Source organism: Bradysia coprophila (genome assembly GCF_014529535.1).
Source record: "Bradysia coprophila strain Holo2 chromosome X unlocalized genomic scaffold, BU_Bcop_v1 contig_675, whole genome shotgun sequence".
NCBI classification, from domain to species: Eukaryota; Metazoa; Arthropoda; class Insecta; order Diptera; family Sciaridae; genus Bradysia; species Bradysia coprophila.
Window position 1 is genome coordinate 1 of NW_023503359.1, and position 109539 is coordinate 109539.

Consider the following 109539-nt stretch of genomic DNA (forward strand, 5'->3'; position numbering starts at 1 on the left):
TAAACTCATGCACCAACACCGTGAAGCAGCACCAGTTATATCTATAGATAAAATAAACATTTTCGTTCGACATGTAAATGTTGTTGCAAGTGGAAATATGTTGGCAATATTATCATGTACTCGCACGACAACCGCACACCAATTTGTTCAAATTTGGCGATCCTTTGTTGTGGAGTCAACGGCCAAGAGTAATAAATTTTTACTGAGACCTTTTCGTTGAAAATGGCGAAGTGAAACCAACTAGGAAATCAATTATTTCCATAACGGTATTATCAATCAAATTCTTAATCGATAAAGCGACGCTTCGGAGATTCTTACGTTGGATTGTTTACCATCAATGACCTGACTATCGAGTCACTACATTTAAAATTCTAACCGATACCTTTAATTTCTGTTTAAAAAAACCTGAACCGAGAACATATCCGTTTTCTCAAAGTTTTCGATGCACGTCTTGGTGATCTCAGCATTGTCTTTTAGTTAAATTCTGATTAGTTCACTTCAGTAACACCACAGGAAACACACAGGGAACCGCAGACTAGTTTATTTTTATTTGTTACCTATAGCATCGACAAAAATAAGCAATGATCTGTGGCCATAATAGCAAAAATGAATGTTAAAACTATGGAAGTACTAGATTTTGTCTCCACAAACTTAGTTCAAAAGAAGTAGAAGATTCGAAAATCATATTGTTGATGGCTAAGAAATGTGGAAATGTCTGACAAAAGTAGAACTGCTGCAGTATTCTTTTGCCATGTGGCCATCGATACTTCATAATTGCCAAAATCAACGTTCGATCGTACAATGTTGCACGTGCAGTCATATATAATCAATGTACTTCCCGTATCAATATCTGATAAAATACGAAAAATTGTCCATCAGAATGATATCGACAATTTAATGAAAATATTTCATTCGGTATGGTGACAAACTCAATGATTGTGCCATTAACGACGTAGATAATTAAAGTTCACAAATTGTGTGGTTCAATAGATACACGAAGTTACAGTGCGAAAACAAATTTACGCAAGTAGTAAACACGCGTGTTACAGTAGGAGAAGAATTTATGTTTCTACGTTAATTTTTGATGTTATATTGAGTACAACGAATAAATTAAGCGTCTTCAACGTTTGACCGGATGAGTTTATTATTTGTTCCGCAAAACTGACAACCGAAAGACATTATAACCACAAACATGGATAGTCACTTTCCGAAATGGAAAACACTATTTTTTATTATTATACCTACATCAGTCCATAAATTAATCCAAAAATAAATCATTTTCATAGTATTAAAGTCGACGGCTCTCTTACATTAATAGCCTCGAAAAGAAACTTTTTTTTTTAAATTTCAATTCCATCTTCCATAAAGACCACTCACATATTATTGCATTCAAATTTTAATTCTGAAAGGAAACTATAAATTTACATCATCTCAATTCAATCAAATGAAATATGAAATATTTTATATTCATTTTTATGTGATTTTAATTTGTTGAATTTTCGGCTGTATGGCCATATGATGGCGTATTATGTTTTTTGTTAAATTGTTCAGTTGATTTTTTTTTGTTTCGTTTGGTCGTAGATCAAAAATAGATTCTACCAAGAGTTTTGATTATGAGAACGTGTAAACGAGCTGTCCGAGGAAAGGAAGAAAAAAAAACGTTAAATTTTACTTCTGTTGTTGTTGTTCTTTTTCTTTCTTTATTTGATTTGTTTATTGGTAAATTAAGTTGCAAAGTAATTAATCGATAATTTTGTTATGGAAAATACTTTGCTGGACTAATGGGTAAACAGAATATTTTCAGGGCAAACATTTTACGGTTTATCAGTTTACTATGGCAAGGACAGAGACGTGTCTCTAACAAAAGAATCTTATTATTTTTTATTGCTGGCAACCGCAAATATCTATTTAATATTTCCAGATCATTTAACACTTTATGCTTTCATACTCTCCAGTCCAGTACGGCTTTTATGGTGAAAGGACTGGTGCTAAGTGCTATAACTACATCAGTGCACAATTTATTCAAATGCCTTGCAGACCGTACTCGAAATACTAGTGGCTTTACTCATACATTTGTGACATCTGGACTTTCAATCCCAGAGTTGGTGGGTGTGTTTCCACTGATTGGTTATGTGTTAATTTGATTACAGGTGGCACACTGAGTTCAAAAATTATTAAAATCAAATAATACCGATGTTGCTACTTTCAAGTGTACTAGTGAAAGTCCTAGTTGGGTTTGGGATATGAGCAGTTGAAAAAATCGAAAAATTTAACTACATCGACATAATGTCTCTGCTCTCTGGTGTCGACTAAAAAAAATGAAGGAAGTGTCTGTCCTCGTAGCTCAACTTAGTCTCAGTGTCGATGAATTTTAAACTCAATAAGTCTCTATTCGGCTCAATAGTACATGTTATTACCTTTCTATTGACACCCCATACGACCCTATACGGCTCGTGTAACTGGAGAAATTTTTTAAAGAAAAGTGCAAGTTTTCGGTTTTTAGTCACCTTTCACCAGCCACACAAGCTTCGAAGAATTTTTTTGAAAGTGGTTTTGGTTTTTAGAGTCTAGGCACATATAAAAAACTCCACTGGAAAATGCGTCCGATTTCGGTAGGCTGTTCTTCAAAAGAATCCCTCGAAACGAATGGTACAACAATGTGCGTGAAAGAGGCAACCAGGGGTTCATTACCCTATTTGATAATATTTTTCAGCGATCTTTGCAAATGATGACTAATTTCATGTATCAGCGACGATACCGCAGATTTAGGCCCTCATTCTAAATTAACTTAAATGCGAAAATCATTGGTACGAGCGAGACATTTGCTCATTTAACTTAAAACGTTAATAGTTAGAGTCCCACAATTTTTAGCCCCGTACGAAGTACAAAGTGGCTTATAGGATTACGATGCCGTGTGTAATTTATGGAATTCGAAGCAGACGGTAAGGGCAAAGTGTTTGCCTATGTTCATAGATGACGAATCCGCAATAAAAATTTTGTCTGTCCGTCTGTCCGTCACGTCGATATCTTGAGTAAATCAAATCCGATTTCAAATTTTTTTTTCCCTGAAAGATAGTCAAAATAGTGAGGTTAAGTTCGAAGATGGGCATATTTGGGTCGGCCCTTCGTGAGTTAGGGCCACCTAAGTGATTTAAGGTCTTTTAGGGATATTTACGGCAAAAAAAACGTTGTAAATGTAAAATGTAAATGAAACGGCAAAAGATAGGTAATGTCGATACTGATCCAGGAAAAAAAAGTTTATTAAAATCGGGTGAATGGCCCGTGAGTTAGGGCCCTAGAAGTGAAAGGCTACTCGGCCCTAAGTGTATTTTGCATATAACTCGAGTAAATTTCATCCTTTTTTCGTAATTTTTGTTTCATTTGAAAGTTAATCGAAGCCCAAATATAATGTGGCGAAGAACGTTTTAAATTTGGGTCCTTGGACTGAGGCCGCTCCTTGGCCCTAAGTGTATTTTGCATATAAATCGAGTAAATTTGATCCGATTTTCCTAAATTTTGTTTCATTTGAAGGGTAATCGAACACCAAATAGAATGTTGTTGGAAAAAAAAAATTGGGTCCTTGGACTAAGTCCGCTACACGGCCCTAAGTGTATTTTGCATATAACTCGAGTAAATTTGATCCGATTTTCCTAAATTTTGTTTCATTCGAAAGGTAATCGAACGAGGAATAGAATGTTGTTGAAAAAAAAATTAAATTTGGGTCCTTGGACTAAGCCCGCTACTCGGCCCTAAGTGTATTTTGCATATATCTCGAGTAAATTTCGACCGATTTTCTTAATTTTTGTTTCATTTGGAAGGTAATCGAAGGCCGAATATAATGCTGTTGAAAAAAAATAAATTTGGGTCGTTGGACTAAGGCCGTAACTAGGCCTTAGGCCTCTCAATAAATTAAAATTTTAGGTCAACTTGAAATTTGTGTTACATTTGAAAGGAACGTCGTACGGGGCTTCGTAATTGCGCTATGCGCAATTTCTAAGATGTACACATTTCATAATAATTTGACTTCAACTACGGTGACAGACGCACTAGGGTCACGTGCGCAATAGATGTACGGGTTCGTACGGGGCTCAGTCGCAGCAAACGCTCCGACTGTTCTGACGGCTCGTTTTATACCTTGAGTGTTTATTCGACTCTCTTGTCAGACATGGTTCATAGGGTTCAATAACAGGCCCTTATTATCTTTCCTGACCATCTTATCCTATCCAACCTTACTTTTTATTTTGGCTACATTATTTGGGTCTTTTGGGTCCTGAAAATCTGTCTAAAGCCTGGAAATAGTTATTTTCCGAACGCATGCTAAAATGTTGTTTTAGTGAATGAGAGGTTTCCATCTCGAGCCGAAGGCGAGTGCTGGAATCGAATTCGCTAAGAAAAGCGTTTTAGCGTTCCTAACTTTCCTAAACGACGTGGGAAATAAGCAAACGAAGTTGTGATATTTCAACACTAGCTAGGAAAAGGAAAATTTAACGAATATTTCTTTGCATGGCCGACTTACGGCTTCGGAAAATCTTTTGCTAGCAATTTTTCTTAATCTACTCTGTAGCGCAATTGTAGCGTCAATTAATCTTTCCTGTGCCACCTATAATAATGTTATTGCTACGATGATATGTTGAAAATAATTGTTTGACATTAATATGTTAACATCGATCATTCACACATTTTTGATGCCAATAATTTTCTTTTTAAAATTATAAAATCTAAGACACACTTGTCATGTTCATACGTAGTCACTTCGCGTACACATACACCACATATATAAATACGATTTTTTCAAAATTTAAAAATGATATAAAACGACGTCAGTTTACGGTGTTTATTTTTATAGCTCAGATGGAGCACTACTCGGAAAAAAATAATGTTAAATTTTAAGACTTGATGGAGAAAATAGAACCTGCAAAAAAAGAATGAGATAACATTGTCCGATCGTAAAGTTTATAATTCGCCTAACATTAAAACTTCACATATCCACACCAATATTTCTGATGTGCCACTGCAATCGGATATTCATATAGAAACAGGATGCTATTTTCATCTTGACATTCGTATTTGTTTGTTTGGCTGGTTGAATTATTAGCAAATTTTAGAAATGACGCTAATCCTCGAGTACACACAATACGAAACTACACATTCTTGTTGAGACACAACTTACATTTTTATTAATTTTTGTTTTTTTTTTTTTCATAAATTTTGTTTATTTTCACTCCGTGTGATATACACTCGTAATGATGCCATACCATGCAATCCATATGCCAAGTCAACCCACATTTTATATTCATTTTATATTAAATGTTCGATTTTAGCTTGAATTGTGAATGAATGGGAAGAACTGGTGGATTTTTTTGTAAATGGAAAATAAAACTGAGGTTTAACAACGGCGGATTGATTTTATTTTTCATTCTGCAATCATTAATCTGAGTGCTTTCTTTTGATGTTATTGGATAAATTAATTGGCGTTGAAGGTTTTCATAGTTTATTGGAATATATATATATATTCCATTTAGGGGATCAAATTTTACGGGCTCTAGTCACGTTATGTTTGCTTCGAATATAATCGGTCTGAATTGGAATAATAGGTCAACGTTTTTGATTTACTGGCATCGAAAATGCAGTCAATCGTAAAGCGAACGAGAACTTATGATAAACACATAAAAGTATTGATCAATTTAGCTCGAAAGTCGGAAACTTTGTGTAACATGAATTCCGTGTACAAATATCTGAAGTCTAACTTTAGGCGCAGATATAATCAACACCAGACGAAAAGTCCTAAAAGTTTGATAACCTATAGGCGTGGATTGGAATTCACGTAAGGCATGTGGTCCACACTCGCCAACCCGCACTAACCCGCGTGATGTTTCATGGTTAATTACCTCATTGAGAGGCTTACATCCAGAAGTGGATAAAATGCAAGTAAATTTTAAGTGAATGATAACAGCAGCCACCACAACCAATCTATTTTCAACCGCCCTTTCAAATATATTATACCCAAATAGTCTAATTTTCCAGAATCTATTTTTAGTGACGGACTATCAAGTAGGCTGCTAAGCTACATTAAGGGAATAGAATGAACTGTTCGGTCCACCGAAGAATATTTGGGAGATTAACCTGAGATTAACCAACGTGGATATATCAAGTAACTCTTTATCTTAGTTTAGTTCACTTTAAATAACAATTTTATTGAAAATAAATATTGAATAGCCACAAAAAAAAGTCCAAAAATGCTTCATATCCCACTTTTATACAGAAAATAGTCCAAATAGATCGAAGTTTGGGTTCCAAGAGTATAAGAACAACGAGAATACATCGAAAAATTCTTTATTTTAGTTGATCTCACTCTTATCAGCAATAAGTAATGAAAAGCCGCACAAAAAACCTCAAAAAAGCGAAAAACAAACGAAATAAAGGGCTAAAATTTCGTCGACTTGGGGTGGACTTCTACTAAAGTCGCTCCAACCCTCTGCAGTGAAACTTATCCAAGGATTGTTTTTCCATAGCATGGTACTACAGAGGCTAGGCTATCTTGTCATACATATCATGTCATGGATTTGTGTCACTGCAAGCGGTCAGGGACTCGGGAAAATCACCAATTTTTTCACCTAAAATGATTGATATCACCAACAGGTCAACATGGACCTGGTGGTGTTTATACTTAAAATGTGCGTCTCTTCAAGGCCTACAAGGCTAGCTAAAAACATTTTTTCCCAAAATGGTTGTACTCGACTAATCGCGAGAAAACGATTTCGGGCCCCTTTTGGCAGACCCTTACTTCACTACCTCGATCGTCGACAACAAAATAAATTTCACCAAAAGTAGTACTACTTTTTGCTCGCATCGAATGAGCTATTATAACTCAATAAAATCCATGACACCTTGTCCCAAAGTTGTTCGAAGATTTGGCGATATCACTCTTAACACAACCATAAAAAAAACTTTACGATCGAGGACATAGATTAGGAGATGTTGTCACAGAAAGTTGGAAATTATTCAAAAATATTCGGCAACGAAACATTTTGCATTTTTACGAAGATTCGCTGTTACTACGGTACCAGGCCAGGATATAAATGCATAGGTCCAAACGCGCTGAAATAAGTCAAACAAGACTGTTTAAAGAAACATAACAATCAAGGGCCTAGATCAGAAACAGAATATCACGCGAAGACAGCGGGCATTCAAAAATATTCGACATTTTTCAGCAGTTTTAACAAGTTTATGAAACAAAAATTGTATTGCCTTTAACAGCGTGGAGAGAGACGAAATGTTGAAAAACATCAGATTGAAGTCACCATCAATATATCCGTTCATGTGGCAATGCTATTCATCGCCATCAATTCTATTCTTCGGAAACGATCAGATAATGTCCGAAGTTGGAGCACAACAAGGCGACCCTTGTGGACCTTTGGCTTTTTCATTAATAATTCAACCGATTATTGAAAATTTGTTATCAGAGCTAAACATATGGTATTTAGATGATGGCACATTAGGAGGACACCCGGATACAGTTTTGAGTGATTTGAAATTAATAATAGAGGAATGTCGTAACATTGGTTTGGAGATAAACCCCTCAAAATGTGAATTGTTTTTCTGTGGTGATCGGATCGAATCAGTAGTTCAAGATTTCGAAGCAATGTCTACTGGTATCAAAATTGTAACCGATGATCTGGAACTTTTGGGAGCACCAATTTCTGAGGGATCAGAAGAAAAACTTATTTTGAAGAAGCACAATGAGTTGAAAGTGATGTTTGAGCGATTGGATCATCTAAATTGTCACACAGCATATTTCCTACTTAAGACATGCTTCACAGTCCCAAGGTTGACGTATGTGCTTCGTACGAGTTCATGCTTCCGTCACAATAATCATTTGAAATCGATCGACAAGGACGTCAAACGAACATTCGAATCAATAACCAATTGCCGTTTGAACGATGAGAAATGGTCCAAGGTTTCAATGCCAATTCGCTTTGGAGGAATTGGAATTAGAAAATGTGAGGACATTGCACTTCCTGCATTTTTGAGCTCAATTAATTCAGTTATTAATCTCGTCACACTCATGTTGCCAAATATATCCGATGCGACAATGATAGCCGATTATACCGACGCTCTAAATGAATGGTCACTAGTGTCCGATTCACTTCCAGATAGAAAGATTTATCAAAATGAATGGGATGATTTACTTATGTCAGACAAAATGGAATCATTCAATTTTCAATCCAATAAAGACAAGGCAAGACACCAAGCATCTGTACACAACGAGTCAAATGCATGGCTGTCAGCTTTACCTTCCAAATTCGTTGGCACATTTTTGGACAACAACACGTTCCGAATCTCTACAGCTCTTCGTATCGGTTCCGATATTTGTAAAACACACAAATGCATTTGTGGTGATATAGTATCAACCGATGGAACACACGGACTAAGCTGTTCAAAAAGGGCAGGCCGTCTACCTCTTCATGCAGATCTCAACACAATCATTCAAAACGCTCTTCATTCGGCTATCATTCCTTCGAGAAAAGAACCACCAGGAATGTTTCGTGATGATGGGAAGAGAGTTGACGGAGTAACCCTTGTGCCATGGAGTCGTGGTCAAATGCTCGTTTGGGATGCGACATGTAGTTCCGACACATTTGCACCATCTTATTTGAATCTATCATCTTCCAAAAGTAGGTCGGTCGCAGAATTAGTAGCAAAAAATAAACATCGAAAATACAAAGGACTACTGGAGCAGAACTTCTTGATCCTTCCATTTGCTGTGGAAACTTTGGGGGTTTGGTGTTTAGAAGCGATAGATTTCATCGACAAACTCGGCAAAAAAATATCAGAAGCAACGGGAGAAAGAAAATGAAAGACGGTCTATCTAAAACAACGGATAAGTTTAGCCATTCATAGAAACAATGCTGCGAGTGTAATGGCTACATTCGATACGTCCGAAAATATGAACGAGATATTTTACATTTTGTAAACGCTTTATTTCTTGTAAAAAAAACGTTTTGTAATAAATGGTAGGCTACAATTTTAAATCAGAACAGACTGACCGTCACAGACATTTTGAGTTTTTTTTTGTTTTTGGCATGAGAACCTTTACAGTCAAGGGAACAAGCTGAACGATATCTTTGAATAAACTCAATGCAATTATTTTCAATTTTCCTTGTAGACATGTGATTAAAAGAATATAATTAACGTGTAAGTTAGAAGTAAGACAAACAACATTTCCAATGCACTCACCTCTTTAATGTAACATTTTTCGGCATTCCTATTTTCGTCATTTTAACTTTACGACTTTCATCGCCACTATTATTTGTCGAACATAATATGCTATTCATTGCATTATCCGACGAAACCGTATCCGAATTCTGTGAATGTGATGATGCACCATTTGTAATATCTGAATTTTTCAGAACACTAGCCCGTTCAAAATTAATTAATTTACTTGACGATTGATCGATTAGTTTTTCATTGTTTTCATTACTATTTTCACTTAGATTGAGATTTAAGTTTAGATTTCGTGGTGAGGTTTTCTCCTCAACAGGTAACATATACGACAACATGCTGATTTAGTAACACTAACACAGAATTTTCAAAAGAAATTTTTTTTTGTATTTTTCTTATTGGTAGAAATTTTCAATGAATGGAAATTTTACAATTGGAAACATTAGGCTTTTTCACTCGTCTGCATGCGATCACCAACACTTGGCCAATTTTCTTTTTTCCTTTTTTTTTGTTAAATATTTTCTTGTTAATGTAAAATAAAATCGTATAAATTGCTATCACTTGTACGTATGTATATGTATATTAATGAACGGATTAAGTAGTGAACGTTCCAAAAACACTTTCAACACATTCGTTTTATATATTCCAATGTAAACTAAAACATGACATGTCTTCAATGATGCAATCTGTAAACAAACGAATAGAAAAAAAACAACATTAATTTCCATAAAATACTCGAATTTAAAGCGTTTTGTACATTGTCTGCTGTTGTTGTTACATTTTGAAGTTTCTGCACACAAAACAACATTGCGTGCAAATAATTTGATATTATTCCAACCAACTCACCCAATATTATGCACAAAAAGTTAAAATATTCTGCAGATGGGAAACGGGGAAACACTAACCCACAACTTTGCACGATGTGCGGTAGTTAACGTCTAAGATTTCAAGCACAAAACTTTGTTCGAAAATACTTCACTTAGCATTGAATCAATATAGCCTTGCACCCTACTACACCGGCATTGTTGTGGAGGAAAATGTGGAAAATCAATAGACGATTGGTTCATACTAGTTTTCGGTAAGAAAGTGATTCAACAAACCGTTTTTATGATGTTGAGCAGAGAAACGGTAAAACGATTTGCACTTGTTTCTGTCTCTCTGCTGGTGTGAGTACATTTGTGGAGATGGTTAGAGGATAAGTTAAGTGCGATTTAATATGAACAACATTTTTACACCACCGTATGACTGGATGACTGGATGGGTTCTTAACTTGTTCGAGCTTTTTCGACACAGACGGATATAATTTGGGTTAAATACGTGACATTGTACAGAAGTCACCCTGACCTATTTTTCTTTCCAACAACAAAAAAAAACCTTTTCAGCTGTAACAGTCATTAGGTGGTATTATTTATATGATTAACGCACACGATACGAAACAAAACATTGCGTTTGTAGCACAACACACCTTACGTTATAACATTGCTAGAGATTATATCGATCTGAAACTGTTTACGGTTTTTTTTATGGATTTCGCTTAGACAATCACGATACATACGTATGAGACTATTTTTAAGGATTACTTGGGCCGGAGGGAAGTACGTGTTAGTGAAAATTTAAACAAAAGTCAAACCGGGGGGCTTTTTACGTTGTCATTCAAACACTTTTTATCGTGAAATTTTAGTCAGACCGTCAGAACCACACTTCAGATAATTGGAGATAATATCCTAGAGTATAGTGACAATTTTATTTCCCACGTCGTTTAGGAAAAACGTTGTTCCTAACTTATGCTAAAAAAGCAGTTTAGAATGTTTTAGGAAAATAACTATTACATCTCTTGCGCCTGCTATCTTTGTAGGAATTCTTTGGGCTTGTTTGAGAATGGGAATGAGAATGACACTTTACTGAGATATTACATTCAATAGGGTATGCCAATGTGCTCAAACTATTTATGGCGTTTCAAAGCTTATTGCTACTGAGGACGAAAAAATTCATTCATTTCGACGAAAGTGCACACACATTCAAATAAATGCGTTTCCGCCGAAAAAATACATTTTCAAATTAGCGACAATGTTCCAGGTTGAATTGACGTTTGCCATGCGATAAATCACAAAATTTGAAATTTGAAGCTGTGTGATTGAATCGCACATTTTTTGCGATAATGTCTCATTGATAACTTCATATTCTATGTGGAATTATGCAGAAAAATGACGCAAATCACATTTCCCGGGAATTTATAAGATGAAAAATCTTTTTTAAAATCCCTTTTTTCGTCAAATCAAGTGACAGCAGCCTCTATATATTGAGTAAGTAACCAGTTTAACCATTTTAAAACATTCTGACGCAAACTCTCCACCTATCATCATATGTACAGATAGACAAGGAGCAATTAAAGCTATAAAAGGATATAAATTCTCGTCTGCAATAGTACTTGAATGTTGTGACACCATTCAAAGACTGTCGGAATCCATTCAAGTCTCACTTACTTGGGTCCCTGGTCACTCAAGAATTAGCGGTAACTAGCTTCGAGCACTCATTTCACCGGTCCCGAACCAGCGACCGCAGTATCACTTTCTACTCTCCAACGAATAACGTCGAACTGGAAAGCTCAAAAATCAAAGAATTATTGGAACTCTTTGACCACTGCGCGACAAGGCAGAAACTCAATCAAAATAAACAACAAAAACGCTAAGTATCTCTTATCGCTCAACAGATCTAATATAAAAAGACTCACAAGCGTTCTAACAGGTCAGAACACTTTGAAAAAACATCTTCACACGATATGTATATCGACTGACCCGTACTGTGATATGTGAGGCGATATTGAAACAACAGAACACTTCCTCTGTCATAGTCCAGCGTATATCAAACCAGGAGCATCACATCCAGGCTCGTATACAATCAATTACAAATCAATTTGGAGCATTGCTCCAACAGAAATCCTTAAATTCATGAACAAGTCTAAGGGAATTTAAGTAACTGTGGGGAAGCACAACAGGCCCATCTGAGGCTTAGGTGCAGGTTATTTTCCACCCACTTCTTCTCTCTATCTAAGTAACCAGTTTATAAAAGAAAAGCGAAGACTCTGTGAAAATAACGACGCGAGGGTAAACGCATAAATATACACATTTGCAAAGGTTTCTCCAAGTGGGTTAAGTTATCGACCACAAACCAATTTTTCCCTTAAAAGTAACACATTTTTGCATGCTTTAATGGTTTTACTTTTTCAAAAAAAGATTTTGGTTCAGAAAAATCATCAAAAAACGAATATTTTTGCGCACAAATGTAGGCTAGAAAATGGCCAAGGGGTGAGCGCTCTTAAGACAATTTTCTAAGGATTTTTTTTTGATTGCCAAAAGATTTTCCACGTTCATCTGTCCCTCGAACATTTCAGTGGGCAAAAATTTAAATCTGGCACTCCTACTCTTAAAGTACCGTCCATAAAAGGTGCTCACACGAGTGGATGAGCCGGACGTACTACATGGAAGGCTTATCAGTGTATTTTTCGTATTCGACCTTGGCTTCAAAATATAACCCATCAAAATAGAAAAATGTTTTCCGTAGAAAAATGATATGACAAGATTCGAGAATGAATATAGAATTTACTACTGATTCATTGTAACACATTTCCATTTCCGTGTTTAGAGAGCCGAACAGGATATACACAAAAAACGCTATTTTGACACTATCATAAGACGAATGCATTGTGTTCTCTATATATACCCATACTAAATGGAAATGCCGGAAGCCACATAAGTACGAAAAATCGATTTAGTCTGAAGCAAAAAAAAAACGAAATTCGAATAATTTGCGTTCAAACTTCAAACCGTATAACAAAACCAAAAAAATTTGAATATTACACACATCGTATTTTTATACACACCTTCCTTTTATAAAACGAACAAAAAGATTATGAGTAGTAAAACAAAAGTTTTCAGAAAAGAACGAAAAAAACGAGCCATCAGAACAGTCGGAGCGTTTGCTGCGACTGAGCCCCGTACGAACTCGTACATCTATTGCGCACGTGACCCTAGTGCGTCTGTCACCCTAGTTGAAGTCAAATTATTATGAAATGTGTACATCTTACAAATTGCGCATAGCGCAATTACGAAGCCCCGTACGACGTTCCTTTCAAATGTAACACAAATTTCAAGTTGACCTAAAATTTTAATTTATTGAGAGGCCTACGGCCTAGTTACGGCCTTAGTCCAACGACCCAAATTTAATTTTTTTTCAACATCATTACATTCGGCCTTCGATTACCTTCCAAATGAAACAAAAATTAGGAAAATCGGACGAAATTTACTCGAGATATATGCAAAATACACTTAGGGCCGTGTAGCGGGCTTAGTCCAAGGACCCAAATTTATTTTTTTTTTTCAACAACATTCTATTTGGTGTTCGATTACCCTTCAAATGAAACAAAATTTAGGAAAATCGGATCAAATTTACTCGAGTTATATGCAAAACACACTTAGGGCCGTGGAGAGGCCTCAGTCCAAGGACCCAAATTTTAAATTTTTTTCAACAACATTCTATTCGATGTTCAATTACCTTTTAAATGAAACAAAAATTAGGAAAAACGGATGAAATTTACTCGAGTTATATGCAAAATACACTTAGGGCCGTGTAGCGGGCTTAGTCCAAGGACCCAAATTTAATTTTTTTTTCCAACAACATTCTATTTGGTGTTCGATTACCCTTCAAATGAAACAAAATTTAGGAAAATCGGATCAAATTTACTCGAGTTATATGCAAAACACACTTAGGGCCGTGGAGAAGCCTTAGTCCAAGGACCCAAATTTTAAATTTTTTTCAACAACATTCTATTCGATGTTCAATTACCTTTCAAATGAAACAAAAATTAGGAAAAACGGATGAAATTTACACGAGTTATATGCAAAATACACTTAGGGCCGAGTAGCGGCCTTAGTCCAAGGACCCAAATTTAATTTTTTTTCAACAACATTCTATTCGGCCTTTGATTACCTTCCAAATGAAACAAAAATTGCGAAAAACGGATGAAATATACTCGAGTTATATGTAAAATACACATAGGGCCCTAGGAGTGGCCTTAGTCCAAGGACCCAAATTTAATTTTTTTTCAACAACATTCTATTCCTCGTTCGATTACTTTTCAAATGAAACAAAAATTAGGAAAATCGGATCAAATTTACTCGAGTTATATGCAAAATACACTTAGGGCCGAGGAGCGGCCTCAGTCCAAGGACCTAATTTTCAAACATTTTTCTCACCACATTCTATTCGGTATTCAATTACCTTTCATATAAGACAAAAATTAGCAAATTGGATGAGATTTACTCGATTTATATGCAAAATACACTTAGGGCCGAGGAGCGGCCTCAGTCCAAAGACCCAAATTTCAAACATTTTTCTCACCACATTCTATTCGGTATTCAATTACCTTTCATATTAGACAAAAACTAGCAAAATTGGATGAGATTTACTCGATTTATATGCAAAATACACTTAGGGCCGAGGAGCGGCCTCATTCCAAGGACCCAAATTTAAAACGTTCTTCGCCACATTATATTCGGGCTTCGATTACCTTTCAAATGAAACAAAAATCACGAAAAAAGGATGAAATTTACAGGAGTTATATGCAAAATACACTTAGGGCCGAGTAGCCTTTCACTTCAAGGGCCCTAACTCACGGGCCATTCACCTGATTTTAATAATTTTTTTTTCCTGGATCGGTATCAACATTACCTATCTTTTGCCGTTTCATTTACATTTCCAACGTTTTTTTTGCCGTAAATATCCCCAAAAGACCTTAAAGCACTTAGGCGGCCCTACCTCACGAAGGGCCGACCTAAATATGCCCATCTTCGAACTTAGTCTCACTATTTTGACTATCTTTCAGGGAAAAAAAAAATTTTGAAATCGGATTTGATTTACTCAAGATATCGACGTGACGGACAGACGGACAGACAAAATTTTTATTGCAGATTCGTCATCTATGAACATAGGCAAACACTTTGCCCTTACCGTCTGCTTCGAATTCCATCAATTACACACGGCATCGTAATCCTATAAGCCCCTTTGTACTTCGTACGGGGCTAAAAACCAACAACTAACGAACTACTCTCTATGCATACCATACAGTTGTGTGCACGTGTTTTCTTGCAAACATAAACAGAGGAAGTGTCTAATAAAAAATTTATTTTTCGCTACTATGGTGGGTGAATATTTTGTCGATCCGATATATATAATGTCTTTCAGATCTGATATGTATAATACCCATCTGCATAAATCTATATATCGTTTGCGTTAATTAATATTAAAGATAGAGATACTCTGCAAAAAATAACACAATTCAATTTAAATTGACTGTGCCACTTTATTCATCATTGATTAATGAATGTCACCGTGATCCGTTTCGAATACGGTGCGATTGAACTATTTTTCTTTAAATAGAACATGCATACTGTTTATAGAACTGCAGAGTCTAAATTGATGCAAAAAAAGGTGCATGCTTATGCGTACAACTAGAGGGGGAGATTACACGAGCAAATACTGTGACAGGTGCTATTTGCCATTGCTACCAATAGATGCCAATAGGCACCAATGACGCCAATAGACAAAAATAGACGGCAATAGACAACAATAGAAGTCAATAGCCACCACTTTTTTTTCACACCGACTTATTGTTGAGATGCGTATTTCGAAACCTAAAAGAGACTTAAGAATTGATAGTTAATCAAGGTAGACGACTATAATCATTTGTTATCAAAGAAAACAGACAAAAAAAAACGATGATCTCCGCATAATGTGGTCTTATATGGTAAAATGTATATTAAAACTAATAAAGTAAAAGATTTTCACGTCAAACACAACGAGTTGCTTTGAATAAAAGAAGTGCTAGATTCCTTGTTGGTCGAGTCAATCGAATCAGATTGGTGGTCGTCGTAACGCCCAGCAACGAAGGTCAATTGGCAGTAGCACAAAGAAGAATTAGCAGTTTGGTAACATTGGTCGTGGTGTTACAAGGCTGGTTGGTCGAGTCAACTTGGAAAATGATGGTCGTCGTAATACCCAGCAAAGAACGTCAATTGGCAGCAGCAAGAAGAAAAGGTCATAGAAGAAAAGAAATTAGCAAGACTGGTTGGTCGAGTCAAATCACAAATTGATGGTCGTCGTAACGCCCAGCTAGAAGCTAGAAGGTTATCAGCAAAGAGTAGCAAATCATGGGATGGTTTCCTCAACATTTCGGATACCATAGGTGGGAGAGTCGAAGAAACAGCAAAAGAATTGGTGGAAGAGACAAATTAACATATTTTCGTTTGGAGTTTCCTCGTGACCTGCGGAAACTGGTGGGAGTGTCGAAAATATTATGAAGAGTTCGACCAGTGATTTCACTCTAAGAAAATAGAAATCAATTATGCAATTAAATTGAAACAAATCGAGCAACCCTTGCAACAGGGTATAAATACAGTGAATCTGTATGGAAACAAATGAGAATAAACACAACTACTGGACGGGCAACATGACCTAAGTAACGAAATTTTGTCATAGTAGATGTACTGGCACATGCGTGTTGGGGAGAATATCCCTCCAGTACAAATAGTAACCAGCGATACAGCGGCCAACCGACGAATTTAGAAGAATTAAAATTCTTGACAATTATGATGTAATTGCACAAACTTCAATTTCCCTAAAATGAACTTTTGTCTTTACTATCAAACTAAAAAAAAATGTCCCACACGAGGTCCTACAGCACTTTCTTGATTAAAATTCTAACAACTCTCAGCATGATGTAATGACTGAATGAGGTCTAGTACTCCTTTCATTCAGTGCTGCCCAATAAAACTTTAACAATTTTTTTAACCAATAATTTGGCTTTGCTTTCGGGTTTGAGTCCAAGCTCAAGTAATCTTTACTCTTAGGTATCATGAAATCGACAAAAAATGTTTTGTTTTTATTTTGATCGTTTTCTACCTGTCGACAATTAGTACGTCTTTATAGTGTCAGTTAAAAAAGTTTTTTTTTTCAATCTCTGAACTCTTTTGAAGGCATATCCGAGAGGTCCATAAAAACGTGAACAAAGAAAAAACTTTATACCTCAACATTGTGAGTTATAAACATTTTAATAGTTTTGATTGCAAACGGTACTTAAATAAAAAAAAAGTTTCTTCGAACATACTACCATACAGATTCGCTCTGAATGTAATTTTTCAAACTTTTGTTTGAAATTTCGTTCAATTCAATCTATAAATCTACCAGCAAAATACTGTTGTTAATACAGTGAACTGGCAATATTATAAAAATTATTGTTTGTTCTCGCTGGTTTATACACCTAACTGTAGATTAATTATAGAAAAAAGCTTTTAACATCTTCTTGACTTTAACTGAAGTGAAATATAAGATATTTTATGTGATACGAATGGAATACAACAATTTTCTTTTAACAATATCAGAGTACAATTACGAAAGAACACTGTTATACGAAGAAGGAAAAAAAAACGAAGAGAAGAAGTTAGATTATTATCGAGTAACAATAAAAATGTGGTAAATTAGAAATTATTAAAGAATAAGTCGTTTCAGTAATTAAAATTTTACAAAGGGGAAATCATTTTACTGTTGAAAAAAATGTTATTAAATTGGTTTCACATTCACCGAAGGTTAATTCATTCTGCGTGCACTTTTACGTACAAATTTTTTGTTTAACTCAGAGCCACTCACTATAACACGAGGGGTAACTCACTTCTAGATTAAATGGATTAAATGGTATTAAATGGATTAAATGGATTAAATGGATTAAATGGATTAAATGGATTTAATGGATTTAATGGATTAAATGGAATAAAAATTGGATTAAATGGATTAAATAGGAAAAAAGTTCATTTTACCAAATACTGTAAAAGTCTTAAAAATCGTTGATCGAACCACGTACTACAACTCATACTACAATGTTAAAAAGCGAAAAAATCCACTTTTAGGAGTTTTTGGTGTGAAGTGGATTAAATGGATTAAATAAATTTAATACCATTTTTCACAAAAAAAAATTCCTATACCTCACGAGTACTTAAACGAGGTGGGGATCGTGCAAATCTATTTTTCGCAATTACTTTACAAATTTTTCAGGTCGGTAGCCTAATTATTTCGGTAAAACTAAAAAATTTTTTTTGGATTAAATGGATTAAATGGATTTAATGGATTAAATGGATTTAATGGATTAAATGGATTAAATGGAAGTGCGTCACCCCTCGCTATAACATGTTTTTCGATCTAATTGAATTCACGAAATTTTTCGTTTACATTTTCTAATTAATTTCTTTGTTTCGAACAAATTTTTTAACTTTAACTTTAACGAAAGCATCCGAAGATAAATTGAGAGTGACACAAAGAGCTATGGAACTGAGTATGCTTGGAATAACACTCAGAGACAGAATGACAAATCAATGGATTAGACAACAAACCAGGGTCGTTGATGTCATGGAAAGAATAGCATCTCTGAAATGGAGCTGGGCGGGTCATATTGCAAGAAGGACAGACGAACGTTGGACCAAAAAGATCATGAACTGGCGACCATATAAAAGACGAGCTATAGGTACACCACCAGAGAGATGGACAAACGGAATTAAGAATATTGCAGGTATAAACTGGCAGCAAATGGCAATGGATCGTACGAAATGGAAAGAAGTTGGAGAGGCCTACATCCAGCAGTGGATAGAAACAGACTGAAAAAGAAGAAGAAGAACAAATTTTTTGTTTAAAAATAAAATCATGTCCGGAGCGATAGCGGAGGACTTGACGCAGTCTAACTTCCAAAAAAAGAACGAAGAAATTTTTTTGAGACGCGGCAACTATATATAGGCGAGAATTTAAGTTTCTTTCCTTTGGCCTGTATCACCACAAATCGTATTCTATCTTATTCGCGCTTCAAATACGAGCAAAACGAGATATCACTCGACTATGTAACTTTAAAATTGCCGGAGATACATCGTTTTGAAGTTGGTCATTTTGATAGAAAATGCACCAAATTAACGTTTTCCAAACAATCAAAATCTTTCAACTTACTCTGTATGTTTCTATCTGTCTATCTGTCTATCTATCGACGGTCGATCTCGGAAACTAGTCAGCCAATCTCCATGAAATTTTGCAGGAACCTCAGGGTGGGCATAAAAATGAAAATGTGATACGCCATTACCCCAGGAAAAACCAAAATTTTGTTTTATTGGCCTCGAAGTGGTTTCTGAGTGTGGTTTTCGAGGGTCGGGAACGCGTTTTCGGCTGTAGCTTAGCTGTATTGAAACCTACAGAGGCGTGCGACCCATCAAATGAAAGGTATTCGTAACACGATTCGAACAAAAAAATAATTAAAAAAATCGGGGCAGATTCGTTTGAGCTAGAGTGATTAGAGGGACCAAATTTTGAGCTACTCGAGCGTAGGATGAAAGGACTAATATTTTTTTTTGGTTATGAGAGATAGAGAATTACTTTCTTCGGCAAAGTCTCAGAGTTTTACGAGTAGAACAGAGGGGCATATGTGAAACATGTCGAAAGTTGGAAATGGGTGGGTCAATTGGGGTTTTGGAGATATTTCTTGAATGGTGGCAGATAGAGAATTACTTTCTTCGTCAAATTTTCGATTTTCGTCAAATTTTCGAATTTCGTCAAATTTTCGAATTTCGTCAAATTTTCGAATTTCGTCAAATTTTCGAATTTCGTCAAATTTCGTCAAATTTTCGAATTTCGTCAAATTTTCGAATTTCGTCAAATTTCGTCAAATTTTCGAATTTCGTCAAATTTCGTCAAATTTTCGAATTTCGTCAAATTTCCTCAAATTTTCGAATTTCGTAAAATTTTCGATTTTCGTAAAATTTTTGAATTAAAACTGTAAACTGTTATAAAAAGCAGTGTTGACTACACTTCTAAAACGACTGATATCCCAACAAAAATCTCTTCGAGAAAAGTGTGACGCAGTCTTTGAAATACAATTTCTAAAATGAATGATATCGCTAGAGTTGACGCTTTCAGCTTCGATACGCAAAAATTAAATTTTACACCCAATTAGTTCAAACAAGCTGGCCTAGGTTTTCTCATCATCTGCCAAATAATTTTTACAAAAAAAAATTTAGACTGGAAACAACCAAAATTTTACCAAAAAAATCTGCGTCGCAAAGTGGCAGATGTTCAGGAACAGACCGACAAGAAAATTTATCTGCCCCATGCGACGCAGATTTTTTTGGTAAAATTTTGGTTGTTTCCAGTCTAAATTTTTTTTTGTAAAAATTATTTGGCAGATGATGAGAAAAACTAAGCCAGCTTGTTTGAACTAATTGGGTGTAAAATTTAATTTTTGCGTAACGAAGCTGAAAGCGTCAACTCTAGCGATATCATTCATTTTAGAAATTGTATTTCAAAGACTACGTCACACTTTTCTCGAAGAGATTATTGTTGGGATTCGCTTTAAGCGGCATTAAGTGCAATGACTCCTTGATTCCTGAACTAGGGATGAAGCAAACTAGCAAATATTTTGAAAATGACTGTGGTTTTTGATATTCAATTTTGTGCTCTCTTAAGCCTGGCTTACATTTCCAATCGCAATATAAAGAATAATTGCAAGTTTAGACAACGTATGATGATGAAATTGCTTTCACAGTTAGGGCTAAACGCTAATTATTCGTAGCGCTTTGTTAAGTGCTGGGTCATCACATAAACGTCGATTTAAAATAAGCACTACTTTCGACGCCATCAGCATGTAAAATCCATTACATAGCTTGGGATAAAAATAAAAGTTCTCGTTCTCGTGTGTCGGATCAACAAAATTTACACGAAAACTCTATTATTCATCTTTTTCCAGTCATGTAAAATACTATTTCACACGAAAACAATGACACTAACTACGTCTATACATTTTCTGTCAAATTTCTGTCAATCGCAGCATAATTGTCGATCTCAGCTCCAAAAAATTGCTTGTGTGTTTTAGGCCTTAACCCTCACTTATGTCAAAATGGTTTCAGTCTAAGCGCCACTAACCATTCCGTATATACCTCTTTATTTATTGATAAACATAAATTGATTCTGCGTTGATTTCAGCTACTTAAAATTGGGGAATAAAATAAATCGGAAAGACTGATGGTATATGCGTATATATGTGTATAGCTTGTCTGTCTGCTACACAGACGAAATCGATTCATTGATATAAACGTTATGGTATGAATATATATTTATAGATACTGTGCTGCAATTGAAACAGTAACATATTTGAGCTGTCATAAATTTTATGGCTCATCGTATTAACAATTGTGAACTTTACATCGATAAATGCAATTCGATTTCGGGAAGCTATTTGGAGGATATAGGGTGTCGAAGGAATTTCGTTGAACATTTCTTTTTAATGAAATGCTTCCGCTGTGAATTCAACGTATTACTAAATGAATTTGTCCCTTAAAAGGGAAGCAGACGCAGACATTTTTTTATTTCAAATGACAACAAATTAATTTTGCCATAATTTTTGCATGGGGCTTCATCGACTTACCATAAAACTAGCAGAAAAAAATCAGAAAATGTATTTTCTTCTATCTATTTTCGGCTCCAATCAAAAGCAATCATTTCTCAGGGTAAATGAATGTCTAGAAAAACAAATTTAGATATTGTGGTCCACTGGTTAGATATGGAACAGTAGAAATAAAATGTTAATTAGATTCTTTCGAAGGAGTCCGTTGAATCTGATACTGGAGTTCATAAATTATCCTACATTTTAGCGGTAGAAATTCGATCTTAAGATGAAGTGATTATGAAAGGAAAAGTACTAGAGTTGCAAAACGTGTGAGTAGAAAGTAACGAACGAAGAACAATGATTCAATAAGTAGATTGATTTATGTTGTTTTGTAAGGATTTCGTATATTCCTCACGCTTAAAATGTATTCATGAATGATGATAAATTAAGAAACGGTCCTCAGCTACTCTTGACATACTTGTTTAACCAAAATTGCTCAGTATATTTAATCTCACATCAGAGTAGGCTCATGGTTTTCAGGGCCAATAGTAAACAGTCCGTAGTCTCGCTACTTTTACTTTTGTCGCAAACGATTATTTCGCTCGTATAGAAAGTTTTTATTTTTCGTCGCCCAGTGAACGCACTGAGTAAATGGAACTAAATTTTGACAGCTCTCATGACGATGCAAACCAAATTTATTTCAGTTCCGTTCACTATTGAAAAACACTAAAACCCAAACTTATTGACACGTCAGTGAATGAAATAGAGTTTCTGTACGAGGTTTTATATTCATGTGAATTTGTAAGTGGGAAGGAATTTGTTATGAGCGAAGCGAGCGAAAAGTTTTTAAATTCTCCGTCACAACGAAGGAAATTCTTCAACTTCCAAAATTGACTGTTGAAAATTGATGATTGTGAATCAACATTGCACACACAAAATTTGGCAAAGCAAAAAGCGTGTTCAAAACAAATGAAGTAAAAGATTTCTGAGATCAATCTTTGAAAATATTCGATCAAATGAAGTAATAGATCAGATAGTAAAACTGGTAATATGCTTGCCGTCTGTGACAGGTTAAGAAAAACTCTACATTGGGAGAGACTGATTCTTCAAAATTAGATACTTTTTTATGTAGGCCAATAGCTGTTGCAGTCTCGGAATTATAAGAGGTAACAATTATAATCCAATCGACGCTATTCATTCCACATGAATTACCAACGACACGACATTTACGTATGTAAGGCTTGAATTCCACTTCGGACTAGCTCGACACTACCTTTAAACTTTTATTTTTACCATGTTATTAGACAAGTTGCGCTTTTTTAAGGTTTTTAAGGCAACCTGTATATTATCTCGAAGTGCCTGAATATTTGTAAGTCGTATGTTATAAGTCTAAGATATGCTAGGCGAAAACTTGGAAGCTATGATGCATACAGAGTTCCCACTCCTCAATGTACTTTACTTTTCTCGAACAACAAAAAGTCGAGAAGGTACTACTTCTTAAGAATAAAGAGGCGGAAGATAATCTTAATAAAGCATCTTTACAAAAAAAAATCGAGTTCAGAAAAACTTTCCGATATCGAGAAATCTCTCCAGATCCAGTGGAAAAAAAAACTTTTTAGTGCACAAGAGCTGATAAATGATGGAAACAAAATTATGGTGAATCTTGTTAATTCGAAAGGCGCAGTCGACAAGAAAAACCTGATAAAGGATCAGTTGCTGGCTAGTCGAGACTGGCGTCAGAAAAGAGGAAATCATAAAAGTTTCAATTATTAAACTACATAAGGAAAAATATGTTTTGACAAAAAAAATAACTTTTTGTCAATTTTCTAAAACATTTTTAGTATTTTACGAAGTGTATGAGAAACAGAGAAACAGAGCAAAAATTCCTCCGGAAATTACTTATACAACCTTTCCCACATTTTAAAAAATTCCTCCTAAAATTCTCCTAAAATTACCTTCCAAATCTCCTAAAATTGCCTTTAAAATTTCCTAAAATTCTTAATTTTAGGAGCCTTCCTAAGCCGTGGGAACTCTGGCATAATCCTTTTATGAAACAATATTCGTTGATGGCTCACATCAATAAAAAAAAACCAACAACACATTTCAAAAGCCAAAATTTCAAAGAAAACGAGCCATCAGAACAGTCGGAGAGTTTGCTGCGACTGAGCCCCGTACAAACCCGTATATCTATTGCGTACGTGACCCTTGTGCGTCTGTCACCCTACTTTGACCGTAGACCTATTGCACCCGTAAACGTAGTTGAAGTCAAATTATTATGAAATGTGTACATCTTAGGAATTGCGCATAGCGCAATTACGAAGCCCCGTACGACGTTCCTTTCAAATGAAACAAAAATTTCAAATCGCCCTAAAATTTAAATTTATTTAGTATAAATACACATAGGGTCTTGTATCGGCCTCAGTCCGAGGATCCAAATTAATTTTTTTTTCAGCTACATTCTATTCGGCCTTTGATTACCTTCCAAATGAAACAAAAAATACGAAAAACGGATGAAATTTACTCGAGTTATATGTAAAATACGCATAGGGCCCTAGTAGCGCCTTAGTCCGAGGACCCAAATTTATTTTTTTTTTCAACAACATTCTATTCGGCCTTTGATTACCTTCCAAATGACACAAAAATTACGGAAAACGAATGAAATTTACTCGAGTTCAATGTAAAATACACATAGGGCCCTAGTAGTGGCCTTAGTCCAAGGACCCCATTTTTTTTCAACAACATTCTATTCGGTGTTCGATTATCTTTCAAATGAAACAAAAATTACGAAAAACGGATGAAATTTACTCGAGTTGTATGTAAAATACGCATAGGGCCCTAGTAGTGGCCTTAGTCCAAGGACCTAAATTTATTTTTTTTTCAACAATATTCTGTTCGGCCTTTGATTACCTTCCAAATGAAACAAAAATTACGAAAAACGAATGAAATTTGCTCGAGTTATATGTAAAATACACATAGGGCCCTAGTATCGGTCTCAGTCCGAGGACCCAAATTTAAAATTTTTTTCAACTACATTCTATTCGGCCTTTGATTACCTTCCAAATGAAACAAAATTTACGAAAAACGGATGAAATTTGCTCGAGTTATATCTAAAATACACATAGGGCCCTAGTAGCGGCCTTAGTCCGAGGACCCAAATTTAAAATTTTTTTCAACTACATTCTATTCGACCTTTGATTACCTTCCAAATGAAACAAAAATTACGAAAAACGAATGAAATTTACTCGAGTTCAATGTAAAATACACATAGGGCCCTAGTAGCATTTCACTTCTAAGGCCCTAACTCACGGTCCACTCACCCGATTTTAAAAAACTTTTTTTTCCTGGATTGGTATTGACAATACTTATCATTTGCCGTGTCATTTAAATTTCCATCGTTTATTTTGCCATAAATATCACCAAAAGACCTTAAATCACTTAGGTGGCCCTAACTCACGAAGGGCCGACCCGAATATGCCCATCTTCGAACTTAGCCTCACTATTTTGACTATTTTTCAGGGAATTTTTTTTTTTGAAATCGGATTTGATTTACTCAAGTTATCGACGTGACAGACGGACAGACGGACAGACAAAATTTTTATTGCAGATTCGTCATCTATGAACATAGGCAAACACTTTGCCCTTACCGTCTGCTTCGAATTCCATCAATTACACACGGCATCGTAATCCTATAAGCCCCTTTGTACTTCGTACGGGGCTAAAAAATCCAGATCTCAAAGTGGTGTGTGTCTCTCCAGCCAAAGACAGGACAACTAAAATTACAGTTTGATAAATGCACAGAAGAAGATGTCGAACTCAACGGATATATATCAAGCAATCAGCCAGGTGCTGTTATAATGCAAGACTTGTCAGAGTACACTGAAAATTCTTCTTTTTTTTTGTGCTCACATAAAGCTGTTATGGAAAACTGTATTCGACTTTTTTTTCGTTCAGAATTTCTTCGTCGTTGCTAAAGAAAATTCACATTAAGCGGTCTGTCGGTAAAGAATAAAGTAAAACTCTTTCAAATTGACTGGTAATATAATATAATATTGTAATCTAAAATACTGTGTTCTATAAATAACGTCTCAGCATCAACTACATTATACGAAAAATAATAATTCTTCAACGACCCAGGTTCTGTTAACTCTCGTTGCATATAATTCCATCCATATCGTGTAATGTACCGAGTATAACAGTTAAATACCTGAATTCATATATAACAACAGAAAAATATTGATAATAAAAGTACACACACACAACACCACACAAAGTTGTGATGTAGATTTTGATTTCCGTACCACATTTTCCCAATGGAATGAACGTTGTTTCATTTTATTCTCTTTTTCAGTTAAAGTAATAGTTGGAGGCTAAATCGTTCATCACAATGATTAACGACATTTTTTTAACAATAATTACATACACTCGAAATGGATTAATGAGACGATGTTCAAATGAATGACAAATCAAATTTGCCTTTTTAGTAAATAGGTTTTCATTGGAACATTTTAAGCTTAATTACAATAGATGAACACAAAACGGTCGAGTGTTCGTTCTTTTTTTTTTCTTCCTCTCATTCACTTTATATTGTCCACCTTCATACTGAAACAGTTTTCAGATGAAAATTAATCATTTTAATTATACTACAGCATTATGATTCGATTTTATGATCACACAATGACAGCGTACAGTCAAGGCTATTTGCTGCAGTCAAAGTACGGAACGGTAGTCAAGATTCCAATTTGGAGATGGAATTGTTTTTTTTTTGTTTTTTTAAAAACAATTCGAATGTTGTGACCAACGAAATCGTCAAAGGAGAACGAAAGATACTTGGACGTGTCAATGGCAAAAGAAATATTTTTTTTATTACGAAGCCCAAAAGAAAAAAAAAACTTTTTGAGTGCTCTTCAATCAATGAAATCTTAAGATGCTGCATGTCAACTAAATGTGTCGTGGGCAATGAGTGGTGACAAGATATATTGTCGAGAGACTTCCATAAACAAGTGAACCGATGAGATGAAATCAAAACAATAACTGTTTGGTTGACAACACGGCAGAGTAAAATAAACCAGGCAAGAGCGGTTCATTTTCGAAACGTCAAATAAAGAACCTAACACACTGGATGAAAACGAACTCAAATGAACACTGACATAAATTGAAAAATTTTATTCGCAAAAAATATAGGGCTACTAGATTATTCAGGTCCCTAGTCAAATCAGCGCTACTGCCTGGTTAACTTTACTCTGTCGTGGTTGACAAACCTCTCATTGCTTCTTAAATTTTTACATACCAACATCTTTCCAAAAATCATTTTGAAGAAATTGTGGAAAAAATCCCGGTTATCTATCAGTTGAACGCCGAAAACATTTATACAAATAATGGCTGGGCGCTAGTTTGTGCTCTGTTATAAGAGAAATGAATGTTATGATTTGTATCAGCGATAGAAACTTCGTTTGAAAAATCGAACCAGTACAGGACATTTACTGCCAACATCTTGATATGTCTACCATCCTTTCTCCCTACACTAGAAACCGGACTAGAACGAACATTACTTTTAAAATTTGTACCCTCGGGTACTTCTAGTGTTCTCCGATCCTAGTCACTGTGCCCGTAGATAACTTTGGAAGTTTTTAGGAGGTGCTGCTGCGATGAGAGCAATAAAATGTCTTGTCGTCTAGTCACAGAAGCCCTTCTCCAAGAGGTAAATCCAAATTTTTCATATAAAATGGGTATTTTCAGGCCCATTATTGTACCATTTGGAAGCTGGCCACACGATACAAGGAGACACCAAGATTCAAGGACCTACCACAATCAATGTCTCATATAAAAATTTGACCAGACATTCTTATACAATAGAACCTCTGGGAGAATGGCTCCAGTGACTAGAAAAACTGTTTTTGCTAAAAAAAAGGTTCAAAGTTATCTGCTGACAAAGTGACTAACATAGAAAAACACTAGCAGTACCGGAAGCCACAGCAACCCTCATACTCGAATTGAACTCAAAAAGGAACAAGAATAGACCGGCTGAAGCCTGGTGAGGTATTTTTTCATTTTTTTTTTTCAATTTCTGTTTACTACTAGCTTGGTACTCATTCAAGTACCACTTTGGTATTCAACTACCAAATTTTGGAATTATAAATAGGCAAGCGAGCCGATTAATTTCATCAGTCGGTGTGCAGCTCTCAAACAGTAAACATATCTACAACATCCGTATTAGTCAACTACCACGTTGGTAGTCAACTACCACGTTGGTAGTCAACTACCACGTTGGTAGTCAACTACCACTTTGGTAGTCAACTACCACTTTGGTAGTCAACTACCACTTTGGTAGTCAACTACCACTTTGGTAGTCAACTACCACTTTGGTAGTCAACTACCACTTTGGTAGTCAACTACCACTTTGGTAGTCAACTACCACTTTGGTAGTCAACTACCACTTTGGTAGTCAACTACCACTTTGGTAGTCAACTACCACTTTGGTAGTCAAACTACCACTTTGGTAGTCAACTACCACTTTGGTAGTCAACTACCACTTTGGTAGTCAAGCTACCACTTTGGTAGTCAACTACCACTTTGGTAGTCAACTACCACTTTGGTAGTCAACTACCACTTTGGTAGTCAACTACCACTTTGGTAGTCAACTACCACTTTGGTAGTCAACTACCACTTTGGTAGTCAACTACCACTTTGGTAGTCAACTACCACTTTGGTAGTTGACTACCACTTTGGTAGTTGACTACCACTTTGGTAGTCAGCTACCACTTTGGTAGTCAACTACCACTTTGGTAGTCAACTACCACTTTGGTAGTCAACTACCACTTTGGTAGTCAACTACCACTTTGGTAGTCAACTACCACTTTGGTAGTCAACTACCACTTTGGTAGTCAACTACCACTTTGGTAGTCAACTACCACTTTGGTAGTCACACTACCACTTTGGTAGTCAACTACCACTTTGGTAGTCAACTACCACTTTAGTCAACTACCACTTTGGTAGTCAACTACCACTTTGGTAGTCAACTACCACTTTTGGTAGTCAACTACCACTTTTTTTTGGTATCAACTACCACTTGGTAGTCAACTACCACTTTGGTAGTCAACTACCACTTGTATCACTACCACTTTGGTAGTCAACTACCACTTTGGTAGTCAACTACCACTTTGGTAGTCAACTACCACTTTGGTAGTCAACTAACTTGTAGTCAACTACCACTTTGGTAGTCAACTACCACTTTGGTAGTCAACTACCACTTTGGTAGTCAACTACCAAATACTCGATTTATAAATAGACCAGCAGGCCGAATAATTTCGTCAGTCGGTGTGCGTCTCTCGAGTAAGAAACGTCTTTCCTGCTAAATATTTTGGGGGTCCAACTACCAACAACTACCAAACTTTCAAATTGCAATGTCTGCTATGAGCGATTGGTTACCAGAGGATTTGCCTGGTGTTGCTTTGCTCATAGTAGCATTGCAATTTTAACTTTTATCAATCACATTTTATTTGTGACACAGACGGACGGACGGACGGACGGACAGATGAAGCGCCCACAATAGGTCTTTTTTTCCTATAAAAAAAGACCTAAAAATGGAATTGAATTTCCATCAAACTTCAGTACAGTAATTACTGCAACTTTTCCAGTGGAGTTTTTTTTTAGCATAATCATTGAGCAGAGACATTTAGCATAGACAGACGGATTCATTGGTACAAGGAAATTTCTATCGAACTCGAACATAAGAAAGAACAAGTTTGAAAGCGTCAAGGTAGCAAATTAACATTTCTGCAATACATTTCCATCGGCTCATATAATGTCATTCGATATCATATCAAAATAAACATTAACATACAAGTAATAAAACACCGCTGCTTTTTCTTATGGCATTTTAAAAAGAAAACACTAAATCGTCTGTATAAGAAACACATAGCGACTTAATCAAACATTCGCTGCACAAGGCATGTAATAATAACAATAATAATGAAAATGTTTTAATGGTCTCGTGTAATACAATTTAATACAAGACAGCAGAATTTATTTATTTATTGAGTAAGTAAATATGAGCGAAAAATTAACACATATTGTGGATGATAAAACACCAATGGCACACCGAACGGCAACGAAAATAACTTATTTAAATCGTAGAGAAAATCTGTTAACATTTCCAACTTGCAAGACCTGAGACATTTTCAGATTTGCAGGAATAACTCGTATAACATTCCACAGCTGTTCCATAGTTCAATATCCACAGATGTACCGATTGTACAGATCGCAAATATTTTTAAATTCAATTTCGTTGAAAAGTTGCTAATTTTCGCAATCACAACAAAGTAATCAACTGTACGAAATTATCGTTTGTAGAGAACTGCAAGTCACCAGTTCACCGTCAAACCAAAAATAGTTTACGTTAATGGTAGACAGACAAATTTATACAAAAAATAATTAAAATTGCACCCAGTTTTTATATATAAATATAGACGGATTCGACGTAAAATGAACAAGAGACAGCGCCGTTTCATTGAAGAAGATTTCGGCTACGATTAGTAACTAAAATTTGGCAATGTCAACTGGCGATATTCAATCTCAGTCGCAGATTTTATCCCATATTGTTAGACTGTCATAGACGGAAAATATTTTGTAGGCTAAGCGGCTGAGCCAAATATCGTAGACGTAGAGAATTGGTTTTTAAATGAAGGTTTTAGTGTCTTCTCACAGAATAGATTGGTCCATCTAAGGAGATAGGGATTGTCTGCTCTATACCAATCTCAGGTTTCGCACCTTCGCGTATCATGAACCACACGGCAGAGTAAAATAAAGGCGCGTGCTATTGGCACTTGGGTGCGAATAGTCTATATGAAGGCTATTGGCACTTGGGTGCCAATAGTCTATAAGAAGGCTATTGGCACTTGGGTGCGAATAGTCTATAAGAAGGCTATTGGCAATTAGGTGCCAATAGTTTATACGAATAGCATTCCAATAGCATTCGTATAAACTAATTCCACTCCAGTGCCAACAGCCTTCGTATAGACTATTGATAATTTTGTTACTAAATTAAAAATTAAATATTTTTTAAAAGTTTACGTTCTTATTCGTAAAAGAATAATTTCCCTAGAGTCGAACGAACACCCATACGTTCTTATTCGTAAAAGGATAAATTCACTAGGGTCGAACGAACATTCAGACGTTTTTATTCGTAAAAGGATAAATTTTATTAGGCTGCAGCAGAACACCTCTATGTTCCTCTTCGTAAAAGGATAAATTGTTTATTGAAGTAGGTCTATTATTTTTGATTTTTTGTTTCATTTTGTCAAATCATCTAATGTAATATGAAGAGAAAATTCCTAGGGTTGAACTGTTGGAGATCAACTTAGCAATCACATCGAATTTGTGATCATAGGAACTTTATTCTAAATTGTGTGTTTGTCGTGTTCTGGTTCATTAAACTTTTCTTTACATAAATCGTTATTTCACTGGAACTTATGTCCCAGATTCCTGCCGATTCCAACAGGTTATGGGCCCAGGAGCGTTTATCAAGTCGTGTGGAAGCTGTTATTAACATAGCTAAGCGTAGCATTGCATTGCGGCATAGAATTTCATAGAAGCATAGCAAGGCATAGCGACATACATTCGCATAGGAAGGCAAGGCAGCATAGGAATTCATAGCAGCATAGCAAGCACATCTAAATGTCAGGATCAGCTGGAGACATTATTTATTTCGGTGAATTTTGAAGATTTATGAGACGTGGCTTTGGTACAGCATTGCATAGCAACGACATAGCAAATGGCGTAGCTGAGCATAGCAATTGGCGTAGCTAAGCATAGCAAGATGCATAGTCGTTCAAAGCGTAGCAAAACCAAGCACAACATCAGTCAATATATAATGAAGGATTGATTGGATACACTAATGTAAAGAACCAATTTGGTATGGTATCTTCGGAGGTCATAAATTGAGGAGGAGGATGAAAAATTAAGTTCATCATGTCGATCTGATTGAGGAGGAGTGGTGGAGATCAACTTAGCAGTCACATCGAATTTGTGATCATAGGAACTTTAGTCTAAATTGTGTGTTTGTCGTGTTCTGGGTCATTACGGTTCTGGTTCGTCACTTTTCTTTACATAAATCGTTATTTCGATTTAAAACACATCTACCTTACTCTTCGTAAAATGATAAATTTCCTAGGGTCGAACGAACACCCATAAGCTCTTATTCGTAAAAGGATAATTTCTATTAGGGTAGAGCAGAACACATCTACGTTCCTCTTAGTAAAAAGATGAATTCACCAGGGTTGAACAGACCACCTTTCGTTCCTATTCGTAAAAGTAGAAATTCTGTAGTTTCTAGTAGATCACCTCTACGTCCCTTTTCGTAGAAGCATAAATTCGGAAAGATAAATCGAACACCCATACGTTCTTATTCGTAAAAGGACAAATTCACTAGGGTCGAACCAATACCCAGACGTTCTTAATCGTAACAGGATAAATTTTATTAGGCTACAGCAGAACAACTCTAGACGGAAAATATAAGAACGCCAGGCGACAGTTTCAATGTTTTTTTGAAAATTGAAGGCATACGGAATACAGAAAACAGTTTGGTGTTGTTACATGGCGCTTCTTAACTTACAGAAGATTCGATTTCAGTTGACAAATTTCATAAAATGCCTCTCAATTTTAGAAATTGTTAATTATTTAGGCGTTCCTACGCTTCATAAAGACGAACTTCTGATTATGTCATTAACTGTCATTTAAACAATAACAAACATAAACAACATTTTATGTTAATAGCCTTCACCCAAGTGCCAATAGTCTTCATATAGACTAATCGCACTCAAGTGCCAATAGCCTTCATATAGACTAATCGCACTCAAGTGCCAATAGTCTTCTTATACACTATTCGCACCTAAGTGCCAATAGTCACTTCGTAAAATAAACCAGGCAGGAGCGGTTCATTTTCGAAACGTCAAATAAGAGACACTTTATGAAAATGAACTCAAATGAACACTGCCATAAACTGAATTGAAATAAGTTCGCAAAAAATATTGGGCTACTAGATTCAGGTCCTTTGTCAAGTCACCGCTACTGCCTGGTTAACTTTACTCTGTCGTGTCTGCCATCATTACATTGCCAGTTCCTTAACGACTTCTTATCGAAAACAGGGAAATTTCTCTAATTTCACTAATAGAAATAATAAGGGCAGGTAAAAAGGATCTTTGTTCTGGGTTCCTGCTTCTCAATGGAAGAAACATCCCAAAAACTCTAATCTAATCTAGTGTCGTATGACGATTGAAATTAATCAGCTGGACCTGGACGGAGAGTATCGAAAGTAGTTGGAGGAATTAGAGGCAGATATTTCTAAGTTCAAAAAAAAAACAACCCTCCAAGGATTTTCAAGAATTTTCAAGGATTTTTTAACAGATTCTCCTTTATTTTCTGTCTTTTCTCTTGAACCTTTCGTAAAATTCTTGAGGATTTTCTAAGGATTTTCTTTTCGCTGACAAAGTATTTATTTTCTATGAATATTTGCCTCTCGAATTGGGATTGCTCATTCGAACAAAAAAACTTTTCGTTAATTTGGTTTCTTGATGTGTAAATTACCTTACGTTTCTGAGTGAAAATTTGGTTATCCACTCGGGGAATTGTATCGCTCACTTCAGCTTGGAATACAAGTTTTCTGTTTCCCACTCGTAGTTAAGCAAATTTTCACACAAACACGTCTTGTCCCATCACACAATATTGTCTAAATTTACCGTCATATTAATTTTACTGGGTGCATGTCTAGAACAAAAGCCTTGAGTCCACTCTTCATAAAGTGTGCTGTAATAAATTGCTCACACACCATGCATTTCTTTGCATATTTTACGACCAATGTGTTGCAATTTGTACGTTATGGCTCACATGTAATTTATCGATTGAGGTTCTGTAGAAATTTAGCGACAAACGCAAAAAATAAAATCAATTAAAATTCGGTTTAACACTTAAGATAATTATTTCAGTTCTCAAACATGTTAGAAATTAACGAACCGTTTTTAGCCCCGTACGAAGTACTGGGGGCTTATAAGATTAATATGCCGTTTGTAACATGTTGAATTGGAAGCAGACGGTAAGGGCAAAGCATTTGTCTATGTTCATAGATAACGAATCCGCAATAAAAAAAATGTCCGTCTGTCCGTCTGACCGTCTGTCCTTCTGTCCGTGACCCCTCTAGCTTGAGTAAATCACAACCTTTTTTCAAAATTCTTTTTTTCCCCGATTGGTATCGACAAAAGTAAGGTCAAGTTCGAAAATGGACATGGTAGAGTCGGCCCTTCCCGAGCTAGGGCCCTATAGGTGTGTTTCAGTCTTTCGACGATATCTACCGAAATACGCACGCAATAGCTGCTTGTGATATATCAAATGAAAGGTATTGACGAGTAGAACAAAGTTGCTGAACATTTTTTTTGGGTAAGATGCAACGCGGGCTTGTTGGGAGGGCTCAAAGGTGGTTCCTCGGCCCTAAGTGTTTTTTGCACATAAATCGAGTAAATTTCATCTGATTTTGCTAGATTTAGTTTTTTATGGAAGGTAATTGAATACCGAAAAGAACGTGGCGAAAAGTTTCAAATTTGGGCCCTCGGACTAAGTCCGCTACTAGGCCCTAAGTGTTTTTTGCACATAAATCGAGTAAATCTCATTCGATTTTGCTAGTTTTTGTTTAATTTGAGAGATAATTGAATGCCGAATAGAATGATGGCAAAAAAAGTTTCAAATTTTGGCCCTTGGACTAAGGCCGCTACTAGGCCCTAAGTGTTTTTTATGCACATAAATCGAGTAAATCTCATTCGATTTTGCTAGTTTTTGTTTAATTTGAGAGATAATTGAATGCCGAATAGAATGATGGCAAAAAAAGTTTCAAATTTGGGCCCTTGGACTAAGGCCGCTACTCGGCCCTAAGTGTTTTTTGCACATAAATCGAGTAAATCTCATCCGATTTTGCTAGATTTAGTTTTTTATGGAAGGTAATTGAATACCGAAAAGAACGTGGCGAAAAAAGTTTCAAATTTGGGCCCTTGGACTAAGGCCGCTACTCGGCCCTAAGTGTTTTTTGCACATAAATCGAGTAAATCTCATCCGATTTTGCTAGATTTAGTTTTTTATGGAAGGTAATTGAATACCGAAAAGAACGTGGCGAAAAAAGTTTCAAATTTGGGCCCTTGGACTAAGGCCGCTACTCGGCCCTAAGTGTTTTTTGCACATAAATCGAGTAAATCTCATCCGATTTTGCTAGATTTAGTTTTTTATGGAAGGTAATTGAATACCGAAAAGAACGTGGCGAAAAAAGTTTCAAATTTGGGCCCTTGGACTAAGGCCGCTACTCGGCCCTAAGTGTTTTTTGCTCATAAATCGAGTAAATCTCATCCGATTTTGCTAGTTTTTGTTTCATTTGAGAGATAAATTGAATGCCGAATAGAATGATGGCGAAAAAAGTTCCAAATTTGGGCCCTTGGACTAAGGCCGCTACTCGGCCCTAAGTGTTTTTTGCACATAAATCGAGTAAATCTCATCCGATTTTGCTAGATTTAGTTTTTTATGGAAGGTAATTGAATACCGAAAAGAACGTGGCGAAAAAAGTTTCAAATTTGGGCCCTTGGACTAAGGCCGCTACTCGGCCCTAAGTGTTTTTTGCACATAAATCGAGTAAATCTCATCCGATTTTGCTAGTTTTTGTTTCATTAGAGAGATAATTGAATGCCGAATAGAATGATGGCAAAAAAAGTTTTAAATTTGGGCCCTTGCACTAAGGCCGCTACTCGGCCCTAAGTGTTTTTTGCACATAAATCGAGTAAATCTCATCCGATTTTGCTAGTTTTTGTTTTATTTGAGAGGTAATTGAATACCCAATGGAAAGTTGGCAAAAAATTTTGGGTTTCTAAAATAATGTCGTAAATTCTTGGTTTTATTTGAGAGGTACTTCGTACGGGCTTTCGTAATTGCGCTATGCGCAATTTTAAAAATGAACACTTTCAGTAAATTTGACCATGCCCAACTTGACTTGCATTTTGGTAACAGACGCATTAGAGGGTTGTAGACGTATTAGGGGTCCGGGCGTATTACGGCTACGTTCGTATTATGGTTACGGACGAAATAGGATTACAGGTCGTACGGGGCTAAGTCGCAGCAAACGCTCCGACTGTTCTGATGCCTTGTTTTTTTTTACTTCGTATAAATCATTCTGAACTTTGCCGAAGCGTGCACACGGTGTAATTCGTTTTTCTTGTCGAATGTTCTGACTTTTATTAATATTTATTGCACTGAATTTAATTAAATTTAATCAATCAACTAATTAATTTCAAATGAATGAATTGAGATGTATGTGTTGTGTATGTTGTATGTTAACACTGAAATGAACTAACAAATTAACATCGCGTTGTTAATACAATATTGACACTCTAAAAAGACATACTCAAGAAAGTAATTAACAAATTTGTTGGCCGTTTTTTTCATATTTTAAATATTTGCTTAAGCTCGAACTTAAGAGGTATATGTCGTCAGCGCCCCCACCTTTTTGGGCTGGGGTTTTCGTTGCTGATTATTATGAGCTAGGTTTTGTGCTTTCGAATAATGCTACCCAAAAGTTTTGTGCTGCTCAGGCACCCGAACACAAAACTACTTTCTATTCAAAACAAGTCGCTTTGTATGGGAGACCCCTAATATATCAACTGCACCCAAAATACAATTCTAGGACTAAAATATACACATTATGTGCTGACAATATCACCCCACCAATAGTTTAGTGCTGCCACCTGTGTCCAGCACAAAACTACTTTCTGCTCAAAACATGTCACTTTGTATGGAAGACCCCTTATATATCAACTTTATTCAAAATACAATTGCAGGACTGAAATCTATACATTATGTGCTGAATGAACTCTGACTATTGTGCAAGCATCGAGCGAGATGCATGCACAATGAACTCTAACTATTGTGCTAGCATTCTGTTGGATACACAATGAACTCTGACTATTGTGCAAGCATCGAGATGCATGCACAATGAACTCTGACTATTGTGCAACCATCGAGATACATGCACAATGAACTATCGAGATGCATGCACAATGAACTCTAACTATTGTGCAAGCCTCTTGTTGCATGTAGAATGGACTAAGGCTATTGTGCAAGCATCGAGATGCATGCACAATGAACTCTGACTATTGTGCAAGCATTCTGTTGGATACACAATGAACTCTAACTATTGTGCAAGCATCGAAATACATGCACAATGAACTGTAACTATTGTGCAAGCCTATTGTTGCATGCAGAATGAACTCTGACTATTGTGCAAGCATCGAGATGCACGCACAATGAACTCTGACTATTGTGCAAGCATCGAGATGCATACACAATGAACTCTAACTATTGTGCAAGCATTCTGTTGGATACACAATGAACTCTGACTATTGTGCAAGCATCGAGATGCATGCACAATGAACTCTGACTATTGTGCAACCATCGAGATACATGCACAATGAACTATCGAGATGCATGCACAATGAACTCTAACTATTGTGCAAGCCTCTTGTTGCATGTAGAATGGACTAAGGCTATTGTGCAAGCATCGAGATGCATGCACAATGAACTCTGACTATTGTGCAAGCATTCTGTTGGATACACAATGAACTCTGACTATTGTGCAAGCATCGAAATACATGCACAATGAACTGTGACTATTGTGCAAGCCTCTTATTACATGCACAATGGACTCGGGCTATTGTGCAAGAATTCTGTTGCATGCAAAACAAACTCTGAGAATTGTGAGGGGTCTACTATGCATGCAAAGTGACATGTTTTGACCAGAAAGTAGTTTTGTGCTGGGCACAGGTGGCAGCACTAAACTATTGGTGGGGTTATATCGTCAGCACATAATGTATAGATTTCAGTCCTGCAATTGTATTTTGAATAAAGTTGATATATTAGGGGTATCCCATACAAAGTGACATGTTTTGAGCAGAAAGTAGTGTTGTGCTGGGCACAGGTGGCAGCACTAAACTATTGGTGGTGTGATATCGTCAGCACATAATGTGTACATTTCAGTCCTGTAATTCTATTTTGGGTACAGTTGATATATTAGGGGTCACCCATACAAAGTGACATGTTTTGAGCAGAAAGTAGTTTTGTGCTGGACACAGGTGGCAGCACTAAACTATTGGTGGGGTGATATTGTCAGCACATAATATGTACGTTGTAGTCCTAGAATTGTATTTTGGGTGCAGTTGATATATTAGGGGTCTCCCATACAAAGCGACATGTTTTGAATAGAAAGTAGTTTTGTGCTCGGGTGCCTGAGCAGCACAAAACTTTTGGGTAGCATTATTCGAAAGCGCAAAACCTAGCTCATAATAATCAGCAACGAAAACCCCAGCCCAAAAAGGTGGGGGCGCTGACGACATATACCTGAACTTAAGCCGGTTTTGATGTTCGTATCTCTTAAATGGAGTAACGGCCATGTAACATTTTTTTTTTCGTGAGCAGACATGCGAACGGGATTAAAACCTTAGAAATGATTGTACAAAAACTGTTAATTAAACTAAAGAAATATTGGGAATTATGAACCAACACGTTCTCGTGCAATTTTTCTCAGAAACTTTGTGGAAAACGATAGGACTGACAGAGACAGCACAGTCACAGTTACTATTTTTCAGTGTTGGCTAGTAGACAATAAACAGTCTGTACACACTGTCAGCGTACCTATGATATATGTAGACCAAGAGCGTTATAAGCCTAAGATTGCGACTTGTTCAATATATTTTACGTGTTACGGCATTTTTCTTTTTAATTTACATTGCCTAATCACGTAAAGCATTGTACTTACTAGGTTCCAAGTTGTGTATTTGACAAGTGGGACCCTTCGGGTTGAGGTATTCTTCTGAAAAACAGAAGACCGAAATCGGACGCATTTTCTATTGGAATTTTTTATATGTGCCCAGTGAGGTACTCAACCCCAGAAGACAAAACCAGTTTCGAAAAAATTCTTCGAAGCTTGTGTGGCTAATGTGAGGTGATCAAAAACCGAAAACGTGCACTTTTCTTACAAAAATTTCTCCAGTTACACGAGCCGTACAGGGTCGTGTGGGGTGTCATTTGAAAGGTAATTGCATGTACTTCCGGGCAAATAGGGTCTTATTGGGTTTAAAATTCATCCACACTGAGACATGTGCAGTTGAAGTTTTCAACCGAAAAAAGACTGAAAACTTACACTTTTCTTACAGAAATTTCTCGAGGAACACGTAACGTGCATGGTCGTGTGGGGTGTCATTAGAAAGGTAATTGCATGTACTTTCAGGGCAAATAAGGTCTTATTGGGGTTTGGAATAATAGTTTGTAGCTTATTGTTTTGGCTTGTGTGATTACTCCACTCGCGTTCGGCTCGTTCCGCAAAAACTTACAAAACAACAAACTCACAAGATATAATATTCAATTGTTCTCGATCGTTTGAAGTGCCCTTTCATACTTTATGCTATAAGAATCGACTAGGGTATCTTAACCATCTCAGACGGTACACAATGCACCAATCTTTCTTTGCCACTTAGCACGAAGCGTACAACAATAATACCCTAAGCGACGTAATTTCAGTTCAACTCAGAATTCACAGCATTCTCATAATTATCTTCAGTAGATAATTCACACGAATTCTTTAATAAAATCTTATTGTGTCACTCTACAATCGGTATATACGTATGTACAATGCTCAACAAAATGTTGCATTCAGGTGGTTAAACAACGACAAAACCGATTTCCAGAGCCATACGAATACATTGTATGTTGACTACATTGTATGGTATCCTACAATTTCATCTGTGTTCCATGACATTCGTGACTTAGTATTAATGAAATGGAATGAAAAAATGTAATTTAAATTAAATCATTTTGTTACGGCACCAAAATATTTCGTTTTTATTCGCTGTAATTTATCTTGTGGCTTAAAAATTTTTGATGTCGAAAAGATTGATTATTTTTTATGTCCATTCAACAAACTAACGCTGAAAAATTGAAGACAAACGTCTTTTGTGATACATCAAATGTGTCATATACGTTTTCATTTACTGATTATTATATAGATGGTTGGGTGTTGTATTCGCTTTGGGTAATTATTATGGCAACTTTGCGCAAACTAATTAACGACGAATGACACATTTTATAGGAACCAATAAAAAAGTTTCAAGTAATGTTCTGTTGGCTACACAATCGATTTCAAACTTCTTCTTTTTTAGTGTAAAAATAAGTTTGATTAATAAGTCGTACGGTAGGGGTGGGGTCTGATCACAAAAAATATGTTCGAAGGAACTAAAAAAAGGAAAAATTATCTGCTAAGTAAAAGTAAAAGTATCAAACATAAAAATAGTCGAAACAACAGAAGTAGTAGATGTACCTATTATAACATAACATGACTGTAATGTCTGTTTGCTAATAACGATAAAAGAAAAGTAATCAAACGAGCCGTCAGAACAGTCGGAGCGTTTGCTGCGACTGAGCCCCGTACGAACCCGTACATCTACTGCGCACGTGACCCTAGTGCGTCTGTCACCCTAGTTGAAGTCAAATTATTATGAAATGTGTACATCTTAGAAATTGCGCATGGCGCAATTACGAAGCCCCGTACGACGTTCCTTTCAAATGTAACACAAATTTCTAGTTGACCTAAAATTTTAATTTATTGAGAGGCCTAAGGCCTAGTTACGGCCTTAGTCCAACGACCCAAATTTAATTTTTTTTCAACATCATTATATTCGGCCTTCGATTACCTTCTAAATGAAACAAAAATTAGGAAAATCGGACGAAATTTACTCGAGATAAATGCAAAATACACTTTGGGCCGTGTAGCGGGCTTAGTCCAATGACCCAAATTTAATTTTTTTCCAACATCATTATATTCGGCCTTCGATTACCTTCCAAATGAAACAAAAATTAGGAAAATCGGACGAAATTTACTCGAGATATATGCAAAATACACTTAGGGCCGTGTAGCGGGCTTAGTCCAATGACCCAAATTTAATTTTTTTTCCAACAACATTCTATTTGGTGTTCGATTACCTTTCAAATGAAACAAAATTTAGGAAAATCGGATCAAATTTACTCGAGGTATATGCAAAACACACTTAGGGCCGTGGAGAGGCCTTAGTCCAAGGACCCAAATTTTAAATTTTTTTTCCAACAATATTCTATTTGGTGTTCGATTACCTTTCAAATGAAACAAAATTTAGGAAAATCGGATCAAATTTACTCGAGTTATATGCAAAACACACTTAGGGCCGTGGAGAGGCCTTAGTCCAAGGACCCAAATTTTAAATTTTTTTTCAACAACATTCTATTCGATGTTCAATTACCTTTTAAATGAAACAAAGATTAGGAAAAACGGATGAAATTTACTCGAGTTATATGCAAAATACACTTAGGGCCGTGTAGCGGGCTTAGTCCAATGACCCAAATTTAATTTTTTTCCAACATCATTATATTCGGCCTTTGATTACCTTCCAAATGAAACAAAAATTAGGAAAATCGGACGAAATTTACTCGAGATATATGCAAAATACACTTAGGGCCGTGTAGCGGGCTTAGTCCAATGACCCAAATTTATTTTTTTTTCCAACAACATTCTATTTGGTGTTCGATTACCTTTCAAATGAAACAAAATTTAGGAAAATCGGATCAAATTTACTCGAGTTATATGCAAAACACACTTAGGGCCGTGGAGAGGCCTTAGTCCAAGGACCCAAATTTTAAATTTTTTTTCAACAACATTCTATTCGATGTTCAATTACCTTTTAAATGAAACAAAGATTAGGAAAAACGGATGAAATTTACTCGAGTTATATGCAAAATACACTTAGGGCCGAGTAGCGGCCTTAGTCCAATGACCCAAATTTAATTTTTTTTCAACAACATTCTATTCCTCGTTCGATTACTTTTCAAATGAAACAAAAATTAGGAAAATCGGATCAAATTTATTCGAGTTATATGCAAAATACACTTAGGGCCGAGGAGCGGCCTCAGTCTAAGGACCTAATTTTCAAACATTTTTCTCACCACATTCTATTCGGTATTCAATTACCTTTCATATTAGACAAAAACTAGCAAAATTGGATGAGATATACTCGATTTATATGCAAAATACACTTAGGGCCGAGGAGCGGCCTCAGTCCAAGGACCTAATTTTCAAACATTTTTCTCACCACATTCTATTCGGTATTCAATTACCTTTCATATTAGACAAAAACTAGCAAAATTGGATGAGATTTACTCGATTTATATGCAAAATACACTTAGGGCCGAGGAGCGGCCTCAGTCCAAGGACCTAATTTTCAAACATTTTTCTCACCACATTCTATTCGGTATTCAATTACCTTTCATATTAGACAAAAACTAGCAAAATTGGATGAGATTTACTCGATTTATATGCAAAATACACTTAGGGCCGAGGAGCGGCCTCAGTCCAAGGACCTAATTTTCAAACATTTTTCTCACCACATTCTATTCGGTATTCAATTACCTTTCATATTAGACAAAAACTAGCAAAATTGGATGAGATTTACTCGATTTATATGCAAAATACACTTAGGGCCGAGGAGCGGCCTCAGTCCAAGGACCTAATTTTCAAACATTTTTCTCACCACATTCTATTCGGTATTCAATTACCTTTCATATTAGACAAAAACTAGCAAAATTGGATGAGATTTACTCGATTTATATGCAAAATACACTTAGGGCCGAGGAGCGGCCTCAGTCCAAGGACCTAATTTTCAAACATTTTTCTCACCACATTCTATTCGGTATTCAATTACCTTTCATATTAGACAAAAACTAGCAAAATTGGATGAGATTTACTCGATTTATATGCAAAATACACTTAGGGCCGAGGAGCGGCCTCAGTCCAAGGACCTAATTTTCAAACATTTTTCTCACCACATTCTATTCGGTATTCAATTACCTTTCATATTAGACAAAAACTAGCAAAATTGGATGAGATTTACTCGATTTTTATGCAAAATACACTTAGGGCCGAGGAGCGGCCTCAGTCCAAGGACCCAAATTTAAAACGTTCTTCGCCACATTATATTCGGGCTTCGATTACCTTTCAAATGAAACAAAAATCACAAAAAAAGGATGAAATTTACTCGAGTTATATGCAAAATACACTTAGGGCCGAGTAGCCTTTCACTTCTAGGGCCCTAACTCACGGGCCATTCACCCGATTTTAATAAACTTTTTTTTCCTGGATCGGTATCAACATTACCTATCTTTTGCCGTTTCATTTACATTTCCAACGTTTTTTTTTGCCGTAAATATCCCCAAAAGACCTTAAAGCACTTAGGCGGCCCTAACTCACGAAGGGCCGACCTAAATATGCCCATCCTCGAACTTAGACTATCTTTCAGGGAAAAAAAAAAGTTTTGAAATCGGAATTGATTTACTCAAGATATCGACGTGACGGACAGACGGACAGACGGACAGACAAAATTTTTATTGCGGATTCGTCATCTATGAACATAGGCAAACACTTTGCCCTTACCGTCTGCTTCGAATTCCATCAATTACACACGGCATCGTAATCCTATAAGCCCCTTTGTACTTCGTACGGGGCTAAAAAGCCAAGCATATCGAATGCTTGATTCTAAAAAATTTATTGAAATTTTGCGTAGGGTGAAACTACCAAATACGAACACATGTTGTGTTACGAGCGCCCCATTTTCTTTTCCTTTATTCTTTCGAGCGAACAAACCAAAAGACAACATAAGGCAAGTAATACAACAGGTGCTCATATTTGGCACTTTTACCCTATGAATTTCAATGAGGCCAATATTGAGTACTTATGACTGTTAGAACCATCACTAAAACAATCTGTAGAACACGCATTCGGACTTATTACTGTCGATTTGCAGCGAAGGGTGCGCAGGCAGAGGGAATAAATTAAATAAGTAAAGGGTGTTGTAAAAGATGTTGATTTCTCCCTTTTACATTAATCCGTTTCATTTTTTGAAGATAGACAAGAATCTTTAATGGAAACTCCCGAGGCTACGGAGTAAAGTTATAAAACCATGAGACGTATTCTTTTGAAAAACAGCCTACCGAAATCGGACGCATTTTCCAGTACGTTTGATTACCTTTCTAATGACACCCCACACGACCCTGTACGGCTCGTGTAACTGGAGAAATTTTTGTAAGAAAAGTGCACGTTTTCGGTTTTTGATCACCTTTCACCAGCCACACAAACTTCGAATAATTTTTTTGAAAGTGGTTTTGGCTTCTAGGGTCGAATACCTTTCTAGGCACATATAAGAAAGTCCACTGGAAAATGCGTCCGATTTCGGTAGGCTGTTTTTCAAAAGAATCCCTCTGAAGTATTGGTCATTATGGATGGCGTATGTGAATAGTTATTTACGTATCGATTGAGTAGGCCGAAAGAGTTACGTATTAAGTTTTGTATGCTTGTTAAGAGGACCGAAAGTAAAGAAATGTCAATTCAAGGGGCGAAAGCGAAAGCTTTCGCCCCGCGAATTGACAGCTTTACTTTCGGTCCTCTTAGCAAGCATACAAAATATTTTTCCATTTCACCGAAAAGTAGTTTTTCAAATCCATTTTTCACAACCAAAACCGAACCCATAAGTTCATTTGTTTTGTTCTCATGATATAAAAGTTTTCTCATATTCTAAACTGCAATTGAAAAGGTTTCAGTTGTCAGTTTATAGAAGCTCCGTATTTAAATTTCCACTCCGATGCATTTCGATTGATTGACAAATTTAAAAGCAGCGATGAGAATGAACAAAAAAAAAACCGATACACAAACAAACATAGACATACAGACGGGTTTCACATTGTTATTTACATTAACTCAACTGTAAGTACATTTCGCATTTGAGTATGTTTTCCAATTGTTGTAAAAAAATAGATTTTTTATTTGGTTTGAAATGTGATTAAATGATGACTGTGTGATGTGTGGTAATTTATGAATGGGCTAGTAATTGGTCTACTTGATAATTGAGTAATTATTGATGATTAATTTGATTATTTTTAATTAATGGTAATGAAGCAGACGTTTGCCGATGATATAAATTGAATGTAGGAAGTCTATTCATTCAGATAATGAGTATACAGTGCCTAGAACGTGTAATTGTAGCAACTACTACAGTATGATGCTATCAGTTCAAAATTATCGAAAATCCCTAAAATTTTTGATAAACGGCAAGCGTATCTTCATATTATCATTAAATCTATTACTTTGCTAGCTGTATCACCTGACACAAAAATCCTGTCAAAAATCTATTACTTCACTGGTATTGACAGAGGACCTAGCCTCATATTTATCTTGTTATCGATAAAAGATGTTTCCTGACATAGTCGCATAGCGCAAGCGCTCGTATACGTACACGTCTCTTATATACAGCCTTATAGCAGTAATGTACTAATTCCCAATGCTGTCAAAGACCCCTACTAACAGAGAGATGCACCACATTTGATTTTATATCAATACACTAGTCGCAGCACTCATTACGGATTAGTTTCTGTACATTTCATTAAGAACGTCTACCACGGTCTGCCATAAATAACAATTTCGATGGAAGTGTAAATGACGACACAGTATACCACTTGAAACAATTATGGAAATCGCTTTGTTGTAATGCTATTTTAGAGTCGTCGAGGGTGATGCCGCGTAAAATATATTAGTTTATTAGTGTTGGTAAATGAAAACCAAAAAGAAATCGTCTTATCATCGCCCATCAATGAACTTATTAAATGAGAAAATTGAGTGACATGTCCACATCAGTTATAATAAAAATATTAAAATCATTTAAAAATTCCGAAATAAATTTGACCTTCGACTTCCCCGGGTCGAATTTAAAAATGCATAGAGAGAAATTGGATGACAGTACCTGCAATCAGGGTTTTTTTTTTAAACTTTTGGATAGGTCTTGAGCGAAAGTCAATAAAAATTCTTTTACAAACGAATATAAGTTTTGTTAAGAGTGATATCGCCAAATCTTCAGGTGATTGGGGAACAAGCGGTCTCCGATTTTAATGAGTGTTAGCTCGTTGGATTCGTCTTTGAATTCTCGGAAACACGCATCTTTCGCTTTTTCTAAAAAAAATTGGTTTCTGTGAAAAGTGTTTAAAGGTGAAGACATGTCAGAGGGTACCGAAAACAGTTTTTCGACAATAACTCAAGAAAAAATGATTTTAAATCGTTGTAATGTTGTACGAATGTCGGCCTTGGAAAGACCTACAGGTAGAGTATACGCACCGCTTGGTGCGAGTAGATCCACGAGAGTTACGACTAAAAATATAGTGAATGTTCGGAGAGTAGTCCGCCTTCTCTGCAGCATCGATGTTCCACGGAACTGAGTATGGGAATGGGTGTTGCAGCTGGCCTCACCCACTATCGTTCCACATATATATGAACCCAGTACTTTTGTGCTGCAAGCCCACAGAAGTGTTGGAAAAAAAGGTGGTGCCAAAATGCAGATTTTTTCCTTCTTGCAGCACAAAACTACTGGGTTCATTTATATGTGGGACGATAGTAGGTGGGACCAGCTACAACACCCCATACTCAGTTTCGTGGAACATCGAAGCTGCAGAGAAGGCGGACTCTCCGAACATTCACTACATTTTTAGTCGGAACTCTCGTGGATCTACTGGCACCAAGCGGTGCGTATACTCTACCTGTAGGTGTTTCCAAGGCCGACAATGTTGTACATTACAACAATTTAAAATAATTTTTTCTTGAGTTATTGTCGAAAAACTGTTTTCGGTACCCTCTGACATGTCTTCACTTTTGAACGCTTTTCAGAAAAAACAATTTTTTTAAAGAAAAAGTGAAAGATACGTGCTTCCTTGAATTGAAAGACGAATCCAACGAGCTATCACTCATTGAAATCGGAGACCGCTTGTTCCTCAAAAAAAATCACCTAAAGATTTGGCGATATCACTCTTAATCAGAAAAACTCGGTTAAAAATTGACACCGAACGTCAACAAAAATTGGAAAAAAAATACAAAACATCAATGCCAGTATCCCACATAACGACACCGAAAATTGGCGTCTTGCATAATATAACATCGGGTAGTACCATTCAACATCGTACAAGAACCGACACATTGATACATTGGCACTTTTTCTCTTTCCTAATTGGAAACATTCTGTGGAGAGTTCATGTTCACACAGAGTGAAATGAAGAGGGTTAAAAACCACTTAATTTAACTCCTGCTGCGTAAAGAAGCATGTGCTCATTGAATTCACCGGTCACGTCAATTATCTTCGAAATGCGCAATTTATAGAACGGAAACCGAGGGGTACGACTAGCGGAATTCAAGCTTACCGAAAAGAATAAATGGTGAGATAGGAGAAGCTCTTGATTTTATAGTAATTTTTGAGATTGTGGAAGTACTGAGATTTTTGGTCGGTGGTTTTCCCCTCTAATAATAATAGAAACAGAATCCTTCGTAAATAATAGCAAAGTTCATGTGACACATCAAAAAAACTGTGATGGATCATTTGCTAATATGTACACAACGCCGAGCATAACATATAATGTAGACGGAACAATGTTAACAGATCACGTCACCAATGAAATTTCGAAAATTCGATGAAAACTTTACCCATTTTTGTTATTCAGTCACATCGTCAAGTCATGCTGAATCCGCACATAAAATATCTCTTATATAGAACCAGTCAATGGAAGCCAGTATAGCTAAAAATATTGTGAATGTATGGTCTCCTAATAACTCTTTTCTAATTATAGTCGCAATATTTATCACCCAGATTTATATTATGACTTACCAAAAATGTTTGTTGGCAAATCAAAGTGCAATTACATAATGCAGAAAATGCCTTCACAGGCATTTTCACTCGGCGGATAATGTTTTGGATCGAAAATGATTTGAGATTGGACGCTGAAAATTCGCCATTTATCTCGCATTTACGCGATATTCACTTGAAACGTGAAATTAAATCATTTTCCGTTGATCCAATTGACCACCGAGCAAAAATGCCTTCTCGCCTCCCACGCTTGAAAAATCCTCCTATTTTAGGAGTTTCAATAGGATTTCAGACCTACGTTTTAGGAGATTTTTAGGAGTGTCGTTTGTTAAATTACAACAATTTATTTTATTTTGAATATTTATCAGAAAATTCACACCCGAGCTCAGATTTCCTATGTCCTTCGTGAGTATTGTCGTTCAGAGCCTATTTTGTAAAATTAAATTCGTCAAAATTCTGACGAAAATTTTGACGAATTTCGGTGAATTTCAGCGAATATAATTCGACATAATGTGTTCCTTCCAGTATTGTAACCTAAGCTTCCTCAGGCCTTCCTCAGGGTAGCCATCTTGGGCCTCTTCCGTTCATTTTGTATTTTACTGATGTTACAAATGTTCTCGTAAGAGCTGACGGTAGACTGTTTGCCGACAATCTTAAGCTTTACCACGTCGTCAATGGTCTATCCGACGCTGTTGACCTTCAGAGTGACATTGATGCTTTTGCGAATTAGTGTCTTAGCAATCTTATGACTATTAATGTTTCCAAGTGTAAGGTTATGTCATTTTATCGGATTAAGAACCCAGTGGCTTTTGACTACTCAGTTGGTGATGTTGTTCTGACGAGGGTGTCCGAGATGACCGATCTTGGTGTGTTGCTGGATCCCCAGCTGACCTTTAAGCCTCACATTAGCGTGAAAGTTGCGAAGGCATATTCTATGCTGGGTTTCTTGAAGATAATATGTGCTGATTTCAAGGATGTGAAATGTTTGACGAGTCTCTACAATGCGCATGTGAGGTCTCATATTGAATACGCTTCCGTGGTCTGGTCCCCTTCTGGTGTTGAGCTCAGCGACACCATTGAGTCTGTACAGAAGAGGTTTGTTTTGTATGCTCTAAGGCACTCGGTAAGGAGAGATCGGAACTATGAGCTTCCCCCGTATGACGAGCGTCGGAGGGTTTTGTGTCTTGAGCGGCTGTCTTAGAAGTTTAATTGGAATTTCGAAGTCATATTTTAGGAGTTATAGGAGATTTTAGACGGTGTGGGAAGCCTGGACGGTCTGATGTCTTGTCGTACAACTAAAATCTTCTCTATGAAATTTCCACTAATACCAATTTTTCAGAGAGAAAAAAAGACCCGAAAAAAAAGATGTTTTGAATTAAACTCTAACGTAACCTAACGTTCTAAAATAATGTCATTCGGATTTGAAATTTTGTGTTTTATAATTATATTTCTTTATGTACATTGTGGAGGCATGTACATACATATAATATTATGTAGACGAGAAATAAGTCAGCATCTCCTCAGCACTGTTACATACGTATTATATATACACTAATAATACAGAGAGTGTATAACATTGTGTTGAACTCATTTATCATACATTTTAAAATAATATTCTGCTGTTTTTTCCACTCCGATTTCGTTCAAATGTAATTGCGTGCGTGCGGTATTATCATTATTTCCCATAAGCAATACAGCATCCAAAATTAAGAATGGCACTTGTAAATCAGTGACATGTGAATAATCAAATTATTTAATGCCCAAGCTATAATCAATTTGAAGAGAATTAATTAGGAGGTTTTTTCTTCTTTAGTTTCGTGTTGTGAGTGGCGGTGGGAAATAAGAGTTTGTAATTTTAAGAGATTTTTTTCTTCTTCCTTTATCGATCGTACCATTAGCATGACTTTGAACCGTGCTAATTCACCACACTGGATGTAATGCAATGGAATTCAAATGTTTGCAATACAGAACGCACATGACTGTCAAACCAATAACAATAACTTTCCATAGATTAGCGTCGTAGAGAGACAATCACAGAACCAATTACTAGCTACTTACAAATAAGTGAATCAGACCTCAGAATCTTTAATTGGCACTCCTTCCCACTCTGCTGGAATAGTAATTTGTTTAGAAAGGAGAGAAAATAGGAGATTTCAACAAGAGTGATTTTTGCGGTAAGAGCGAAGCGAGTTGGAATTTCTTATTTCTCCCAGAGGCGAACACAACGTTATTCATGCGGGCATGTTGTGTTTTGACGTTTTTATCTGCATCGAAAATTATAAAACAAAGTGGCAGTTCGAATGAGAAAAGTTCTATTTTCTCCTCACGGGAGAGAAAACGCTGCACTTTTCTCACTAGAAATGTGATTCGACCAGTCGTCAAGAAAAGGTAATTGGTTTGTCATCGTCTATTGAGAGAAGAAAATAAGGAAAAACTCAAAGCGCGCATTTAAAGTCCATTTTCCTCTTGCTATGCTAGTAAAAATCGAAATGGTGAAAATTTCCCTTTTTATAAAAAAAACGTTGATTGCCTTGTGCGAACCTGAATTATCAGCGAACATTGCTCGTGTGCTAGCAAGTGTTTACCACCAGCGCCTTCCCAAAATCTGAATACAGTAAGCAGTCTGTCTAACAAAGACAGCAACGATGATAATGTAGATAATTTCGTACCTGCAACGACGAAACAAATAACCTATTCGCCACTTAGAACTAACTATTCTACAGCAGAGCAGTACGCAATTAATTTAAGTCAATGAAATGAAAGATCTTGCATCAAAGACTAAGCGATACTTCAAACAAAAGAAGTAAAAGATTTCTTTAAAATTTTCAGCTTGACTGATTCTAAGTGACCTGAAAGATTTTTTCACCACCAGCTGGTCGACTCATACAAAAAGATATTCCTTTTAAATCTGTACACCGATACAGACCAGCTGAAACAAACTCAGACATCAAATTCGATATTGACTTTGACTGTACATCAGGGACTAAACTAAGGAACCCCGAATTCCCACATGCGAATCCAGATTTCCCCACAATAAAAATCATGTTGACCTTACTTAAAGTAATCCAAAAGAAACAAAAATTCAATCAAAAATTTGCCTGCGGCGCTTCCAACATCTACTACGTTTATTTCTTTGACTGAAAGTCAGGGTCTTTCGGATGATAATAAAAACTTGAAAATATATGTAACATAAAATGTTCCCTATCCTGTGATTGAAAATATACATGAGTGTAGACCAAATACCTTAAATGTGTTTGTCGCTCGTAACTTTAGTTAGTAATTCTCAACGGATTTTCAACTTTTGTAATGTAATTGTAAAGAATAATTTATTTTAACAATAAATGTGCTGCCCAATTAAATAAATGATGGAATTTGTTTATGTACTGTCCGTTTGACAAGAGGATCGCCACGGTTCAGCAGGGGGTTTTGAACATTTGTTTTTTACACGTTGGCACACGTGCTCTTGTCAGATTCAAGATTCTTTTTACGAAGGTTACGCTGATTATACTTTGTGAAAAAGGCCAATACCTTGCAAATATGTCACATCTTGGACAGAATTTGACACTGCAATATCTGGTGAGGCGACATAACTACACGGTCAATATCGTCAGGAACGATATTATCGTTTTTTAGACGATAGTATCGTCTAAAAAACGATAGTATGGTTTTTTGGACGATAGTATCGTTTTTTAGACGATACTATCGTCTAAAAAAACGATAATATCGTCTAAAAAAATTTCATCCAGGACGATAATATAGTCTAAAATTATAAATTTTAAAATATTTTTAGGACGATATTATCGTTTTCTTGACGATATTATCGTTTAAAAAAACGATAATATCGTTTTTAAACGATAATATCGTTTTTTTGGACGATACTATCGTTTTTTTGATGATACTATCGTCTAAAAAACGATATTATCGTTCAAAAAACGATAATATCGTTTTTTTGACGATAATATCGTCCTGTATGAAAATATCCGCTGGACGATATTATCGTTATTTTCTTTTTCTGAACAAATTTATCGTTATTTTGGACGATATTATCGTCCTGGTCGATAATTTTTGGGACGATAATATCGTTTTTAATTTATTAATTTTTTTTAAATTTGAGACGATAATATCGTCGAGGACGATAATATCGTTTTTAATATATTTAAAATAAAAATTCTAGACGATAATATCGTCCTGGGCGATATTATCGTTCTGGATGGTTGTTGAAGACGAAACACAAAATCTTGTAGATAAACACCTTTTTATAGACGGCAAATATATATTAAAAATTGGTTCATTTGGTTCCGTAAATTTAAATTTTATAATAGAAAAATTACACAGACTAATTATGAGACGATGCGAGAAAAAAAAATTAACTCCTAAGTTCCGACACCGTTCCGGCGCCCGGCTCGCATTGCGGCCCTCCGCTTCGCTCCGGGGCAATGGGCCGGATCGCTCGACGTGTTAAAACGCTTTTTATGTACAATCTAAGTTGGTATTCATTTCGGAAAAAGATGAATTATTTAGGGACGAACTAAACGCCTTTTTTAAACACTGATGTGTAGGTGATTTCCTCTGACAATTGTTTTTCGATATTTTGGAAGAGAATTCGGTTCTTGCTGCACCTCTGAGTAAAATTAAGTCCTGGACAATATTACCACCCAAAACTAAACGATAATATCGCCCTGGGCGATATTATCGTTTTTTTAAACGATAGTATCGTGCTGGACGATATTATCGTTTAAGAAAACGATAATATCGCCCAGGACGATATTATCGCTTTGGACGATATTATCGTACAGAAAACGAAAATATCCATTAGATTTTCTAGAACGGTAATATCGTCCAGAAAACGATAGTATCGTTTTCTGAACGATAATATCGTCCAGAAAACGATACTATCGTCCAGACAATATTTTAGAATTTTCCAATTTAGACGATATTATCGTCCTGGATGAAAATTTTTTGGACGATAATATCGTTTTTTTGGACGATAGTATCGTCTAAAAAACGATAATATCGTTTTTTAGACGATACTATCGTCCAAAAAACGATATTATCGTTTTTTTGGACGATACCATCGTCTAAAAACGATATTATCGTTTTTTAGACGATAGTATCGTTTTTTAGATGATAGTATCGTCCAAAAAAACGATAATATCGTTCCTGACGATATTGACGGTGTCGAAATGTCCCGCCACCCAATATCTGCAACATGAAAACACTAAATGTTCGAAACCCCCTGAAACCCCGTGCTTCCACCTACGCAATATACACAAACTAGGTGAGCCAATCTTAATTTATTAGGTTGCTTTACTACACAGCATATCGATCGATCAGACAGTCAAGGGAGTCGCTTCTACCTCTTAAAGTCGAAAAAGTTTTGAAGGCGAATTTCAATTAATAATTGAAAAAGAAATTAATTGCAGGTTCCGAAAACGGGTTGGCTTTTCTGAAATAGTTTTTTATGCCATAGAGGCATCTAAAGTTTGCAAATTTTTCATATTACGATGCTAATTGCCATAAAGATATTTTAATTTCTTACACCAACTACTTTCATATCGTAATTATTCTGATATACATTTCGTAATCGCGAGGATACAATTTCATCGAATGCAATCTATCCATAGTAGGAAATATTTTCAGAGTCCTATTCTTGTGTTTTTTTTTATCGTAAGTGTAACGATAAACTAAGATCAACGTTTAAGCGCATTTTTATTTTTGGTTGATTTGGCGCCCCAAATATGCATTCTTGGTAAAATTTCCCACCTGCACAAAAATCCTTATTTTAGTCCCTGCTGTACATTGAAATCGTTTTTGCCCCACACCGATCGAAAACACAACTTTAAATTGACATTATTACCCAGCCAACAATTGGCAATTGGATCTGAATGGTCTATTCGACACATCATTCTAAATGCCCTCTCAATAAACCGGAATTATTGCGATAAAATTTAGAGAAAAGGTCCCGTCAATTCATTTCACACATCTACCCTCCCGGCATTTTCATTTGTGTATAAAATAGATTTCATCAACCCCCAAGTATAGTATAATACAAAGTTGTTGTACACCATAGCTCTGGTATAATTGTTATTGTATCATCAAAGCGTCAGATTTATCGATTTTCTCATTTTAATGTATTTGAAAAGTGCATTTTGTTCGAACAGTACGGTTTGTTTCGTCAGTCACTGAAATGTAAACAGTTTCCAGAGTCTGATCTGTAGCACAGTACCGAAATCGTGATTGGCAATAAATGTTTTTTAGAAGCAGACCGCAAGCGTAATTAATCTGTTTAACTAATCCTGGACTATTTTCCCAAAACAATAAATCTTTCACTTCAATAGCTCTAACATTCATAAGACAAGGCACAAAGCTCATCGCTTATTTTTGTCGCCGTCACTGTCGATAGCAGATGAAACGTTAAAACCCTGGATATAATATTCAAACCGTCAGTCAGATTTATCGATTTTCTCATTTCGTTACTATATACAGTGCAAACTGCATGCAGAGTGTTTCGTTTGAGCAGAATGTTTTTTGCCGTCATACTCTGAAACGTTGGGTAAATAGGTTTCATCGCTTTAATCTCTGTGATTGAAAATGCATGTTTTTGGCATCGCACAATAACGATCGTTTCATTTATTAGAGTAAACAAACTAATTCTCGTTCTATTAAGTGTATTACTGAACAAACGTTTTTCACGTCGGATAAAAGGCGTTTTGCCCTAAATTGCGATATGAAGTCTGCTTTTGTTGATACACAAGATGAGAACGTATTGACAGTAGAATTTGCATTCTCAGCCGTCGACTCGATCTACACCCCACTTTTCATTTCTCCATTCAACAAAAATAAGTTGAGTAGTTGGGTTGTGAAACTTTTCAAATTTTTCAATTAGTCCGAATAGTTCCCGAAAGTTATAACATCATTATGGTGACCACGTCTAAATTTTGAAACGGTGAAAAGCTACTCATGTCAAACGTTGTAGACAAAATAGGCAAGGAAGACGAAAAGAATTTGTCAACTCACAACACTGCTGAGGCTCGTCATTGGGAAATGACAGGACAGTTTCCCGAAAATGTATTGAAAATTTTATCACAAAAATTCACCGAAAAAATTCAAAGAAACTCACCTCTTATGCTTTCCACTGTATTCGGACGTAGTCTCTTTAGGTCGCCAAGGCATATTTGAACACTAAACACTTTTTACTCGATGCAAAAACAAAACGTCTTCGAGTAAAAAGTGTTTAGTGTTCAAATGTGCCTTGGCGACCTAAAGAGACTATGCCCGAATACAATGGAAAGCATAAGAGGTGAGTTTCTTTGAATTTTTTCGGTGAATTTTTGTGATAAAATTTTCAATACATTTTCGGGAAACTGTCCTGTCATTTCCCAATGACGGGCCTTTTAAATGAAAACTTAATCTGCTCAATGTCACCGATACATTTGTTCAAAATCGTTCAAAAAAACCTCTCAAAATCATTCTGAATTTTCATAATTTTTCGATAAATTGAAACCTGATGCGAATTCCACCTGACCATTTAGAAGCACACAAATTAAGGTAAAATGATCGTTACGCCAAGTTCTATCGACCGGCGGTAAGGGAAAATTGTGCTACAAATTGTGACAATTGTGCAATCAATAAAAAAAAATTCGATCGGAACCCATGAAAGACTCAATTCAAATCAATTTTGCTGAGCCCAACTCTGTGTCTGTTGTTGTTTTTTGATATCAAAATTAATTTTTTTTTTTGATACGTGAAACTCTATAGTCGATCAACCAGCGCAAAAAAAATTAACGTTTTTATTTTTCAATGTAACATACATAGTACTAGTACATACTGGCTGATAACAATACAAGTACACTATCAGAAAAGCGTACCTACTCAAAACAATCGAAAAAAAAATGTTTTGTGTAAACGTGTGATTGTGATATCAATAATACTAAATACTTACCGAATAAATTTAATTGGTTGTTATATATATTCGCAAAAAACAACTATAAATCCGCGATATTTACATGAATCAATAATGCTGTTGTTGTATAAATCTATTTTCGCGTTAATTATTCGCACGTATACAGCGAACAAAAAAAAATATTTAGAAGAATTTCTCGGCTACGTGTATTTATAATAATTGATGTGTAGCAGTAGCATACAAAAAACACAAAATATTTTTTCTTTTTGCACAAACACTAAATTTTTTACCGACGAAAATAATGGTCCATTGCGCGACGATAGTTATTAATTAGTATTTCGGCTGAAGAAAACACTCATTCTCTCGTCCAAAAGTTGTTTATTATCACCACCAATTAGACTGTCATGCTTCTGTGATTTTTTCAAATAAACCAAAATCCCGAAACTACACAAATTTGTAATATCTCAGATGAATTATGGACAGATTCCGCTGGACTAAATTTATTACGTTTACTGTCACCTCCGCAAAAATATACAATCGTACCTGGTCAGCACATAACGTTTCAAAGCTACGGTACTAGGGTACTACGGTACTACGTCGATGAAATGAATTATTGAAACTTGTCCGAATAGTAATTGGTACCACGAAACGGTGGAATGAATATTCCCAAGTATAGAATGGACATTCCCAAGTATAGAATAAATTTCGGCTTACTTAACGACAAGTAAATTAATGTTCTCGGTTTATTGGACCACTCATTATTAATATCAATAAATTGTAACACGTTAACAGCAACTGAACAATTGGACCGGCCGGTAAAGCACACACACTAAATTTTTTTTTTCTGTTTTTTTCTTTCCATACAATTTTTGAAAATCTATTTGTTTTTATTTCGAAATGTGAATCGAGCTTGCTCTGTACGGATACGAGTTCAAAATGCGTCTGACGGAAAACACAAATATTCTTGGTTTGATTGTGTGCTGTGAATGTTATTCATAAAGGCATATTTAGTTGTATGTTATATGAAGTCTGAGGTAGAAATGTTATGAGTTTGCCTAACTGTGTGATTTTAAAAGAGAAAATTTGCAATAGTATATTCTCTCTGTAAAAGAAGTAAAAGAGAATAAAAGAGCAAAAAAAAAAAAACGGGAAAAAGACATTTGGTCTGTAGTCTGTAATGCATCATTATTATTTTCGAATGCACCAGAACCGGGAACCAATATACTATGCAGAAATGCAGTGAACGCATCAGTTTTATGGTGTTTGAAATTGATGGCTAATATCGATTGACATTGTCGATGAGCACAAGAAAATTTGTTTAAACGAAGTAAATTGATTTCAAATTGCGCGATATTTACAGATTAATATAATGATGATACGCTTGTCGTTTGTAGAAAGATTAAAGAGTTATATGTCATTTCCTAGCTCTACAAAAAAATTCGTTTCAGATTTTTTATTTCTTGATTTTTCATGCGCCTGATAATACGCTATGAACGAATTTTAACCATGCTGATAATCAAATTGTAAATAATTCGACCGACTACATCAGAACATTTTAGCAACCGTACTTCGGCAGCGGCCATACCATGATGAATACACCTCGTCCGATCACTGAAGTTAAGCATCATTGGGCGCGGTTAGTACTTAGATGGGTGACCGCTTGGGAACACCGCGTGTCGTTGGCATTTTTTTTTTTTTCAACAATGAGGTACTACAACGCACTTCAAGCAAAAGTGGTACTCTAGATAGGGTACTGAAACTTGACAGTGCTCCATACAAAACTTTACACTGTAAAAAGAGTGGGGATAAAATTTCATACAAAATAGTACTCTATTTGACAGCTGTCATTATAAGCACGTTTGCTTGAAGTGCGTTGGGTACTATCAATTGTAGGAAAATGATGTGCTTGCCTTGTTGATAAGCAATGTAATGGTATGTTTGTGGCCTTTAAATTAGCGAATAGAAATGAAGATGCGGTCAAGTTTAGATTTTTTTTTCTCGAGTTTTCCTCCCTGTACATGAATAGTATGTTACGTCACTGTTTGTAAATATTTGTTTGCGGAACGAGCCGAAGGCGAGTGAAGTAATCACACGTGCCTAAACAAGCATTTACAAGCAGTGGACGTAACACATTTTACATGTTTGTGGACGGTAAGTGCATTTTCTCTGTCTCAAACAGTGATATAAAGTGCACTTTACCGTGCATAAGCATGTAATGAATAATACACGCACCTGGCTCACTTTGTTCGGGCTATAACTTGCGAAATTGACCAACATCAATCGTCCAAGACACATAGGTAAATAACGAATCATCAACAGTAATCTGTACTACATACAGAAATATCGTAGCAACATCGACATTTCACTGAACAGTAGAGTTAATGTCATACAGTATAGCTCCTGCTGTAACATGAACGTTTCTCTTCGTTATTGTAGATTGCTTGAATGGACTGTTGATGAAGATTTATTGCGATGCACTTAATTTAACCTGTTTGTATTAACTCGCCAGATTCTGCTTCGATACATTTTTCTTTATCAACCGGAACCTGTGAACTTGGTGTCCGCAGTTGACGACATACTCATCTGTTCTTTCGAATACAGATTCGAGACCACTTGAACAGATGATTTTCCATAGAAGTATACTCGAGAGATGGTTGAATGACGCTGATGCTAGTCGGCACCCAAAAATTCATGGGAACCCAGACATCTTGAAAAATGACAGCGCCACGAGAGGTGATCTATGTGATATCCATGTCTTGTTTATGGTGAAGACGGGCACGGGCTAACCAAAGAAGAGAAGAACTAAATAACAAACGCAAGACCCCGAACACGATCAAAGAAGAGAGCATCTCGGCCATAAATTATATATTTCATGCTGACCATGAAAGTCTAAATGACTAGAAAATTAGGAAAGTTTTTGCAATCATTAGTCGTAGGCAAAAATAAAGCGAAGAAGAAGAAATTTGTAGATTTCAGAACATAGACTAGATGTATCAGGACCAAAGACCAACGTCCTTATCTCGGTTTTGGTCGAAAGGAAAGTCTTTCGATTCTATGGAAAACGACTAAACCTGGATTGCACTCAATACCCCCAACGTTTAGGTGGATAAGCAGACCTGAACCGTACGATACCTGTGTGCGTCGACCAGAAATGATCGGCCCAAACTGACGAAATCTGTCCCAGTTACATGTGATTTTTTTCAAAATGATTACCAAACGCTACGATATTTGGTTTACCATATTCCGAGAGCAGTAATAGTCACACAGATTACTAATTAACCAGAGAATCTATTGTAAGAATGATCGAATGGACTATGTAACTGACTAAGTCTGAGATACGAATTTAAATGTTCTTCAATAGACACTTATTACTAAATGTCAGTACTAGATAACCACATAAGACCCCATTAGGCCCAAAAGCACATTAAATGACCTGTCAAATGACACCCGACACGACCATGTACGTTTTGTGTACCTCGAGAACAGTAAGAACAGCTAAGTCTTCGGTTGAAAACTTCAACTGCACATATTTCAGTGTCGATGAATTTTAAACACAATAAGTCCCTATTCGGCTCAATAGTACATGTGATTACCTTTCTAATGACACCCCAAACGACCCTGTACGGCTCGTGTAACTGGAGAAATTTTTGTAAGAAAAGTGCAAGTTTTCGGTTTTTGATCACCTTTCACCAGCCTCACAAACTTCGAAAAATATTTTTGAAAGTTGTTTTGGCTTCCGGTGTCGAATACCTTTCTAGGCACATATAAGAACGTCCACTGGAAAATGCGTTCGATTACGGTAGGCTGTTTTTTTTCAAAAGAATCCCTCAGGACCGATCCTTGTGGAACACCTTTATTAGTGTACAGGAACTCCGACAAATAGTCATCAATCATCACCGCCTGACATCAAAATAACTTTAGAATCAGATATTGTGTGACTAATTTATATATCTGGGAAGTTTCTTAGCAAAGGACGGCGGAGCTGATATGGACGTTCAAAGTCGGATTCAAAAAGCGCGACAAGCTTTCATCTCTCTAAACAATATTTGGAATTCTACACAACTAACGAGAAACTTGAAGCTGAAATTCTTCAAATCAAACTGCATCTCAGTATTGCTCTACGGCTGCGAAACTTGGAAAATGACATCGACAATCGAGAACAAAATACAAGTCTTCGTCAATCGATGCCTTAGAAGAATCCTGAGAATACGCTGGCCAGAGAAGATTTCAAACATCGACTTGTGGAACCTAACCAAATTCGAGAAAATGAAAGTGATGATCAAACGTCGGAAATGGAATTGGATCGGTCACACAATTCGACGCCCTGCGGGAAGCATCGCGAAAACCGCACTGGACTGGAACCCACAGGGAACGCGGAAAAGGGGCAGGCCCAAAATCACGTGGAAACGAACAGTCGTCGACGAAGCGAGGAAAGCCGGAAAAGAATGGACGGAAGTCAAGGCGCTCGCTCCAAACCGAATTCGATGGCGGCAATTTGTAGACTCTCTATGCTCCCTCGAGGAGTAAGAAGTCAGATGATGATGATGATGTGACTAATTTATACGCATTTTGCAGGAACATCTTTAAAAAAGACTCTTTTCGATGGTAATTGATAAATGTACTGAAGCGTCGCTTCACATTTTTCAAAAATCGAGGGACCCTAGCAATTAGTGTTGTGCTGGAATATTTTCCAGAATTTGTCTAAAATATCTGTAGTATACCTTGATTTGAGCTCAATTACTCTTGAGAATTTTTTCAAACAACTAAAAAAATGGAGAAACGTCAGTGGCCTTACTTGTCAGTTCAGCGGCACTTGCCGAAAAAAAGATTTTTTTCCTCAGCTTATCTAACAGCAGACCATGTTGTACTAAGTCAAACGCACTCGAGAAGTCCAACAGCAGCAAAAACGATATGTACTTTTTACCAACTTGTCGTTTGTGTAGATTTTCACGTATATCATGCGTCACTCTCAACAGAGCCGTAGTTGTGCTTTGGACGATGTTCCGACTGAAATTTAGGTGGCGGAACATTTTCACACCGTCAATATCGGCAGGAACGATATTATCGTTTTTTTGAACGATACTATCGTCTGAAAAACGATACTATCGTCTAAAAAACGATAATATCGTTTTTAGACGATAGTATCGTCCAAAAAAACGATATTATCGCCCAAAAAATTTTCATCCAGGACGATAATATCGTCTAAATTGAAAAATTCTAAAATATTGTCCGGACGATAGTATCGTTTTCTTGTCGATATTATCGTTCAAAAAACGATATTATCGTTTTCTGGACGATATTACCGTTCTAGAAAATCTAATGGATATTTTCGTTTTCTGTACGATAATATCGTCCAAAACGATAATATCGTCCTGGGCGATATTATCGTTTTCTTAAACGATAATATCGTCCAGGACGATACTATCGTTTAAAAAAACGATAATATCGCCCAGGACGATATTATCGTTTAGTTTTGGGTGGTAATATTGTCCAGGACTCAATTTTACTCAGAGGTGCAGCAAGAACCGAATTCTCTTCCAAAATATCGAAAAACAATTGTCAGAGGAAATCACCTACACATCAGTGTTTAAAAAAGGCGTTTAGTTCGTCCCTAAATAATTCATCTTTTTACGTAATGAATACCAACTTTGATTGTACATAAAAAGCGTTTTAACACGCCGAGCGATCCGGCCCATTGCCCCGGAGCGAAGCGGAGGGCCGCAATGCGAGCCGGGCGCCGGAACGGTGTCGGAACTTAGAAGTTAATTTTTTTTTTCTCGTATCGTCTCATAATTAGTCTGTGTAATTTTTCTATATAAAATTTAAATTTACGGAACCAAATGAACCAATTTTTAATATATATTTGCCGTCTATAAAAAGGTGTTTATCTACAAGATTTTGTGTTTCGTCTTCAACAACCATCCAGAACGATAATATCGCCCAGGACGATATTATCGTCTAGAATTTTTATTTTAAATAAATTAAAAACGATATTGTCGTCCTGGACGATATTATCATCTCAAATTTAAAAAAATAAATTAATTAAAAACGATATTATCGTCCCAAAAATTATCGCCCAGGACGATAATATCGTCCAAAATAACGATAAATTTGTTCAGAAAAAGAAAATACCGATAATATCGTCCAGCGGATATTTTCATCCAGGACGATATTATCGTCAAAAAAACGATATTATCGTTTTTTGAACGATAATATCGTTTTTTAGACGATAGTATCATCAAAAAAACGATAGTATCGTCCAAAAAAACTGTATTATCGTTTAAAAACGATATTATCGTTTTTAGACCCGTACGAAGTACTGGGGTCTTATGGGTCTACGCATACGTTTGTAACACGTCGAATTGAACTCCCTGAGTAAGGGGAAACCTATTGTGGTTGTCTAGAGATGCCAAATCCGCGAAAAAAAAATGTCCGTCTGTCTGTCTGCACGATAACTTGAGTAAAACGTATCCGATTTTGAAAATTCTTTTTTTTCCCGTTTGGTAATGTCAAAAGACAGGCTAAGTTCGAAGATGAGTGATTTTGGATCGACCCCTCCCGAGCTGTGGCCCAATAAGTGCTTTACGGTTTTTCGAAGATATCTCCGGACATTTAAACGCTAAACTTGTAAGTGATACGTCAAATAAAAGGTATTTACAATACCGATCGACAAAAAAAAAGTTTATGGAAATCGGATGACCGACTCGTGAGTTAGACCCCTTGGTGTGGAACAGGCACAGGGCGGCAAGCAGTTTTTGCTTGTAGGTCGGCCACATTTGAACATATTTCGTCTGTTTTAGCTTTATTAGATAGGTATTGACCGTACCAATCAGGGAAAAAAATTTTATGAAATTATGTTCTCCGGAGCGTGAGCTAGGTCTCTTGGAGTGAGCTCTTATCTGGCTACTCGGAAGTACAGTGAACGTGGTGTATTTTGACAATATTTATCTGTGAAATGTTTATTTACAGTGAAATATAGTTAAATATAGCGGTATATAGCTGTTTAAATAGGAATTTATGAAATTTGACTTCGTACGGGGCTGTCTACATTGCCTCCGGCAATTTAGTTGTATATGATAACAAGGCAAAGAGTGGATAATGTAAGTGATTTTAAAGGGAGAATAGTTTTTCAGCAGAGAAGAAAATGAAGTAAAAGAAATGAAGAGTTTCACATTAAAGGCTTTTGATACGAATAGGTGTTTCGTACGGGTCGGCGTTAGCTATGTTTTTAAACGATAATATCGTCAAGAAAACGATAATATCGTCCTGAAAATATTTTAAAATTTATAATTTTAGACGATATTATCGTCCTGGATGAAATTTTTTTGGACGATAATATCGTTTTTTAGACGATAGTATCGTCCAAAAAACGATACTATCGTTTTTTAGACGATACTATCGTCTAAAAAACGATAATATCGTTCCTGACGATATTGACCGTGTAGTTATGTCGCCTCATCGAAATTTATTCAGTAAATCGGTAGCTGTTGACATGCTCTGCTATCTGCCATTTCATAACTTTTTCTAACGACGTAGATAGAGCTGGCAGGACGTGAACTCCTCTGTGATCCTTCAACTCAAACTTTGTCGATTTCTTGTGCGAAGGAAAAACGTTTGACTTTTTATGGAAACTTCGGTTTTTCCTTTTTGATTTCCTGGTAAATTTTGGAAGGGTACACCGTTTACCGTGTCAAGTAATAAAGTCATTGTAAGTAAACTGTTTTTATTCGGGATATTATATGCAAATTGCAACTATAAATTGCTACATAAATATTAAGTTAGTAATGGTGTTTGGGTTGCAATAATTCTTCTTTTTTTTATGCAAAATATTTTTGCTACAACCAAAATTGATATTTTGTTAGTATAAAATATGAAAAAAAAAATGATTTCCACCGAACCTATGACATCGGTTTGTCCCATAAATAATTTTAAGTAAAAAAGAATTTTAAACAAAATTTTATTCTCATATCAAAACAAACGGAACAGACGTCTTTTATCAAACTTGCATTCTTATAACCTCTCTGGACCAATGTTATCTTAGAAATATCGAACGAATCTTTTATTGTTTTCGCTTACGGTAAATACTGTGTGAATGCAATGGGAATTACTTTTTCGTTGTTAAGCTTCTATTGTTCATCCTTCTCCTTAGCGCCGTGCTTCAAGATTCGAGTGAATTCCAAGTAATCGAAAAGGCCCCCTTTGATCGGTGCTTCACGATACATTTCATCCACCTAAAAAAAGATGGAAAAATTTAGCGTTCAATCTCGAAAAACTCTAAACTGTTCCTTCAGCCACTTACATCCTCATCCAAAAACCGATCGCCCATAGTGGTCAGCAGTTCTCTCAGTCGATCCTCCGGTATCAAGCCCATATTCTCTTCATCAAAACAACCGAATGCATTCTTTATCACATCCTCCGGATCCGTACCCTGCAACCGTTCACCGAACAACGTCAGAAACATGGTGAAATTTATGGGACCCGGCGCTTCGTTCATCATCTGTTCCAAATATTCGTCGGTCGGATTCTTACCCAGCGACGCTAACATATCATGAAGATCTTCTTTCTCAATGAATCCATCACGATTTTGATCGATCATGTTGAATGCTTCTTTGAATTCGGCAATTTGCGCCTGATCGAACATAGCGAATACATTGGATGTGGCGCGTTGGGCACGCTTTTTGGTGGTTGCACGACGGCCGGCTGTTTTACGGGATGCCATTCTAAAAAACATGAAAGAAATAAATAATCGAAACTGGTTCATGAAAGTGGTTTGCCGTTGGTGGTGGGGTGGTCATAATAAAAACGGGAAGTAATGTCAGTAGGTACGATGATTCTTGGAATACGATGACTGTTTCGATGAAATACGAAAGTGGTACAGTGAGTCGTTAGTCATCAGTTTACACGGAATTGTAAAATTTTACATTAAATCCTCTCTGGTTGTGCATTCTTTTAAAAGATGCGTAACCTAACTATCTAGCGAAGTCATCGATGCAATGTACATATTTTGGATATTTATTTAATCTAAAGTTGCATCGGCAACGGCAGAATTTTTTTTAGCGAAGGGAAGAAGCAAGTGAAGCAAAAAGTTGCACATTTTTGTGACGAAAATAACTTTCGTTATAATGAGTTTGTTGGCCTCTTTTTCACATTCTTTTCGTTAAAGATAAGACAATATTCTACGGGCACAGTAAGTATAAACAATGAGAAACACTGCACCTATCTTGCTTATTAGTAATTTGTGTGTCTGATAAAGCAACAACGAAATGAGTTCCCACAGTTAGATCAATAATATTAACTTAACTAGTTGAATGATCGTTCTCAATTCTCAATTAAACATTCATCAAGAGCACCATATTCATCGAACAACTTTTTTTTTTGCTTTGCTTTTAAGCACCAATCACACTATATATTGCAAGAGCCTGTGTGTAATGTAATGTGGCAAAACAATACCAAAAATGGAAGTTTATTTTAGTTCGAACGAAACGAACTCATTGAACAAACCGAAAGCAATATACTACACACCGTATGGTGATGATTTTATCAGCGACAAAAGAAACCTGAATTCCGTCGACCAATTATTAATATTTTGTTTAAAATTTTATAAAATAAAGACAAAAAAAAGTTTGTCATTTCGACACATTTTCGCTTAAACAAACAATTAAAACGATTACAAAGAAACAGATTATTTATTGAAGACGATGACGTCAAAATAATTCCAAGTTTTTTTTTGAAAAATTCGTTCAACAACTATTGCATATGGGTGTTGACCACAAAATTGCGTATTCTGTGTGTTCCGGATTTAAAGTAAAATGAAAACTTTCTTTTCTTTTCTTTTCAATCAAATTATTTGGCCACAGATCTAGGTTCTATTCTATGCGAAACTTACTTGATTTAAATTGTACAAATCTCTGGAAACTTATTAAATTAACGCAAAGTTAATGAATGCACACAGCAATGACAGAACGGTTATAAAAGTTAAATGATTCACTCTGCAAATGTTCACTCACTGGATTTATTTGTGTTCCTCTCTTCTGTTTGACTTTTTCAAGTTGGCTGCAGCCGTTGAAGTTGCTGTCAGAATAGAGTCATCTACCAACTGGTACGGTAAGTTATTGAAATTTCATTTTTCGTACCGCGATTTAAAATTTGGAAAAATCTGTTAAATACTAGGTCCCACCTTTTGGGTGGGTCGGGTCCCTTGACTGATAATTTTCCCAAAATAATGTTGTCTTTTGCTGGTTGGTAATGTTGGTAAACTTCTTAGTCAATCAGATTAGACTTTTATAGATATCTTAATTTATTTTCACTGATTTTTTCATCTGGTTAAGAATGGACAATTTCTGTAGTCTAAGCAAATGACAATATTTTGGCCTTAAACAATTTGTTAGAACCATCACATCATACTTAGGATCATAAATTTATTTCTTTTGTAATAAGCAAAATATCACGACTCGCTGTCTAATTTTGCAATAAATAACGAGTCGTGGGAATTACAACCCTCGCTTCGCTCGGGCTGCAAACTTCACCCTCGTCTGAGTTGTCTAATGTTCGATTTGCTTTGGCCGCAAACTTCTCGCAACTCGTATGAATTACGACCCTCTCTTCGCTCGGGCTGCTAACATCACACTTGTCAGAGTTGTCTAATATTAGGTTTGCTCTGATCGCGCAACTTCTCGCTCGTCCGAGCTGTCTAACGTCACAATAAGATACCTCGACTCGTGTGAATTACGACCCTCGCTTCGCTCGGGCCGCAAACATCACACTCGTCGGAGTTGTCTAATGTTCGATTTGCTTTGGCCGCAAACTTCTCGCAACTCGTGTGAATTACGACCCTCTCTTCGCTCGGGCCGCTAACATCACACTCGTCAGAGTTGTCTAATATTAGGTTTGCTCTGATCGCAAACTTCTCGCTCGTTCGAGCTGTCTAACGTGACAATAAGATACCTCGACTCGTGTGAATTACGACCCTCGCTTCGCTCGGGCCACAAACATCACACTCGTCGGAGTTGTCTAATGTTAGATTTGCTTCACTTTTTTAATACTATATACTCACTGTATATGTAATTTTGGGTATATGCCGCTTGTTAATTATCAAATATAAAATTTCAATTATCAATTAACAAATACCAATTATCGAATATCATTTATAATGTTCATTTAATACATTGCATTTCTATTTTCTGGGATAACTTCCGAAGCGGTGAATATAGCTCATTGTCGAACTTGACCTTACAAATGTCAAATGTGTAATTTTGGGAACCTAAATTGTTCACTATTTTCTGCCAGTCAAGTGAATAACACATTAGATTATGAATTATCAACAGTGAAGGGAATAATCAATCATATCAATTATCAGTATTATCAATTATCAACAGAGTAAAATCCTGTTTAGCCTCAGGAATCCCATTCCTCGTCGATTAAAAAAAAATCATCCAAATCGGTTAAGAATTACTCAAGTTATCGTGATGACAAAAAAAAATGTTAACAAACAATTACGTTTTTGATAACATTTCACACATTGTGTGGTAACAAACATTTTAGGGTATTTTCTGGCGTAAGACCCTTGACTTTCAGTCAAGGGAATTATCAGTTAGTTACTTATTTTTCTGGAATAGTTTCCAGAACCTTATACATCGTTCATCCTCGAACTTAACCTCAGAAATCCCATTCTTCTACGTTTTTAATAATAACATTTTATATAATATCACCACAACACATTAAATTATCATTATCACAATATCAATTATCAGCATTGTATTATCAATTACAATTATCAATAAAATCATGTTTTTCTGGAATAGATTCCAGAACCTTATCCCGACATGGCTCATCTTCGAACTTAACCTCAGGAATTTCATTCCTCGTCGATTAAAAAAAAATCATCAAAATCGGTTAAGAATTACTCAAGTTATCGTCGTGACAAAAAAAATGATTACAAACAATTAAGGTTTTGATAATTTTTCATACACTGTATGGTTACTAACATTTTAGGGTATTTTCTGGCGTAAGACCCTTGACTTTCAGTCAAGGGAATAAACAGTGAGGCGAAACAACAATGAAGAATTTTGTACCACCGTTCCACCATTTGCTTGAATTTTCCTTTATTTCGACAATATTTACCTTATTCGCCCGAACTCTGTCCCACCATTCGCTCGTGCTTTTCCCCTCGATAGCAGGCCACACAACATATTTGACATAAGGGGCGTTTATAGTGCATTCGTTATATTGAAAACGATAGGAAAAATAAGCAGTGATCTCCGTCTTCTGTGTCTCTTATTGACAGTATCACAGTTTTATGACTTTACGTCATGAGTAGATGTGGGAAAACTAATACTTCATTCATTTTGGAAACTGGGAATCAGGCATGAGCGCCGCCGAAAATAAGCCGCAGTCAAGCCGCCACCGGCCATTTTTGAGCAAGCCGCGCCGCAGCCGAGCCGGTGCCAAAAACTTGGCTCAAGCCGGCTTGAAACGGCTGGAAAATGAAATAAAGATTTCGAAAGGTGAATGGGTGAAATATTTTGAAAACCGAGATTCCTGTTGATCCTAAGCAGCTCAAGTACTTTTTGAATTTTTTTTTTCAAAATTAAGAAAATTTTGAAAATTTTCTTGAATTTTCATGAATTTTCCAGAATGGTATATTACGTCCTCGCTTCTAAGTTTGTTGTTTTGACAAGTATGACCTTTGCGGAACGAGCCGAAGGCGCACAATCAGTTAATTCACAAATTTGAGAAAACTTTATCGATCTTTGCGAATTTTCTCGATTTTTTTTTCTTTTCAATTTTTACTTGATTTTCGTGAGCTTTCGATTTCTTATCGAAAACCATTTTCTTAATGGGTTAAATGAGTGTACCGGAGCATGATTTAGTTCAAGTTTTGAGGCAATAAAACTTGACGTGTTAGTGAACCTTAGACTTAGAGACTTGCTTGTAACAAGACCAGTTCCACTTGCACTTTGAACAACCTAATCTACCTACATTTTCGCTTTCCGTACAATTTCATTTTCATGCTTACTAGTTCATTTTCCATGAATTTATCTAAACGTTTTTATTTTGAAAAAAAGTTAAAAGGAACCTCCAGCCGAGCCGTTTTAAGCCGGCTCAAGCCGACTTTTTCGCCGCCGCCGAGAAATTTTTTTCGGCTAGCCGCCGCCGAGGTTTCTCCGTCGGCGCTCATGCCTGCTGGGAATGAAGTTTCGATTAAGGTTTTTTTGTTTTGCTATAACACTACGCCGAACTAATCATTAATATCGTAAGAGCAATTTCATCGATACAATAGTAAATGTCGAAGTAAATGGAAGTAATTTGATATTTCGTATCCAGATGAGTTGAATTGTGCGTTTGCTCATCGTGGTTACGAAATATCAGATTATTTTCCAAGTGTAGTATTAGTAGACTATGCACCTCTGTCCAGAATGTTTATTTTGACGATTCGGAAGTTATATACCGAGAACAGATATATCAAGACATGAGACAAACAGTTTTGCACTAGACGGATAAATGCGAGATTATTGTTCTAGGCAGATAATAAATATTATGCACGTATGACAAAGCGGTCGAGGCTTGCCGAGACGGCTTGTCATACGTGCATATTCTTTTTTATCGCATAAGCGAAAACGAGACAACAAGATATGCGAATGACACTTTGACAATTTACAGAAGTATAATGTTTGTTTATATATCCTAGGTGAATAATTTTTTCGGGGAATCACACCGCGTATGCGATAATAGTACATTTTCTACCTTGGTGTATATTTCGAGAATAACTTCGTATGTAAAATTGTATATAACGAGCGCCAGCGAGTGTATATACAATTGTACATAAGAAGTGATTCGAGAAATATACACCAAGGTAGAACAATGTTTTATCTCCTGCAAGCTGATATTTCATACATTAGCGAAATAACCACAAAAATTTAGATTTAAAATTAATTAATTAAGCATGTTTTGTTTTAAAACGCATTCACAACAAAAAAAACATCATACAGAGAATCCTTTATTTACTTACTCACACACATATACTATCCACCTCAACATTTCGTTCAAATCACATCATTCCGACTACTCTGATTATTTGATCGATGTAGAAGTGACTAACGAACCACTACCGACACCAATTGCATCGCGTTATGTGATTTGTTGGCGTAGTGGTCAGCATGTTTGGTTGATATGCTGCTGGTCCCGTGTTCGCTTCCGCCGTTCGGCGATTTTTTTTTTTCAAATATGTAGATGGAAAGTAAATTTACCCTAGGTGGGTTATGTGTGAATTATCCAATCGTATAGGCTGTGGTTATGTATGTGTTTGTGTTTATATGCAGAAACGCGTAATGTATGAAATATCAGCTTGCAGGAGATAAAATGTTTAATCTGCCTAGAACAATAATTTCCCAAATATCCCTCTAGGTCTAGACTCTAGAGCATTTTTGTTTATCTCGGTATATTATGTTCTCGGCAGATAAGAAGTCTATGCACCTCTTGGCAAAATTGTTATCTTGACGTGTGACCATTACCAGCAATCCGTCTCGTGTACCTGTGTACTCGGCTACGTCTATATCGGTAAATTTCACACAAGAAGTAAGAATTTTTGATATCCAGATGAGAAAAATTGTCCGAGGACTTTAGCCCGAGGTACTTTTACTCATCGTGATACGAAATATCAAATTATTTCCCGAGTGTAGTATGACGTTTTCCTTTACGAAGGAGGGAAAGACGTTTCCCTAGGGACGGAAAGTCCATTTTCCCTCCCTAGTAAAGGAATGTACTATTCCTTGAAGAAGCAGCGGCTCGTAAACGTTGGTTTTATAAAGAAATAATTGAAAGGACGATTTTTATTTATTGTAATTTCTGTTTTTTGAAAAGATCGATTTTTTACTGGCTGTGCAATTTGAGCAGTCTTTTTTTCGCTTATCTTAAAATAAATTATCTGGTACATATACACTCTAAAAAAAAAATTGAAAGGAACAATTGGATACATTTTCGTCCCATTTGCTGTCGAAACGACGGGACCAATCTGCAGTAACGGTCTTAATTTTATTAATGAAGTTGCAGAAAGAATCGAAGATGTAAATAACTGGGGAGATTAATTATTGCAATCCAACGTCATAATGCAGGTTGTAAGTTGGTACAGTCCCCGATGGAAAAAGCGCTGTACGAAATATTAAATGTGTAATTGATATTTAAAGTATGGTAGTGCTAGGTGGAGGTTCTTCTTGACTGAAAGATAGTCAGCTAGTTACGTTTATTGGCTCATCATTTGAAAATACATGTAAAATTACAATGAACTTAACAAATTAATGAATACAATTAGAACTCTCGGTTGGTTCTCCTTTGTTTGCCATGTGGTATTTGATTCATGATTTTGTGGCCAAGGTTTCGTCTTCTACAGTTGATAAGGGTCGGGCAAGAGGGCAGAAGGTGTATTGGTGTTTCGTCCTCTTCATCGCACTCCGAGCCTGTACATGTGCTTGTTTAGGTCACAATGTCCAGTGATGCAGCCTATTAAGATCCGTATATCCTTCCTGGATTTGTTCAAAATGAATTGTGTGTTACGTTGTTTTTTACCATTTATTATAGCAAGATAATATTCACATGAAATAGACAAATCATTTTTTTGTATAAAAATTCTAAGTTCAACTATCAACTCATTTTGAGTGTCTGTCAGACAGTGTCTGACGTACCTGTGGCATAATTTTTTTTTCTAAATCAGTTACGTCTGTCCTCATAATTCATTTGAATTCTTGTCATAACTCCGTTAAAATAGTCAATGTTTAACAATCATCTCGCCGTACTAATATTCAATTTGTTCAAACATAACTGATTTACGTGAGCAATAGGTACGTACTATTTCATCGTTATCAATTAGTGTCAATTGCAAGAAAATCTGTCGATAGCGATCCCGAAAATATAGACAACAATCATTATGTGAATCAATAAAATAAACAAATTAATTTACGCCGGAACAGAGTCAATACCGTGGCGCGAACGAAGAATAGTCTAAAGAGAAAGGTCTGAAATTATTTTATTTGTTGAAAATTCGTTTTATATACCACATGACCATACTAAACTACTGAGCACAAAACCAGTTTACATTGGACTGGTGAACGGTACGGACGCATTTACCACAACAGTGTGTAGTAAATGTTCATTTGTTTTGTCTCTTTTGATTTATCAAGGAAGAAGTTTGATCGCGAAGTTTAAATCTTTACATAGGAAGATAAATTGTGTTTCTTGGTTGATTTTGTTTACGGTGAACTAGTTACGCTTTTGTTTGGATAGTGAGTCGGTTCGAACGCTATTGAACTCGAGTGGAATATTGGGTGGAAATTCGTTTTTCTTTTTCGTCATTTTTGGTAATTTAAAAAAAATGTTTTCCAATCCGAAATAGATGAAACTTTCAACGAGATAAAAAAAATTTATTAAAATTCTTGCCGCAATTCTATTTGAATAAATTTCAATCGAAGTCAAAAGTGGCCTAAAAAAGAAGTGGGTGCTCGTGTTCGGTTGCGAATACCGATTTGAATATTATGTACGTGTATTCTGTTATACACATGAAAACATTCGAAGTCACAGTTTAATGCAAGGAAAATAGTGCAAATGTTACATTTTATGAACACATTCATACATATTACAATTTAAATGTAATTAATGTGGAAACAAACCTGTTTTAGTGAATGTTTTGATCTTTAAAATAAAATGCAAGCTGTAATAGGTGGAGTTTGAAATTGGCTATGGTTATTGAAATATATTGGCGGACCACTTAATTTTCGAGTTTGTATATAACTAATGTCAAACATGCGAAAAAGTTGAATTTCCATTCGAAAGCCAACGGTTTCCGATGACGATTATAACTCAACCGGTGGTGTGACTATTACAATTCTGGAATATTACTTCGAGTCCAAATATAGCGGACACAAATCAAAATATCAAAAGTCACTAGTTATGCAAAGTGAATTTTTTTTGGTAAAATTTATATTCGTCGCTCGGTTGTTTGTTTTTACATAAAATCAAATGATTTGATTCGAAATTTCAACTAATTTCAGATTTAGTAAATTCTTATTTTTTAACTGCCACAGACATTTCGTTGTTTAGTTTTCACATTAACATATAAATTCATCGGCAGAAGTGTTTTTTTTTTCTTACATTTAAAAATTTCGTTTATTTGGTGTTGTAGCACCCAAGTTTGCCGTATTCATTAAGGTTAAAAAAATAAATTAACGAGACATTTCCATTGTAAGCTGCGAATTTGTACAAGCAATGAGAAGTTCATAATTCTTTGTAATTAGCCTTTTGGGAAGCGACTAATCACCCGTTATCAACCAATATGATGACGAACTGAGTACTTTGACCCTGAATATTTTCCATTCACCATCGTAATGAATGCCCACCACCTATGATAATGTTAATAGAATGGACATCATAATCGTCTAACATGCATGCAGCATACTCAGAACTGCACGTTATGTCTTCGGGCATACAGCAGTACAAAGAACTACAACAAGAATAGACCGGCTAAAGCCTGGTGAGGTCTTTTTTCTAATTTCTGTTTGGAACTACCAACTGCCAACTATTTGACCTACCAAAACTGCTACATTTTCGAATTGCAATGTTAACTGTGAACTATCGGTGATGTCGCTAAGTCTAATAATGCCACCTCTTTGAATAAAAATATCGGCTGAGGTCGAATAATTCTCCGCTGAGCTATCAGATAACAGATAATTATTATTTGCCTGGTGTTGATATGCTCATGGTGGCTTTGCAATTTTGAATGTCAATCCAGCTCACAACTACCAAAACTACCGACTACCAAATTTCCGATTTATAAATAGCCGAGCAGTTAGAATAACTTCGTCAGTCGGTGCGTAGTTTTCGAATAGTAAACATCTCTTCCCCAAAAATTACGTTCGGTAGTCAATTATAGCCGTGGTAGTCCAACTACCAACTACCAAATTTTCGAATTGCAATGTTAACTGTGAGCTATCGGTGATCAGATAACAAATAATTATTATTTGCCTGGTGTCGATATGCTCATGGTGGCTTTGCAATTTTGAATATGAATCCATCTCGCAACTACCAACTACCAAAGCTACCGACTACCAAATTTCCGATTTATAAATAGCCGAGCATGTAGAATAATTTCGTCAGTCGGTGCGTAGTTCTCGAATAGTAAACATCTCTTCCCCAAAAATTACGTTTGGTAGTCAATTATAGCCTTGGTAGTCCAACTACCAACTACCACATTTTCGAATTGCAATGTTAACTGTGAACTATCGGTGATCAGATAACAAATAATTATTATTTGCCTGGTGTCGATATGCTCATGGTGGCTTTGCATTTTTGAATGTTAATCCAGCTCGCAACTACCAAAGCTACCGACTACCACATTTCCGATTTATAAATAGTCGAGCATGTAGAATAATTTCGTCAGTCGGTGCGTAGTTTTCGAATAGTAAACATCTCTTCCCCAAAAATTACGTTTGGTAGTCAATTATAGCCTTGGTAGTCCAACTACCAACTACCAAATTTTCGAATTGCAATGTTAACTGTGAACTATCGGTGATCAGATAACAAATAATTATTATTTGCCTGGTGTCGATATGCTCATGGTGGCTTTGCAATTTTGAATATCAATCCATCTCGCAACTACCAACTACCAAAGCTACCGACTACCAAATTTTCGATTTATAAATAGGCGAGCAGTTAGAATAACTTCGTCAGTCGGTGCGTAGTTCTCGAATAGTAAACATCTCTTCCCCAAAAATTACGTTTGGTAGTCAATTATAGCCTTGGTAGTCCAACTACCAACTACCAAATTTTCGAATCGCAATGTTAACTGTGAGCTATCGGTGATCAGATAACAAATAATTATTATTTGCCTGGTGTCGATATGCTCATGGTGGCTTTGCAATTTTGAATATCAATCCATCTCGCAACTACCAACTACCAAAGCTACCGACTACCAAATTTTCGATTTATAATTAGGCGAGCAGTTAGAATAACTTCGTCAGTCGGTGCGTAGTTCTCGAATAGTAAACATCTCTTCCCCAAAAATTACGTTTGGTAGTCAATTATAGCGGTGGTAGTCCAACTACCAACTACCAAATTTTCGAATCGCAATGTTAACTGTGAGCTATCGGTGATCAGATAACAAATAATTATTATTTGCCTGGTGTCGATATGCTCATGGTGGCTCTGCAATTTTGAATGTCAATCCATCTCGCAACTACCAACTACCAAAGCTACCGACTACCAAATTTCCGATTTATAAGTAGCCGAGCATGTAGAATAATTTCGTCAGTCGGTGCGTAGTTCTCGAATAGTAAACATCTCTTCCCCAAAAATTACGTTTGGTAGTCAATTATAGCCTTGGTAGTCCAACTACCAACTACCAAATTTTCGAATTGCAATGTTAACTGTGAACTATCGGTGATCAGATAACAAATAATTATTATTTGCCTGGTGTCGATATGCTCATGGTGGCTTTGCATTTTTGAATGTTAATCCAGCTCGAAACTACCAACCACCAAAAATATCAACTACCGACTGAGAGCTACCAAAACTACCAAATTTGTGGAACAGACAGACGGACAGACAGACAGACAGACAGACAGACAGACAGACAGACAAACCGGCCATAATAGGGTATTTTTTCTAGAAGAAAAAAGACCTAAAAATGATTATGAAATTGATTTTTACTTGTTTGTATTGCGAATCGTGTGCTTAAACACATCACATTCTAGATTCGTGTCTCCAACAATTTGTTCTAGATGCGTGGGATTCTAAACCCCGACAAATTTTGTGTTATGTGGTTTACCGGCGTTTTTTTACTAGTTTTGCCAAGGCAGAGTAAAATTAACCAGGCAGGAGCGGTTCGTTTTTGAAACGTCAAATAATTGACCCACTTCACTATGTCAAAATGAACGGCAATGAACACTGACATAAATTGAATTAATTTTATTCGCAAAATATGAGACTGTTCAGGTTCCTAGTCACATCAAGCGCTCCTGCTTGGTGTATTTTACTCTGCCGTGGAAAATGATTATTTTCTCACCAAAAATGGCGCCTCTCGGAATGACAACAAAACGCCATTTTCATAGTGGAAAAAAATAAGGATTTTCGCATCGCTAGCATGAAAAAACTCAAGCCAACACACAGAACAGAAAATGTGGCGGTTTTCAAAATTCCGTGCGTGAGTTGTTTCATTACTAGCTTTTCGTGAAGCTGCAATTAACTTTGCGCTATGATTGACATAGGGACGATCGGACTATTTATCGTATCAATTTCAATATTATCGAATCTATTACTTCCATTGTTCCAAGTATTAGCTAGCGTTTGATAGAGAATATTAAATCACTCAAAAAGGTCTTCCAGAAAATCATCAGTGGGCTAAGGTCATGGAACACTATGTGCTTTTTGAATCGAAATTAAAAATTATAAACCGATCCACCCTATGATTCGTTCGGCAGAATTAGTAAGACTAAAGAAACAAAAGAGTCTTCATCAAACACTAGTCAATCGTTACGCAAAAATTAAATTTTACACCCAATTAGTTCAAAAAATTTTGACTGGTAACAACCAAAATTTTACCAAAAAAATCTGCGTCGCATGTGGCAGATAAATTTTCTTGCTGGTCTGTTCCTGAACATCTGCCACTTTGCGACGCAGATTTTTTTGGTAAAATTTTGGTTGTTTCCAGTCAAAAATTTTTTTTTTAAATTATTTGGCAGATGATGAGAAAACCTAAGCCAGCTTGTTTGAACTAAAATTGGGTGTAAAATTTAATTTTTGCGTAACGAAGCTGAAAGCGTCAACTCTAACGATATCATTCATTTTAGAAATTGTATTTCAAAGACTGCGTCACACTTTTCTCGAAGAGATTTTTGTTGGGATATCAGTCGTTTTAGAAGTTTTAGAACACTGCTTTTTATAACAGTTTATAACAGAAATTCGAAAATTTGACGAAATTCGAAAATTTGACGAAAATCGAAAATTTGACGAAATTCGAAAATTTGACGAAATTCGAAAATTTGACGAAAATCGAAAATTTGACGAAATTCGAAAATTTGACGAAATTCGAAAATTTGACGAAATTCGAAAATTCGACGAAATTCGAAAATTTGTCGAAATTTGAAAATTTGACGAAATTCGAAAATTTGTCGAAATTTGAAAATTTGACGAAATTTGAAAATTTGACGAAATTTGAAAATTTGACGAAAATCGACAATTTGACGAAAATCGAAAATTTGACGAAAATCGAAAATTTGACGAAATTTAACGAAAATCGAAAATTTGACGAAATTCGAAAATTTGACGAAATTTAACGAAAATCGAAAATTTGACGAAATTCGAAAATTTGACGAAGAAAGTAATTCTCTATCTGCCACCATTCAAGAAATATCTCCAAAACCCCAATTGACCCACCCATTTCCAACTTTCGACATTTTTCGCAAATGCCCTTCTTTTCTACTCGTAAAACTCTGAGACTTTGCCGAAGAAAGTAACTCTCTATCTGCCACCATTCAAGAAATACCTCTAAAAACATAATTGACACACCCATTTCCAACTTTCGACATTTTTCACATATGCCCCTCTGTTCTACTCGTAAAACTCTGAGACTTTGCTGAAGAAAGTAATTCTCTATCTCTCATAACCCAAAAAATATTAGTCCTTTCATCCTACGCTCGAGTAGCTCAAAATTTGGTCACTCTAATCACTCTAGCTCAAACGAATCTGACCCGATTTTTTTAATTATTTTTTTGTTTGAATCGTGTTACGAATACCTTTCATTTGATGGGTCGCACGCCTCTGTAGGTATCAATACAGCTAAGCTACAGCCGAAAACGCGTTCCCGACCCTCGAAAACCACACTCAGAAACCACTTCGAGGCCAATAAAACAAAATTCTGGTTTTTCCTGGGGTAATGGCGTATCACATTTTCATTTTTATGCCCACCCTGAGGTTCCTGCAAAAATTCATGGAGATTGGCTGACTAGTTTCCGAGATCGACCGTCGATAGATAGACAGATAGACAGATAGACAGATAGAAACATACAGAGTAAGTTGAAAGATTTTGATTGTTTGGAAAACGTTAATTTGGTGCATTTTCTATCAAAATGACCAACTTCAAAACGATGTATCTCCGGCAATTTTAAAGTTACATAGTCGAGTGATAGCTCGTTTTGCTCGTATTTGAAGCGCGAATAAGATAGAATAGGATTTGTGGTGATACAGGCCAAAGGAAAGAAACTTAAATTCTCGCCTATATATAGTTGCCGCGTCTCAAAAAATTTTCTTCGTTCTTTTTTTGGAAGTTAGACTGCGTCAAGTCCTCCGCTATCGCTCCGGACATGATACTTTGAACAATAGAAGTATAAGATTCGATCATATAGACAGTAATACGACCATTAATAAAAGTTTAAAAGAATTGCCATTTATTCTGTTATGGTCATACTCTACGTCACCTTCTTCAATTAAAAATGTAAAAATAAATTAAATTTCTCATCTGAAACGCTCTTACCTGGACCATTCATCATAACAACTGATGATAAAAATCAAAACTAATTCAAAAATTAGCATAATGTTTTCACATGTAAACATTTAATATTTCTTCTTCGTCGTTAAGAAAAATATTTTTTTTTAAATTTTTATTTTCATCGAGAGAGAAAAAAAAAAGTTCCACAAAAAACTATTATATTGGTCAATAGGTTTCATCATAACAGAACAGTTTCTTTACCAATTTACCATATCATTTGTTATTTTGGAAATAATATGCACACACAAGATCTGAGTCGTCGATTCATCCAACTTTCATATTTATGTTTGTTCAAATGCTTCGATGTATGGTTATAATGGGCATACAATGTGTGTGTACCATGTACGACCTATGATCGTTTCCAATTCTTTCCGCTCTAAGTATATTCATTCTTGACTGGAGAAGAAAGAAAGAAAAAATTGTATTTTTTCGATGAGTACAAATATCTTGTCGTTTACCAGCACACATAGTGTTTTTTAGTACTTAATTGGGTCACTATGAATAATTATATTCAAGAAATGCAAGACACACGTGGTAACTATATTACGTTGGACGACGACGACGACGAAAAAAAAAAACCTTAAATCATAAGCTTATGTGTTGAATATCTAATGGAATTCGTTGTCATGTATTTACAATATTGACCTCTTTTTCTGCTAATTAATTTTTTCTTCTTTCTTTTTATACCATCGTGAACGTGTGATAATCTCTCTCCGATTAGAATATTTGTGAGCTTTAGACTCATTTCTTTTTTATTAAAATATTTTTGGTGGCTTTAAAACAGTTCGGTCACGATGTCCGAAAGTACGATTAAGTTGAGATTATTTTTTTTAAAATTACATTCCAACATTATCGATGAATGGAAGTACTTATGGACATAATTTCTTTCAATGGAACCTAGGGATTATTTCAGCCTTTTATGAAATTAAAATTATTTTACTTTCAAATTTGTAGGCAGTCAGAAGGAATACATTTTAGACAGACGTAACACCTTTTTGGTTGTTTTTTTTTTAGTATTAAAATCAAGTAAACTGAAGCCATTGGACATACGATAATAAAATGAAATTGACTCGTGCTAATCGAATTATGAATCAAGATTCGAAGATATTTTCTGATTGCTTCGTGATTGCTACATTTCTCTTAAAAGAAGTCTTCAATTAGAGCTCATGGGATAAGTGGGACATCTAACATCTAATCAGATCGTTGACACCTCTTTTACATAAGAATAAGCAGAGCTGGATTACCCAATCAGCTGAAGGGCCAGGCCAGGGCGCTGAGATCTTAGCTAAGACATTTTCAGTTTCATGAAATCTTTCAGTTCAACAAATTTGCCTGCGTCGCATTCAACACTTTTATTTTAATGGATAACGATGAAATATGATGAAAAGAACGATTTTCGACCCGCTAGCACGTAGAAAAATGTAACTAAATATGTAGTAAAACTCTGTGTTGCCTACCGTAACGGCAGAAATCTAGAGCTTCATCGTTACAATATTCTAGAATTATAAGTCTGAATTCAAAGTCAACCGCTTTGCCTCCGTGTACGTGACAGTTGACAGTTCAAACAATTTAGCGCATTATGAACCCATTGTTTGAAATGTTACCTGTCATGTACACGGAGGCAAAATGGATTGAAAACGGACGATTGCGCTGCCACCGGAAGTGTTGAGGAATGTTTAAATAAACAAAATTTCGCCTCCGGCCCTTTAACTTTTTCGAACTTTAATTTTCTTATTTTAAGCAAATAAACATAGCTAACGCCGACCCGTACGAAACACCTATTCGTATCAAGAGCCTTTAATGTGAAACTCTTCATTTCTCTTACTTCATTTTCTTCTCTGCTGAAAAACTATTCTTCCTTTTAAATCACTTACATTATCCACTCTTTGCCTTGTTATCATATACAATTAAATTGCCGGAGGCAATATAGACAGCCCCGTACGAAGTCAAATTTCAAAAATTCCTATATGGCCGCCGGCAGCCATTTTGTTAGGAGACCGGAAATAGTACCGACGCTTTACATTCGTTAATACCTTTCAAACAAAAAAAAAATCATGAAATTCGGTCAAAATTTACTCGAGATATTGACAAAATACTCCACGTTCACTGTACGGCCGAGTAGCCAGATAAGAGCTCACTTCAAGAGACCTAGCTCACGCTCCGGAGAACATAATTTCAAAAACTTTTTTTTCCCTGATTGGTACGGTCAATACCTGTCTAATAAAGCTAAATAAAGCTAAGACGAAATATGTTCAAATGTGGCCGACCTACAAGCAAAAACTGCTTGCCGCCCTGTGCCTGTTCCACACCAAGGGGTCTAACTCACGAGTCGGTCATCCGATTTCCATAAACTTTTTTTTTGTCGATCGGTATTGTAAATACCTTTTATTTGACGTATCACTTACAAGTTTAACGTTTAAATGTCCGGAGATATCTTCGAAAAACCGTAAAGCACTTATTGGGCCACAGCTCGGGAGGGGTCGATCCAAAATCACTCATCTTCGAACTTAGCCTGTCTTTTGACATTACCAAACGGGAAAAAAAAGAATTTTCAAAATCGGATGCGTTTTACTCAAGTTATCGTGCAGACAGACAGACGGACAGACGGACATTTTTTTTTCGCGGATTTGGCATCTCTAGACAACCACAATCGGTTTCCCCTTACTCAGGTAGTCCAATTCGACGTGTTACAAACGTATACGTAAACCTATAAGACCCCAGTACTTCGTACGGGTCTAAAAATTCATTAGATAGGACGCTGAATCCTGTTCATGCCAGGGTGCTGGAAGCAGGACTTACTTTAGAGAATTTTAATTCTGAAAATTCCGAAAATTCTGAAAAAATTCCGAAAAAGTTCCGAAAAATTCTGAAATAATTTTTCGGAATTTTTAAGAACTTTTTCGGAATTTTTTCAGAATTTTCGGAATTTTCAGAATTAAAATTCTCTAAAGTAAGCCCTGGCTGGAAGTCTTAATCCGGCACTGAGAAGAAGATCAAAACATACGAGAATTCATTCCATTTCCACACTCATTGCCGATAAAATTGTGATTTTATTTTGTTTTGTCGACATGACGAATTTTGAATACGTTAGATAAACTCTTTTGATGTGAGAACTGCACACTTTGATGGAATTTCCGAACCGAGACTGTTTCAGATTTGGCGGAAATGAAATGAAAATTTCTTGCATAAAGTCAAAACATTTCACTTAAAACATTCAAAATAAATTTGTAAAAAAACCAGGTAAAAATTTCAAATTTTTTTTTTGACAAAAGTAAATTGTTTTCCAGAGTAAACCATTCGCGAAATCTTCATAAATGTAGACCATCATACCGAAAAGACCGTTAATTTACACAACAAGAAAAAACAGCACAACGAAACCATGGTCTCCATTTCAACAAAAAGTACCGATAAATATCAAAGTACAACTAGTAAAAATCATCTACAGAATGAACTAAAAACATTGCAACAGACCACATCGACATCGTATGAACATCGTCAACAAAATAAGAATAATACCAAAGCACCGAAACGTCGTTATAACAGCAGATGTTACAATATCCGAATCAACATGCAATTTTGTGGTGATACAAAAAGTGTTGATAAAAATGCGAAAAATATAAAAAAAGTGAAAATACAAAAATATCGAAAATGGCGGTCATTGATTAGTGGATTTAATGTAGTGTTTCTAATAGTTATTGTAGCGCCATTCTTTTTCAATGGATTATTTTGCCAAGGTAAGATTTTTTAATTGGATTTTTTTTTTGCTCTCTTCTATGTGTGTAAGATACACGTAACGATTTTTTATTCAACTTAAGGTCTGAATTAGTTTTTATTTAATCAACAGACAAATAGACTTTAAGTCGCGGTAATATTTACGGGTTTATTGGCATTTATTCGTACAGTGAAGCACAATTATTAACGGCCTTTCGTTACATGCATATATATGAAAGGAAAAGTTTAAAATTGCATTATAGAATTGATAATTCAATCTTGTGTAGAGTTTAATAGCTCGACAGGTTTTCCTATTCGATTTTTCTTGCGTATATCTCTGAATAAATGGCGCGGCGTGTGTTCAAATACAATATTCATAATAATCAGATCAGATCTGAGAGAGAGAGTCTGTGGAAATTTTGCCTCTGCAAGCTCATTTTATCTATTTAAAACGTATAACACTATCACTTTACATACGTATTCGAACGCACTTGCCTGATGCATGTATAGTGCGTTTATAAATAAAACAATCGAAGAAAACCGCTAACCGTTTTCAATCAATTAACAAGAGCTAAAGTGAAGTGAATGTACCGTCGAATCCGGTATATGTAGATTTATCGAATCGCTGACCAGAACAATTCAAGCGTTTCGAAAATGCATTATTTTCTATAGTTTGTGGCACAACATTCTATGTTTCTATGTTATGTAACTGACATTAACATTTTTCAGTAATTTAATGAACCAACACCGAACACCGCACATATATTCCTATGTGATATTGATCTTATCATCATTGTTGGGTCAGGACGCTGGTTTTTCTCTTCTTTTGGTAATATTCGGCCAATGTATGCTTCCTCTTATTGCAAATGTATCGAAGAAGCGATGCATTAGGGCTCGGAATCAGGTCTGGATGTTTTCAACCCGAAGCCAGGTTACCCGAACCTACTTACTTACTTCAGCGGACACTACAACCTACTATTGGTTTTGGCCTCTTCCAGCAATCTTCTCCAATCGGACCTATTCCGCGCCAACGTTCTCCAGTCGCTCATTCTTAGTACTTTTAGATCCGACTCAATTGCATCTTTCCATCTCGCTCTTGGTCTTCCTGGTCTGCGGCTTCCATCGGGATTTGTATTTAGCAGTTTCAGTGGTACACGTTCCTCGTTCATTCTTTGTACATGACCGAGCCATCTTAATCGATTGATTTTGATGAATTGGACTGTATCAGGCTCCTTGTAAAGCTGATACAACCCATGGTTGTATCCTCTTCTCCAGTTGCCGTTCACATTGACACCTCCAAAAATTGATTGAAGAATTCTTCTTTCAAAAACCAAAAGTGTCAGTTCGTCACTTTGTGTCATGCACCAAGCTTCCGATCCATATGCTACAACTGGTCGAATCAGCGATCTGTACAATTCGCAGTTAAGGTTGCGGCTGAGTGTTTTTGACTGGATGAGTTTTTGAAGACTGTAGTAACTCCTGTTACCAAGCGTTACCCTTCTACGTATTTCCTCTCCGATGCTATTATCACTATTGACCAGCGACCCAAGGTAAATAAAGCTGTCGACAGTCTCGAAGTGTTTTCCATTCACCTCCAGCGTATGGTCCGTTGGTCTGCCATCAAACAATGAAGTTGTCATGTACTTGGTTTTTCTCTCACTGACCTTGAGACCGAACTCAGCACCCCTATCTTCAATTTTCGTGAAATTCTCTTTAACGATGTCAATGTTCCGTCCAATTAAGTCTAGGTCATCAGCATATCCTAACAACTGACTCAACTTTCTGAAGATTGTACCGCTGGTTTCCATGTCGCTCTCTCTTATCACCTTCTCAAGAACAATGTTGAAGAATAGAGCTGCCAGTCCATCGCCTTGTCTACGTCCTTCCAAGGCTTCAAAGGTATCAGATAGATTGTTCCGAATTCTGACCTTGGCTCTCACATGTGACAGAGTCATTCTAGCCAAATGAATAAGTTTTTTGGGGTAACCAAGTTCCACAATCGCATTCCATAGTTTCCTCCGAAAAACCCTGTCATATGCCGTTTCAAAATCAACAAACAAATGGTGTAGAGCAACATTGAACTCTCTACCCGAACCTGATTGGTTTAATTTTAACATGATCTTAAAATCTGATTCGAATCTGAGCTGACTCGGCAGGTTTTTAGCCCTGATTTTTGATGTAAAATTTTTCCATTTTGCATAGAAATTTCAAATTACAATTTACCCCACGTCAAGTCAGGTTTGGTCAACTGTAAATCAAAATCAAGTGGGCTCAGGTTCAGATATATTTAGTGAGAAACCTGAACATGACCGGAATCTTTTCAGGTCGACTGTTTCAGGTTCAGGTCAGGTCAAAATCGACCTGTTGCGAGTGCTAATTAGGAGATAGTTCATTCTCCCAAAATTCGTTGTGTCTCGTCCAGTTGGTTACTTTTGAAACTTTAAATTTAAATGTTTGGTCCGAACGTTTTTACTAACCTTCACAAAACCATTTTAAGTGGTGGAGAGTTTACAGGAAGAATTAACAATTTATGTTGCAATTTTGAATAATTTTGACCTCGTAACTCAACTTCTCTAACAGAACGTAGCGTATAAGTAAAACTGAACATTTAAATCTGAACCGTTATCGTTTTTGATTTTTTTTTTAAACAAAAAGAAATGAAAATCCAGCACTAAAAACCGAGCTCGCTTCCACAACAAAAATGACTCGATCTTGGTTTTGTGTTGTTAGAGGGTATGTAATCATCACAATAAATTGCCCGGTGTGAAGCGACCACAATCGTCTGTTATCGACCGGCATATTCGAATTGAGTATTAGCTCAGCAGAAATGCAGGAAAAAAGTTGAATCATTCACTCAAATCATTGAATAACCTTTTTTGCGTTACAATCAAAGCAAATTTCGAATCAAAAATGTTTCATTGCTTATGGTTCGTCGCTTTTCATTCACACAAATCTTTCGTTTTTTTTCCCCCTTGTTGCATGGATAATTTATATGTTGTTTTTGCGCGCATGATGAGAGTATTTATTCACTTTCGTTTTCTTTTTTCGGAATAAATATCAAAAAATACACACAACAGTGTGAAGAGTGCCTGGTTGTAAACGAAAAACATGTTTTGTTGTTTATATGATTTACGATAAAGGCATTGAATCGGTTGAAGTCTATTACAAAAGGATTATGTAAAAGAAAGCAATTTCGACTAATCTTGCATTTGAGTGCTTAAAATATGCTTATAAAATGTCAATAGATGAGATTTCGTCGCTAAGTTTATGAATAAAAATTTTTGTTTAAAAAGGTAAACGATGCATTCAACGCCTAAATCGCACCATATCTCCAAATGTTCAATTGTAAAATTTTACATTTTTATGTTTTTGATGTCTTTTACATCGTCGCAACAAATTTATTCTTTTGTTGTCACTCACTTTCCCATCAAAACATAAAATTACACGATTGAACGTATCAATTTCTAAGATAACATCGATCAATTTCACTGTTTATGCGTGTGTCTGCAGTCAAGAATGGTTAGACGACCAGAATTGATGAAAGTGATATATTAGTCGACTGTAACCTCAGTTTTTGCGTACAAGCGCAGAATGCGTCACATCCAGCGATATCAGTTGTTTTGGAAGTATGCACAGGGACTTGCGTCACTTTTACTCTTTTGAGTGTTTTTGACTGATATCAGGTCTTTTGGAAGAATTAGTAGATTGAAAAATTTGAAAAATTTAAAAATTTGAAAAATTTAAAAAAAAAAGAAAAATTTTGAAAAATTTGAAAATTTTTTAAAATTTTCAAAATTTTAAAAATTTAAAAATAAATTTAAAAAATTTGAAAAGTTTAAAAAATTTTAAAAATGCAAAAAATTTAAAAATTTAAAAAAGTTGAAAATTTTGAAAAAATTTAAAAATTTTGAAAAAATTTAAAAATTTTGAAAATTTTGAAAAAATTTGAAAAATTTTGAAAAAAAATTAAAAATTTTGAAAAAACTTTAAAAATTTAAAAATTTTTAAAAAATTTAAAAAAATTTCAAAATTTTTTCAAAATTTTGAAAAATTTAAAAAATTCTAAATTTAGGAAAAAAATGAGGCGAGCAGAGCTTACCAAAAGCGAACAAATTTGTTCTACCATACCCATCCACACACACACACTTAAAGGTGTTCTTATATGGGGCTTATATGGGAACTTCGAGGAGCCCTAGCTCCGAAACGAGGCCGGTTCCCCCAAATTTTTTTTTCTGGAATGTCTTAGAATGACGACTAGAATCTACTCCCAAAATTTCAACAAAATCTAAAGAAGACTTTAGAAGATAGGAAACACTGACGGACGGACGGATGGACGGACTAACAAAGTAATGTAGGATTTTTTCATTTCGTTTAAAGTACTGAAATTGACCAAAATGTATGGAAATGGGGCTTCTTGGAAGATTTTTTGCGTGGCCAAATTTTAAGCTGCAAGAACGTGTGATAGCTCGTTGAACTCGTACGGACGCCTAGTTTTTTTTAATGGTAATTTGGAGTCATTTGTATTTGAATTGTGGAACTTCAATATTTGCTGTATATATGGTTCTGCAGTCTACGACAAAAAAAAAATTTGAAATTTTTTCTAGTAATAGGACTTGCGTCACGGGCGCTATGCTAACGCGCGCCCATGATTCGATTTATTAAGTCAGTCGGAAGGAAATGATATGAGCTATCAAAACAGGGACCAGATAGGTTGGATTTCATTGATTCAATTGTTTACAATTAGAATTCTAGAATTCGTCTGGAATAAAGGCGATATCAAAGTGTCCCATTCCTTTAACCTCTGTTCCATTCAAATATTAAGTTCTCCGAGGTTCCAAATTCGAAATATTGTAATAAAGTACCAGCATAAATCGACACAAAATCCAGAGTGTAAGCCCAACATTTTCTTCGAATGCAATGGGGCATATCGACGTTTTACACGATTGAATTTAGTAACTCTTTGGTGTAATATTTTGTAAAACTTAAATCTTTCTCAAGGCTCTTTTGTTGTACATTTTTATTCGATTCGATTTAGATCACGATCTTCTGTCACCGTAAACTTTCAATAACAATTTACGTTTCGTATAACCAATCTGGTAAATGTATATCCAACTGGCAAGAACTGGCAAACACTGTGTCTGATATTAAGAAACAAAAATGAAACGTTTGCTTAATACATTAGACGTGTAGTAAATGCAGAGTTTACCAGTGGATGAAATTTTAAACGATTGTTGGTTTAATTGGATAATTAGTTTGTAAATTGTTTCTTATTCTTTTACACATTTTTTTCGAAAATACTCGGCAATATATAGGAATAAGTAGAATATTTAACATCCCAAGTAATTTTCTAAGATAGACTTCGTTATAATTGGTTTGCGCTCCCATTATGTTTCAATATGAAATGTTAATTATGACATTTACCGACATTAATTAAACAACATTATTCGCATCATTTACATTTTTTGTGTTGTTATTTCGTTTTAATTTTGATCGTCGATCTAATTTTACCGACTTCTTAAACAGCAATTAAACAAATCGTCCATGCATTCCGCTTGTTATGCAAACAACGAAATCGATTTACCAACTATATACTTTGCGAATGTGTAATAAAATTAAAACAATTCATACCGCAAGCCTAGCCGGAGCACTGTTATTATGAATTCCTATTTTAAGACTGAACTTTGTCTCAATTTCAATTCGAATTCTCCGTCTACTGTTTCGTGCACTTCACAAATTGCATAATTTTCCGATTATTTCATTCTACGCCTTTGTATAACACAAGTAGAACCTAAGAACATAAACATTCGACCACTGTTTCGATCTGAGAGAAAATTTAAATACGTCTTTCGACGTTTTGCATTAATATGCAGTTCAGAAATACCATTTCTCGTCAGGCCATGGCGACAGTGGTACTCGATACAATGCTCTAAGAACACTATACCGATTTGCGCACGAACAAGTCTAGCGAATCATAGTCGAAATGAAATTCCAACTCATCACCAAATTTGCTAACTCGTGGCCAGTCAGTGGTTTTCTTTACCAAAAGCCACCACTTGAGCGTATCTCAATAAATGTAGATACATTGCACTTCGTATCTATAGAAGAATCAACCTTAGTCGCATATGTGTGGCTTATGAAGGTTTGACAAAAACGTTCATTTGTTCACATTCAAACATATGTGGAAACCTTTGCTTAGAACCTAAGGTAATTTATGGAGATAACTAACTAAAGTTTCATTGCTACTGTCCAATGTAATTGTAAAATGATTAAATCTTGAATTTTTATATTGTGAAGTGGTTTGTCACTCATACACAACAAAACTGGTTATTAGTGTATATACGGATTTAATACACCACGCATGCGGGTGGTAGTGGTGGAGCCGTATAAATATGTATAGCCAGTTTTGTTTGCACGAGTGAATCAGCTGATGCAATCGGATAAAATTTGACAGCCCGTTACTGTATAAGACCTGTCGTTAAGCGATACCTTAAACAAAAGAAGTAATTAATCTAAATGTTTGCAAAAGTTAACAGAAAACCGCTAATGACTAGTTATTCTAGTTAAAGTGAGACAACGAATTGCACAATCGGTCCTTAGTGTACTCCTGTCCGAGTATTCTAGAGTCTAACAATGTAACTCCTTGATAAACAGGCAACAAAAGAAGACTCGAGTTTGAGTAAGATGAGGATAATATATCAAACTCAAACTCGAGTCTTGTTTTGTTGCCTATTTATCAAGGAGTTACATTGTTAAGCCTTCAAATGTTCAAACATTCAGACATTAGAAGTCTACTGTTAACCTATCTAAGCGATTAAATTTATTGCTTCTTTTGTGTAAAGTATCCGATCTTATCCTTCTTTTGTTTTAGTAAACGTTTCTCTATATGAAACGACACTAGGTTGAGTCCATTGTTTATATCTGTCGTTGTAACTACATTATAACAGATGACTAGCCGTTTCTAAAAGATTTGTCATCTGCAAAGATCAAGTTCAAAGATCAAGATTGGCTCTAGGACAAAATAACTCCGGACAAAATAACCCGGACAAAATAACTCCCGGACAAAATAACTCCCGGACAAAATATCCTTCCGCAAAGTTTATGTTGACTTGCAAGGGGGGATACTCCCCCCTTGACCCCGCTTTTTTATTTTTCATCATTCTTCACGGCCTGCAGCGCTGACACTTATGTCAAAATCATGATCGTATTCTCACTTATGATTTTCGACTCATGTGTATTGACTGAATTATAGTCGATCTGAATTCGCTCGATACACTATACTCGAGAAAAGTCCGTATACTCGTAGAAAGTTGAGAAATACTCGACAAACTCGAATGTAGTCCAGATGTACTATAATAAAATCAAGATATATTCGAATATTGTCGATGTCCTCGAATATAGTCGATGTCTTCGAATATAGTCGATGTCTTCGAATATAGTCGATGTCTTCGAATATAGTCGATGTCTTCGAATATAGTCGATGTCTTCGAATATAGTCGATGTCTTCGAATATAGTCGATGTCTTCGAATATAGTCGATGTCTTCGAATATAGTCGATGTCTTCGAATATAGTCGATGTCTTCGAATATAGTCGATGTCTTCGAATATAGTCGATGTCTTCGAATATAGTCGATGTCTTCGAATATAGTCGATGTCTTCGAATATAGTCGATGTCTTCGAATATAGTCGATGTCTTCGAATATAGTCGATGTCTTCGAATATAGTCGATGTCTTCGAATATAGTCGATGTCCTCGAATATAGTCGATGTCTTCGAATATAGTCGATGTCTTCGAATATAGTCGATGTCATCGAATATTGTTGTTGTCCTCGAATATTGTCGATGTCCTCGAATATAGTCGATGTCCTAGAATATTGTCGATGTCATCGAATATTGCCGATGTCCTCGAATATTGTCAACGTCATAAAATATTGTCCAGATATACTCAAATATTGTCCAGATATACTCAAATATAGGCTAGATATACTCAAATATAGGCTAGATATACTCGAATATAGTCGAGATATACTCGAATATAGTCGAGATATTCTCGAATAAAGTCGAGATATATTCGAATATATTCCAGATATACTCTAATATATGCGATATACTCGATTATAGTCGATGTCATATAATATAGTGGATGTCCTCGAATATAGTCGACGTCCTCGCATATAGTCGACGTATTCGAATATTATCGATGTTCAAGAATATTGTCGATGTTCTCGAAATATAGTCGATGTCATCGAATATAGTTGATGTTCTCGAAATATAGTCGATGTTCTCGAATAGGCAATGTTCTCGAATAGGCGATGTTCTCAAATAGGCGATGTTTTCGAATATAGGCGATGTTTTCGAATATAGGCGATGTTTTCGAATATAGGCGATGTTTTCGAATATATGCGATGTTTTCGAATATAGGCGATGTTTTCGAATATAGGCGATGTTCTCGAATATAGTCGATACATACTCGAAAATATACTTAAATATACTCAGTATACTCGAATATGGTCGGAGATATATAATAGATCTGTGAAAGAGTTATGTACACTAGTGGTCGGAGTAAATAATATAAAAAGATTCTAAAATTTTTGTTTTCTTATAATAGTACTACTACTTAAGATATCCGGTGATTGATTCACTGACCCTACGCCATATATTCTGCTAGCTGGTGTTATTCACAATTTGTTTTTAAAATATGTGTTTCGTAGGTATTTTGTCCGGGGTTATTATGTCCAGGGTTATTTTGTCCGGGGTTATTTTGTCCGAAAGTTATTTTGTCCGAACGCCTAAAGATTATGTAGCAAAGACTGAAGTAACAGATTCGGCAGTCTGCAGGTTTGACAATTTGTAAATGATTCAAATTAAAACTATGACCGAACTGAATCTGCCATTGGTGTCATGTGAACACATTCTATGGCACTCATCTTATTGTCTGTCTGTTTATCTTCACATCTTCGCACACATTTCAAATAAACAATAATGGAAATGAAATCTAGTTCAATGTAATCTATTTTCTCACATTGACAAAATTTATTCAATTTTTTGTTGTTGTTGTTGTTGGTTTTTTATTCGAACTTTTATTCTTATTCATAATTAGAAGCAACACAACACAAAATTTTATGAACTTTTTTTTTGCTGATGCGAATAATTAATGCGAAAGTCTCGATTTTTATTAACTCCACGATTTTCAATCCACACAATATCTTTTATCATTTTATCGTTTCTCTTTAGGATTTAATGAAACAAAGATTATAATACGGCCATTAGTGACAATATAAAAAAAAATATTGAAAATTCTCATGACACCAAATTCTATTAATTGTATTTAAAGAGAAAAAATAATTTAACTGCAAAAATGATTACCATTCATGCTGTATATACAATCGTGAACAATGTACACAAAAATCACAATTATGTTCAGAGAAAAAAAGACTGCTGCTTTGGCTAAATGTACGTTTACACAGGCATAATTTACCATCTAGGTTCGGTTTTTGTCTTAAGCCTTCATACCACTCAAACAATTTGATTTAATAATAATAATGCTAACACGATTATCGTAAATTATGACAATTGAATCACAACTTGAATGTGTATTTTACCTTGACGAGGGTAATGTCGGTAGAGTTTCGTTTTTGTGACAATTTCGTTTTTGTGATTTTTTTTTTCGTTTACCAAGATTGTTGTTATAATCGCTTCCCGGTAACAATAGTAGTGTAATCAGGAAGTATCTCAACTTCGATCGAAAAATCAATATTTTCCTTCGATAAAGAATGTTTCTCAATATTGACTTAGAGCACCCGAATTGAAACAGGTTCAATGTTAGAAAAACTTCAAAAGTGTTGATTTTCCGGGTTCCCTGAGAGGTAACAACCACAGACTACAAAGTGAACATAAATAATTTATTGAAAAGCTTGCGAACATGTTGACTGATATATGTAAACTGACTAGATTAGTTGCAACCCGATCAAGGCATACTACACTATTGTCAATGTATGCTAGATCAATAGATTGCAAATCCAACACACCTCCTCAATCTTGTGATCTAGCACTGCACCTCCTCAAGTAAATAATTTCCTCAGCCATGTAAATTTGCACAAATTCTTAGAGTTCGAAATCTATTTTGAATTCCGATTACATTTCGTTTCTAGATCCATCTTCGTGATTCCCGATCTTCATTCCTCATCCTCTTTTCCGATTTCGAAACTGTCGCTAAAATCTAAAATCAATCACGTCGTCACGTTCATCTCAAAAATTTGTTGATTTGTTGCACTTCCAATTTCTCCCATTTCCATTTCCAGTCGTTTCCATTTCTTTTTTTGTAACTTTCCCGATTGTAACTGTCGCAACTTCCTCGATTATCATTGTCACTACAGACTTCCTTGAAACTGTATCACGACTTCCCGTACAATCGTTTCATTCCAATCGTCATTTCCAGCCGTTTCCGATTAGTGATTCCAATCGTGTGCCGTTTCCGATTGTTTCATTATCGATTCCGTTTGTTTGCTGATTCCAATCGTATCCGATCGTATGCCAAATTCCAAACGTGTCATTAGTTCAGATCTTTTGCCAATTCCGTTCATGTAGCGAACTAACAGCGTTTGCAAAATTCCAATCGTATAGATTCCAGCACCATTTATTCTGCAGTACCGTGCCATTTTTATACTTTGATAATTCCGATCGTGTGCTATTGTGCCAATTCCGATCGTAAAATTCCAGCATCGTCTCACATCGAGCGAAATAAATTATAATAAAAAATTGAACTTTTTCCACATTATCCGCGTTATCTGGGTCCATAACCTGTTGATTTTCCGGGTTCCCTGAGAGGTAACAACCACAGACTACAAAGTGAACATAAATAATTTATTGAAAAGCTTCCGAACATGTTGACTGATATATGTAAACTGACTAGATTAGTTGCAACCCGATCAAGGCATACTACACTATTGTCAATGTATGCTAGATCAATAGATTGCAAATCCAACAAAAAGTACTCAGAAAGTCCTTTACTTACTTAGTCGGGCACTACAACCTACTATTGGTTTTGGCCTCTTCCAGCAATCTTCTCCAATCGGACCTGTTCCGCGCCAACGTTCCCCAGTCGCTCACTCTTAGTACTTTTAGATCAGACTCAATTGCATCTTTCCATCTCGCTCTGCGTCTTCCATCGGGATTTGTATTTAGCAGTTTCAGTGGTACACGTTCCTCGTTCATTCTTTGTACATGACCGAGCCATCTTAATCGATTGATTTTGATGAATTTGACTATATCAGGCTCCTTGTAAAGCTGATACAGCTCATGGTTGTATCTTCTTCTCCAGTCGCCGTTCACATTGACACCTCCAAAAATTGATCGAAGAATTCTCCTTTCAAAAACCAAAAGTGTCTGTTCGTCACTTTGTGTCATGCACCAAGCTTCCGATCCATATGCTACAACTGGTCGAATCAGCGATCTGTACAATTCGCACTTAACGTAGTAACTCCTGTTACCAAGCGTTACCCTTCTACGTATTTCCTCTCCGATACTATTATCACTATTGACCAGCGACCCAAGGTAAATAAAGCTGTTGCAAAATCAACAAACAAATGGTGTAGAGCAACATTGAACTCTCTGCATTTCTCCATGATCTGCCTGATGCTAAACAACTGGTATGTTGTTGAGCGATCGTTGCGGAATCCACCCTGGTATTGGTTCCGAATACGCCATGAGACGCTGCCGTAAAATATCCGCATATATTTTGTACGCTGTGTTCAATAGATTAATCCCTCTGTAGTTGCTACAATCCAATTTGTCACCCTTCTTATACACTGGACAAATGATTACTCAGAAAGTCCGCTACAGCATATTATGTCATCACACCATCTGCTATCGACAGACACGACAGAAATAAGCATGAGTCCTGGGTAATGTTTTCTTATATGTTTGTTGAAGCGTCTGAAGTAAAAGATTCGATATAAACCCTATGCGATAGGTCTGTTCCAAGCCCAGATGAATTTTCAAATTTAATCCATAGAGACATAACCTCATCAATATTCGTGTTATAGTTACTTGGAACAAATCTATGCTTTTAACAAAAGAAGTAGCAGATTCAAAATTGTTATTAACCCGTGATGCGCCCGTTGCTTATAAAGTTTACCAGTATAGCCTGCTTGACATATTAAAAACGACGTCATTTTAATTGTTCATAGATGGTAATGATGGTCATTCTGTTGTAACATAACTGGTATGTTGGTCGTAAAAGTAAAAACAAAATCCATAAAAACATTGGATAGATATGATGAATTCATAAAACGTTCACTGAAATGGAAACTTGAACTTTTCTATAGACATTCATAGTCATATGCAAAAAGCGGCTAGTTAATGCAGCAATCCCAACTAATTTTATTTTTTTGTTGACTGAACCAGGTTTAAAAGATGAAACTACTTTTGTAATGGTCATACTTCCCCTGCGTTTCGATTCAATCGAATAAGCAACAAATTTATGATTAATTTTAGACAATGCCCAGGAAACTATATATATACAAATAGCATGTTTCGGTGTGTTAGATGAAAAAAACCAATAAAAAAATTCTATTTCATTCAAGCATTTTCAACTTTTATTAGAATTTTTTCTCTAGAAATTTTATGCTCAAGAAGCATGAAACTCTTAGATTATAAAACTGTAATGTTTTTATGTTCGGTGTTTCTTCCGTTTAATGCATAGATGGTTTCGATTTTTGTGGTTTTTTCCCAAGCCATTCAACGCGCGTTACTTCATTCCATAATTTTATTCATGTAAAATTTAATTAAAATATCAAAAATGATTTACGTTGAGATATAATTGAAAAGTAAATGGTAAACTGTACAAGCTGCTCTCGTAATTTGTAATAACTCAACGTACACGGATAAATAAAGTCATTTAATGGTAGCGATCATACGAACGAAAAAATGGTGAAACGGAATACTTGCATCCATTACTTTTGGACATAAATATGTTTTCTAATTAAATCAAACTGAATTTTTTTTTCCCGAAAATTTTATGCTGTATTTATTTAAGAAATTTGCATATACCAAGAAAAGGTGGTCAGGCTAAGCCTTCATCCCAACCTGTAAAAACTTGGATCTTTTCAGATTACATTATAAATAAAAAATTTCTTCCAAAGGTTTCGCCGCAGGAATTGTTCCCATTACGCAGCTAGCATTGAAGCGTTGAATAGCCAACGAGATTCTTTGTGTTAGATAAAATTTTGATTTCTTGTCACCAGTTAATTCCTGCAACTTCGAACCAATAGTGTTGATGAAATTTTTTGATTCTGTACTCCAAGGACCCATAGTTTCTACTGCAAATGCTAAAAGAATATAATTATTAGATGAAGTCAAATCTGAATAATGTTTGTGTTTTTCAAGCGCTGCAAAATTTGCGAGTTCGCCAGCTTTTTTAGATGTTTTCGACAAGTATGAATCAGCGAACGTGTCTACGCAAGTCGCGTCCCAGACCAAAGGTTTTCCTTTAGACCATGGCGTCAAAGTTACTCCATCAGGTTTCTTTCCGTCATTTCTTGATAATCCTTTTGGTCCCAGGTGGTTTGGAATATGAAGGGACATAAGTGCTCGACTTATGATTTCATTCAATTCTATATGACGTAGATATCTGCCTGCACTTTTTTGGCAACGCAATCCATGCAGACCTCCGCACAGACACGTGTGTACCAAACATATATCACAACCTAGTCGTAAACCAATACAAATTCTTATCGAATTACTGTCCATAAAAGTTCCAATGTTTGAAGAAGGAATTGCATGAAGCCAAGCATTTGATTCTTTACACTGTAGTGCTTTAAAACGAGCCAGATCAAGCTTCGATGTAAAAACCAGTTCTTTCTTGATAATTCAAAGATGGCTCTTCAATATTTAAACTTTTCCATTTCTCCGAAGCTTCATCAAAATTAGCAAGGAAAGGCACGTCTTGAGAGTTTAGAATTTGAGAGACGTGACCTCAAACACCAAATGACGAACCAAGGAAAGCAGGTAAAGAAATGTCTTGAAGTCTTCTTATTCCAAGACCACCTTCGTTAATGGGTAAAGTCGCTTGCGTCCACTGTTTGTGATTCAAATCTACATTCAGTATTACTTCCAAAAGATCTTTAATTTCATCGTCAAATGCTGCAAGAAAATCTTCAAATTTCCACGCTGGAGACGTTCTGATTAAATACAGCAATTTTGGGATTGCAAAACAGTTTCGGAGAAGGAATAATGACGTATGCGAATTTAAAAATTTCAAACGCTCGAACATTACCTTCACTTTGCACAAAACTTTTTCTGCAAATTTCTTGAAACCTTCTTCGAAAAGTGGTGCGCCAAGCAGACTTAAATCTTCCTTAGATACAACCCTGATTCCAGGACAGATTGCATTGAACTTTATATACGTTTCTTCGTCAACTGAGCCCGAACTGAAATTATTTTCACGAAATAATTGGCTTTGCAATAGATTATTGAACATTTGGAAGTTAGTTCTGAACGAACAAATTATACAAATATTCTAAATGTTACTTACTTATTCACACTGCATTTGATAAATCAGAGTAAAGCCGAGAAATGTTACCACTGCAACGATATGTGGGTGCAATTTCTCAGAAGGAAAGTAAAACTTCATTTTACATTTGTGAATTATCATAGGAACCCAACACTGCACCCAACCACTAGAAACCATTTTTTTAGCGAAAAGACGGCCCCTCTTCCTATACATAAAATTGCGACGCAGTGGTATAATACCAACCTTACAAACTTAATTTAGTACGTCGATGAGGCTCACCTTGAAAATTCTGTTCTCGTGCGTGGTTCAGTCATATGGAAGGACTCATCGACATGAAGGACTAGATTTTCTACAGTAGTTTTGTCAGGGAATATTTTTGGATTTTTTTTTAGTTTAAGCAAATTCTGGAAAATCTTAGCAAGTTTTATCAAATTTTAGTAAGTTTTAGTGAACCAAGCATGAGAACAGAATTTTTAAAAATACGTTCTTGGTTCAGTGCTATTCTTAAACCTTACAGACTACTTCTCCATCTAACTGACGATTTAAAGATGTAATTTAACGAATGGAATTTTAAACATTTTATTTATTACAAAACGTTTTTTTTTTAGAAGAAATAAAGCGTTTACAAAATATAAAATATCTCGTTCATATTTTCGGACGTATCGAATGTAGCCATTACACTCGCAGCATTGTTTCTTTGAATGGCTAAACTTATCCGTTGTTTTAGATAGACCGTCTTTGATTTTCTTTCTCCCGTTGCTTCTGATATTTTTTTGCCGAGTTTGTCGATGAAATCTATCGCTTCTAAACACCAAACCCCCAAAGTTTCCACAGCAAATGGAAGGATCAAGAAGTTCTGCTCCAGTAGTCCTTTGTATTTTCGATGTTTATTTTTTGCTACTAATTCTGCGACCGACCCACTTTTGGAAGATGATAGATTCAAATAAGATGGTGCAAGTGTGTCGGAACATGTCGCATCCCAAACGAGCATTTGACCACGACTCCATGGCACAAGGGTTACTCCGTCAACTCTCTTCCCATCATCACGAAACATTCCTGGTGGTTCTTTTCTCGAAGGAATTATAGCCGAATGAAGAGCGTTTTGAATGATTGTGTTGAGATCTGCATGAAGAGGTAGACGGCCTGCCCTTTTTGAACAGCTTAGTCCGTGTGTTCCATCGGTTGATACTATATCACCACAAATGCATTTGTGTGTTTTACAAATATCGGAACCGATACGAAGAGCTGTAGAGATTCGGAACGTGTTGTTGTCCAAAAATGTGCCAACGAATTTGGAAGGTAAAGCTGGCAGCCATGCATTTGACTCGTTGTGTAAAGATGCTAGGTGTCTTGCCTTGTCTTTATTGGATTGAAAATTGAATGATTCCATTTTGTCTAACATAAGTAAATCATCCCATTCATTTTGATAAATCTTTCTATCTGGAAGTGAATCGGACACTAGCGACCATTCATTTAGAGCGTCGGTATAATCGGCTATCATTGTCTCATCGGATATATTTGGCAACATGAGTGTGACGAGATTAATAACTGAATTAATTGAGCTCAAAAATGCAGGAAGTGCAATGTCCTCACATTTTCTAATTCCCATTCCTCCAAAGCGAATTGGCATTGAAACCTTGGACCATTTCTCATCGTTCAAACGGCAATTGGTTATTGATTCGAATGTTCGTTTGACGTCCTCGTCGATCGATTTCAAATGATTATTGTGACGGAAGCATGAACTCGTACGAAGTAAATACGTCAACCTTGGGACTGTGAGGCATGTCTTAAGTAGGAAATATGCTGTGTGACAATTTAGATGATCAAATCGCTCAAACATCACTTTCAACTCATTGTGCTTCTTCAAAATAAGTTTTTCTTCTGATCCATCAGAAATTGGTGCTCCCAAAAGTTCCAGATCATCGGTTACAATTTTGATACCAGTAGATATTGCTTCGAAATCTTGAACTACTGATTCGATCCGATAACCACAGTAAAACAATTCACATTTTGAGGGGTTTATCTCCAAACCAATGTTACGACATTCCTCTATTATTAACTTCAAATCATTCAGAACTGTATCCGGGTGTTCTCCTAATGTGCCATCATCTAAATACCATATCTTTAGCTCTGATAACAAATCTTCAATAATCGGTTGAATTATTAATGAAAAAGCCAAAGTTCCACAAGGGTCGCCTTGTTGTGCTCCAACTTCGGACATTATCTGATCGTTTCCGAAGAATAGAATTGATGGTGATGAGTAGCATTGCCACATGAACGGATATATTGATGGTGACTTCAATCTGATGTTTTTCAACATTTCGTCTCTCTCCACGCTGTTAAAGGCATTTTTGAAATCGATCTTAAGGATTACATTTCTACTCCCTTTATTGTTTTTGATGTACGTTCGGCAAGCATGTACGGCTGCTTCACAACCGCCCTTGATCGAAAAACCGATTTGCTTAGGTTTTAGATGAATGTAATATAGTTTTTGCTGCGATAAATGACGTTTTTTCAATGGAACACTATCCGTAGAATTACGTAACATCATCTACCGTTTCTTATCGTTAGAACAAATATTAGAAATTGTGTGATGGAACGCAGTTTAGAGCACACGGGTTTGTAATTCTAATGCTAAAAGGCTATTATATAGTGAATTCACGTCCAGAACTCACCTGCGACTCGTGCTGCAAACCTCTCATTCGCTTAAAGACCCTTTACCAAAGAGAAATGCAATTCTATCTTTAAAAGAAAGGAAATCTGAAAAGCAGTAAAAAAGGAATTGTCTCAGACCTCTTTCCACTCTCCCATCAAAGCTTTTACAGACTAAAATAAATCATATTCTTCAAACACATACGAGTACAAAGGCGCTATATATTTCATCGTTCAGCCCAATGCACAAATAAACATGTTTCGAGCTTCCGGTGTCATGTTCTATACGAAAAGGGAAGTGATTCAACACTCAACAACCAATACATTTACACCCGAAATCGGTTCGATTGAATTGTTTGCTTATAGGATTCGTGTGTACGATTGAATTTTTGGTCAAGTCAACGAAGGAGATGACTTTAATCAATCTAGGTAAATGGAACGAAACCGTAAATTTGCAATGTGTCGCATATTATCATTGGAAGTTAATGCAAAGCAAACAAACCGAGTTTTGTGCGTATTGTAAAAACAAAGTAGAACAAAGGGCATTAAAATTGCACAATGCATTTCACATGAAACGTTAAATTCACGAAAGAATCGGTTAAAAAAGACCTTACACAACAATAACTCAGCGTTAACGAAGAATGAAACAAATTAAGTGAAAAAAAACAGGTTTCACATTTTGTATATCACTACAGCTCGGAGAGTGGTAAATATAAATTTATATTCAAATAATAGTTGTTTTCCAAGTCAAATCGAGTGCGCATAATATATATAAATTCAACAGAGACTATTGTTTCGGATTCTGATGCATGTAGGAACACCATAGAGTAAGTAAACCATTTCTGTTCCCAAAAAGGTAGTTCTTTTGCACCTCTATTTCAATTGAATTTGACACTCGCGCTACAACATTACCTTAACATACCATCATCACCGTGAAATCACACGCATTAAACAATTGCAAACGATGTTTATTTATACATTTATAACACTTGTCTTTCGGAATACATGCTAGTATGTTGGCTGTTCTCATAATAAATTCATTTTTGTTTTCGAAATTACATATTCAATACATGCGGAACCCACATTTATGTTTATGTTGGGCTGAAAGAAAAATGAAAAGAAAGAAGAAAAAAAAGCAAAGCCTATACAAGGCACCACAAGCACCTAGAACAGCATAATAAATGAACAACTCAATCGGAAATCGTTAAAGAAATGATTCAAATCACAATTCTGTTATACTCGACTCATTATTATAGGTCAAGCAGTTAGCTGCTTTTTTACGTCTCTCTTCCAATGTTTTTTTCAAACCTCGAGCACGGTCAATGAAATAACAGTTACTTACCTTCTATCTGCGTCGTCGTCTTCTCGAGTGAACATCATGAATATAGTCTCTGTTATATTGACATATAATTATTATATATGGCTCTAGCGAGAATCGTATTTACTTTATATTAACCATCTTAATGATATATAATGTCTTATAAACGTTATCGCCGATACCGAGGCAAAAAGAATGGCATTTATGAAAAAAAAAACTAAACAGTGGAAAAGAAGGTCAACGTAACTTATTGCTGTGTTGCAGAACGAACACGATGTTATTGCAAATGAGAAGAATTTTTTTGTTGTTGTTGTATCAACACAATTGACTGATGCTCTTTCTTTGGGTGGCTTATTGGGAAGTGAATTCCGATTTACGTTGTGTACGTATAACTTGATTTTGTGGACTTTTAGCGAAATATTATGTCAACAATGGATTAATACATTCTAATCGAAAATGTCCATATCGAAAATAATGCTGGAAAATACACACGGTTAGGAGTACCCGTTCGGTGAGATTTTTTTTAAATTTGAACAGTTTGAAAAATGAATTGGCAACTGCACAACAGTACACAAACACCAACAAAAACATAGCTAACGCCGACCCGTACGAAACACCTATTCGTATCAAAAGCCTTTAATGTGAAACTCTTCATTTCTCTTACTTCATTTTCTTCTCTGCTGAAAAACTATTCTCCCTTTAAAATCACTTACATTATCCACTCTTTGCCTTGTTATCATATACAACTAAATTGCCGGAGGCAATATAGACAGCCCCGTACGAAGTCAAATTTCATAAATTCCTATTTAAACAGCTGTATACCGCTATATTTAACTATATTTCACTATAAATAAACATTTCACAGAAAAATATGATATTATATAGCTCTATATGCCTGTATATAGCTCAATATAGCTGTATATAGGTATATATAGATGTCCGTATATGGAATCCCTGAAACCCCACACACATAACAAATTATTTCCATGTTAACAGAAACTCTCTAAGTATCATTTTTCCCAAGATATTTCTATTTTACTAAAATCCAATATGGCCGCCGGCAGCCATTTTGTTAGGAGACCGGAAATAGTACCGACGCTTTACATTCGTTAATACCTTTCAAACAAAAAAAAATTCATGAAATTCGGTCAAAATTTACTCGAGATATTGACAAAATACTCCACGTTCACTGTACGGCCGAGTAGCCAGATAAGAGCTCACTCCAAGAGACCTAGCTCACGCTCCGGAGAACATAATTTCATGAACTTTTTTTTTCCCTGATTGGTACGGTCAATACCTATCTAATAAAGCTAAAACAGACGAAATATGTTGAAATGTGGCCGACCTACAAGCAAAAACTGCTTGCCGCCCTGTGCCTGTTCCACACCAAGGGGTCTAACTCACGAGTCGGTCATCCGATTTCCATAAACTTTTTTTTTGTCGATCGGTATTGTAAATACCTTTTATTTGACGTATCACGTACAAGTTTAACGTTTAAATGTCCGGAGATATCTTAAACGAAACAACCGTAAAGCACTTATTGGGCGTAGCCAATATCATAAACAATTCTTCTTCGAAAGATTTGTCATAATAATGTTTACGTATAATACAAAAATGGCAACGATAAGAAAGCTTTGCGTTATAAATTTTCTACATCTTCATTATTCTGCGTATACACATTTTGCTTGCTTATATATTATTTTATTATGATGTTTAGGAAATTCTTTTCACTTTACAACAAAAAGAAAATACTAAAAATTTATCTAAGGATTTATGAAATTGCATCACAAACTAGATAATTAAAAATTAATTAAAAGCCAACAGTATAAGCACACGAAAAATGCGCCATTAAGTGATTTTGTTGTGAATGTAAAAGAAAGAGAATAGGCATCGAATAAGGAATGAAATTTAATAAATTTCAGGAATTGCGATTTTATGCAAAAAAATTGATGCTAATTCCATTGTGACCATCATATCAGTTGAAAGTAATAATAAAAAAAAATTAATTGTCATATATAATTCCATGACTTTCTTCTCTAATAAGGTTCAGAACGAAAAAGAAATTTAACTAAATTTAATTTTGAAAGAAACGAGCCATCAGAACAGTCGCGAGCGTTTGCTGCGACTGAGCCCCGTACAAACCCGTATATCTAGCGTACGCTGACCCTAGTGCGTTCTGTCACCCTACTTTGACCGCTAAGCCTGATCGCCGTGTTAAAGTAGTTAAAGTAAAATTAATGTATGTAATGTGTACATCTTAGAAATTGCGCATAGCGCCAATTACGAATGCCCCGCTACGACCGTTCCTGTTCTAAATTAAAACAAAAAATTCAAATAGCCCTAAAATTTTGAATTTATTGGGAGTAATAAATACACATAGCCTAGTTATCGGCCTCAGTCCGAGGATCCAATTTTTTTTCAACTACATTCTATTCGGCCCTTTGATTACCTTCCAAATGAAACAAAAATACGGAAAACGGATGAAATTTGCTCGAGTTATATGTAAAATACACATAGGGCCCTTGTAGCGGCCTCAGTCCGAGGACCCAAATTTAATTTTTTTTTCAACAAAATTCTATTCGGCCTTTGATTACCTTCCAAATGAAACAAAAATTACGAAAAACGGATGAAATTTGCTCGAGTTATATGTAAAATACACCATAGGGCCCTAGTAGCGGCCTTAGTCCGAGGACCCAAATTTAATTTTTTTTTCAACTACATTCTATTCGGCCTTTGATTACCTTCCAAATGAAACAAAAATTACGAAAAACGGATGAAATTTGCTCGAGTTATATGTAAAATACACATAGGGCCCTAGTAGCGGCCTTAGTACAAGGACCCCAAATTTAATTTTTTTTTCAACAACATTCTATTCGGTGTTCGATTATCTTTCAAATGAAACAAAAATTACGAAAAACGGATGAAATTTACTCGAGTTGTATGTAGAATACGCATAGGGCCCTAGTAGCGGCCTTAGTCCGAGGACCCAAATTTAATTTTTTTTTTCAACAACATTCTATTCGGCCTTGGAATTACCTTCCAAATGACACAAAAATTACGAAAACGAATGAAATTTACTTGAGTTCTATGTAAAATACACATAGGGCCCTAGTAGATTTTCACTTCTAAGGCCCTAACTCACGGTCCACACACACCGATTTAAAAAAACTTTTTTTTTCCTGGATTGATATTGACAATACCTATCATTTGCCGTGTCATTTACATTTCCATCGTTTATTTTGCCATAAATATCACCAAAAGACCTTAAATCACTTAGATGGCCCTAACTCACGAAGGGCCGACCCGAATATGCCCATCTTCGAACTTAGCCTCACTATTTTGACTATCTTTCAGGGAAAAAAAAATCGGATTTTGAAATCGGATTTGATTTACTCAAGATATCGACGTGACGGACAGACGGACAGACAGCAACTTCCACATACGGCAAGCGTATCTCGATTTTAAGGTATCGATTATTGTTTGATTGAAAATCTGTTACTTTCGTTAGTTTAAAAGTGAAATCGCGAAATCTTCGAACAATTTTGGGACAAGGGGTCACGGATATTATTCATTCGATTCATTGAACTAGTGCTCCGTTTGATGAAATTTATTTTGTTGTCGACGCTCGACGACACGAAGTAAGGGTCTGCCAAAAGGCTTCAAAATAGTTTTCTTGCGATTAATCGAAATAAACAATTTTGGGAAAATCATTCTTAGCTGGTCTTGTAGACTTGAAGAAACGCTCATTTTGAGTATACACATCACCAGGTCCATGTTGACCTGTCGGTGATACAAGACATTTTTTATAAGCGAACGAATGAGCTATTCGTGTCAATAATATACGTGTTCCAAAATGTGTGATTTTGTTCAATGTTTATGAGCTCTCATACTTAGCCTGTCACATACGGCTGTTCATCTGTTATCGACAACGACGACAAAAATAATGAGAAGCTCTGGTTAATGTTGTCTTTTATCTAGTAAAATGCATGCTTAAAAAATTGAAGTAAAAGATTTGAAATCATCCGATTAAAAATACTTTGATCGATGGAAGTAGTAGACCCGATAATAATACTTGTCATATGCTTGCTATATTGCTTTTGCTATATTAATAAACATTAGCTGTCAATAACAGATGGCTAGCCATTTCTGAAAGATAGTTTTCATGTGAACTTTTAGATGCACTTTTGATCGTAGGTCGGAAAGTGGGTGCTATTAAAAGAAAACATCGGAGGTCGAATTTATGATAAAAGGCACAGATATGGTGACAGATGGGCGAGACATGCTTGATTCCATTTAAGAAGTGCGAATCCCTTTACTGAGTTTTCATTCGAAACATTTATTTGTTTAATTTGTAATCAACTAAAAACGTTTTTAATATGACAAACAACAGATTCGTCTCAGAAGCTTCCCACTGTGTACTAATACCAAAACAATACACCACCCAACTGGACAGAAATAAAGTACTAAAAACTGTGTAAATTGTGTTGTTGTTTTCTTCGACTAATTTGCACTGTTTCTGGCTGGAATTAAAAATTGAGTTCACACCCAAAGAAATCGAAAAATGATTAGATTCATCAACTTTTACCGAAATGCTCGCACGACCTTTAAATTTAATCTCAAATCTAGATCGACTCAACTCCACCTCAATTCGAAATACGATTTTACACAGTTCTTGTAGCGGAAATAGCGATTTATTGCAACAAGTCTTTGATGACATTGGGATGACCAAAATCGAATCTGTTACTTCTTTTGATGTAAGTTCTTCGAACAGATTCAAATCATTTTATTCGTTGGTAACAAGAGGTATATTTAACCGCATTTTCCAAAGCTAATAAGTTTTGGCTTAGTCTAGTCTGTCGATAACGAATGACAGTCAGCGAATTCATTCGATTATTTAGTCTTTAAAACAAACTGTTGTTTTAGGCAACGGGGATACATTTTCGTATTTGTAGACCACTTAATATTAATTACTACGTATCTCACAAGCAATTTTCAGAAATAAGTAATTAACGCTAATTTCCATCTTCGATCTGCTATAAAGAAGTCGGAAAGACTTATTCTTCTAACGAATTTTGTCACAAACTATTCCGATTCCGTTTTTCAAAGTGATCTACGTGCCACAAAGCTTTTATGTCGATCGTGACAAAAGAAAATTGAATTCTTAAAACATGGTCTCGTCCAATTAATACATTACATCATGGCTCTAGAACGAATTAGAAATATTGTCACACACATTTTTGTAAGAGAGCACCAGAGCAGTTATTGGTGTAGATAGTCATAACGAAATGATTTTTAGCCCCGTACGAAGTACTGGGGGCTTATAAGATTAATATGCCGTTTGTAACACGTCGAATTGGAAGCAGACAGTAAGGGCAAAGCATTTGGTTATGTTCATAGATGACGAATCCGCAATAAAAAAAATGTCCGTCCGTCCGTCCGTCCGTGACCCCTCTAGCTTGAGTAAATCACAACCTTTTTTCAAAATTCTTTTTTTCCCCGATTGGTATCGACAGAAGAAAGGTCAAGTTCGAAATGGGCATGGTAGGGTCGGCCCCTCCAGAGCTAGGGCCCTATAGGTGTTTTTCAGTCTTTCGACGATATCTACCGAAATACGCACGCAATAGCTGCTCGTGATATATCAAATGAAAGGTATTGACGAGTAGAACAAAGTTGCTGAACATTGTTTTTGGGTAAGATGCAACGTGGGCTTGTTGGGAAGGCTCAAGTGTTTTTTGCACATAAATCGAGTAAATTTCATCTGATTTTGCTAGATTTAGTTTTTTATGGAAGGTAATTGAATACCGAAAAGAACGTGGCGAAAAAAGTTTCAAATTTGGGCCCTTGGACTAAGGCCGCTACTCGGCCCTAAGTGTTTTTTGCACATAAATCGAGTAAATTTCATCCGATTTTGCTAGATTTAGTTTCATTTGAGAGGTAATTGAATGCCGAATAGAATGATGGCAAAAAATGTTTCAACTTTGGGCCCTTGGACTAAGGCCGCTACTCGGCCCTAAGTGTTTTTTGCACATAAATCGAGTAAATCTCATCCGATTTTGCTAGTTTTTGTTTCATTTGAGAGATAATTGAATGCCGAATAGAATGGTGGCAAAAAAAGTTTCAAATTTGGGCCCTTGCACTAAGGCCGCTACTCGGCCCTAAGTGCTTTTTGCACATAAATCGAGTAAATCTCATCCGATTTTGCTAGTTTTTGTTTTATTTGAGAGGTAATTGAATACCCAATGGAAAGTTGGCAAAAAATTTTGGGTTTCTAAAATAATGTCGTAAATTGTTGGTTTTATTTGAAAGGTACTTCGTACGGGCTTTCGTAATTGCGCTATGCGCAATTTTAAAAATGAACAGTTTCAGTAAATTTGACAATGCCCAACTTGACTTGCATTTTGGTAACAGACGCATTAGAGGGTTGTAGACGTATTAGGGTTCCGGGCTTATTAGGGCTACGGACGTATTATGGTTGCGGACGAAATAGGATTACGGGTTGTACGGGGCTAAGTCGCAGCAAACGCTCCGACTGTTCTGATGCCTTGTTTCAGTGAAGGAGCAGAGCGATAGGACACCATGCCAATGAGTGCTCTATTTCTATCTATCTTGATGTAAGAAAATAATTGTCCTATTCATTAGTGAATACTTAGTATATATCAGCCAAATGCCGTTGCGTACAATAAACTGCATTGATTCGTGAAGAGCTATTTGTAATCGGGTGATATGATGTAACTTTATTACATTTTCAGAATTCTAAGAAGTAGAATTATGAGACTGTAGTGACGGTAACGCTGGACTGAACGATAAAAAAATAGCATTATTTGTCCTATTCATTCGAGACTGTTTGTCTGATGAGAAATAGTGTCTAGAAAGTGGTCGACCCTACCAGAACCGATCAATGATGACTGATCCACGCACATAATTTTATTTAAAATCGAATTTCGAAAATGTAATTTGCCAAAATGACGAAAAAAAATAAACGATTTCTTGTATGAATTGACAAAAGCAAAACCAATCAACAGTTTCATGACTCAAAGCAATAAACATTACGGACAACAAGACAATTTTAATGGTGCTATGTACAAAATAATTGTTGCGGCGCAATGTCTATTTCTCATTACTAACGAAAATATTATTAAATTCAAGGTGATAATTAATTGGTTTTGTTATTATATTCCGGTTCAAAATTTAAAGTGAGAATAAAAACTTAAATTTGCTTGCGTAGGTGTATGTAAGTCAAAGAAAATGCACACATTGAAATTACCGGAGAAATCTAGGTTTTACTGAATTTATGGTAGATAAAACAACCGTAAAATCGCCTGCTATGGGGAGGAATAGTACATTTCGTACCTAGGACTAAAAGTCTTTTTTAGCGTGTGAGAAGTTTCCAGACAGAGCCGAAGGCCTGGAACCGAATACTCACTAAGTCCCTGGGATATGGTTCATTGACATGAGGCCTTATTTATTGCCTTATGTGGTTGCATACCTCGCCTTTAGCTCTGGCCGCAAACACCACACTTGGCAAAATAAAAACTAATGAGGTCCGGAAGTAAAATAAAGCCATAAAAATCGTTTGAAATTTACTCAAGATTTAGCAGAAACACACAGTAAATGACGACCGAGAAGTCCAACGAAAGTTTAGTAGGTGAAACTTCAGGCCTGTGATCAGATTTTGACAAATTTTGGTTTCCATGGTGGTCAGTAGCTTTTATTATCCATGTCTAACTACGATTTTTGGTTGCACCAGAGGAGCCTATACAAAAAAAAACTTTGACGAGCTTTCAAACACAGCAGCCTGTTTCGAATTGCCTAGAATTCGATCTTAATCTTTGATTCATCTGTTATCGACAACGACGACAAAAATAAGCAAAGGCCTCCTGCCTATGCTGTTATTATACAATAAAGTATTTGCTTAAACTAATAAAGTAGTAGATTTTGCATTAAACAATCTGCGTTAGTTCAAACAAAAGAAGATGTAGATGATTATATCGCGATACGCTTGCCCTGAATGGAATGATAAAAGTATTTTTGTCTTATCGGATGAGTATTGGTTTCGATTAATGGGATTTGTGTTTGGAATCTGGACAGGAAGAAACGCAACGAAAGAATGACTAACATAAGGTGAACCTTAGGCGATTGTAATCAATATAAAGATTATTTAAATATGAAAATACAACGCAGCAGGTTTGTTTGCCTACTTTTGGAATCCGTGGTCACGAGGCTATCAGTTTCGATACATATAGCAACGTAAATACTTTTAAAAAACATAGCTAACGCCGACCCGTACGAAACACCTATTCGTATCAAAAGCCTTTATTGTGAAACTCTTCATTTCTCTTACTTCATTTTCTTCTCTGCTGAAAAGCTATTCGCGCTTTAAAATCACTTGAATTATCCACTCTTTGCCTTGCAAATAAATTGCCGGAGGCAATATAGACAGCCCCGTACGAAGTCAAATTTCATAAATTCCTATTTAAACAGCTATATTTACCTATATTTTCCTATAAATAAATATTCCACAAATGAATTTGCTATTATATAGCTCTACATGCCTGTATATTGCTCAATATAGCTGTATATAGATATATATAGAAGTCCACATATGGGATTCCTAAAACCCCCCACACATAACCAATTACTTCTCTGTTAACAAAAACTATCTAAGTACTAAAATCCAATATGGCCGCCGGCAACCATTTTGTTAGGAAACCGGAAATAGTACCGACGCTTTACATTCGTTAATACCTTTCAAACAAAAAAAAATTCATGAAATTCGGTCAAAATTTACTCGAGATATTGTCAAAATATACCACGTTCACTGTACTTCCGAGTAGCCAGATAAGAGCTCACTCCAAGAGACCTAGCTCACGCTCCGGAGAACATAATTTCATAAAAAAAATATCCCTGATTGGTACGGTCAATACCTATCTAATAAAGCTAAAACAGACGAAATATGTTCAAATGTGGCCGACCTACAAGCAAAAACTGCTAGCCGCCCTGTGCCTGTTCCACACCAAGGGGTCTAACTCCCGAGTCGGTCATCCGATTTCCATAAACTTTTTTTTTGTCGATCGGTATTGTAAATACCTTTTATTTGACGTATCACTTACAAGTTTAACGTTTAAATGTCCGGAGATATCTTCGAAAAACCGTAAAGCACTTATTGGGCTCGGGAGGGGTCGATCCAAAATCACTCATATTCGAACTTAGCCTGTCTTTTGACAGTACCAAACGGGAAAAAAAAGAATTTTCAAAATCGGATGCGTTTTACTCAAGTTATCGTGCAGACAGACAGACGGACAGACGGACAGACAGACGGACATTTTTTTTCTCGCGGATTTGGCATCTCTAGACAACCACAATAGGTTTCCCCTTATTCAGGGAGTCCAATTCGACGTGTTACAAACGTATGCGTAAACCTAAGTTCGAAGATGAGTGATTTTGGATCGACCCCTCCCGAGCTGTGGA

The 109539-nt window shown here is 35.9% G+C and overlaps 1 protein-coding gene, 4 long non-coding RNA genes and 1 pseudogene across 6 annotated transcripts; 3 read left to right on the plus strand and 3 right to left on the minus strand.

Annotated features, from left to right (window-relative positions):
• Positions 1 to 9734: 9734 nt before the first annotated feature.
• LOC119070260 lies at positions 9735 to 56382 on the minus strand. Its single transcript, XR_005086490.1, has 2 exons — positions 55394 to 56382; positions 9735 to 9908 (listed from the first exon to the last, which is right to left on the minus strand). It is a non-coding gene; the product is annotated as an uncharacterized LOC119070260 (long non-coding RNA).
• LOC119070261 lies at positions 9771 to 30361 on the plus strand. The gene is made up of 4 exons (XR_005086491.1): positions 9771 to 9910; positions 25690 to 25695; positions 27076 to 27078; positions 30350 to 30361. It is a non-coding gene; the product is annotated as an uncharacterized LOC119070261 (long non-coding RNA).
• Positions 56383 to 56925: 543 nt separating the features above from the next.
• Positions 56926 to 57039, plus strand: LOC119070265 (annotated as a pseudogene).
• Positions 57040 to 63301: 6262 nt separating this feature from the next.
• Positions 63302 to 65395, minus strand: LOC119070262 (myosin regulatory light chain sqh). Of its 2 annotated transcripts, none has more exons than XM_037174532.1 (3): positions 65241 to 65395; positions 63654 to 64074; positions 63302 to 63585 (listed from the first exon to the last, which is right to left on the minus strand). In XM_037174532.1, the coding sequence occupies exons 2-3, from the start codon at positions 64071 to 64073 to the stop codon at positions 63481 to 63483; spliced, it is 525 nt and encodes a 174-aa protein (XP_037030427.1). In that variant the 5' UTR covers position 64074; positions 65241 to 65395; the 3' UTR covers positions 63302 to 63480. The 2 variants fall into 2 exon arrangements, with proteins under 2 accessions (XP_037030427.1, XP_037030428.1); XM_037174533.1 differs by lacking the exon at positions 65241 to 65395 and adding an exon at positions 64877 to 65141.
• Positions 65396 to 71443: 6048 nt separating this feature from the next.
• LOC119070263 lies at positions 71444 to 81245 on the plus strand. The gene is made up of 2 exons (XR_005086492.1): positions 71444 to 71703; positions 81170 to 81245. It is a non-coding gene; the product is annotated as an uncharacterized LOC119070263 (long non-coding RNA).
• Positions 75394 to 87909, minus strand: LOC119070264. The gene is made up of 3 exons (XR_005086493.1): positions 87899 to 87909; positions 79016 to 79019; positions 75394 to 75488 (listed from the first exon to the last, which is right to left on the minus strand). It is a non-coding gene; the product is annotated as an uncharacterized LOC119070264 (long non-coding RNA).
• Between the last annotated feature and the right edge of the window lie 21630 nt (positions 87910 to 109539).

Excerpts from the sequence above, each read along its gene's own strand:
- LOC119070262 (XM_037174532.1), bottom strand. The coding sequence starts at position 64,073 with ATGGCATCCCGTAAAACAGCCGGCCGTCGTGCAACCACCAAAAAGCGT. Across the intron at positions 63,586-63,653 it reads ATCGGTTTTTGGATGAGGAT|GTGGATGAAATGTATCGTGA; the intron begins GTAAGTGGCTGA and ends ATCTTTTTTTAG.